General features: G+C 39.8%; 2 protein-coding genes and 1 non-coding gene across 4 annotated transcripts; all 3 read left to right on the top strand.

Moving 5' to 3' along the window:
• Window positions 1-52,183: 52,183 nt before the first annotated feature.
• Window positions 52,184-105,318, top strand: LOC119533942 (zinc finger protein 398). The gene is made up of 6 exons (XM_037835905.1): window positions 52,184-52,525; window positions 56,097-56,492; window positions 70,022-70,148; window positions 70,618-70,731; window positions 97,843-97,956; window positions 99,290-105,318. Exons 1-6 carry the CDS (start codon window positions 52,502-52,504, stop codon window positions 100,441-100,443), a joined length of 1,929 nt encoding a protein of 642 aa, XP_037691833.1. The 5' UTR covers window positions 52,184-52,501; the 3' UTR covers window positions 100,444-105,318.
• A 5,344-nt stretch (window positions 105,319-110,662) lies between these two features.
• Window positions 110,663-137,569, top strand: LOC119533941 (zinc finger protein 282). Of its 2 annotated transcripts, XM_037835903.1 has the most exons (8): window positions 110,663-110,932; window positions 113,677-114,096; window positions 128,460-128,586; window positions 129,150-129,269; window positions 131,732-131,851; window positions 133,025-133,138; window positions 134,231-134,344; window positions 136,749-137,569. In XM_037835903.1, the coding sequence occupies exons 1-8, from the start codon at window positions 110,768-110,770 to the stop codon at window positions 137,525-137,527; spliced, it is 1,959 nt and encodes a 652-aa protein (XP_037691831.1). In that variant the 5' UTR covers window positions 110,663-110,767; the 3' UTR covers window positions 137,528-137,569. The 2 variants fall into 2 exon arrangements, with proteins under 2 accessions (XP_037691831.1, XP_037691830.1); XM_037835902.1 differs by lacking the exon at window positions 113,677-114,096 and having other exon boundaries at window positions 110,667-110,932.
• Window positions 119,165-119,271, top strand: LOC119535580. Its single transcript, XR_005217210.1, has one exon. It is a non-coding gene; the product is annotated as a U6 spliceosomal RNA (small nuclear RNA).
• Window positions 137,570-140,587: the final 3,018 nt, after the last annotated feature.

The raw sequence follows: 140,587 nt of genomic DNA, 5'->3' as shown, positions 1-140,587 counted from the left end.
ATGTGTCTTGTGACTATGACGACAACGTTTACCATTGTCGTAAACCTAGATTGTTCCTTCTGATATGCAACAGGATGTAAACATAGGTATCTGGTGGGCTCTCCCAAGCCTGAGGACATTTAGCATATACTCCCTGATCTTCTGAAATAAATAACTGGAGCAAAGGTGCATTATTGTCCACTTAGCACGAGATGCAGTGGGGCCCCTGCTCCCTTAATTCTTAACTTTGTGTCTGTGTCTCATTCCTGCGCCGCCCTGTCAGCAATAAGTGGCACCCAATGTGGGGCTCGAAGAACCTGACCTGGTTCCTGACGGGAGAATCGCTTGAACGACTGAGGTACAGCGGCGCTGGAACTCGGGTGGAGGTAACGGTCGTCTTTTGTATGCGTTCCTTGTAGAACGACTCCGAGCATTATAAGCAGGGTAATGGGTAATGTTGAAGGACACAATAAATATGTTCCCTATATTTCCCTCTTATGGCAGCTGCTGTGGGCCAGCGGTGTCAAGGTGGGGGAGTCACAAATCTTAGAATTGCTGCAGGTTATTGAAAAATACTGCTCTTGGCTCCCTACCCTTGGATCCCTTGAATTGCATGACTGGGAGCCAGTAGGTAAGGAATTGAAACAAAAACATATGCAAGGAGTTAATTTGCCTATTACTATTTGGTCTACATGGTCTTTAATTAAGTCTGTTCTTGAGCCTTTAAAAACTGATGATGAGGAGGAGGACTATGAGTCTGATGACAATACTGATCCCAATCCTCTTTCTGATGTTGATGAGGGTAAAAAAGATCCAGTAAAATCTGAATTTTTTTATTCTTCTCAATGCCCAAAACCTCCTTCTGCACCTTGCTGGGAGGAATGGCCCCCGCCTCCTCCGCCACCTCTTCCTGCGCATAGCTGTACCCCGGTAGTTAAACCTGCCCACCTCTCTGGTGTACAGCAGGGTCTGGCAGAAGCCAGGCAGCAAGGAGATTTAGAGGCCATATGTTGTCCTGTTGCCTTCCCTGTTATGGTTTGTGAAGAAGTGCCTCCTGGCCAAGACGCTAATTATTCTGATGGAGTTTATACTTACTTCCATGAGCATGTCCCATTTGCAGTTCTTAAAGAATTGAAAAAAGCTGTACAAACTTATGGGGTTCATTCCCCTTTTTCAGTTGGCATATTACAAAGTTTAGCTGAAGGTTCTCATCTAATTCCCATAGATTGGACCATGTTAGCCTGTACAGTCCTTAACTCAGGAGAATATCTACAATTTAGGACTTGGTGGACTGAGCATGCAGAACGACAGGCTGCACATAATCGGCAACAGAAAGTAAATATAAATTTAGATCAATTACTGGGCCAAGGAGCTTATTCCACTGTTGAAAATCAGTCTGTTTATAATGATCGGGCAATTGAGCAGATTCGCCATTGTTGTTTGCAAGCTTGGAACAAAATTGAAGCTAAGGGTAAAGCTGCACAATCCTTTCAAAAGGTTTTACAAGGGCTGAAAGAATCGTATCCAGATTTCATTGCCCGGCTCCAAGAGGCAATACACTGGCAGATTACTAGCTCAGAGGCTGCTGATACTATTTTGCAGCTGTTAGCATATGAAAATGCTAATAAAGATTGTCAATGAGCCATTGCCCCATTTAAAGGTAAAGCTGATCTTACTGGCTATATTCGTTTATGCCAAGATATTGGGACTGAAGGTTATAAAGCAGAAATGATGGCTCAAGCCATGGCTAATTTGAGAGTTGGCCCTCAGTTCCCAGGAAAATGCTTTTCCTGTGGAAAAATCGGTCATACCAGAAAAGAATGCGGTTGCTTTAAAAATAAATCTCCACAAAAGCAGCCTAGTATGTGCCCAAAATGCCAAAAAGGTCCACACTGGGCTAACCAGTGCTGATCTGCTTTTCATAAGGACGGCACCTCCCTTTCGGGAAATGGCAATCGGGGCAGGCTCCCAGCCCCTCACAGAAAGGGAGCATTCCCAATCCAACATCAAAATCTGCATGCTGTCCCTCCACCAACTCCAAGCCCTCCATCTTGGAGCTTTCCCCAGCTACAGCAGGGAGCGCAGCAGTAGACCTCGCTGCCAATGCTGAGGTATGTCTTCTCCCCAATAATCCTGTTAAGGTCCCCACTGGCTATTATGGCCCCTTACCTAAAGGGATGGTGGGTCTTTTGCTTGGATGCAGTTCTCTCAATCTTAAGGGTGTTCATGTACACACTGGAGTCATTGACTCTAACTATACTGAGGAAATTCAGGTGGTCATGTCTTCTTCTATTCCATGGACTGCCCATAAAGGTGAAAGAATTGCTCTACTCTTATTATTACCTTATGTACCTGTTGGTTCCTCCTCTAAAAATTGGGAAAATGGAAGTTTCGGTAGCACAGGCAAGGCAGGAATTTTTCTCACAGAGGCTCTGCAGGAGCCGCGCCCTATGTGTACTCTTACAATTCATGGGCATAGCTTTACTGGGCTTATAGATACGGGCGCAGATGTCTCTATTATTAGTCAACAACATTGGCCCTGACATTGGCCGTTGCAAGAGGCACAAATTACTGTTGTGGGCCTATGCTCCCCTCAGGGACTTATGCAAAGTGTTCATATTTTGCCTTCCCTTGGCCCTGAGGGACAGAAGGCCACTCTACAGCCTCATGTGGCTGCTCTGCCTCTTAATCTTTGGGGCAGAGACCTACTTGAACAATGGGGTGCTACTGTACATACCCCTCCTCCTAGTGGAGTGTACAGTGTTCAAAGCCACAAAATAATGGCAAATATGGGGTATGTCCCTAGCCATGGGCTTGGCGTACATTTGCAAGGTACCCCTTCACCCATACAAGTCTCACCAAAATGTGATCAATTTGGTTTAGGATATAAACCTTTTCAGTGGCAGCCAATGTTCATTTCCCTCCCCAACCTGTCCCATCAGTATGGACTACAACAAAACCGGTATGGGTAGAGCAGTGGCCACTTCCAAAAGAAAAATTAGAGGCTTTACATGAATTGGTTCAAGAATAATTGTCCTTGCAGCATATTGAAGAGTCTTTTAGTCCTTGGAATTCTCCTGTGTTCCCAATAAAGAAAAAAATCAGGAAAATGGAGAATGTTAAGTGACCTAAGAGGTGTTAATGCTGTCACTCAGCCCATGGGACCTTTACAACCTGGGATCCCCAATCCTAGCATGATTCCTGAAAACTGGGGTTTAGTGGTCATCGATATTAAAGACTGTTTCCTTTTCATCCCTTTAGCTGATCAAGATAAGGAAAAATTTGCTTTTACTATTTTGTCCCTTAACAATAAAACCCCTTCTAAACGATATCAGTGGAAGCTTTTACCACAAGGTATGCTAAATAGTCCTACAATATGTCAATATTATGTTGACCTTGACTTACAGCCTATTTAAATTTTTCTAAAGCTTATATAATCCATTATATGGATGATATTTTGTGCTCTGCACCTCAGGAAACTGAAGTAGAAGCTTTGTTCTATGCTGTTTAAAAAGCTTTACAGGATGTAAGATTGCATATTGCTACTGACAAAGTGCAATGCACTTTGCCTGTGCAGTATTTGGGTTCTAGTATCAATAGACTTACAATTCAACCCCAAAAAGTACAACTCCACAGAGATGCTGTTACCACCTTAAATGATTTACAAAAACTACTAGGGGATATTAATTGGCTTCACCCCAAACTAGGTATAGCTAACTATGAGCTCTCCAACCTATTTTCTCTCCTTTGTGGGGATTCTAAATTAAACAGCCCTAAATCTTTAACTTCAGCTGCAGAGAATGAATTACAATTAGTGGAAGCTAAAGTTCAACAAGCTCAAATATCCCGTGTTGATCCTACACAACCTTTATCTCTACTTATCTTTTCCACTCCCAAATCCCCCACAGGCTTGCTTTTGCAAAATGATAAGCTTGTAGAATGGATCTTCTTGCCCTATTCTTCTGTAAAATCCATTTCCCCTTATCTAGATCTCTTAGCTACTTTAGTTGCTCAAGCCAGAAAAAAGGCAAAACAACTCAGTGGTTTTGACCTTCATTTAATTGTACTCCCTGTAACTGCTAAAAGAACTCTCATTTATTTTGCAACATCTAGCTTGGCAAATTGCTCAAGCTGACTGTGTTGGCCAGCTGGATAATCATTATCCAAAAAATGATCTTTTCCAGTTCACAATGGATGCTGCCTAAGTATACTTCTTGTGAGCCTTTAATCAATGCTCCCATTGTTTTTACTGATGGGTCATCTAAAGGTCGAGCTGCCTATACTGGCCCTAAGTCCAAAGTTTTAGATCTTCCTCATTTCTCTGCCCAGCAAGCTGAACTGGCTGCTGTAATAGCTGTCTTAACAGATTTTCCTGAGGCTGTTAATATTTTATCTGATTCTGCCTATGTTGGTCATGTAGCTAGTAAAATTGAAACAGCATCCATTAAGCAACAGTTGCCTCCTTGTTTATTTAACCTTTTTCTTGAGCTATAATCAGCTATTCGTGCTCGTGTATCTCCTTTTTATATTACCCATATTCATTCCCATACCAACCTCCCAGGCCTTTTAGCAGCTGGCAATGCTGCTGCGGATAAATTATTACTGCCTGTCATTTCAGAAGCTTCTCATTTTCACTCGCTTACTCATCTTAATGTGCAAGGACTCATGGCTCGATTTTCCCTTACTAGAACACAAGCTAAAGATATTGTTTCTTCTTGTCCTAATTGTCAACTCCTTACTGCTCCACCTTTGCAGGACCCTGGTGTTAACCATCGTGGTCTAGCCCCCAATGATTTATGGCAAATGGATGTTACTTGTATCCCTTCCTTTGGCCTCTTAGCCACTGTTCATGTCTTCTGAAAAGAGAACACTGAAACATTATTTCCATAAATCACCTCCTATATGGCGGAAGGACATGCTAACTAATGAATGGACAATGGGTACTTTATTAACATGGGGAAGAGGTTATGCTTGTGTTTCCCCAGGTGACGGACGATCACCACTTTGGATACCAGCCTGACGACTGAAGCCGTACCATGAACACAGCAAAGAAAAAATTCCTGTGGGACGTCAAGCCACCAGTGATGTAGTTCCAGGGTCTGACGCTGAAGATGACAGTGATCAGGCCAACACCCTGAACTAGGGAAGCCCGACATCCAACTTGGGGTCAGATAAAAAAGCTGTGTCAGGATGAAGAAAAACAAGTCCAGCAAGCCATGCTGCCAGTAACAGGTCCTAACCTGACTGCAGCAATGTTGGCTCTTATCACTGTTGCTGTGAGCATGTCTCCAGCATGTGCTCATTCAGGAAATTACACTTATTGGGCTTACTCTCTATGCTCAGGCTAAATATCCTATTATTTGGCACAGTGTTGGTTAGTCTCCACCTAGACCTACTTTAAATCATTCTTATGTTCAAGATACACTTTGGAGGCTTCCTATTAGTTTACATAATATTTATTTCACAAAAATAGTTACTTTTGGAATATAAGCCTGTGTCAGAGACCCCTATGTGTTCTGGGTAGGAAACTTAACTATTAACACTACTACCAAAGAAATTACTTGTCCAGCCAACTGGACTTTCTCATTATATACTTGTTTAAATAACACCATAAATTCTAGCAACATCACTGTTGTAGTTCTTAGATGACAAAAGGGTCTATGGCTCCCTGTTTCACAGCATAAACCTTGGGAGTCATCACCTGATATGCGTATGTTACTACAAATTTTAGAAAAGGTATATAAAAGAACAAAAAGATTTCTTGAATTATTAATAGCTTTTATTATAGGTATAATAGCCATTGCTAAAACTGCTGCTGTTGCAGGAACAGCCTTACATCAATCTATTCAGATCACCAAATTTGTCCAAAAATGGCACAAGAATGCAAGCAAGGCTTGAGATGAGTAATTACAAATTGACAAGGAAGCTAATGCTCACCTTGTAGAACTGAAAAATGCTGTTCTCCTTCTAGGAGAAGAAGTTGAGAATCTATGGTATCAATTTAAGTTAAAATGTAACTAGAATATGTCCATGTTTTGTGCGACCCCTCGTGAATATAATCACACACTTTTTAATTGGAGTAAAGTTAAAAAACATTTACTTGGACACTATAATAATCTTACATTGGATATTCTAAAACTGCAGGTTCTCTTACTAAAACTGAAACTATGCAAGGCATTGCTAAAGGCCTTGAATGATTGAATCCCCTTATATGGGTTATCTTAATAATTTTGCTTTCTCTTTGTTTAGTCCTCAGATGCACGAGAAAAACTCTCTCAGACCTAAAGCAGAAAGAAGCTGCTTGGTCCATCCTGTCTGCATTGAAGAAAGAAAAAGGGGGACATGTGGGAAACCGAGTCTTCCATGTTGCCTGAGGCATATCTAGGGTGGTGGCTTAGAACGCTAAGCTGCAGGCCTGCGTGGAACACCATGCAGGCATGCCCTGCAAAGATATGTGTCTTGTGACTATGATGACAACGTTTACCATTGTCCTAAACCTAGATTGTTCCTTCTGATATGCAACAGGATGTAAACATAGGTATCTGGTGGGCTCTGCCAAGCCTGAGGACATTTAGCATATACTCCCTGATCTTCTGAAATAAACAACTGGAGCAAAGGTGCATTATTGTCCACTTAGCATGAGATGCAGTGGGCCCCCTGCTCCCTTAATTCTTAACTTTGTGTCTGTGTCTCATTCCTGCACTGCCCTGTCAGCAACAAGTGATAACTTTCCAATTATGGTTTAACAAGTAGTTGTAGAGTAATTCTAAAATATGGTATGGATTACAGTTCCACAATTTCAGTTATTTCCTTCTACCTGTTGTAATACACTAGACTAAAAAAAATTATCTATATAATGATTCAGTAGTCATAATCCCTTGTTAAATCCTATTTTGTCTGTTTCTACTTCTCCCTCTGATTTGATCATTGTCTCAATCTTCAGGTGTATCTAGGCAATGACCACTCTAAATTGTTCATATTGAAACAGGGTGTCATCATTATGAGAAGGAGGATGCATGTGGTTGATGTTCTTGAAGAGGCTGTTGCCTCTGGATTTGGGGACTTATCTAGCATAGCAACAGTCTGGAGGTTTTCAGTTTTTGAAAAATAAACTTAGTGATTGAAACTTTTATAGTCTCAGATAGAGGCCTGGATATTCTTTAGGATTTTCAGGAATACTGTTGGTTTAGGCTTAGCATACTGTGGTAATTTGTATGATTTTGTTAATGTGTCTTTGGATTTGATTTGCAAGCATTTTGTTGAGAATTTTTGCATCTATATTCATGAGAGAGATTGGCCTGTAGTTTTTCTTTTCTTGTAGCATCTTTACCTAATTTTGGTATTAGAGTGATGTTAGCTTCATAAAACGAGTTAGGTAGTGTTCTTTTCTTCAATTTTTTGAAAGAGTTTCCTGAGAATTTCATCAAACATGTTCATCAAAGTTGCTAGTTCACTGCCTGAGGAATTTATCAAACATCTTCATTGGAGTTGCCAGATTGCTGCCTGCCCTATGGAATTTGGACTCATGCATACCCACAGTTGTGTGAGACACTTTTATAAATCTTATATTTATAGATATCTCTCATTGATTCTTTTTCCCTAGAGAACCCTAACTAAACAGTTGTTCTCTCATTTTCATTCATCTCTAGATATTTAGCAATTTCTCTTGCTATTTCTTCTTTAACCCACTGATTGTTTAGGAGTGTGTTGTTTAACCTCCAGATATTTGTGAATGTTCTAAATCTCTGATGGTTATTGACTTCTACTTGTATTCCATTGTGATCAGAGAATGTGCTTTGAATAATTTCAATCTTTTTAAATTTATTGAGCTTGTTTTGTGGCCCAGCATATGATCCGTTCTGGAGAAAGTTCTGTGGGCACTAGAGAAGAATGTGTATCCTGGTGATTTGGGAAGTAATGCTTTATATATGTCTGTTAAATCAAAATCATTTATCACAGTGTTTAGTTTTTCAATTTCCTTATTGTTCCTCTGTCTGCTTGATCTATCTATGAGAGAGAGTGATGTGTCAAGTCTCCCACAATTATTGTGGAAACATCTATTGCTTTCTTCAGTTTTCTCAATGTCTGTCTCATGTACTTTGGGGCACCTTGATTGGGTGTACAAACATTTATGATTGTTATTTCTTCTTGTTGGATTGTCCCTTATATTAGTATATAGTGTCCTTCTTTGTCTCTTATGACATCCTTGCATTTAAAGTCTATTTTATCTGAGATTAATATTGCTACACCTGCTTTCTTTTGGCTGTAGCTTCCATGGAACATTTTTTACATCCTTTCACTTTCAATTTCTTGTGTAACTGGGTCTAAGATGAGTTTCTTTTAAGAAACATATTGATGGTTCATATTTTTTAGTCCATTCTGCCAATGTATATCTTTTAATTTGGGAAAATTTAATCCATTCACATTCAATGTTATTGCTGTGAAGGCATTTCTTGAATCAGCCATCATATCCTTTGGTTTTTATTTGTCAGATATGTTTTTTCCCATCTCTCTCTTTATTTCCTTTAACATATCCTTACTAAAACTCTTTAGTTCTGTGCCCTTCTCCATACCTCTCTCTCCTTTCTTTTTTTCTCAGCTCTTAGGGCTCCCTTTACTATTTCTTGTAGGGTAGATCATTAGCAAATTTTCTCAGCATTTGTTTGTCTGTGAAGATTTTAAGCTCTCCCTCAAATTTGAAGGAGAGCTTTGCTGGGTAAAGAATTCTTGGTTGGCAATTTTTCTCTTTCAGAGTTTTAAATATGTCATACCACTGCCTTCTGACCTCCATGGTGGCTGCTGAGTAGTCACTACTTAGTCTTATGCTGTTTCCTCTTTATGTGGTGAATTGCTTCTCTCTTGCTCCTTTCAGAACTTGCTCCTTCTCTTCAGCATTTGGCAATCTGTTCAGAATATGCCTCAGAGGGGGTTTAATTGGATTTATTCTATTTGGAGTTCATTGGGCATCTATGAGTTGCATATTTATGTCATTTAGAAGGGTTAGGAAGTTCTCTCCAACAATGTCTTTGAATACTCTTCCTAGTCTTTTACCTTTCTCTTCCCCTTCTGGAACACCAATGATTCTTATATTTGTGTGCTTCATCTTGTCCATCATATCCCTGAGATCCATTCCAAATTTTTCAGATTTTTTTTCACCATTCATTCTTTTGTGCTTTCACTTTCCAACCTAGACTCTTCCAGTTTGCTTATTCTTTCCTTGGCTTCCTCTAATCTAGTATTATGTGTATCAAGACTCTTTTTAAATTTGATCAACAGTTTCTTTTATTTCCATATGATCCTCTATTTTTTTTATTTGCTCTTGCAAAATTCTTCTTTATGCTCTTCTAGGGACTTCTTGATGTCCTTTATATCCTGAGCCATGGTATTGGTGTTTGTGGTTACTTCTTTGATTAATTTCTCCAAGTTCTGTATCTCCTCTGATTTTTTAATTTGGACATTTGGGTTATCCATATCTTCTGGTTTCTTCATATGCTTTATAATTTTCTATTGTTTTTGGCCTCTTGGCATTTGCTTATCTTGATAGAGTTCTTTTAGGCTATGCAGGCTTATTTAAATAGTTATCTATAATTTGACAGAGCTACAGCTTAATGCAGTGCACTTTCCCTGACCTACCAGCAGATGGCGCTCCTGAGCCACTTCTTATCCTTAATCCAGTTTCCCCAAACTTCATTTATACAGCGAGTGGGGGTCCAAATCATGTGGATGTCCAATCAGTGCACCAATTTTCCATATGCAATGGGGACTGCCAGCCCTGTTGTTGGGGGTTGTGCCCTGTGCAGTTTGGCAGGGAAGAGAGCTTTAAGACCAAGTACTCCCAGCCATTCCCAGGGTTGCAGGTGTGATACCCTGGGGCTGCAGAAGTTGTCCAACCCTTCAGCTCAGACTCCTCTCAGTCTCTCTCTCTCTCTCTTTGCTGTGGACCCACAAGTCCCTGGGCTTGGTGTAGGGCTCCTGTCACTTCCATGCAGCTCCCCTGCCTCTCAGCTGTGTACCCTGTGGACTTCTGTGGAGGAGGAGTTGTGCTGTCACAAGCCAGCCAAATCCCAAGTTCCCTTGAGGAGGCTCTTGGCCACAGCGCTGTGAAGGGGTAGCTCCCAGCCCACTTCAAAGATGGTTGCATGGGGGATGGAAAATAACCCACCTCTGCAATCGTACACTTGCTGTAGCAGTTTGTGCCGACTCAGGGACCTTCAGCTGTGGGTGTGCAAAGGGCTATCATTCATGCCAGTTACTGAGGTGGGTGCCTGGGGCCTGGAAGGCACTCCCCGCTGTGATTGTCCACAGCTTCCTCTGCCATCTCCCTGGCTGCTCCCCAGATCCCACTCTGACCCACCTCCAAACACAGCATGAGTCTAGCAGCTTTTTCCCAGCTGCTCTCTGGATCAAAGACTTACATGATTCTGAATGCAGGCTCTTGGCTTCTCCAATTACTCAATCACTACAGATATATAAGTCTCTGCCCCACCGGAAAGAAGAAATAGATAAATAGGATCTCCTCAAACTTAAATACTTCTGTACATCAAAAGAATTCTCAGAAAAGTAAAAAGGCAGCCTATACAATGGGAGACAATATTAGGAAACCACATACCAGATAAGGGTTTAATATCCTGAATATATAAAGGGATCCTACAACTAAACATCAGAAAGACAAACAACCCAATTTAAAACCGGGCAAAAGACATGAACAGACTTTTCTGAAGAGGAAATACAAATGGCTCAAAAACAAATAAAAAAAAAAATGCTCACCTTCCCTGGCTATTGGGAAATGCAAATCAAAACCACAATGAGAGATCATCTCACACCTACCAGAATGGTCATTACTCAAAAAACAGAAAATTATAAGTGCTGGAGAGGATGTGGAAAAAGACACACTTTTTCACTGTTGGTGGGAATGTAAATTGGTGCAGCCATTCTGGAAGGCAGTGTGGCAGTTCCTCAGGAAGCTAAGTATAGATTTTCCACATGATCCAGCAATTTCATTACTAGGTATATACCCAGAGGAACTGAAAGTTAAGACGTGAATGGACATCTGTAAACCGATGTTTATAGTGACATTATTTATGATTGCCAAGAGACGGAAACAGCTGAAATGTCCATCAACAGACAACTGGGTAAAAAACTGTGGTATATACACATGATGGAATATTACAGAGCTGTAAGACAGAAAAAGGTCATGGAATATATAATAACATTGATGAACCCTGAGGATGTTATGTTGATCGAAGTGAGCCAGAAACAAAAGGACAAATAATTTATGGTCTCACGAATATGAACTAACATTAATAAGCAAACTTTGAGAGTTAAAAACTGAGAACACAGGTTATCAGGAGATACAAAGAGGTAGAGATTGGGCATTTGATGCTGAAGGAGTATAGAATGTTCAACAGGATTGATAAGTATAGATCCAGAAATAGCATAATACTGTGTGATGATAGCACAATATTGTAAGTACATTGAACAAAGATATCTGTGAGTAAAGCTGAAAGAGGAAGGCTAGGGGCATATATGAAACCAGAGGTAAAGATAGATGATAAAGACTGGGACTGTATAACTTAGCAAAACCTAGAGTGGTCAATGATTGTGACTAAGTGTACAAATATAAAAATGTTTTTACATATGGGAGAACAAATGAATGTCAACCATGCAAAGTGTTGAAAAAGGGATGGTATTGGGGAAAAAATATAATCAAAGCAAACTGGAGTCTAAGATCAACAGTTACATTGTAATATGCTTCCATTATATGTAACAAAGGCAATGTGCCAAAGATAAATGTGTATGAAAGGGGGATATAAGGGAGGGATAAGGGATTCTTGGTAGTGGTGTTGTTGTCTGACCTTACTATTACATTGTATTATATGATATTTTATTATTCTTTTCATTATCTTTTTTATTATTCTTTAAAAAGTTTTTGTAGTAATGAATATGTTCAGGTGCTGATTATGGTGATAAATGCACAACTATATGATGACACCATGAACAATTAATTGTACACTGCTGATGACTGTATGGTGTGTTGGTTTCGATGTATTATGTCCCCCAAAATGCCATTATTTTTGATGAAGTCTTGTATGGTTGTATGGGCAGGAAACAAATTGGTGTTGATTGGGTTGGAGACTTTAGATTGGATGTTTCTATGGAGATGTGATCACTCAACTGTGGGCAAGATCCTTCATTGGATAATTTCCATGGAGGTGTGGCCCTGCCCATTCAGCATGGGCCTTGAGTAGTTTACTGGAGCACTATATAAGCTCAGATGGAAGGAGTGAGCTTGCTACAGCCAAGAGGGATGCTTTGAAGAATGCACAGGAGCTGAGAGAGGAGCTGCAGTTTACAGAGATATTTTGGAGATGGCCTTTGAAAGCAGACTTTTGCTCCAGAGGAGCTAAGAGAGGACAAATGCCCCAAGAGCACCTGAGAGTGACATTTTGGAGCGAAGCTGAAATGTAGAGAGGAACGTCCTGGGAGGAAGCCACTTTGAAGCCAGAACGTGGAGCAGACGCATGCCTTCCCAGCTAACAGAGGTTTTCTGGATGCCATTGGCCATCCTCCAGTGAAGGTACCTGATTTTTGATGTACTACCTTGGACACTTTATGGCCTTAAGACTGTAACTGTGTAACCAAATAAACCCCCTTTTATAAAAGCCAATCCATCTCTGGTGTTTTGCATTCCAACAGCCTTAGCAAACCAGAACAGATTTTGGTACCAGAGAAGTGGGATGCTGGTGCTGCTGAGTTTGCAAATACCAAACATGTTGGAACAGCTTTTTAAATGGATAAAGAAGGGGAAGGTTCTGGAAGAATTGTGAGGAGCTTAACAGCAAAGGCCTAGTCTGCTTTGAAGAGACTGTTTGTGGAAATATGGACTCTAAAGATACTTTTGATGAGCCTTGAGAAGAAATGATGACTGTGTTGTTGCGAACTGGAAGAAAGGTGATCCTTGTTTTAAAGTGGCAGAGAATTTGGCAAAATTGAGTCCTGGTGTCATCTGGAAGGAAGAATTTGAGAGCAACAGTCTGGGATACTTGGTTGATGAGATTTCAAAACTAAAAGTTGTGGATATAGCATGGCTTCTCCTTGCAGCTTATAGCAAAATGTGAGTGAAGAGAGAGAAACTTAGAACTGAACCCTTGGATTCAAAGAAAGCAGAAACTGATGGTTTGGAAAATTCTGGGCTTCCACAGGGTGTAACACCAGAAGCTACAGCCCAACATGAGGATGTAACCAAACATGGAACCTGACTGTGATTTCATTACAAGCCAGGATTGGAGATGGAGTTATCCAGAAAGGATTTGTGGAAAGTCCTATTGTCTGATGGGTTTAATCCCTGTGTGCTTCATGTGAAGCCAACAGAATTTTTGTGAGATCTTTACAGATGGAGCCGCTGCCAGTCTGGACTGGAGGAGACAGACAAGGAACAAATTGAAGGAAAAATTTCTTCAAAGACAGAGCCATGGTGGTTGAGGTCTGGAGTCAACAGGTCTCGGGCTGGGAGAGTGGAGTGGCCCACATGCATGGAAAAGGTGAGTTTGCCCTGGAGGTCAAGGGTTGGCTTTCTGTCTCAATGTTCAGGAAAAGTTCTGCCACCCCAGGCCCCAAAGAGGGTGGAGCACATTCCCAGAGGACTGGGGAGAGCCTGGCCACCACCCCACTCTTCTGTAGGGATTGAGTATATGCCCCAGAGATGGAAGAGAATCTGGGTGCTGCCCCAATGATTGGGGAGGGTAGGGCCAAGAAGGTGGTCTCCCCAATGTGTGGATGTGTTGGAGCACTCACCCCAGCATTTGGAGAGAAAAGGGCTGCCACATAGGCCCTTGGAAAGTGTGTGAAAGCCACTTTCTCAAGCCTCAAAGGTACAACATCATTCTGTTAATGACTCTCAGACTTTGAAATCTAATAGAGTTTGTCCTGTGGGTTTTAGGAACTGTTTTGGTCCTGTGGACCCTGTTTTCCTTTCAGTTTCTCCTTAAGGCAATAGGAATGTTTACCCTATGACTGTCCCTCCTTTTTACATTGGAAGTGCATAACTTGTTCTAATTTTCACAGGTCCACAGCTAGAAGGGCATTATGCCTTAAGGCAAACCATGACTGTAACTGATTTAATGGGAGTACTTAACTGTTGTTACTGAAATGATTTAAGTTTTTGGGATATTGTGGTGGGATGAATGTATTTTGTATATGGAAAGATCCTGTCATTTTGGGGCCCAGGGGGTGGAATGTGCTGGTTTGGATGTATTATGTCCCCCAAAATGCCATTATCTTTGATGATGTCTTGTATGGTTGTATGGGCAGGAAACATACTGGTGTTGATTGGGTTGGAGACTTTTGATTGGATGTTTCTGTGGAGACGTGATCACTCAACTGTGGGCGAGATCCTTCATTGGATAATTTCCATAGAGGTGTGGCCCCGCCCACTCAGCATGGGCCTTGAGTAGTTTACTGGAGCACTATATACGCTCAGACAGAAGGAGTGAGCTTGCTACAGCCAAGAGGGACGCTTTGAAGAATGCACAGGAGCTGAGAGAGGAGCTGCAGTTTACAGAGATATTTTGGAGATGGCCTTTGAAAGCAGACTTTTGCTCTAGAGAAGCTAAGAGAGGACAAATTCCCCAAGAGCAACTGAGAGTGACATTTTGGAGAGAAGCTGAAATGTAGAGAGGAACGTTCTTGGAGGAAGCCATTTGGAAGCCAGAACTTGGAGCAGATGCATGCCTTCCCAGCTGTGCCAGTTTGAATGTATTGTGTCCCCCAAACGCCATTATCTTTGATGTAGTCTTGTGGGGCAGACATTTTGGTGCTGATTAGATTTGCTTGGAATGAGCCCCACCCAGCTGTGGGTGATGACTCTGATGAGATATTCCCATGGAGGCATGGCCCCACCCATTCAGGGTGGGCCTTGATCAGTGGAGCCATATAAATGAGTTGACTAAAGAGAAGGAACTCAGTGCAGCTGTGAGTGACATTTTGAAGAGGAGCAAGCTTGCTAGAGAGGAACGTCCTGGGAGAAAGCCATTTTGAAACCAGAACTTTGGAGCAGATGCCAGCCACGTGCCTTCCCAGCTAACAGAGGTTTTCCGGACACCATTGGCCATCCTCCAGTGAGGGTACCTGATTACTGATGTGTTACCTTGGACACTTTATGGCCTTAAGACTGGAACTGTGTAGCCAAATAAACCCCTTTTTATAAAAGCTAATCCATCTCTGGTGTTTTGCATTCTGCAGCATTAGCAAACTAGAACACCAGCTAACAGAGGTTTTCTGGACGCCATTGGCCATCCTCCAATGAAGGTACCTGATTGTTGATGTATTACCTTGGACACTTTATGGCCTTAAGACTGTAACTGTGTAACCAAATAACTCCCCTTTAATAAAAGCCAATCCACTTCTGGTGTTTTGCATTCCAGCAGCATTATCAAACTGGAACATATGGTACGTGACTATATCTCTATAAAATTGTGGGAAAAAAAATAAATAGTAATAACACTGCTAGAGAAAACATGGAGAGAGGGATGTAACTGTTTACTGTTGGTAGGGAGGTAGAATGATGTAGCCTATCTGGAGGACAATGTGGTGGTTCCAGAAGAAGTTAAGTATGTGGGTTCCATAAGATCTTGAAACCTCATTATGTGGTATATACTTGGAAGATCTGAGAGCAGGGACATGAATGGACATTTGCACACTGTTGTTTATGGAGGCAGTTTTCATGATTTGTGATGGGTGGAGGATGTCTAAGGGTACATTGTCTGATGAACAGAATGGTGAACTGTGGTGTATGCATATGATGGAATATTGAGCACCTGGGAGAAGGACTGAAGCTGTGAGACACCTAATGAGGTGAATGGATCCTGTAGACAGCATTTTGAAACAAAAAGACAAGCATTATAATGCCTCACCAATATGGGCTAACTTCAATATGTAAACTCTGAGAATTGAATCTTAAAGCACAGCTTATCAGGGGAATGCTTATCATAATGGTCACTTGATTGTAAATTCTTACAGCAGTCACATCTATTCCTGAATTATAATAGCTATCTCCAAATGCTGATCCCTTTGTTTATAACCTGGTCGGTCTCTGAAACTTTGGATATCTGTTTGACAGCTGAAACTCAGAGCTAGAGCTCAGCAGATACGAATGTCAGTATGTGCACATACAGCAACTGTTTAAAATGCTGAAAAAGAACCCAGACTTCAGTTAGAGATATGAATGAAGCAGATCTTGTTAGGACTAAGGCAAATCAGGCAAAGGGTAAAGGATGATGCTGACTGTGTTTTAAAACTTCAACTTCTGGATGAGACCAAGGGAAGAGATGGTTAGTTGGTGCAGGATATATATCTTCTACATCACACACTAAATAATTTAACTTGTATGGTCAGTTTATTCAAACACCATAATTATATGGAACTTTGAATAGGAAGTGAGATCTCATAGGTTTGTACAGTTTAGTGTGAAATAGCAATACATCCTAAGGTAACTTAGATGGAGAATAAAAACATATATGCAGAGACCCCTTGAGGAGCTGGGGGAAAATGTAGAAATGTGGAAGTCCCCACCTGGGTTATTACTGATACTCACAAACATTGAGGAATAACAATTTAGTAACACGACAACTCAATCTTGGAGCTTGCCCTTCTGAAGCTTGTTACTGCAAAGGAGAGGCTAAGCCTACTTATAATTGTGCCTAAGGGTCTCCCCCAGGGTTCATTCAACATAGGAACTTTGTTGATGGCAATAGCTTTTTCAGAATTTGTTTTTAAACTAAGATTCTATGAGATTACTACACCCCCCCCAAATCTGATAGCTGCTGCATTGATAAATATGGCTAATAAATGTGGCTAACATTTTCCAAGTCATAGATATCAATATCTTAAAGGGCACTAGAATACAACTGCTGTGACCAAAACTAGCATTATTGGTTCTGCAGGTGGTGACATCCCTCATGTGTCTGATCCTGAACTGTGCCCAGCTTGCTCATGCCTCAATAATTCAAAGTGACCTGGGTACTGATGTACTGTGATGACCAGCCTGGCTGACTCAGAATGCTGCCTAACTCATTGCTACTTATGTTACTCACTGATATATGAATTCCTGTCAGAATCCTTATGGAGTCCTAAAGCTCATTCTCTCCTGCCCATAATTTCTACATACATGACTCAAAACACTAAAATTCTCCATCAAAATAATATTTCTTTTTCACTGTTTCCAACTAGCCAGAAAGAAATTCAGGAAACAAGACTAGGAAAATTAAGTGATTCATGACCCTAACTCCATCTTACTCACCAGAAGATGGTAATTCTCCATTATTCTTCAAGTGCAAATGCTCCTCAGCATCAGGGCTAATTGGCATTCTTGATATCTCTGAGTGTCTTTGATCTCTAATTAACAGCATTACCCCTTATTCCATATAGGTGATCAAATCTGGCTTGGATAAAATACAGCCTGCAAAGACTGTCCACATAGGATCAGTTTTGGTTTTACCAAGTACTGCTCTGGAAATCATTCTTATAGTTGCCTTTAACTTCTGGAGACATGAAATGAAACTTGGGTCAAAAACAGAAGCCCTTGAAACTACATATAGGGTAATAAAATGCAGCCAAACCAAGACTTAAACGTTCTCTGCAATATTTCACAAAATGAGAAGATCCCAGTCTTTAAGGATAATGAGGATTTTAAAAAGGCTGACAAATTCAGGCAGAAAGTATTCCAAAGTGATCACTATGAAAATAATGTGAGTGGAACAGAAAGGGAGGAAGCAAAATCACAGGGGGTTAAGGAAGAAACCTGGATCACTAATCATTTCTTCTGATTAGATTCCTCTCCTCCAAGGAAACTTCGGAGGTGCCAAAATTCTTGATCAAAGTAACGAAGGAACCAGGAGGTAAATGAGAGCAATGTTTAAGAGGTAGAGAGGAATATAGTCAGTGGCATAAGTTTAAAAGGAAGGTGGGTTTTTGTAAATCAGTGGAGTCATTTTAGAAGATGCATCAGGAAGCTTCTTCCGCTCTTACACATTAGTGTTGTTAACTTTGGCTCAACCCTTGGATAACTGTTTCCAAAGGGAACTGTGCACCACCAGCATTAGCACCACCTAGAGTGCTTATTTAAAATGTAGATTCCTGGGTCTTTTTTCTGGAACTGCTAAAGCATAAGCTCTGGGACTGGATTATGGATGTTCTGTAAAGAAAATAATTTTCCAATAATAACATTTAGTTTTTAATATTTGGGAAAATCAGAGTGAATTTTCCAAGCCCAAGGGCTTCTGATTTTGATAGCTGAAAACTTGACACTGGATCAGTACTTGGCTCTTCTCTCTCTCTGGCCCTACATTCTCTTCCACATACCAAGGTACTCTGCTCTCCTTCAGAGCTAGAGTTTCTCAGAGTCACTATATTCATGTTTACACCAGACCTTCATTCCAAGCAAGCTTCTGTCTGTACTGTACCATTGAAATGGCTTATAAAGGGCACCAAAGACTTCCAAGTTGCCAAATTAAACTATCACTTCTCTGATCTGATATGATTTTTTCCTCTCCATAATTATTATTCTAGTTTGCTAATGCTGCCAGAATGCAAAACACCAGAAATGGATTGGCTTTTATAAAAGGTTTATTTGGTTACATAGTTACAGTCTCAAGGCCATAAATGTCCAAGGTAACACATCAGCAATTGGGTACCTTCACTGGAGGATGGCCAATGGCGTCCAAAAAACCTCTGTTAGCTCGGAAGGCACATGGCTGGCATCTGCTCCAAAGTTCTGGTTTCAAAATGGCTTTCTCCCAGGATGTTCCTCTCTAGGCTGCAGTTCCTCAAAAATGTCACTCAGTTGCTCTTGGGGTATTTGTCCTCTCTTAGCTTCTCCAGAGCAAGAGTCTGCTTTCAACAGCCATCTTCAAACTGTCTCTCATCTGCAGCTACTCTCTCAGCTTCTGTTCATTCTTCAAAGTGTCCCTCTTGGCTGTAGTTCCTCTTCAAAATGTCACTCTCAGATGCACTGAGTTCCTTCTGTTTGTCAGCTCATTATATGGCTCCAGTGATTTAATTTAGACCCACCGTGAATGGGTGGGGTAACACCTCCATGGAAATTATCCAATCAGAGTCATCACAGTTGGGTGGGGCACATCCCCATGGAAACACTTAAGGATTCCAATCTAATCTGCACTAATGTCTGTCCCCACAAGATTGCATCAAAGAACATGGCTTTTTCTGGGGGACAGAATATATACAAACCGGTTACAGTTATCAATATAGTTGAACACCCCATCCTTCTTGAACACTTTGCTTTCTTGATTTCTTTCACAGTACATTCACTTTCCCTACTGTTCATTCTACCTCAGTCTCCTTACACTGGGCTCTAAAGGTTGGGATGTCCTGATACTCTATCCTAGGGTCTTTTCTGTATATATTCTCCCTAGGTGCTCTCAATTGCCCTTGTAAGAAAAGGGTTAAGTTTAGCTTTCACATAAGGGTGACATGGAATAGGGGAAACAGAAACTAAACACAACTAGCACAAACTGACTCTGTGATTAGAAGGAAAAAGGGGGCCTCTGACATAAGCCTAGAGTTAATGCCAGCTCCTTATCTGGGTAAAAACAAGTGACAACCAAGGTCACTGAAATGTGAAGGAATATGAGATGTAATCAGAGGTGGGTTAGTCAACTCTGTCAGACAAATTGTAACCTTTGAAGTACCCAGCCAATGGGGAAACAGGGGAGGGACCTGTGTGTTAGGCTTAGGAAATAAATTGTGTTGCTTCCTTTGTTTGGGGTGCCAAGCATTCCATTTTCTTTTGGTCATGCATCCACTCTTGCAAAAACAAAAATAATTTCTTTCTCCTCCACAATCAGGTGAGCCTTTGTTTCTTCCAGGTACAACTCTGTTTCTAACAACCCTTGGTTTAAAAATACCATTTGTATGATTATGACTCCCAGATCTATAAATCTATCCCTGATCTTCACTTGTAATTCCCAATTATCTATTTTATATTTCCATATAAATGTATAATAGACCTCTCAAACTTAATCTGGCCTAAACCTTCTCTGTTCCCAAGCATTCCTCATGTCAGTAAATAACAAAGCCACTCATCATTAAGTAGTTCAAGTCAGAAATCTAGCACTTCTACTTTCACCCTTGTACTCCACATCCAATCCATTGGAAAACTCTGGGAATTTGCCTCCAAAACATATCTGGAAACCACCAACTTCCACCTTCTTTACTACCAACAGGCAGTTCACCAGCACTGCCTATGCTCTTGACTGGTCTCTCTCCTTTCATTGTTGTGCACCTGAATGCTTTCTCCACATAGCAAGGGAAGTAATCATTTTTAAAAAATGTATCTGGGAGAACCTAAGATGGCAGCTAGGGGAGACAGGGTGAAGAAACACCTCTGTGAAAAATACTAGATAAAAGCCAGAAAGTGACCCAGAACACCAGTTCCAGCAATACACCAGCTGGACAAGTTCTGCTAAAGCCACAGGGACCATGAACTTGGTGAAACTGGGAGTCTGTGTTCTGAAATGAGTCAGTAAGCTGTTGAATATCCAGCAGCCATGCTGCACTGTTGGGAAAACCAAGGGTTGGCATTTGGAGGCAAACTAGTTCTTTTTAAAAAGAAAACCAAAACTGGCTGCAGATATGGCAGTGAGAACCGCAGAGTGAAGCGCAGCAGGAATGGGCTATGAGAATGCCTCAATATCTGGTGTGGAAGATAGACATTCATGCACCTGCTGCTAATTGTCTGAGAGCAAGGCAGGCAGAGGTTAGCCAAAAGGGGGAAAAAACCACGCCCCCTTGCAGCCATCTTCCCGGCGGGCTGGGAACGCTCCTGCCCAGTGTCGGGGCCACAGCCCAGAGCCGCGCCAAGAAACTCGGTGTGACAAGGGGTGTTTCCAGTGGCATGTGCACATGTGTCAGGTGTGGACAATAGCCTTTGCACACTCACAGCTAATTGTCCTGGAGCTGGAAGGCAGAGCTGTGCAAAAAGGGGAAATTAACACATCCCATACAGCCATCCTTACAGCAGGCTGGGAACACACCTACAAGGCCTGGTAGCCCAGATCTTCCCTTGAGGGATGGTGCACACTAGTAATGTAGCACAACCTTCCCTCAGCAGAGGCCCCACAGCTTGGAAAAGGGACCCACTTGGAAATCCCAGGGACCATACACCAATACCAAAGACTTGTGGGTCAGCGGCAGAGATAATCTGGTGGTGAGACTGAAATGAAGGTTTCAGACTCTTGCAACAGCCTTAAATCTCCAGGAACACCTGGGAGGTTTGATTATTAAAGCTGCCCTCCCTCCCTAACCACACATTGCCCCACATTCAGGGAGGACAGCACCAACAACATACCCAAACTTGTTGCACCAATTGGACCCCACAAGAATCAGACCCCCCACAACCCACAAAGACAAAGTTGGGGAGAACTGACTTGAGGGGAATAGGTGACTCGCGGACACCATCTGCTGGTTAGTCAGAGAAAGTGTATGCCACCAAGCTGTAGATCTGACAAATTAGAGATTCATCCTTGAGTAATCCTACATATTTTAAAAGAACCCTGTCAAGTAAAGCAAATGCCAAGAGGGCCAAAAACAACAGAAAATTTTAAAGCATATGATAAAACCAGATGATATGGCTAACCCAAACCCAAACACCCAAATCAAAAGATCAGAGGAGACACAGTACTTGGAGAAAGTAATCAAAGAATTAAAGACAAACAACAAGAGCATGGCACAGGATATAAAGGACATGAAGAAGACCGCAGAACAGCATAAAGAAGAAATTGCAAGAGTAAATAAAAAATAGATAATCTGATGGAAATGAAAGAAACTGTTGACCAAATTAGAAAGATTCTGGACACTCCTAATACAAGACTAGTGGAAGCTGAAAAACAAATCAGCAACCTTGAGGACCACAGCATGGAAAATGAAAGAACAAAAGAAAGAATGGGGAAAAAAGTCAAAAAAATAAAAATGGACCTCAGGGATATGATAGATAAAAGAAAACATCTAAATATAAGACTTATTGGTGTCCCAGAAGGGGAAGAGAAGGGTAAAGGTCTAGAAAGTGTATTCAAAGTAATTGTTGGGGAAAAATTCCCAAACCTTCTACACAAGCTAAATACACAAAGCATCAATGCCCAGTGAACTCCAAATAGAATAAATCCAAATAAACCCACTCCAAGACATATTCTGATCAGAATGTCAAATACTGAAGAGAAGGAGCAAGTTCTGAAAGCAGCAAGAGAAAAACAATTCACCATATACAAAGGAAACAGCATAAGACTAAGTAGTAACTACTCAGCGGCCACCATGGAGGTGAGAAGGCAGTGGTATGACATATTTAAAATACTGAGAGAGAAAAATTTCCAACCAAGAATACTTTATCCAGCAAAATCCTCCTTCAAATTTGAGGGAGAGCTTAAATTTTCACAGACAAACAAATGCTGAGAGATTTTGCTAATAAACGACGTGCCCTACTTGAGATACTAAAGGGAGCCTTACTGACAGAGAAACAAAGAGAGGAGAGAGAGATATGGAGAAAGGTTCAGTTCTAAAGAGATTCAATATTGGTTCATTAAAGGACATTAAGAGAGAGAGGGAAAAAATAGATCTGACAAACATAAACCAAAGGATACTATGGCTGATTCAAGAAATGCCTTCACAGTAATAACATTGAATGTAAATGGATTAAACTCCCCAATTAAAAGATATAGATAGGCAGAATGGATCAAAAAATATGAACCATCAGTATGTTGCATACAAGAGACTCATCTTAGACACAGGGACACAAAGTAACTGAAAGTGAAAGGATGGAAAAAATATTTCATGCAAGCTACAGCCAAAAGAAAGCAGGTATAGCAATATTAATTTCAGATAAAATAGACTTTAAATGCAAGGATTTTAGGAGAGACAAAGAAGGCCACTACATACTAATAAAAGGGACAATTCAACAAGAAGAAATAACAATCATAAATGTTTATGCACCCAATCATGGTGCCACAAAATACATGAGACAAGCACTGGCAAAACTAAAGGATGCAATGGATGTTTCCACAATAATTGTGGGAGACTTCAACACATCGCTCTCTCCCATAGATAGATCAACCAGACAGAAGACCAATAAGGAAACTGAAAACCTAAACAATCTGATAAATGAATTTGATTTAACAGACATATATAGAACATCACATCCCAAATCACCAGGATACACATTCTCTAGTGATCGCAGAACTTTCTCCAGAATAGACCATATGCTGGGACATAAAACAAGCCTCAATAAATTTAAAAAAATTGAAATTATTCAAAGCACATTCTCTGACCACAATGGAATACAATTAGAAGTCAATAACCATCAGAGACTTAAAAAATTCACAAACACCAGGATGTTAAACAACACATTCCTAAAATAAATGGTTTATAATGTAGAATGTAGGGAAACTAGCGATAGAGAGCAATTAATGAAGGGGGAATGATAACCCAATAAGAACAGATAAGCTATTGTAGGTAAATTTAACATTCTGGGAATTGCCAGGAATGATTATGGTTTGTTAATTTCTGATGCATATGGTAGGAACAAGTTCACAGAAATGTTACTATATTAGGTTATTTTCTTGGGGTAAAGTAGGAACATGTTGGAAGTAAAGTAGTTATTTCAGGCTAGGTGTCTTTTTCTTACTCCCTCGTTATGGTTTGTTTGAAATGTTTTTTTATTGTATATCTTAAAAAAATTTTTTGATATAGTTAATTTTAAAAAAGAGTTAATTAAGAGTTAATGGCAATCAATGCAATATATGATACTGGAGTGGATCTAAGAATGGGGGAGGAAAGCTCAAAGGGGGCATAAGGGAAAATTGGAATATAGAATTTAAGCTTTATATCTATATTAAATTTCTTGAATTAACTGCAGTTAAATTAATGACCTAAGTTAACATCCTTGTTCATAGGAAATGTACATGGAAATATTATGAGTTCAAGGAGTATGATAAATGCAACCTGCTCTCAAATGTTCAGAAGATGATAAATGGGTAGATAGATAATTGATAGAAAGCTAATATATATAGTTGAAAGAAAGAGGTGGGGAGGGAGAGAGAGAGGAAGGAAGGAAGGAAGGAAGGAAGGAAGGAAGGAAGAGAGGGAGGGAGGGAGGGAGGGAGGAAGGAAGGAAGGAAGGAAAGAAAGAAAGGTACTGCAAAGGTAGTAAAATGTAAAATTGGTAGATACAGATGTCTGGGGGTGGGGGGTGTTGGAGTTCTCTGTATGGGGTTTGTATTGTATTTGAAATTGTCCTACATGCTTGAAATTATTTCAAAATAAAAATTTAAAAAAATGTATCATATTACTGCTTTGTTTACATCCCTTCATCATTTTAGAATAAAATCCAACTCCTAACCTTGGCATGATTTGGCATCACTTCCTGATTTGGCATCTCTTACCACTCTGTCCTCTTCTCCAACCGCTTTCCCTCTTGTTTTCTACACATGTGTTACAATAGTCTCCTTGTGGGTCCTGCAACATACTGAGCTCATTTATTCATACTTTGTGCCTTGGTACTAGTTTTCCCTCATATTAGAATTCTCTTCCCCCTGATTTCACATAGCTGATTCCTTCTTGTCATTTATATATAATATGGAATAAGTTATAAAGCACAAAATAGAAGAGTGAATCCTTTAGGCTATACCTAAAGATCACCTACAGCATTTATAACAGAGGAAATGTTTTTAAAGATACAAAAATGAGATAGAGGAAGTTAGATAAGTATTACATCTCACTTCCTTTCCCTATTTATTTCTATCCAGGCAATCTTTCTTCCCTCTTGTATCCAAACAATGCACCTCCCTTGTCTCCTCACTTTTTTGCAAATTTAATAACTATGGTCCTTTCATGAGAACCATAGTTCTTATGAGGCTGGCAAATTCATCTTATTCAGTCAACAGAAGCAGATGCTAAACTATTTGCTAAAGAAATAAAAGCACACTTTTTAAAAAGAGAGAATATTAGACGTCTGTGTAATTCTAAGGGAAGTTTATTAGTATTACAGTGTTTCAGTTTGCTAAAGTTGACAAAGCTCAATATACCAGAAATGGATTGGCTTTTATAATGGGGGTTTATTAGTTCACAAATTTACAGTTCTAAGGCCACACAAATATCCCAATTATAGCATTCACAGGATGATAACTTCTCTGAAGAAAGGCCAATGGCATCTGGGGTTCCTCTTTCACCTGGGAAGGCACAAGGCTGTTGTCTGCTGCTCCTTTCCTGGGTTTAGCTTCTGGTTTCCATCGCTTCTCCAAAATGTCTCTGGACTTCTGTTGCAAGCTTCTCTTGGCTCTGTTTCTCCTGGGGTATTCTGTCTGAGCATCTCTGACTCCCTCTCCAAAATATCTCTGGCCTTTTTATCCTCTCATAGAGGATTCCGGCAAGGAGATCAAGACCACCTTGAATGGACAGGGTCACATCTTCATGGGAACAACCTAATCAAAAGTCCCACCCACAGTAGGTCTGCCCCCCACAAAGCTGGATCACAAAGAACATAGGCTTTCTAGGATACATAACAGATCCAAACCAGCACCAGGGTTCTCCAGAAAGTGATTCCTTAGATGCACATCTTTTTTTTTTTTTGTATGTCGTGTAACTTTTGGCTCTCTTTTTTTTAATCTTCATTTTATTGAGATATATTCACATACCACGTAGTCATACAAAACAATCTACATTCAATGTTCACAGTACCATTATCATAGTGTACATTCATCACCTAAATCAATCCCTGACACCTTCATTAGCACACACACAAAAAATACAAGAATAATAATAAAATGAAAAAGAACAATTAAAGTAAAAAGAACACTGGGTGACCTTTGTCTGTTTGTTTGTTTCCTTCCCCTATTTTTCTACTCATCATCCATAAACTATGACAAAGTGGAGTGTGGTCCTTATGGGCTTCCCAATCCCATTGTCACTCCCTCATAAGCTACATTTTATTACAATTGTCTTCGAGATCATGGGTTCTGGGTTGTAGTTTGATAGTTTCAGGTATCCACCACCAGCTACCCCAATTCTTTAGAACCTAAAAAGGGCTGTCTAAATTGTATGTAAGAGTGCCCACCAGAGTGACCTCTCAGCTCCTTTTGGAATCTCTCTGCCACTGAAGCTTATTTCATTTCCTTTCACATCCCCCTTTTGGTCAAGATGATCTCCATCCCACGATGCCAGGTCTACATTCCTCCCCAGGAGTCATATTCCACGTTGCCAGGGAGATTCACTCCCCTGGGTGTCTGATCCCACGTAGGGGGGAGGGCAGTGATTTCACCTTTCAAGTTGGCTTAGCTAGAGAGAGAGGGCCACCCTTAGATGCACATCTTACCCAGGGTATAAAGGGTCTTATAATTGGCCATCATTACTTGCTTATATGTGTCCTTCTGCCATTTCTCCAGGATCACCCACTCCTGCCCCCCAAAATATAAGGCCACATCCCATATAATGTCATGGGTACCTGAAATCACAACCAGTATATACATACAATTTCAATCCAAGGCTGTTTGTTTTTTCAATACCTTTTATAAGAGACTGGAAAAAAAAACACATTAAAATTCTGGATGACATCATGAACAGTATATTATAAGAGTCACAAATGTCTAATGGAGCCAAGTGAAGTAAATGAATGAATTGCAGACTTTGAGCATATGTGGAAGCTTTTGCTTAGCAACAACCAATTACTGCCATGCAGAAATATTGGCCCAGTGCTGCTGAATGTGTCAATTAAAAAATGATTTTGAAATAATTATCAATACCAGGAAGTCACAATGATAGTACAGAGCAGCTCTGTGTACCCTTCACTGAATTTCCCTCAAATGTCACATCTTACATTATTACAGTAAAATGTTAAAATCAGGACATTGACATTGGTACAATGTGTGTATGGTACTGTTATTTCATCACATGTGTTGATTCATGTAACCAATATCCCAATCAAGATACAGAACTAGTCACCACCACAAAGATCTCCTTTGTGCTTTCCCTTTATAGGCATTTCCACTAATCTATTATCCATCTCTATACTTTTGTCATGCCATGAATGTTATATAAACTATCATATTGTATGTGATCTTTTGAAATTGGATTTTTTTCACTCAACAGAATGCCTTTGGGATCCACCTAAGTTATGTGTATCAGTGCTTCATTCCATGTTATTGCTGAGTAGTATTTCATGGTATGGACGTACCACAGTTTGAGTAATGATTCACCTAATGAGGGACAGTTGGGTTTTTTCCAGTTTGGGGCTATTAAAAATAAAGCTGCAGATCCACATGGTGATGTAAACAGCTACCTAAAACTTCTCTCCAGAGATTCAACCCCCCCCCCCCCAAAAAAAAAGGACAATTCTGAATTGTTTGAAACTCTGGAAAAGGATACAGACTGGAGAAATACCCTGAAAATGCCTAATTGAAGAAAGAGAAGAAATACCAGGTAGGACTCTTCCATCCTAACCAGCCAGTCCTCTCCCCTTCCTCTCACTCAGTCTAAGTGTGGGAAAGGCACTGAATCAGCCAATGGAACCCCTTCCAGCATGGAAACAGACTATAAAATCTCTCACAGCAGTGAGACTTACCCCCACCATTTGAAGATCCAGGGGACACGAGAGGACATTTCAAGGCCCAGATAAGTGAGGGACAATGAGACTGAGAAAACATGGACAGAGACTGTTTCCAGCCCTGGGTCTGAAAGCCATTCTCCCCACCCTTGAGGGGAAGAGCTGCCAGCAGCCGTTCCCTTGTCTTGAAGACAGCTGGAGTACTGGGTCAGCTGAGGGAGTACTTTGCCACAGGTGGAACTCCACATCGAGTCAGATATTGCTCAGGGCATAGGGATCCTGCAGGTTCAGCTCTCCTGTGTAGACACAGCCTGTGCTCGCAGGCAGGCAGCTTCTGAGGATGATTAAGTTACTGAACGGCACCAACTGCTGGACACTCAAGAAGGTGCAAGGGAATTAAAACACTTTTAAAAAGATGCTCCAGACCCTTTCTTAGGATCACAAGAGCTGGTCTACATGCCCTGTACAGAAACCCATCCCTGTTTCGGCTAAGAAATACAGAAGACCCAACTGTTAAAGCAGGGCTCTAAAACAAACCCAGGTCTTGCTAGCCAGTGGAAAACAGAGCACCGTTGTAAGCCATCAGATTTGTATTGTCACACAGAGTGAACTTGCTGTGTTGCCTCATGCCTACCTCCCATCCCTGTGGCAGGCCACAGTAAGTACCTGATTTGGGGGGGCAAGACTAGGGGCCAGAACCAATATGACAACTGGCCCTGGGAGAGAAACAAAGAAAAGATAGACATCAAAGACAACTAGCAAGAAAGCCTTGGGGAAAAGAGAAAAAGAACCTCTAGAATAAACAAATAAAAAAATCAGATGCCTAGACAGCAAAAAATCATGAGCCATACCAGGAAGCACAAAGATATGTCCCAGTCAAAGGAACAAACCAACACCTCAACTGAGATTCAGGAGTTTAAACAACTAATTAAAGATGATCAAACAAATCTTCTAAATCAAATCAATGAGTTGACAGAAAATGTGACAAAAGAGGTGAAGAATAAAAAGAAGACACTGGGTGACCACAACGAAGAACTCATAAGCTTGAAAAAACAATGGCACAGAAAGCTAGGCATAGACTTGCCATATGACCCAGCTATTCCATTACTAGGTATACAGGCTAACAGAAGATAGATAGAGGATAGAGATCAGGCATTTGATGCTGAAGGACTACAGAATGTTCAGCAGGATTGATTGTATAGATCCAGAATAGATAGCATAATACTGTGTGATGGTAGCACAATATTGTAACCACACTGAACAAAGATGTCTGCGAGTAAAGCTGAAAGAGGTTGGCTAAGGGCATTAATGACACTTGAGGTAAAGACAGAAGATAAAGACTGGGACTGTTTAACTTAGCAGAAACTGGAGTGGTCAGTAATTGTGACTAAATCTACAAATATAAAACTGTTCTTGCATGTGGGAGAACAAATGAATGTCAACCATACAGAGTGTTGGAAAGGGGATGGTATTGGGGAAAAATATAATCAAAGCAAACTGGAGTCAATGGTTAACAGTAACACTGTAACATGCTTCCATTAAATGTAACAAAGGCAACATGCCAAAGCTAAATGTGTATAAGAAGGGGATATAAGGGAGGGATATGGGATTCTTGTTAGTGATGTTGTCTGACCCTACTATTACACTGTATTGTATCATATTTTATTTTCTTTTTATTATCTTTTTATTATTCATTAAAAAAACTTTTTCCTGTAATAATCAATATGTTCAAGTGCTGACTGTGGTGACAAATGCACAACTTATGATGATACCATGAAGAACTGATGGTACACTGTGGATAATTATATAGTTTATGAATATAGCTCTATAAAATTGTATGGAAAAATGTAAACATGGATGAAAGTGCTGGAGAAAACAAGGAGAGAAGAATGTATGTATTTACTGTCAGTTAGGAGGTAGAATGGTATAGTCTTTCTGAAGGACAGTGGGGTGGTTCCCCATGAAGCTAAGTATGTAGGTGCCATAAGGTTCTGCAGCCTCATTAGGGGGCATTTACTTGGAGGATCTGAGAGCAGGGACATGAATGGACATTTGCACACTGGCATTTATGGAGAGAGTGTGCATGATTTGTGATGGGTGGAGGTGGCCTAAGAGTACATCGACTGAGAAACAGAATGGTGAACTATTGCGTGCTTACAATGGAATATTGAGCAACTGTAAGGAGTGAAGCTGTGAGACATGCAACAAGGTGAATGGAACCTGTAGACAGTATTTTGAGTGAACTCCACCAGAAACAAAGGCAAACAATATAATGCCTCACTAATATGGACTAACTACAATGTGTAAACTCAGACTTGAAACTTAGAGCACAGCTTATCAAGGGAATGCTTATTGTAATGCTTCCTAGATTGTAAGATCTTATAGCAGTCACATATATTCCTGAATTGTAATGGCTATCTCCAGATTCTGAGATGCTGATCCTTGTGTATAACCTGATCAATCCCTGGAACTTTGGGTATCTGTGTGACACCTGAAACTCAGAGCTAGAACTTGGCAGATATGAATGTCAGTATTAGAATGTATAGCAACTGCTAAAAAAGATGAAAAAGAGTCCAGACTCCAACTAGAGATATGAATGAAGCAGATGTGGTTAGGACTAGGGCAAAACAGGCCAAAGGGTAAAGGACAATATTGACTGCATTTTAAAACCCCAAATTCCATGTGAGACCAAGGGAAGAGAACATTAGTTGGTGCAAGTGCTGTATTTCCTGAACAATTTAACTCATAAAGTTTGTTCAAATATCATAATTACATGGAACTTTTAATACTAAGTGAGACCTGGTAGGTTTGCATAGGTTAGTGTGAAATAGTGACACATCCCAAAGTAATTTGGGCAGAGAATAAAAATATATATGCAGGGCCTCCCTGAGGAGCTGGGGAAAAATGCAGAGGTGTTGGGCTTCCTCACCTAGATTGCTGTTGATGTTCTCACAAACATTGAGGACTGACGGTTTGATGTACTGAGCCCTCTATCATGAGACTTGCACTTATGAAGCTCATAACTGCAAAGGAGAGGCTAAACCTGCTTGTAATTGTGCCTAAGACTCTCCCCTTGAGTACCTCTTTGTTGCTCAGATGTAGACTTCTCTCTCTAGCTAAGCCAACTTGGCAGATGAACTCACTACCCTCCCTTCTACATGGGATCTGACTCCTAGGGGTGTAAATCTCCCTGGCAACATGGGATATGACTCCCGGGGATGAATCTGGACCCAACACCATGGGATTGAGAACATCTTCTTGATCAAAAGGGGGATGCAAAATGATATGAAATAAAGTTTCAGTGGCTGAGAGATTCCAAATGGAGTTGAGAGGTCACTCTGGTGGGTATTCTTATGCAGTATATAGAAAACTCTTTTTAGGTTTCAGTGCAGTGAAATAGCTAGAAATAAATACCTGATACTATCAAACTACAACCCTGTAGCCTTGACTCTTGAAGACAATTGTATAGTAATGCAGCTTACAAGGGGTGACAGTGTGATTGTGAAAGCCTTGAGGATCACAGTCCAATTATCTAGTGTAAGGATGAATGGGTAGAAAAATGGGGACAAAAAACTAAATGAAAAATAGGGTGGGGGGATGATTTGGGTATTCTTTTTTACTCTTATTTTTTATTCTTATTTTTACTTTTTTTCTGGTACAAGGAATATGTTCAAAAAATATATTGGGGTGATGAATGCACAACTATATGATGGTACTGTGAACAACGGATTGTACACTTTGGATGATTGTATTGTATGTGAATATATCTCAATAAAATTGAATTTTAAAAAAGCCACAAAAAAAAACACACCCCACTAATGGCACAACTTATGGGAATGAAAGTCACAACAGAAGAGATGAAAAAACACAATGGAGACATACAACAGCAGACTTGGAGAGGCAGAAGAAATGATCAGTGAACTAGCGGACAGGACAATTGAAATCCCACACACAAAAGAACAGATGGGGAAAAAATGGAAAAATATGAGCAGAGTCTCAGGGAGCTGAATGACAACATGAAGTGCATGAATATACATTCTATACATGTCCCAGAGGGAGAAAAGAAGGAGAGACAGGCAGAAAGAATACTAGAGGAAATAATCAATGAAAATTTCCCAACTCTTATGAAAGACATAAAATTATAGGTCCAAGAAGCACAGTGTACTCCAAATGGAATTGGTCCAAATAGACCTACTCCAAGATATTTAATAATCAGATTATCAAATGTCAAAGACAAAGAGAGAATTCTGCAAGCAGCAAGAAAAAAGCAATCCATCACTTACAATTAAAGCTCAATAAGACTAAGTGCAGATCTCTTAGCAGAAACCATGGAGGCAAGAAGGTAGTGGTATGAGATATTCAAGATGCTGAAAGAGAAAGAATCCTATACATGGAAAAACTGTCCTTCAAAATGAGGGAGAGATGCTGAGAGAGTTCGTGAACAGGAGATCTCCTCTACAAAAATACTAAAGGGAATGCTATAGACATATAGGAAAAGATAGGAGAGAGAGGTTTGGAGAAGAGTGTAGAAATGAAGATATCAAGAGATAGAAAGAGGGTAGAGATTGGGCATTTGAAGTTGAAGGAGTATAGAATGTTCAAATGGACAAATGAGTAGAAAAATGGGGACAAAAAGTAAATGAATAATAGAGGGGAGGAAGTGATGAGATGTTTTGGGTGTTCTTTTTTACTTTTATTTTTATGCCTATTTTTATTTTTTAGAGTAATAAAAATGTTCAAAATAGATTGTGGTGATTAATGCACAACTATATGATGATACTGTGAACAACTGTTGTACACTTTGGATGATTGTATGGTATGTGACTATATTTCAATAAAATTGCATTAAAAATAATAAAGCTGCTATGAACAATCACAGAGAGGTTTTTGAGTGTATACACATTTTCATTTTTCTGGGATAAATGCCCAGGAGTACAACTGCTGGGTCGTACAGTAAGCATATGTTTAATTTTTTAATAAATGCCAAACTATTTTCCAGGAGTGGCTGATACATTTTCTAGTTTCCCCAGTCTTGTACCAGCAAAGTATAAGAAATTCAGTTTCTCCACATCTTCTCCAGCATTTGTAACTGTAACTATTTTTTATTTCAACTGTTTAATAGGTAAATAGTGATATCTCATTGTGCTTTGAATTTGCAGATCACTAATGGATAGTGATGCTGAATATCCTTTTGTTTGCTTATTTTTTATCTGCATATTGTCTTTGATGAAATGTCTCTTCATATCTTTTGTCTATATACTAATTTGTTTGTCTTTTACTGTTTTGTGAGAGCTCTAGATAGAAGTCCTTTGTCAGATATTTGTTTACAAATATTTTCTCCCAGCTTGTCTTTTTCGTCCTCTTAACAGGGTATTTTCACAGAGCAAAAGATTTAAATTTATATGAAGTCTAATTTATCAATTTCTTTTCTTTAATGAACTGTGTCTTTGGTAGCTTGTTGAAGAACTTGATTTTCTCATGTATTATCTTCTAAAACTTTTATAGCTTTATGTTTTATCTTTGACTGTGTCAATGTTTAAAAAGCTGGAAATGTCCATTTTTTTATGTGAACTCTCCTGACTTTTACATTCACAATTTATAACAACAAGGAGTGGTCCAAATAAAATGTCTGCCAGCCATGATTGGCTCAGGGGCCTTTTATCTACCACCTAAGGTATGGACTGATAAACAAAGTCAGCTCTGCCTGGAAGTAGCAAGGACAGATCTACTATAGCGTTTAACTGCTTGAATTCATTTTTATTCCTTTCAGATTCTTTCTAAAACAATGTTAGCCTACTAAAAAAGTCTCTGAACATCTTGCAAGATTGCTAGGGCTCTTCTCAAGTGTATGAAAAAGAAATGATAACTAATACTACAAAGTAAATTCTCCCTCTAAGGGAATTTAGGAGGCCTGACAAACAAGTTCAAACATTTTATATAGTGAGATTTTCAAAGAAATTCCCCTATCATTTTCTTGCTCCTTATCCATAAATTTTCTCCCTACAAAAGACTCACTTGTGAGGATACTTACAATTAGCACTGAACTGCCTGAGAGAAAATGAAAATCAAGCAGAAAATGGTGATTTCTCCTTGCCCATCCCAAGTAATGCCATATCCAAGAAGTTGTCATCATTCAATTGTTTTCTCAGTAATCCAACTTATAGTCAATGAAAAACTACCAGGAACTGCCAACTATCACAGAACAGAGGTCTATTCCAGGAAATTCCCAACAATTTATAGAACAACAACAGCAAAACTTGAAGAAATATGATCAGATTTGTATGTTGGGAGAGAGACGTGGGACACAGAAGTGAAGAAGAAGAAAATGCAAAGAGGCAGCATTACTTTAAGATTATTAGATATGACATTTTGGTGGGGGCACCAGGAAAACTTGTACATTTAAGCAGGTTATGCTTAGTTGACTGTAATAGGGTTTCTTGAATTAAGCCTCAGTATGTGACATGTGCCTTTCAAACTCTAAAACCAGTATTCAAATTTTCCATTAAAATACTAAAGTATTTACAGTAAATTTGATTGAGGATAATGACTCAGACTGGTTTGAAATTTTCTGTCCTTTCCTAGAGGGAGCAGTATCCCATTTGGTTACACCCCACCTCCACCCCTGAAGGTCTGACCGTCCAAAACTAGTCTACTGTCTGGTGTCGCTAGCACAAATAGAATGTAGAATGAAACCAAGTTTTCAAAGGGAGATGAATGGGATTCTTTCATAGGGGCTCAGGAGATACGTGTGCAAGTGGTTGGGACAAGTGGGCAAAAGGATTTCCAAGGAATTCAGGGGGTTTTTTGAAGAATTGATTTTGAGCATGTGCAGTCTTTGGTTATGCTAGAATATGCTTCTACATACATTGCACGTTCAGAAAAAAACATCTAAATCCTGGCCAGAGGCGGAGGATTTACTATTATAATGAGCAAAGGTAAAATAGGATCAGGGTTAGGGGGCTTAGTGTGCATTCTCCGGGAAGGGGATTTTCGGGGCTGCGTTAAGGCAAGAACCTGAGGTTAGCATTGAAATGGGTTCTTGCTTTTTCATTGGCTGGGGACTCTGTGGTTCACCGCAGGGAGAGGGGGCAGTGACTGCAGGAGCTGGAGTTTTTAACAGCTTAGCTTCTTTGCAGGTGGTGGCAGTTATATTTTTCTGAAAATAAGCATAACTCAAGTCAAGATAGAATGGAAGATTTTATGAGCAACCTTCTGGGTCAGACTTCATCCTGCTGACAGTTTCTCTCATTTCCAGTCTTCCTTCCCCTAAATTCTTCTCATTTGCTTATAAAGATGTGTTTTCTGGGGTTATATTCAGCAACAGAGCTTAGAAGAGCCAAAACCGCTATACCTTGAGCCCAAAATAAACAATGATGTTCAGAAAGCCTAGATACTGAAGTTGGAAACAGCGGCTGACCAGGCCGAGGCACTTCTCTCCACCCGGCTCCTTTCTCCCAAATGCCAACAACTTGACCGCCAAAACTGTGCCTTCTCCAGCGTAGCTCGGAGCTCAGTCAAAGGGCTATGGACCCGGGCTGCCACCGCTTCACTCTCTGGACAAGAACCACACGCCAGACAGCGACAGGGACCAGCATCAGTTCGGGGGCCCAGATCTTCCACCCTTACCGGAGCCAGATTGGTCCCGCCCGGCCTGGGACAAGAGAGGCCGACCGCCCCAGCCCGGCTCTCAGGAACCTTCCCCGCCGCGCGCCGCTTCCAGCTCCGCCCGAGATTTCAGACCGAGCCCCCGCCGCTGGAGAGCGGCGGCCCGTTAGCGCTCACAGCGCCTCCTCCCGGAAGGAGGAGCAAGAGCAGTCGGAGGCGTCAAACCACTTAGCAGGAGTAGTCTCTCTCAGCCCTCAACGAAGGGTCCTTTTGAGTCGACTCTCAGGCTTCAGCCAACTCTTTATCTGGGACAGAAAGCTGGACTCTCTTGGGATCTCCAGGAGACTTCAGGACGGGCAGACCCAGGGCAAGACCAGCTTTTCCCAAATCTGGCCTCCTAAGCAAAGAAAGGTGAGAGGTAGGGAGAGGGCGACAGAAAGAGATGAGGGCAGAGAAAGACAGAGGGAGACACAGAGAAAGAGAGACAAGGAGAGAACAGACACAGAGTCAAACTGAAAGAAGGCGGAAAAGGGACAGAAAGAAAAAAGACAGAGACTGAGAGAGATGTGGAGAGAGGGAGCATCTTAGTTTGTTTTCTCCCAAAAGCAGACCCTGAGTTAAAGATTTGATTGAGGGGGTTCATTTGTGAGGTGATGTCAGGAATCAAGTGAGGAAGTTGGGAAATGAAACTGGTATGGGAGGTAAGACAATAAAGGGGGCACAGATTACCCACTGTGATCAGTTGGGATTCAAGCCTGCTGCACACTCTGTGAGAAAGTGTAGAACACACGTCAGAATTATCCCTCCTACCAAAGGGTGAGGAGACTGGAGTATTTATCCACCTTGTGTATCCCTCATTTGTTGAGGGCATTTCTATTCTATTCTGCACTCAGGCCAAGCTCCTTCCCCAGGCCAGAGGACTACGGTTGACCAACAGCCTCTACTAGGGAGAGAGAGAGAGAAAAAGATGGAGAAAAAGACAGAAAGGAAAATGAAAACATGAAATGAGAAAAACAGAAACCACTAAAAATATAGAAATGGAGGGAGGGAGTTGGAGAGAGAAAGAAAGAGGTTGACAAAGAGAGAGACAGACAGAAAAAGACATAGAGAAACTGAGAGAATGGGAGGGGAGGAATCATGTGGCAAGAGGTCTCAGAAAATCAATCTCAAATTCTATCCTAATATTTTATCCAAGTGTCAGGCCAAAATAAACACAAAGGAAAGGTATGTGGCTTGGGGAAGAATATATATAAGGGAAATGGAATATCTGTGTGTGTATCTGTGAGTACTATGGACTAGTGACATGTATACACATTTCATTTAAAACATTTGTTTTTTAAATTATCATACATAAAATTGACTTTATTCTTTCAGTGTAAAGTTCTGTGAATTTTAACACATGTATAGATACTTGTAAACACCACCATAATCAAGATACAGAAAAGTTCCATCACCCTCAAAGCTCCCTAGATCTATCCTTTCATAGTCACTCCCTCTCTATACCCATAATCCCTTGCAAGGACTGCTCTGCTATCATTACAGTCTTCTCTTTTGAGAAAGTCATATAAATGGAATCATATATTTTCTAAATTTCTTGATTGGCTTCTCAAAAATGTAATGCTTTAAAAATGTATCCACATTGTTGTGTGTAACAAATAGTAGTTTGTTTAATTGCTGAGTAGTATTCCATAGTGTGGATATTCTGAAGTTTATTTATCCATTTACCTGTTGAAGGCTATTTTGGATGTTTCCCAATTCTAGCAGTTATGAATACAGCTACCATAAACATTCAAGTACAGGTTTTTGTGTGAACATACATTTTCATTTCTCTGGGAAGATACCTAAAACTGAGACTGCTGGGTCATATGGTAAATGAGTATTTAATTTTACAAAAACTGGCAAACCATTTTCCAGAGTGGCTGTACCATTATGCATTCCCTCCAGCAATGTATGGGCGTTCCAGTTGCTCCTCATCCTTACCAGAAGTTGGTATTGTTTATTATTTTTTTATTTTACACATTCCAGTTGGTCAGTGTTGGTATCTCAATGTAGTTTTAATTTGCATTTCTCTAATGGCTAGTGATGTTGCACACCTTTTTATGCCCCTAGTTTCTATCACTTGATGAAGCGTTTGTTCTTATCTTTTGCATTTTTGCATATTTTAATTGGGTTGTTTATTTTTTTATTGTTGAGTATTGAGAGTTCTTAGTATGTTCGGGATGCAAGTCCTTTATCAGGTATATGGTTTACAAATATTTCCTCTGGGTCTGTAGCTTGTTTTTTCATTCTCTTAATAGTGTCTTTTACAGATAAAAAGGTTTAATTTTGATGAAGTCTGGTTTATAAATCTTTTCTTTTGTAGATGTGCTTTTATTGTCATGTCTAAGCATTCTTTTCCGAAACCCTGGTCATGAAGATTTGTCTTCTGCTTTCTGCTGGAAGGTTTACAGTTTTGTGCTACACATTTATACCTGGGGTCTATTTTGAGTTACTCTGCATAAAATTCATGTGGTTTAGGTTGATGTCCATTATTATAATTTTTTTACATATGGATGTCCAATTGTTGAAACACCACTTGTTGAAAGACTATCCTTTCTCTATTTAATTGTTCCTGCACCTTTGTTTAAAAAAAATGGTCTATCAACACACAAAAATCAGTGGTGTTTCTATACACTACTAATAAATAATCCAAAGAGGAAATCAAGGAAAAGAATCCCATTTACATAGCAACTAAAAGAATCAAATATCTAGGAATAAATTTAACCAAGAATGTATGAAAAACTACAAAACTTTGCTGAAAGAAAATTAATAGGCCTAAATAAATGGAAGGACATTCCATGTTCATAGATTGGAAGACTAAATATTGTTAAGATGTCAATTCTACCCAAAGTGATATACAGATTCAACACAATTCCAGTTAAAATTCCAACAGTCTTCTTTGCAGAAATGAAAAAGCTGATCATCAGATTCATATGGAAGGGTAATCAGCCCCAAATAGCCAAAACTAACTTGAAAAAGAAGAACAAAGTTGGAGGACTTATTCTTCCTGATTTTAAAACTTATTACAAAGCTACAACAATAAAATCATTGTAGTTAGGGCACAAGGACAGACATACAGACCAATGGAATAAAATTGAGAGTTCATAAACAAACACTCACACCTTCAACTACCTGATCTTTAACGAGGGTGCCAAGTCCACTCAGTGGGGGAAGAATAGTCTCTTCAATGAATGGTGTTGAGAGAATTGGTTAGCCATATGCAAAAAAATGAAAGTGGACTCCTACCTCTCACTATATATAAAAATTAACTCAAAATATATAAAAGATCTAAATAAAAGAACTAAGACTATAAAATTCCTGGAAGAAAACATAGGGAAACATTCAGGACCTTGTGTTGTTAGGCAGTGGTTTTGTCGACTGTATACCAAAAGCATAAGCAACAAACTAAAAAAATAAATAATGGGACAATTAAAATTTGAAACTTTTGTACATGAAAGGACTTTATTGAGTAAATAAAAAGGCAACCTACAGAATGGGATAAAATATTTGGAAAACATATATCTGATAAGGGCTTAGTATCTAGAATATATAAAGAACACGTATAACTCAACAACAAAAAGACAAACAATCCAATTATTAAGTGGGGAAAAGACTTGAATAGACATTTCTCCAAAGAAGATATACAAATTGTCAATAAATACATGAGAAGATGCTCAGCATAATTAGCTATAAGGGAAATGAAAATCAAGACCACAATGAGATACCATTTCACACCCATTAGGAAGTCCACTATTTAAAAAAAATAGAAAATAGCAAGTGTTGGAGAGGGTGTGGAGAAGTATGAACATTCATTCTTTGTTGGTGGAAATTTAAAATTGTATAGCCACTGTGGAGAACAGTTTGGCAATTCTTGAGAAAGTCAAGTATAGAATTACCATATGACCCAGCAATCCCATTTCTAATATATACCCAAAAGAGTTGAAAGTGGGGATTCAAACAGATTTTTTCACACTGATGTTCATAGTGACATTATACACAATTACCAAACAATGGAAGCAACTCAAGAATCCATCAGCTGATGAACGGGTAAACAAAATGTGGTATATACATGCAACAGAATATTATTTGGCTGTAAAAAGGATTGAAGTTCTGATGCTTGCTACAATATGGATGAACCTTGAAGATATCATTTTGAGAGAAATAAGCCAGACACAAAAGGACAAAAATCATATGATCTCACTCATGTGAAATAATCAGAACAAACAAATTCATAGCATCAAAAACTAGAATACAACCAGGGGTTGGGGATGGGGTAGAGAATAGGGAGTTAAACCTAACTGGTACAGAATCTGTGGGAATGATGGAAAAAGTTTTGGTAATGGATGATGAGGGTGGTAGCACAACATTGTGAATATAATTAACACCACTGAATTACGGTTTCTGGTGGTTTGAAGCTGTATGTACCCCAGAAAAAATGTTCTTAAATGTAATCCATTCCTTTGGGTGTGAATCCATTATAAGTAGAACAGTTTGATGAGACTACTTCAGTTAAGGTGTGACCCACCCCGATCAAGATGGGCCTTAATCCTATTACTGGGGTCCTTTATAACAGAATGAAATTCAAACACACAAAAAGAAAGCCACAGGAAGCAAGAAGCTGAAGTGGAACCCATAAGAGAAGGAAGAGTCCAGAACATTCCTCCATGTGTCTTGCCGTCTGACAGAGAAACCAAAGATCACCATCAACCAGACCCAGAGCACCGCAGTCTTTAGGAAGAAAGCATTACTTTGATGATTCCTTGATCTGGACATTTTTCCTGGCCTTAAAACTGTGAGTGAATAAATTCCCATTGTTTAAGACAAACCATCTCATGGTATTTGCTTGAGCAGCCTAGGAAACTAAAGCGTGATTATTATTAAATTTTAATAAAAATTAAAACACTCACACAAATGAACAGAGCCTCAGTGGCCTGTGGTATAACATGAAGCACTTTAACGTATGTGTAACTGAAGTCCCAAAAGGGAGGCAGGGACAGAAAATATATTGAAGAATCAATGTCCACAATTTTCCCCAATTTGATGAACGCTATAAACCCACAGATCTAGGAAACTCAGCAAATTCCAAGCAAATAAATATGAAGAAAAACCATACCAAGAAACATAATAATGAAATTTCCAAAAACCAGTGACAACATGAAAATATTGAAAGCAGCCAGAGGGACAGAAATAAGAATAAGAGCAGGCTTCTCATCAGAAACTATTCAAGACAGAAAACAATGGAGTGATATTTTTAAAGTACAGAAAGGGGGGAAAAAAAACCTGTCAACCTAGAATTCAATACCCAACAAAGATATTGTTTTTAAAAAAGACAAAATTAAGACTTTTTCCCTGTAAAGCAAAGCTGAGAGAATTAATTTCCATCAAATCTGTACTACAATAAATTTTAAAGGACTTCAGGCAAGGGGAAAATAATGTCAGATGAAAATTTAGATCTACACAAAAGAATTCATAGGACTAGATATGGTAAATAGATAAATAAACAGAAAATATATTTAACTCATGTTTAATATCTTCAAAAGATAACTGAAATTTAGAGCAAAAATAATAACTATGTATTATGGGCTTTATAGCATAAGTAGAAGTAAAGTGAATGACAAAAATAGCACAAAGGACAAGAGTGGAAAGTGAAAGTATACTCATGCAGGATTCTCACACTATACATGAAGTGATATAATATTATCTGAAGGTAGGTGTCATAAATTAAAAGTGTATGTGGTAAACCCACTAAAAATAAAACTAAGAGTTATAGCTAATGTAGTGGGTGAATAATGCCCACCCCCTCCCAAATTTATTTCCACACGAAACCTCAGAATGTGGTCTTCTTTGGAAATAGGGTCTTTGCAGATTTAATTGGCTAAGGATCTCAACATGAAATCATCCCAGATTTAGTGTGGGCCCTAAATCCAATGACTGCTGTCCACATGAGAAAGGATAGGCAGACTTGGACATACACAGCGAGATAGGGAAGAAGGTTATGTGAAAATAGAGGCAGAGATTGGAGTTATAAAATCACAAGCTAAGGAACACCTGAAGCTACCTAAAGTTGGAAGAGGCAAGGAAGGAGTCTCCCCTTGAGCCTTGTAATAGTTAACTTGGCTGGGTTATGATGTCCAGTTGTTTGGTCAAGCAAGCACTGGCCTGATTGTTATTGTGATGGTATTTTGTAGATGGATTTGCACCTATAATCAGTTGATTGCATCTATAATCAACAAACGGATATTGCCCTCAGCAATGTGAGGAGTCTGCTCATCCAATCAGATGGAGGTCTTAAAAGTCAGTACTGATGATTTCAGAAATCAGAAAGAAGAATTTCTGCCTCAAATTCAGTCAGCCAGCTTCCCCAGGGGAATACCTGGACTGGCTAGACTTTACAATCACTTTCAATAGAGAGTCCAGCTTGCGACCTCCCCTAGGATTTCAGACTTGCTAGCCCCCATAGTTACGTGAGCTAATTCCTCATAATAAATGATTATTTATTATTATATATATATACATATACATATATAACCTTTCCACTCTGTTTCTCTGGAGAACCCTGACTAATTCAGCCCTTCAGAGGGAGCAGAGCCATACTGACACCTTAATTTCAGACTTCTAGCCTCCAGAACTGTGAGAGAATAAATTAATGTTTTAAGTTTGTGGTAATTTGTTACGGAATCCCTAGGAAATTAATACAGATAATAAGCCAAAAGTGAAGATGAAATGAATTCATAAAAATACTTAAGGCAAAACCAAGCAGAAAAGAGGAAACAAAGAACAGATGGAACAAATAGAAAACACAAAATGTGGTAGATTTCATTTTAACCAGACTGATAATGTGGTCTAAATACCCATTTAAAAGACAAAGCTTGTCAGATTGGATAAAGAAAAGAAAGAAAAGGAAAGAGAAGAGAAGAGAAAAGAAAAGAAAAGAAATGTGTTGCAGCCCATGAAGGCCATGCCAGTCCAGAGGCCAAAGAAGACAACGAACATTTTCTGATACATGAACTTTTATTCAGGGCTTACTTATAGGGTGAGAAGTTGTAGAGAGATCATGACAGCTCTCTCAGGCTGGGCAGGTATTGCAGTCACAGGGAAGTTGACCATGCAATGCAAAGAGGACAGCAAGCCATTTATAAGGGTTTAAGACAAAGGCATTCCTAAGGGTGGTGGGAGCATAGATGCAGGAACAGGTCACTCTGATCTGAGGAAGGACTAGAATAACACTTGAACAATTACATTTTGCTCTTTTTGTGAGACTAAGAGCCTCTCACCTCCTGCCTGCTTCCCATAAAGTTACATTTTAAGGTCAATTTACCCTTTTTCTCTTTACTGGCTTACAAAGACAATAGGTTAAACATTAGCTGCCTAGGTCATGTAGACTGCTGTGCACCAAGATCTGCAGGCCTGTTTTGCTTAGGCCATGGGCTGCCACAATAGGTTATAGTTATATGCAGTCTACAAGAACATTACACTAAAAATACAAACTTGGCAGGTAAAAAGATGCAAAAAGTAAGTCTGGCTGGTTATATAAATATAAGAAACAGTAGATTTCAAAGTAAGGACCACTACCAGGGATAAAGATGGATGTTTCACAAAGATAAAAGAGCCAATTCATCAAGAGGATGTGTCAATCCTCAATATGTATGCCTCTAATAATATCATTTCAAAATATAAAGAAAAACTGATAGAATTGAAAGGAAAAATAGACAAACCCACAACTATAGTTAGATGTTTTAGCACTTCTCCCTCAGTAATAGATTGAACAAGGAGTCAGAAAGTAATTTGCTGGCAATGTAAATTATTACAAAAATTTGGAGGGCAATCACAGTATTAAAAATGTAAATGTTCTTACCCTTTGAGTCATCAAATTCACTTGTGTTCTAGAGAAACAGCGTGTGCCAGACAAGTGTACAAAGATAGTTTAAGCATTTTTTATGAGTGAAAAATTGGTAACAATCTAACTATTCACCAGTAAAGAAATAATTATACAAATAATATATCCATTTTATGGAATATTTTTTTCAGGTGTTAAAAGAATGATATGGAGCTAATGAATTAAAATGGAATGATCGCCATTGTTATTTGGAAAAAAAAACATATCTCAGAACTAGATAGATAAATTGGTGGGTAGTCAGATAAATAGAATGATCTCATTTATGTAAAAATAAAATTTCATGTGAATGAATTTATAAGGCCTGAGAATATAAACAGTTGCCTATGGAGAGAGAATGGAAGTGGATTGGGGGAAATGAATTGGGACTTTGAGTTTGTACTCTCCGTGTTTCTCCATTGCTTGAATTTTTAAACCACAAACACTTATTCTCCCAAAAAAGGATCATATTTTCCCAAAAAAAGATCTCTTATAATGATGTCCTCCTAGGCTATTTGCCATACAAATATCCTTGAAAAGATAGTTTGGGATAAAAGCTGTCACAAGATGTGGAGAAACACCATGGAAATTTTCCCAACAAAAATTCACATAAACCATAAAATATAAAGGGGAATATCCACTTTATGTGGTTGATGTGAGGGTTTAATTAGATGATTGTGTAAAGTGCCCAAGAAGTAGTAATCACTAGCTAAACGTTTGTTTCCTTACCGTGTTTACTAATTGCTGGTTTTAATTTTTTCAAACCTCATTTGTCAAGTTTCTGAGAAGTCATTTAGCTTACTCACCTCTCTAATCTTCTCCCACATTTGTGATGTACTCCCCACATGACGACATTTTAAGATCCAGCAGTACTGCACTACTTGCAGCATTCTGTGCTAATGCGCACTTCTGGCTTTGCATTGCTGCTCATTCTGCTTTTCTATCTCTCATTTCCAGGACACCTGATAAGTTCTATTTTTCCTTCAGACTCAGCTAAAATGTTACCTTCTCCTGGAAACCTTATTGACACCCCCAGGACAAAGTAAAATTTTCTTTCCTATATACTACTTACTACTGCTTTTCATTTCTTGTTTATATCACATAATTACACATTATGCATTGAGTTGAAGTTACTTATTTTCTTTTCCCTCCACCCCTACTCCACTTTCCACCTCGAAGAATGGAATTATGCCTTACTCTACTCTTTATCCCCAGTACAATATCTGGCACATGGTAGGCATTCATAAATGATTCTCACCCCAAAAAGAAATGTCATAATGTCAGTGATGGTTGATGACTTCCCAAAGCAAAAAGTTGCTCACCAGTTTACACTTGGCAGTAAAAGGAGAATTTTGTACATTTTTGAATGTTTTGAATTGCAATATCTCCTCAGTGAAAAAGTCTTCAGCCATCTCTGATCTGCAGACTCTTTCTCTTTATTTTATTTGGCTAATTTCGTATTAAAGTGTGGTTTAAAGACCACAAAGGAGATAGTATAGCATAGTAGAGCTTGGACTGTGAAGTCAAAGAAACTTACTTTTAAGTCCCAACTTGTTCACCTCTTATTTAAACTTTGAAATTATTTAACCTTTTAAAGCATATTATCTTCGTTACAGAATAGTTGAGAAGATTAGATAATATAATACATGTAAAGTACAGAGTACAGTCTCTGACATTTGGTAAACATTTAATAAATGTCAGTAGTTTTTGCTATTAGCATATCATAGAATGGAAAAAGGACTTAATTTTTTTACAGGACTAGAAGAAAACATGTAAGAAGTTTTTATGGTCTTGGGGTAAGGAGGCAAAAAACAAAAATTGGAAGCCATAAAGGGAAACATTGAGAGATCTGATTATATTAAAATAAACTTTGGAACATTGAAAGACATGGTTAAAAAATGAAAGTTAGAGCTACATATTGCTGGTGGGAGTATAAATTGGCATAACCTTTCTGAATAGTAATCTGGCTATATGCTTCAAGAGCCTAAATAAATCCCCCTTGCCCAGTAATCTCCCATTCCCAGCAACTGATTCTAAGGAAACAATCTTATTTCCCTATTCTATGGAAACCATAAAATAAATATTTATGGACAAATAGACTCATCTTAAGGTTTTTAGTGGTGAAAAACTTATAAATAAATGTATAAATAAACTGTATAAATAAATTACAAAACACTCATATAATAAAATAATATACAGAAATATGTTTTAGAAGAATAGTTGATGCTCTGGAAGGTGTTCGAATATATTAAGTAATAAAGGCAGATTTTGAAAGAGTATTTATGATTACAAGTATGCTAAAAAAACCACAAATATACATAGAAAAATAAGCCTCGTAGGACAGATACCATTCCAGTTTGCTAATGCTGCCATTATGCAAAATACCAGAAATGGATTGGCTTTTATAAATGGGATTTATTAGGTTACAATTTACAATTCGGTGGCCATAAAAGTGTCCACCCTAAGGCATCAACAAGAGGATGCCTTCACTGAAGAAAGGCCTATGGCATCTGGAACACCTCTGTTAGCTGGGAAGGCACGTGGCTGGCATCTGCTGATCCTTTGCTCCTGGGTTGCATTTCAAAATGACTTTCTCTGGGTTTGTCTCTTAGCGTCTTCAGTTCCTATGCAGCTAAGCATCTGGGGGTCCTCTCTTAGCTTGTCTCTCAGCTCCTGTGCATTCTTGCTTGTTCTCTCAGGGTGTTCTCTCTAAGCATCTGGGGGTGCTGTCTTAGCTTCTCCAGGGCAAACTCTGGGCTAGCATCTCCGAATATCTCCAAGCATCTCCAAGCGTCAGCACGTGTTGGCTCTTAGGTCTCTTAAATAGTCCAGTGAACTAATCAAGCCCCACCCTGAATGGGCTGGGTCCACACCTCCACAGAAATAATTTAATCAGAGTTTTCACCCACAGTTAAGTGAGTCACATCTCCATGGAAACACTTAATCAAAAGTTCACACCCTAATCAAGACTAATAAGTCTGGCCCCACAAGATTGCATTAAAGAACATGGCTTTTCTGAGGGACATAATATATCCAAACTGGCACAGATACCAAAATGCTAAAAGTGGTTATCTCTGAAAAGGATGATAATTGGTGACTTTGTCTTCTTTATACATCTCTGTATATTTTAAATATTCTGCAAAGCACAAGAAAATAATAACAAATGTGAATGGAGAAAGGCAAAAATAAAAAGTAATTGTGCTAATCTCAGAATTTTGATAGCCATTGGTAATAAAATTAAAAAATAATTTCAACCTTTATAAATTACATAAATATGAAAATATTTAAATCATTGTTAAATGGCATCCATAATTTCATTTAGCCTAAATGGATAAGAATCACTTGGAAATTTTCATTTATAATCACAGTGTTCAGACCACTGTCACAATTGCTACATCTTTCACATACACCTAGATGAGGACTACATTGATATTTGGCTTTGAGCTCAGAGTTTGACTAAACCTGCTGTTCAGCTTTGGCTTAGGCCTTGGTCATTGCAAGGCTGAATAGTTGAATGTTCACTCAGCATTATTTCTGGCATTCTCAGACCTGTTCATGAGTAATGATAGTGTGTGTTTTAGTCTACTAGGCTGCCCAAAATGTAATATACCAGAAATGGGCTGGCTTGTAACAATGGGGATTTATTAGCTTACAAGCTTACGGTTCTGAGGCTGTAAAAATGTCCAAATCAAGGCATCATCATGTGATGCTTTTCCCCCAAGACCAGCTGCCAGTGCTTCTGGATTCCTCTGCCACATGGCCAGGCAAAAGACTGCCTCAATTGGTTTCTCCCTTCTCTTCCAGGTTTTGTTGTTTTCAGCTTTTGGTTTCCTGGGCTTTCTTTCTGTGTCTTTCTCTCCATATTTATCCTGTAAATAAGAGGATTAAGATCCACCCTGGACATACCCCAAATGGATAACCTAATCAAAAATTCCCACCTACAATAGGTTCACACCCACAGGAATGGATTACTTCTAAAAACATAATCTTCTGGGATCAGTAAAGCCTCCAAACCATCCCAATGTGATTGTGTGGGTTACCATTATATCACATCAGTGCCACAATCTTCAGATAAACATGGAATGTCATTCATGTTCATTGTTAATTTCTGAATATACCCTTTTACATTCAGGTAGTCTAAATTCTAGATGAAACTTGAGTACAAAGTCTGATGATGTGTTTTATATGTTGAAATTCTAATACTCAGTTGAAGTATATATGAATGTATTTCTAATATTGCAAAGACAAATGCTAAAATAATTGATTTTGTGTAAAAAAATTATAAACTTTAAATAAATACATTGACAGTTAATAGGCATATTACAAGAGAGTTTGTTAGCCAGATAATTTTAGAAAGAACATTATATTTTTTGAGATATACAAAAATATAAATATCACTGGACAAAATAATAAAGATTTATATAATAATTCTAATTATTGTAGAATTATTTGGTATGATTGCATTCATAACACCAAACAAAATAATCTTTGGAAACTAACATTTAATTATTTAATTCACTTTAATCCAGGAATCTTAAAAGAAAAAAAAAAAAGCTCTGATTATAATTCTTCACATATTAGAAGGATAAATTAAAAGCAGAATGTCAACTTTACTACCTCGAAATTTCACAAGGAGGGAAAAAAATTCACGTACAACACACATATATGATAAATCATCTTTGATTTAGAAATGACTGAAAATACAGAGGATGGGAGGATCTAAGATGGTGGCATAGAGAGGAGTGGAAGCTAGTTAGTCCCCCTGGAACATCTAATAAACAAGCAGGAACAACTAGTAAATAATCCAGAATAACTGTGAGGGGACAAACATGACTGTCCACTCATCATACACCAACCTGAATTGGGAGGAATGCCCAAGATCACAGTATAAAATCTGTAAGTAAAAACTGCGGATCCAAGCCGGGAACCCCCTCCCCCCACAGCCCAAGTTTCAAAGCCTTGTAGTGCTAGAGAGCAGCTCTCTCCCAGCAAGCGAATATACCTCAGCTGAGCTCCAACTGGGGTTTTAATTAACAAACATGGACTGCTCACTATGAGCTATGAATCCCCAACAAGCAGACAGAGGCTTTGGGTGACGACTGACCTTGGAGAGCATGAGGGTGGCTGCAGATTGAAGGTGGCTTTCTGTCCCTGTTTTGGCTCAGTGGAGAAAGCCTCCGCCATTTTCAGTTCCCAGTGCTCTGACCCAGACAAGGGTGGAGATTGCACAGGCAGAGTCTATTCAAATGCCAACGAACTCTCCCTAGGGGGGTTAACTTCCCTAAGAGGAAAGGGGTGGGGCCCAGCTCTACTACCTGCCTTCCATTCAGAACCAGACCCCAGAGCCGGGGGGAAAACAGTGACAGGCCACACCTCCTTGCACCAGTCTGGAGCTACAGGTCAACAGGCACCACCTGCTGGGCAGAAAAGCACAGTGACCTGAAGCATCACAGGGTGTACCAATTTTCTAAGACACACCCTCAGGGAAACCGGATACTGAATATTTCTTCCTTCTGGGACCTGAGCCCATTCTGGTCTGGGAAAACCTGATTGGGGTAACCAAGGAAACCAGATGCCTAGACAACAGAAAACAAAACGAAAAGCAAGAATGTACCTGTCATTGGTGTCCCAGAGGAGGAAGAGAAGGGAAAAGGGGCAGAAGCAATAATAGAGGAAATAATCAATGAAAATTTCCCGTCTCTTATGAAAGACATAAAATTATGGATCCAAGAAGCACAGCGTACCCCAAACAGAATAAATTTGAATAGGCCTATGCCAAGACACTTAATAATCAGATTATCAAATGTAAACATAAATGTAACAGTAATGTAGGTACACTGAACAAAAGTATCTATAAACATGGTTGAATGAAGAAGGCTGGGACAAAGTGGGGCACCAGAAGCAAAGAGGAAAGATAAGGCTGGGACTGTATAACTCAGTGAAACCTAGGGTGCTAAACAATTGTAATAAAAGGTATAAATATGTTTTTACATGAGGTAGAACAAATGAATTTCAACATTGCAAGGTGTTAAAAAGAGGGTGGGATTGGGGGGAAAATACAATCAATGCAAACTAGAGACTATAATTTACAGAAACATTGTATTATGCTTCCTTTAATATAACAAAGGCAATATACCAAAGCTAAATGCATATGGAGGTGTGGGGAATAGGGGAAGAGTATGGGACTCCTGGCATTGGTGATGTTGTCTGACTCTTTATTCTACTTTACGTTAATGCTATCTTTCCTTTTGTTGCTTTTTAGCTGTCAAGTTTTGTTTTTTGTTTTGTTTATTTGTTTGGTTGGTTTTCTTCTCTCTCTTTCCCTTTTCTTTTTCTTTTGTCTCTCTGCCTTCTTTGACTCTTCCTCCTTTGTGGAAGAAATGGAGATGTCCTTATATAGTGGCAATGGTGCTGAATACACCATTTATGAATACATAAATATGTGACTATACAGTGAAACGACTGTTTACTTAGGATGGAATGTATGGTGTGTGAACAAAACCATCTTAAAAGAAATGGGTTGACGAAGAAACCTTAAGGGCACTGTATTGAGTGAAATAAGACAGACACATAAAGGCAGATATTGCAGGGTCTCACTGACATGAACTAATTATAATATGTAAACTCATAGACATGAAATATAAGTTACCAGGATATAGAATGAGGCTAAAGAATGGGGAGTGAACTTAAATGTTCACTAGGGTGAACTTAAATGTTAGGCAATGGACAGGGGTGATGGTAACATGTTGTGAGAATAACTAACAGTGCTGAAAGGCGTGTGAAGGTGGTGGAAAGGATAAGCTCAGAGTCACATATGTCACCAGAAGGAAAGCTGGAGGTTAAAAGATGGGAATGTATAAAACAGTGAATCTTGTGGTGGACAATGTCTGTGATTATCTATACAAATATTAAAAATCTCTCTCATGAATTAGAATAAATTTATGACACTATAACTAGAAGTTAATAATAGAGAGGCATATAGGAAAAAATACATACCTATTGCAAACTATATACTACAGGTAGTAGTATTTTAACATTTTTTTCATCAACAGTAACAAATGCACTATACCAAAACTATGAATCAATAATGGAGGGGGGTGTGTTTAGGGGTATGGGAAGATTTGAGTTTCCTTTTCTTGTCTTTATTTCTTTTCTGGAGTAATGAAAATGTTCTAAAAATTGAAAAAAAATTAATTGTATTGATGGATGCACAGCTATATGATGGTACCATGGGCAATTGATGTACACTTTGGATCTTTGGTTAGTTGTATGGTATGTGAACAATCTCAATAAAAAATATATATATATAGGATGAAGAAAAGGAAAAATTTTAGAAACAAATGAAGTACTCAAAACACACACATATATAAGTATATATATATAGAATAAAAAATATACATATAGGATGAAGAAAAGGAAAAAGTTTAGAAACAAATGAGGTACTCAAAACACATTTTATTCTCTCTGAACAATGGACTATACCAGTATGCTTTAATAAAACAATTCCTGATTGTTTGGGATCTGTGAAGGCTAATATTTTTAAAGCTTGTTAAATAATTGGTTTAGACTGATAACCATTTCTAACAGTTAAAGAGAAAGGATTTTTGATACTCACTCGTATTAAATGTAAATATTATTTCTTTTAGAAAATCTTCCTAAACATTTTCCTGATTTATATTCTGCTATGCAAAAAAGCTAATCAAATTATTAAATATGTCACCATAATATCTGGTATATCAAACATTTGGACATGAAGAATCAATCTTAATTTTTTAAGTTTGAAAACATGGAGGATTAATCAATTCAACTGGTCTTCTCCTTTCCTTATATGATGAGAGCTTTCTAGGTCTAACATAGTGAATCTGATTTTGAGAAATAATTATGCAATGGGTAATCAGTAAAGAGAAATTTATGAAATTGCCATTGACGGTGGAACAAATTTGGTGAAGGCTATGAGCCCAAGTGTACTACAGGTTGTTCACAACCTTCAGTTCTACATTCGGAAAATGATTTTAGCTTACATTTGACCAAAATGTATATTCAGGCCTACCTCAAATTAATAGCCCATATATAGACAAAGTCTAAATATAACAGTATGCTCAAGAGCTCGTGCCTGAACACATTATTTCTTGTTTTTAGATAATCTATTTTCGGTAGCTCTTATATTTTTGTTACTTATAGATACTTTCATTGTCATAGGCATTGCCTTGATTCATTTGTTGAAATATTGGTTTGGGAGAACTTCGATTCATATTCAGCATGTCTGCAATGAGGATTTTGCAGGAAAATCAGGGTTATGTGGTTGTCCTACTACAACATACACACTCTTTACCTGACACACACACCCTCCATAGGGTTTCTTTGTCCTTGCCTCTCCATTAGCACAAACTCAACAAACCGTAACCTCAGGCTTTATCTTTGCCTGACTCCAAGAATTCCAGTCCTCAGAGAGCCAATAATCTGAGATGTAAGGAAGACTGTAGAATCGTTCTGGTCCTAACACTGGGACACTTGGAATGTGAACCATATGACGATGGCAGCCACATTTATAATTCCTGCAAATGATAAACGAATTCTTCATTACATATTTGTGCCTCTTGGTCACTCATTCTAACCCACAGATTCACTTTGGCTCTAGTTTTCCATCCGATTCTCCCATCCCACTCTCCAGCTAAGCGCATTTCCAACTTTCTAAATTTGGCTGCCCTCTGGGTACACGGATTTATTTCCCTTTGGTAAATGTCTGATTATGGGGCCTCTGCGAAGAAAACAACTTCTCAGAATAACCCCTAGTTCGCTGTTGGGGCCTATATTACAATCCGTTGAACACTCTCAAAGATATGTAAGAAAACAGAAAAAAACACTTCAGTTCAACAAAACCACACACAAAAACAGAAGCCAACAATACCGGAAGGGGCGCATGCTACCCTAGGCAGTCCTTGGGGCCGAGGGCGCACGTCGGGAGCGTGCTGGGAGCGCGGGGACGCGCGGCGCTCCGGGGCCAGCAGGGGGCGCGCTGGCAGCAGTTTGCAGTGCGACGCTAGCCTGAGGCGCGTCTAGGCAGGAGCCGTTCCCAGGGTGCACTCGGTGCCCACAAAGCGACAGCTGAGTGGCCGCTGCGGGCCGAGTGCGGCTGAGCCTGCTTCGCGACCTGAGCTCCAGCTGGGTCGGCCGCTGACCCAGCCCAGAGCCTCTGCCGCTCCGGAACGCAGCCGGACACGTCCCTGCCCGCCCAGACTGTCCGGTGCAGACCCGGGTCCGACAGTCCCACGCCAGAGCGAGCAGCGGGGAAGGAAGGGCCGGAGCCCGCAGCACCGCCTTCGGAGAGGACCGGGGGGCCGACCCTGCGTGTGGCCGCGCGCGACGGCGGAGACTCCCCGAGGTCCAGGGCGGAACAGCGCAGGGCCATGGCCGAGGCGGCTTCGGCTCCGGTAAGGGCGGCCCGCGCGCGGAGTGCTGTGAGCCGGGGAGGTCTCGATGTCTACGGCTGTGCGACTCAAACCTTGGAGAGAAGGAGGGCGGGAAGCTGGAGGCCCTGTCAGGGGCGCGATGGCTTCCCGGGAAACCGGGGTGGCAACCCGAGCGGCCGAGAACAGGCGCCTTCTCTCAGATGTTAGACCAGCCAGTGGAGGGAATCTCGGCGCTACCATTTCGCCTGTCGCACACGGTTTTTGTAGTTGCAGCTGGCCCGGGGGAGGGGCCTGAGTGATTGGGTGTGAAACCCTCCCCCATCAGGGATAGCAGCTAAAATTGAGCGCTGCTGAAAAGAGAATTTACCCTTTGGCCCTCACCCTGCAACCCCCGATCTTCCAATTATGAAGTCCAGGGATTACTTGATTTGGAGGTTTTAAGCGGAGAGATTCTTTTACACTATTCGAAGAGTGCCTTGGCCTGTCATAAATGGGGAAGTGTTGTTTGTTTTGTTTTCTAATCACTCAGCCATTCCCACTGCTCTGGAAGCTGCCTCAGAAAATCATTGTCACTACCTGAGCCTTACACAGTCCATACGTGTGGTGGTAACAGTAAAATTTGTGTTGAAGCATCTCCTCCCACCAGACTTCCTGCGGACAGGTGTCCCTCGTGCCTCCTACGTAATATACACAGGAGGCCCTCCATAAATATTTGCTGAATGAATGACTGGCACAGGCTCTAAAGATGGAATTAGCCTTATCTGTGTATTTATTCATTCAGTGAATGTTTACTGAAGGCCTACAGTGTGTGCCAAGCCGACTACCAGTTGCTACACAAGAACCATTTAGAATAAGAAAGGAATAGTCAAGTAACATACGGACTGAAAAGTATTCATTGGATTTGCCAACTGGGAAGCTTTTGGTCACCTCGAGGAGATCCATTTTAGTAGATCAGGAGCCAGACTGGTTCATTGGGCAGTGACTGGAAAGTGAGAAAAGGAAGAAATTTGACTCTGAGGGGGTAGGGATGGGGGCACAGTAGCAATGGGTGGGGAAGTAGAGCAGAGGGGAAAGCCATGTGTACTACTAGAACTATTTTTCACTTTTCCAATCTTTTTTTTTTTTTTTAAGATGGCAAAGATGATCATGTGTCTACACTAGCACTATCCATTAGTGCTACATGGGAGCCACATGTATAACTTTAAATTTTCTGGTAGCCATATTTAGAGTTAGAAGAAAAGATGAGTTGTAATGATATGCTTTATTTAACCCAATATATTCAAAATATTTCAATGTGTAATCAATATTTAAAAATTACTAATGAGATATTTTACATTTTTTTCCATACTAAGTCTTCAAAATCTCGTATCTATTTTATACTCACAGCACATTTCAACGTAACTAGCCACATTTCAAGTGCTCAGCAGCCACATATCGCTAGTGGCTACCATATTGGAATATCTATTTTATGGAGAAGAATCAGAAGAGTTTGAAACATTGAAGATAAAAAAAAGAAAGGAACAATGTTCCTATAAACTTTTTTCCCCTGAGAAGGAAAGAAGGAAGTATGGATAAAGTTACTGATAAATTTGAAGTGGGAAGGGGTGTGAAAGGAAAAGAAGAGAAAGTTGAGACTCTGATTTTATCGTGGAGGCCAGATAATTTCCTGAGAGTGAGTGGGCTTCTTGGAGTGGATAGGGCCTTACTACTCAAAGTGTGCACCCTGAATCAGCAACATCAGCATCACCTGGAAGCTTGTTAAAAATGCAGAATCTCAATTTTCCTCCCAGCCCTACTGAATCAAAATCTGCATTTCAATGAGAGATGAGCTTGAGAAGCATTGTACTAAAAGTTTAAGGAAAGTGCTGAGGGTTTGTAATAGCCACTTTATGGAATGGGATAAGAAGCATAGAGGGCATCAGGCAATATTGATGTCCCCACTGTGAGTAGAGATCATTTTTGTGTGTTGATGCTAGTTTACACAGTGATGTGATTTCTTTTAATAGGGCTCACCAGCCTGCTTACAGAAAGAGAATGAGAACATTTGGACTGTTTGAAAGTTGGAGGTTAGCTGAGCAGAAAGATAATGGAGTGAAGGGGTTGAAGGTGGCTGAAATGATCATCCAGGGAAGAAAGCAGAGCCAGGAACAGGCTGATAAACCAGGAAAAAATGGAATGGTTAAGGAACTGGAGCAATTAAAGGGATTGCAGACCAGATTAAATGAGAATAAGGGAGTGGGTGAGCCGGAAAGATGGGAAGTTGTGGTCAGGGAATGCTTTATCAAGTTCATAGAGTTAGAAGGCTTCGTAGAGGTCATTCTAGTTCAACCTATTTGTTGTAGGACTTTCTTCCTCTTATACCACTCCTTAAGTATCATCAGTAATGGAGCAGCCTGTATTTTCTTCGAAAAATCTAGTTTAAAAATTATGGGCCAAGTTTCAGTGGCTGAGAGATTTCAAATGGAGTCAAGAGGTCACTCTGGTGGACATTCTTAAGTGCTATGTAGATAACACCTCTTAGGTTTTAATGTATTGGAATAGCTAGAAGTAAATACCTGAAACTATCAAACTCCAGCCCAGTAGTCTGGATTCCTGAAGACCACTGTATAACAATGTAGATTACAAGAGGTGACAGTGTGATTGTGAAAACCAGGTGGCTCACACTCCCTTTATCTAGTGTATGGATGGATAGTAGAAAAATAGGGACAAAAACTAAATGAAAAATAAGGTGGGATGGAGGGGATGATTTGGATGTTCTTTTTTGCTTTTATTTTTTATTCTTATTCTGATTCTTTCTGATGTGGGGAAGGTGTTCAAGGGTAGATTGGGGTGATGAATGCGTAACTATGTGATGGTGCAGTGAACAGTTGATTTTGCACCGTGGATGACTGTCTGGTATATGAATATATTTCAATAAAACTGAATTTAATTAACAAAAAAAATTATAGGCCAAAATTTGTCTGTCTGAAAATTCCATATTTTGGTTAGTTCTTCCCTCTGGAGTAATACAGTATGATATTAAATAAGTCTGTTCTACCTTCTGCTTTATAACCCTCAAATATTTGAGAACACTTGTGTTTCCCCCAGACTCAACAGTCTCAAGTTTATTAAGATAATAATAATAATTTGTAATGACTATTACAAATTGTGGTTTGTAACCAGGATGGTAGAAAGGGCCAAAACATCAGTATATAAGGGATTTATCAGAGGGCACTAACTGAGCTCAGTGAAACCTGAAATGGATCTCTGCAGCTGTAGGCCTTTTCCAGAGTAGAAGATGCAGCAGCAACCTGAGCCTCTGGATGACTGGCTCCAGGGTCTTATATCCTAGGGAATATACCAGGATCATTCTTAAGGATCCAATTTCACACATTCACTATCTTACCTAATTGATCTCTGAATCACCAAAGCAATTCCCTTGGCTTTTTGATGCCAGTGAACTTTAGAAAGATGAGTCTTAAGCCAGGCTGTAGTAAAACTATATTTAGATTAATCTGGTCTGGACAGTTAAGCAACCCTTAACTGATTTTAGTTTGGAATTAGGGTTCCTTCTAACATTCAATGTCTTGTCCCATCTCTTCACTACATGCAGACTTCTGAATGGGACTCCGAGTGCCTTACTTCCCAGCAGCCCCTTCCTCTTCCCACACCTCCAGCAGCAAATGAGGCACATCTGCAAACAGCAGCCATCTCCTTATGGACAGTGGTGGCAGCTGTGCAGGCCATAGAAAGAAAGGTGGAGGTCCACAGCCGGCGACTCCTACACCTAGAAGGGCGGACAGGGACAGCAGAGAAGAAGTTAGCCAGCTGTGAAAAGTCAGTGGCTGAGCTTGGGAACCAGCTGGATGGCAAGTGGGCCATGCTGGGGACTCTGCTGCAGGAGTATGGGCTGCTGCAGAGGCGACTGGAGAACTTGGAGAATCTGCTGAGAAATAGGAACTTCTGGATACTCCGGCTCCCCCCAGGTATTAAAGGAGATATCCCAAAGGTAATATCTTCACTTCTGGTTGTAAAATGGTACTGTTAGATCTTAGACAAGTAGTAAAGGGTATTATGAATCAATTACTTAGATATTTTTATTTTCTTTAAAATGTCTTAAACTGTCTTAGGCCAAGGGAACCATGAAGTTTACCTATTTGGGAAGTATTCTGTGTTCAATTTAGTGTCCATTTGAAATATACCTTTCATATTGGAAAACTCTTTCCAGTCCAAAGTTGGTCACCTGGCAGATGGCTTTTTCTCTTTTGCTTTATCCTACACATTACCTCTGTATCACTTGTTTTTTCATTAACCTGTCTGCTTAAATTGTGGTGTAGAAACTTAAGTTAAATATTATTTAAATCAATCAGTTTTAATTTGTTGGAAATTCTGGTAGAAAAATTAGAGGGAGGACAAGATAAAGAATGTAGAGTGAAATAGTTAATATAAAGGTTTTGGATTGTCTCTGGGTCTAATGTTGATATAGATCCTGTTCTTTAGCATCTTTTGCAGAAGAGTGCCGCAGTGCTGGGGCCCAGCCCTTTTGGAGGGAATAGCTCATAATACAAAAGGAAATAAACATTACTTTTAAGTTATGGCAAACAACCTTGAGGCAGCTAGTTTCCAAGCATGCCGTTTTTTACTTACTCATTCATTGAACAAATATTTCTTGAACACTTATTATTTGCATGGTCTACATCCTGAGAACACTGAGTGAACATTTTGCATAAGCTTCCCTACTTTCCTGGAATATACATTTTGGTGGGAAAAGAAGCACAATACAAACAAGCAAGAAAGTAAATACATATAAGTGCTTCAATAAAAATAAAATGAAGTACTATTTGGGGATCTCTTTTAGATTGGATGTCAGTGATAGTCTTATAAAGAAGCTAATATTTTAAGCTGAGACTGAATGATGAGAAGGACCCAACCATGAGAAGATCCAAGGAAGAGCTTTCTGGGCAGAAAAAAAAAGCTAGTACAAAGTCTCTAACACACAAACAAACTTGGAACACTGAGGGAGAGGCAAAAGGCCATTTTGTTGGTAAACAGTGGATGGCTAGAGCGATGATTGGAGAAATGGATAGGGGACCAGATTAGTTAGGGCAGTGTTTTTCAGCCTTGGACTGTAAATGACTGTTATGTACAAGGCACCTGAAGGGGTTTTAAAATCTTCATGGGCATCATACCTATGGATTTGACTTAACAGATTCAGGATGGGGCCTAAGCATTAATATATATATATTTTTTTAATTTTTATTGAGATTGTTCAGATACCATACAATTATCCAAAGATCCAAAGTGTACAATCACTTGCCCCTGGGTACCCTCATACAGCTGTGCATCCATCACTCTTAATTTTTATTCAATTTTTAGAAACTTGTCATTACTCCAGACAAGAAATAAAGTGAAAGACGAAAAAAGAAAAAAAGAAAAGGAAACTCTAATCCTCCCCTATCCCTAACCAACCCCCCTCAATTGTTGACTCCTAGTATTGATATAGTACATTTGTTACTGTTTATGAAAAAATGTTGAAATACTACTAACTGTAGTATATAGTTTGTAATAGGTATATAGTTCTTCGCTATATGCCCCTCTATTATTAACTTCTAATTGTATTGTCATACATTTGTTCTGGTTCATGCAAGCGATTTCTAGTATTTGTACAGTTGATCATGGACATTGCCCACCATAGCATTCAGTTTCATACATTCCCATCTTTTGACCTCCAACTTTCCTTCTGGTAACATATATGACTCTGAGCTTCCCCTTTCCACCTCATTCACACACCATTCGGCACTGTTAGTTATTCTCGCATCTTGCTACCAACACCCCTGTTCATTTCCAAACATTTAAGTTCATCCTAGTTGAACATTCTGCTCATACTAAGCAACCACTCCCCATTCTTGAACCTCATCCTATATCTTGGTACCTTATATTTCATGTCTGTGAGTTTACATATTATAATTAATTCCTATCAGTGGGACCCTGCCATAATTGTCCTTATGTGTCTGGCTTATTTCACTCAGTATATTGCCCTCGAGGTTTTGTCATCAACCCATTTTTTTTTTTTAATGTGGTTTTGTTCACTCACCATACATTCCATCCCAAGTAAATAATCGATGGTTCTCTGCATGGTCATACATTTATGTGTTCACCACCTTCACCACTATCTATATAAGGGCATCTACATTTCTTCCACAAGGCAGGAGGGAGAGTCAAAGAAGGTAGAGAGGCAAAAGAAAGAGGAAAAAAAAATGATAGCTAGGAAGCAGCAAAAGGAAAAATACCCTTAAATCAAAGTAGAATAAAGAATTAGACAATACCACCAATGTCAAGTGTCTAACATGCCTCCCCTATCCCCCCCTGTTATCTGCATTCACCTTGGTGTATCACCTTTGTTACATTAAAGGAAGCATGATACAATGATTCTATTAGTTACAGTCTCTAGTTTATGCTGATTGCATCCCTCCCCCAATGCCTCCCCATTTTTAACACCTTGCAAGGTTGACATTTGCTTGTTCTCCCTCGTAAAACAACATATTTGTACATTTTATCACAATTGTTGAATACTCTAGATTTCACCAAGTTACACAGTCCCAGTCTTTATCTTTCCTCCTTTCTTGTGGTGTCTCACATGCTCCCCACCTTCCTCTCTCATCCATATTCATAGTTATCTTTGTTCAGTGTACTTACATTGTTGTGCTACCATCTCCCAAAATGGTATTCCAAACCACGCACTCCTGTCTTCTATCACCCTGTAGTGCTCCCTTTAGTATTTCCTGTAGGGCAGGTGTCTTGTTCACAAAGTCTCTCATTGTCTGTTTGTCAGAAAATATTTTGAGCTCTCCCTCATATTTGAAGGACAGCTTTGCTGGATATAGGATTCTTGGTTGGAGGTTTTTCTCTTTCAGTATCTTAAATATATCACACCACTTCCTTCTTGCCTCCATGGTTTCTGCTGAGAGATCCGCACATAGTCTTATGAAGCTTCCTTTGTATGTAATGGATTGCTTTTCTCTTGCTGCTTTCAGGATTCTCTCTTTGTCTTTGACATTTGATAATCTGATTATTAAGTGTCTTGGCGTAGGCCTATTCATATCTCTTCTGTTTGGAGTATGCTGCACTTCTTGGATCTGTAATTTTATGTGTTTCATAAGAGATGGGAAATTTTCATTAATTATTTCCTCTAGTATTGCTTCTGCCCCCTTTCCCTTCTCTTCTCCTGGGACACCAATGATACGTACATTACTGTACTTTGTTTCATCCTTGAGTTCCCGGAGATGTTGCTCATATTTTTTCATTCTTTTCTCCATCTGCTCCTTTGCGTGTATGCTTTCAGGTGTTTTGTTCTCCAGTTCCTGAGTGTTTTCTTCTGCCTCTTGAGATCTGCTGTTGTATGTTTCCATTGTGTCTTTCATCTCTTGTGTTGTGCCTTTCATTTCCGTAGATTCTACTAGTTGTTTTTTTGAACTTTTGATTTCTGCCATATATATGCCCAGTGTTTCCTTTACAGACTCTATCTCTTTTGCAATATCTTCTCTAAACTTTTTGATTTGATTTAGCATTAGTTTAAATTCCTGTATCTCAGTTGAAGTGTACGTTTGTTCCTTTGACTGGGCCATAACTTTGTTTTTCTTAGTGTAGGTTGTAATTTTCTGTTGTCTAGGCATGGTTTCCTTGGTTATCCAAATCAGGTTTTCCCAGACCAGAACAGGCTCAGGTCCCAGAGGGAAGAAATATTCAGTATCTGGTTTCCCTGAGGGTATGTCTTAGAAAATTGCTCCACCCTTTGATGCCTGGGGTCACTGTGCTTTTCTGCCCAGCAGGTAACGCCTTTTAGTCTATAATTCTTGACTGGTGTGAGGAGGTATGGCCCTGTTCCCCCAGGCTCTGGGGTCTGGTTTTGAATGGAAAGGGCCCCACCCCTTTCCTCCTAGAGAAGACAGACCCCTCAGGTGGAGGTCATTAGCATTTCAATGGTCTTGCTCTCTGCTTATGCTGTCTCCACCCTTCCCCAAGTCACAGCCCTGGAAACTGAATATGACTGGGGCTTTCTCCACTGAGCCAAAAAAGAAACAGATAGTCTCCTTCAGACCGAGTCCAAGGCAACCCTCTGGCTCTCCAAGGTCAGTTGTCACCCAAAGCCTCTGTCTGTTTTTTGGGGCTGCGTACCTGCAGTGAGCAGTTCACACTCGCTACTTAAAACCCCAGTTGGAGCTCAGCTGAGCTATATTCACTTGCTGGGAGAGAGCTTCTCTCTGGCACCACGAGGCTTTGCAGCTCGGGCTATGGGAGAGGAGGTATCACGACTTGGTTCCGCAGGTTTTACTTACAGATTTTATGCTGTGTTCTCGGGCATTCCTCCCAATTCAGGTTGGTGTATGATGAGTGGATGGTCTCGTTTGTCCCCCCGCAGTTATTCTGGATTATTTACTAGTTGTTTCTGGTTTTTTGTAGTTGTTCCAGGGGGACTACTTAGCTTCCATTCCTCTCTGTGCTGCCATCTTGCCCCGCCTCGGCCATGTTCTTTTAATCCCTAAGCATTAATATTTTAAAGTTCCATAGATGATTCTAATATGTGACTAGGGTTGCAAGCCACTGACATAAGCATTTAAGACCAAGGTAAGGGGGGTGAATTTTATTCTAAGTGTAATGGGAAGAAATTAGAGGACTTTAAGCACAGGAATCATATCTGGTTTATATTTTAAAAGAATCACTTTAGCTCCTTCGTGGAGAATAGATCGTGGGGGCAAAAACAGAAGCAGGGAGAAAATAAGACAGCTGTAATAGTTACGGGAATGCAAGTGTCTTGGATGAGTGTAGCAGTAGAGGAGTTGGAGAGAAGTGGACAGATTTAGGATGTTTTGAAGGTAGAATAGATGATAGGACTCATTGATGGAAATTAGGGAATGAGGAATTAAGGACAATAATTATAAATTCACTGTGTGGTAATGTACTTAGAACGTACTATTCTAAGTGCTTATTTTAAAGCATATAGTTCTCACAAGAACCCTAATTTGCCCAAGATCATATATAGTTAATAAATATAAATAACAAAGTTTTATTTCAACCCCAGTTGGCTCTAGAGCATATTCTCTTAACCACTTTAGGTTTACTGACTCTTGGGCTTTTGGTTTGAGGAACTAGATGGATGGTGTTGGCATTTACTGAAATAAGGAAGACCTTGGATAAGAATGGCCTTGGGAGTGGGAAGGAATTAGGAGTTCTTCTTTGGTAGTGTTAGGTTTGAGATGCCTATGATACATTCAAGAGAGATGTTAAGTGGACTCTGGAGCTCAAGGGAGAGAGAAATATTTGGGAGTTTTTGACGTATGGATGGTATTGTAAGTCATGAGACTGGGAAGTGATTACTTTGGGAGAGAAAGTGGATAAGCAAGAGAAAGAGTCTCAGGACCAAGTTCCAGGGGTAGCAGGAGTCAACAAAGGAGACTGAGAAGTGGCTAGTGAGGTAGAAAAATAAAATAGGGAAAGTATTGGTGTTACAGGGATAAGGAGAAAAAAGCATTTCAAGGACAGAGTTGTCACTTAGGTTGAATGTTACTGAGAGGCCTAGAAAAATGAGGATAGTTAATATGCTTTGGCAACTGTGCTGGTTTGGATCTGTTATGTACACCAGAAAAACCTATGTTCTTTTAATCCAACCTTGTGTGGGCAGACTTAATGAGGGTGGGACCTTTTGATTAGGTTGTTTCCATGGAGATGTGACCCCACCTATTCAGGGTAGGTCTTAATCCCCTTGCTGGAATCCTCTGAGAGGATAAAAAGCAGAGACATTTTGAAGAAAGTAGAAAGATGCTTAGAAAGAAAACACCCTGGGAGAAGCAAGAAGGACCCACAAAAGAAGCTAAGACAGAAGCCCAGAGACATTTTAGAGAAAGCCATGGAAATCAGAAGCTAAACCCAGGAGAGGACCAGCAGACTCCGGCCATGTACCTTTTCATGTGACAGAGGAACCCCAGATGTCATTGGCCTTTCCTCAGAGAAGGTATCTACCTCTTGATGCCTTAACTGGGACATTTTCATGGCCTTAGAACTGTAAATTGGTGAACTAATAAACCCCCATTGTAAAAGCCAATCCATTTCTGGTATATTGCATTCTGGCAGCTTTAGCAAACTGAAACAGCAACAAAATAGTCCCTGGTTGCCTTGACAAGAGTTGTTTCTGTGGAATGGTGGGAATAGAAGACTGAATGGAATGGATTGAAGAGTAAATGGGAGGAGAGAAAATGGAGAGAATTACAATTAAACAACTCTTTCAAGTTTTGCTGTGAAGAAGAGCAGAGAATGAGACGGTAACTGGGAGGGATTTTAGAGGCAGACTGATCGAGAACCTTGCCTACAATGTGTTTTATTTGTGAATCTGGGACCCCCTCCAGAAGTTCTTTCAGATAATTTAAACTTAATGTTTGCTAAGAGTAGTAGAAAAGAGTAAGTTAGAGTTACTTATTATCTTTCCTAGGTAAGTGCAAAACTTATCCATCTTCAACTCCTAAATAAAATATGAAATAATATGTGATCCCTCTTAAAGATTTCTTCATGAAATTAAAATGTATTTAATTCTAGTCAAAATATATTGAGGACTTAGTAGATTGAAATATAAGAAATAAACTTTTGCGTCTTTGCTTTGTTGGAAAAGTCCTTATTCTGCCCTTACTTTTGAATGCCAAGTTCCAAGTTCAGAATCAATTTCCCTCAGAATTTTAAAGGCATTGGCCTTTTGTCTCCTAAAATCGAATGCCATTGATGAGAAATTTAATGCCAAATTGATTCTCATTTGCTTGATTTTAAATCTATTTTTTTCTCCCTGAAAGCTTTTATTATCCTGTATTTATACTTGTTTTTCTAAAATTTATTAAGGATGTGTCTAGGTATAGGTCCTTTTAAATTTGTGTTGAGTACTTGGTGTGACCTTTCAAACTGGAGTCTTTTCAGGTCTGGGAAATTTTTTTCTATAATTCTATTTTTATAGTATTTCACCCCCTCTTCCCCATTAATTTTCAAGATCTTATTTTCTGCTCCATTTTTTAAAGCAAACTGATTTTTTTTTTAATGAATGCAGTGTCTATTTGAATCTCTCTGAGAATACGTACTAGAAGTTTGTTTGATTTTTAGTTTATTCTATCACCTGAATTGTTTTTCTCCTCTAAGACCATTTGTAGTGTTTATTCATCTTGATGCTGTTAGGTTTTTTTTTGTTTTTTTGAAGTTATTTGCCTTTATTTTATTATTTTTTATTAGAAAAGCTGTAGGTTTGCAGAAAAATCATGCATAAAATACAGAATTTCCATATACTTTGTGTTGTTAGTGTTCTTCAAATGTTTGTTCATATTCATGAGTTGATTAATAGATTAAATTTAGGAAGCTGGCACATTTTCTCTGTCACCACGTAGGTCTGTTTAGCCAATAAAACTTCCCTTTGTAGGAGAGAGCTCTCTCCATAGGTACCCTATATAGGTGGGCTTAACTGTCAGGTGCCCTGGCAAGGAGCAAATAGGCAGTGCAGGAACCACCCAGAGTCTAGAGGAGTAAGATGGTATTCTAAGTTATCAGTACCCATACTAGGATTCCATGCTGTCTCTAGTTAGGCCATTAAATTTCTTTAAGACAAGGTCTCTAGTTTCAGCTTTGGGGAAAATGGCTGCTGCTACTTAGCTCTCCTGGGGCTGAATGTGGATGGTAAGGTAGGCGATCCCCCTATTCTGAAGATGGGCCTTCAAACCTCGGTTTGAAGTAACTACTTTTTACTCCTTCTTATAAATTACTCATCTTTACATTCTGCTCAGCACCTAACGCCAGGCTGAGCTTAAGTATAGATTCTCAATGAAGAATCTATTTTTATCTAATCTTGTTACACAAAAAATTCATGATAGGTTGCAATAAAAATACATATGGTAAAGTAATGACAAAATGGAAATAAAGGTTCAAGATGGACTTTCGGTTCAAGATTGTGAAGTACATGTTTACTTCCCTCCTCTCTCAGAATTCAGTTGAAATGGCAATATGTGACATCAGGCGGGATCATATCCATAACAGTACTAAGAATAAGGAGAGGCATCAGTAGACCAGAGTGTTTGATGTTTGTTTGTTTGTTTGTTTGTTTTTTGGACTGGAGTTTTTGATGAGTTTTTCATTGAGTGACAGGATGGGAGTGTGCTGAGGTCTAAAATTGAGTAGCGAAGCTGCATCTGAGTAGCACAGGAAAGGGCTGCAGTTGAAGAATCCAGAGAAATCCTAAGCTCAGAGATGGCAGATACCTTGAGTAGGAATAAATTTATAATTCTTGTCCACAAAGAACAGAAAATTTAGTTGGGGAGAAAAGGCTGACACAAATGAAGCAATTTGAGAGAAAAAAATAAATTGCTTAATGGTAATGCTAAAGGATATGTTATGTTTATTAAGATTAATATAAGACGTATAAAATACCAGTAAATTTTGATCTTGTAATATATAAGTTAATATCCAAAGCAAACCATGCAAAGACTGGAAAATGGATTGGAGAGGAAGAAAATGTTAGTATTTATTCAACTCTGTTCAAGCTGGTCTTTTCTTTTCTTTTTCTTCCCAGAATAAACTTTCCCTACAGTAGACAGCAATTTATCTGGCATCCACAGGAGAGTACAGCTATTGCTAAGAAGAGCCAGCTCCCCAACTCTGATTTTGTAAACATCAAATAACCTTTTACACCATAACTTTGTTTCCTAAGCAGTCCATTCTGAATGTCAGGCCAGGTGTAACTCTAATATAAACTAAAAATACTTTCATCCTTAATTATTAATCTTTCTGTTGTAAGTTTGCTTGTTTTGTTTTGTTTTTGTTTTTGTTTTTATCAGATCTCCAGAGCCTGAAAACCTCTAGGTGAACTGACAAAACTGGATGTCTAAAGTGAAGGCCCAGACATTGGAATAATAGGGGTGATTCCATCAAAGTGTGGGTCACTAAGAAACACCAGTCGTCCGCCTCTGCTGCAGAAAATAGGATTGTTAGAGGTAGAGAGCCACCAGAATAACACCTACGATCACTCAGAGTGGGGTCAAAATATTCAAATGCTTTTGTCCACTACCACAATGTTCTTAGCCAAGAGATAGGGGCAGCTCAGAGAAAAAATTTGTGTAGCCCAACCCCCACCTCACTCTATGGTCCAGGGAAGCAATTTAGATTAGGTATTGGACCCACATAGAATATGATGACTTTAGGAGGGGGAGTATTAATAGAGGGAGACCAGAATTATAACCAAGTCTCCCTTCTTCCATGAAGCCTTCCCTATTTCAGACAGCACTGAACTCTCTATTGTATGAATACCCGTAGTACTTGTTCATTCAGTAAACATTTGGTTACCACCTATATGTAAAGCACTGTGCTCAGTGTTGGGCAGGCTAGATATGATTAAGACATGGTCCCTGGCTTCAAAAAAAGCATCACATCCTATTGACTCTACCTTGCAGAGCTTGTCCATATCTCTTATCCTCCTCCCTTTGCAGCTGTACCCAATCAAATCCTCATTGACTCTTGCTTGCTCTCACTCAAAAACCTTCCAGTACCCTTCTTTCCCCCAGTTATATAACGCTTGCGAAATTAATATTCTCAAAGTACAGCTAGAATCAGGTTACCTTTTTGCTCAGAAGTCTTCCATTACCAACAAAATAAAATCCAAACTCCTTAGCATGACCCCGTCCTAACTTTCCAACCTTATCTCCCACGACTACCCTTTTCATACCCCACCCTCCAGCCAGATTGAATTGCTTTTGCCCTGTCCATGCCCCATAATTTCTCCTATTTTGGTCTCATTGCCTCCATTTAGAATGTCCTTCTTACTCTTAAAGTCCGGTTCAAAAGTCACCTCTCATAAAGCCTTCCCCAATGTTCCACATTTCAAAATTATTGTTCTCTGAATTTTTACAGCTCTTTAGCCTTACTTACCTTAGACATATAATTTTCTACTGTGTGTTAGATACCCTTAACAGCCTGTAAACTTAAGATCTATCTGATTTATCCTTGAATCCTTCTGTAGAACTTTGCACATGGTAGGTACTCAAATATTTTTTCTGTCACAACTGTTCTTAAAGTATGATCCACAAATTTGAAGGAGAAAATTATTTTCATAATAATATCAAGACATTATTGCATTTTTATGTGACATTTGCACTGGTGGTATAAGGCAATGGTGGGTAAAACTGCCTGCACTTATAACAAATCAAGGCAGTGGTAATAAATTTACTAATAATCCTTATGTTCTTCACCACTATATACTCACAGTGAAAGAAAAAAAAAACCAGTTTCACTTAAGAATACCCTTGAAAAGCAGTAAATTTACTGATTTAATTATATCTCAACCTTTAAGTAACTATCCTTTAAATATTTAATGTGATGACATGGGAAATATACATAATGCACTTCTGCTGCATACTGATGTATGATGGTTGTCTTGAAGACTAGTTGTTGGACAAGTGTTAAAATTGTGAGCTGAACTGATTTTTTTCAAGGAATAGCATATTTACTTTAAAAAATAACTGACAAACTTTGGTTATTTGGGCTTGGGTGTTTGGCGTACATTTTCTTGAAAATAGGCAAAGTTGATTCAAGGAAAACAACTGACAGTATTTATTGTCAGTGTCAATATTCAAGTTTTCAAAGGAAAATTAGAATTTTGGAAAACTTGAATCTGCCACCATGAGCTTGACAGCTTCTCAAAACTTTCCCAGGTCTTTTCTAATGAGATTGGTAGTGATATTTATGATTATGATTTTTTTTATGTTGAAATATGTAAACATTCAGTGAACCAATGCAGATTGTTACAAAATCATACATGGATAAAAGATCCATTAAAAGTGCAAAGTAGACTTGTAAATTAAATTTTAAGGTAAGAAAATACTAAAAGTTCATTGATATTATTTTAGATTCTAATTTGCAACAGAAATTTAAAATTCCCTAGAGGGGTTCAACAGCAGATTGGAGCTGGCAGAAGAATCAGTGAACTTGAAGATAAGACAGTTGAAATCATCCAGTGTGAGGATCAGAAATAAGAAAATTGAAGAAAAGTGAGCAGAACTTGAGTAACCTGTGAGATGACCATCAAGCGTACCAATATATGCATTGTGGGAGTCTCAGAAGAAGAAAGAAAGGGGCAGAGAGGATAGTCAAAGAAATAAGGGCAGAAAACTTCCCAAAGTTAACCAAAGATCTGAATATATACATCCAAGATGCTCAACAAATTCCAAACAGGATAAACCCAAATGGACCCACACTGCACCATGTTATAATCAAACAGTCAAATGTCAAAGACAATAGGAGAGTTCTGAAAGCCACAAGAGAGTAATAATATGTCACATACAAGGGAACCTCAATAAGATTAAGTGCAAATTTCTCATGAGAAACCATGGAGACAAGAAGGCAGTGGGAAGTCATATTTAAAGTGCTGAAAGCAAAAAATGGCCTATCAAGAAGTCTATATCTGGAAAAACTATCTTTCAAAAAGAGAGAGAAATTAAGACATTCTCAGATAAACAAAAGCTGCAGGAGTTTGTCATTACTAGACCAGCCCTATAGGAAATACTCTACAGACTGAATGGAAAGGACACTACACAATAGATTGAAGTCTTGAGAAGAAATAAAGATCTCTGGTAAGGGTAATGACATGGGTAAATATAAATGCCAGTACTATTGTATTTTTGATATGCAACTCCACTTTTTACTCCTTATAGTATCTAAATGGCAAATGCATAAAATATAATGATAATGATATGGTTTTGAACTCATATGTATAGATAATTTGTGACAGGAACTACATAAAAATGGGAGGATGGAAGTGTATAAAACATAGTCCTTGTATACTATTTAAGTTAAGTTGGTATCAAAGCAAACAAGATTGTTAAAGATTTAAGATATTAAATTTAAGCTCCATGATAACCACAAAGAAAATATCTGAGAATATGCAAACTCATAGAGACAGAGATTAGTGTACAGGTTGCGAGAGGCAGGGAGAATGGGAAGTTAATGCATGATGGGTATAGGATTTCTGTCTGGGGAGATGGGAAGATTTTGGTAGTGGAGGGTTGGTGAGGGTACTGCAACACAGTAAAGGTGATTAATCCCACTGAATTCTATGTATGCTTGGGAGTGGTTGAGATGTGAAAGTTTATGTTTTATATATATTCCCACAATTTAAAAAAAAGCAACTAAAGAAACAATGACAGTTGAATGTAATAACCATTCTCCTGGATGCAATCAAATAAGGGATGAGAAAAGGCTCAAAAGGACATTATTGGAACATATGAAAAAAATGAAATATAGATTGTAAGCTTTATGTCAGTGTTAAATTTCTTCAACTTGGAAATGGCCCTTAAGGTTGTTATATAAGTGAATATCCTTGTTCTTAGGAAATAAATATACATGACAGTATTAAATATTCAAGGAGCATGATGTGTGCAACCTACACTCAAGTGTTCAGAAAATGGATTGATTGGTATGTAAATGGATGAATGAATGGATAAAATGATGAGGCAAATGTGACAAAATATTACATTTGGTGGATCTGGACATCTGGAGGTGTGGTTGGAGTTCTCTATATGGGATTTTTATTATTTTTGTAATTGTCATGTAAGTTTGAAAGCATTTCAAAATAAAAATGTTAAAAAAAAAACAAAAACCCTATAGAAAGCTGTCTTGTGGGAGAAGGAAGAGCCAACCATCATGATGGTGAACAGCTAAATACCTGAATGAGGAAAGCAGAACTTAGGTGATATTACCCATACCAGACACCTTCCTTTTCCCCAGACAAACTCTTGTATTTCTTTACAAGAACCTTCTAGTTTTTGCCTAGAGATAAGTGCCTAGCTTTAGACCAATGTCTTCTGGGAGGTAGGGGAAATTCTGTTCTGTCTAGAAACGTTCAGTTGGTCCCAGGCCATTGCCTTCGTGAAACCTTGACTCCAACTAGCCAGAATTCATGATTGTCTTCTGAATATACTCTGCAATTTTCCTTGTTTAAATGCTTTTCCCGTTCTCATTAGGCCTGTTTACAACCTACCTGTCCTTTAGGACTACCCGAAGTCCCATCTCTTCTAGAATCATCCCAGTCCCATTATAGCTCTAATTTCCAAATTTCCTGTTCATGTCATTAATTTGGCCTACATTAGGGCAGAATCCATATTTTATAATCTTGATGCTTAGAGCAAATCTTGTACTAGGTGGATATTCAGCATATGTTATAATTAAATATATTTATAATATATTTGTTATATATATTATATATAATATATTTGCATTTGTACCTAACTCTTTATGAATGATCATTTACAAATAATGTCCTCCATCCTCCAAAAACTCTTAGCCCTAAGAATTTTCACTTTTCTCCTGAGCATGTTGTGAACTCCTGGAGATTGGATCTGTGTCTAAGTTTTTCCTATATCTCCTTAGTTCCTCCCATAGTTCTTTGTAATTGTTAGCCACTTAGTAAAGATTTGTTGAATGATTGAATTGCAGGGGGAGGGACTAACCCCAGTGTGATTGTAATTTCAGGTGCCTGTGACATTTGATGATGTCTCCATCTACTTTTCCACTCCAGAGTGGGAAAAATTAGAAGAATGGCAAAAAGAACTTTACAAGAATATCATGAAGGGCAACTATGAGTCTCTTGTCTCCATGGGTAAGGCTGAGTTGGCACCTTTTGAATGAGGTAATGGTAGCTCAAAGAGGACTCAGGACAGTCCCTTTACTTCCAGTATCATCATTCTCACTCTCTATCCTTACCTTGATGCAGAATGAAGTTCAGAATTGTGCCAGCAGTAGTGGTTTCCATGGGTATCTTTCACTTTGAAAGGAGCTTGATTTCACTCCTTTTGGGGCATGCTATCACTCTTACTCACTGAAAGTAACAGATGGGCATCAAGAAGGTAGCACATGTACCTTTCCCACAAATCTCTTACCTGCTTTCCAGAACAGATATCATCTGTAGTTGGAAGTAGATGGATGGGAAGAAATGATATGGAGTCTAAAAGAAAATCCCTGGGATTGAGGACCTTGCCAAAGCCTTCTACTCAGCCTTGATGGTGATTAGTTGTCATCCCTATTAATCTTTTCTTTGTCATACGCTCTCCCCCTTTTTCCTCTCCTAGATTATGCCATGAATCAACCTGATGTCTTATCTCAGATTCAACCAGAAGGAGGACATAATACAGAGGACCAGGCAGGGCCAGAGGAAAGTGAGATTCCCACAGACCCCAGTGAAGGTAAGTGGGAAAAGAGATTATCCTCTTCTAGACTCCCTTTCCTGATTAGAGAGGGTGGCTCAGAACTAAGTAAATAGGGCATAGGGCCTTCTAAAGTCTGTCAGTGTTAAAACAACTAGACTTTGAATCATCAAGGATTTAAATAGGAGAGGAAATTTAGAGGTCACCTTTGTCCAATCCTTCACACATTTAAGGGTTATTAATTGTGTTTCATGACAGAAGTACTAAGACCTATATTCAGTAAATTAAACACACCCTTAGATGAAAAAGGAAGCAGTTATGCTCATCTGCAGTGAAGTGGCTAGAGGGAATGAATACACTGTTGTTCAGAAATCCTGAAGGGACCTCAAAGATGGACTTAGCCAGTGCATTCTGAGGACATCAACTGGCAAAGTGGATTTTGCAGTCTCGGTAGCCAGCTGTCATTAATCTTCCCTAACTTTTTTTGATTGGCAGCTATTTGATATTGTGTGGGAAGGGCTGCTGACCAAAATCCAGTTGTATTGTTTCTCTCTAGTCAGAACTTTGCTGTCAGAAAATTGTAATACTTTTTTTCTCTTTTCTGGGTAGAAAGCATATAGAAAGTTTATCCTCTACACATGTCTATTAGATGGACTCCTCTTGCAATCCACCCTCTGTCCCACACATTATTATTTTTTTCTAAAATTTTATTATGAAAAATTTCAATCAAAAAAGTTTTAAATAGTTTTACAGTGAACACCTATATATCCACTACCTGGATTCTCCTGTCAACATTTTACTATACTTGATTATCACACAGATAGCAATCTCTGCATCTCTCTATCCATCCGTCCATCTATCTATCAATCCATCCTATTTTCATTTATTTAAAAATGAATGCAGATATCCATATATTTCCCCCTAAATACTTTACCATGACTATCATTAACCTAGAGTTCAATATTTATTGTTTTATTATTTTGACGTAAAATTTACATACATTGAAATGCCAGATCTTAAGTATACATTCTGTGAGTTTTGAGCAATGCTTACTCCTGCTATAAATTATATTATTTTTAAAACTGTGGGTGATTGTATTTAGGCATGTAACAGGTTGAATTTGATTAATCTCGATATCATGAATGTAAGTAATGAATCTGAAATAGTATCACAAATAAAGATGGGTGACATGATTACAGAAAGATGTTATTGGAAATATCTCCTTAATCTACATTATTAATTATCTGATACAGCCCTCAGTGAGTATGTGAGTATACCATTTTATTTTGGGGGATGGGTAGAAAAGATAAAGTAATTTGATTTTGTAACGATGTATGAGATGACTGCCATCTTGTCAATTTATTTTCACCTTTTTTTTCTTTTTAAAGAAGTTGTAGGTTTACAGATAAATCATGCAGAAAATATAGAGTCCCCTTATCCCTCCCTCACATTCAGTTATACTTACTATTAACTCTGCATTAGTGTGGTACCATTGTTATCATTGATAAAAGATTATTATAATTGTACTATTAACTATAGTCCATAATTTACATTAGAGTTCGCTGTTTGTGCTGTACAATCCTATGGGTTTTTTTGGTGTGTTTTTTTTTTACACTAGTAACAAATGTACAACCTAAACTATCCCCTTTTAATCACATTCAGCTATATAATTCAGTAGTATTAATTACATTCAAAATGTAGTGCTACCATCACCTTCATCCATTGCCAAAACTTTCTATCATCCCAAACAGAAATTCTATACCAATTAAGCATTAACTCCCTGTTGTAGTTTCCTTGTTGCTAAAGCAAATACAATGCAATGGTTTGACTTAAGCAATGGGAATTTATAGGCTCTCAATTTTGAGGCTAGAAGTTCAAACCAAAGCTTCATTAAGGCAATGCTTTCTTCCTGAAGACTGGTGTTCTGGGGCTGGCTACCAGGAATCCTTGGTCCTGGGTTCCTCTGTCACACAGCAATACACATATCAGCCTCTCCTGGTCTCTCCCTCCTCTTCCAGGTTCCATTGAATTTCAGCTTCAGCTGCTCCCTTTGTGGTTTTTTGCTTTCTCTGTGACCTTCTCTATATGGCCTTTGGGAAAAGGATTAAGACCCATCCTTGGCCACACCTTATCTGAAGTAATTTGTCAAAAGGTCCTATTTACAAGGGTTTATGTCCAAGGAATGGATTGAGTTTAAGAACATATTTTTATGGGGTACATCGCTCCAAACCACCACGCTCACCTTTGCCTAATGCTCTCTCCCCCAAACCCTGAAACCCTGTATTCTAGTTTATGACTCTATGAATTTGCTTATTCTAATCATTTCATGTCACTGAGGTCATTCAATATTTGTCTTTTTGTGTCTGGCTTATTTCACTCAATATGATGTCTTCATGGTTCATCCATGTTGTTGCATGTATCAAAACTTCATCCCTTTTTACAGCTGAATGATATTCCATTGCATGTATATACCACAATTTGTTTATCTGTTCTTCTGTTGATGGACACTTGGGTTGCTTCCATCATATGGCAATTGTGAGTAATGTCACTGTGAACAACAATGTACAAATATCTGTTTAAGTCCCTACTTTGGATTCTTTTGAGTATATACCTGGAAGTGGGATTGCCCGATTGTGTGGTAATTCTATACTTAACTTTCTGAGGAACTGCCAAACTGTCTTCCGCAATGGCTGTACAATTTTGCATTCTCATTAACACTAAATAAGTATTCCTATTTCTTCACACCCTCTCCAGCACTTATTTTGCATTGTTTTAATAGTAGCCATTCTAGTGGGTGTGAATTAGTATCTCATTGTGGTTTTGGTTTGCATTTCCCTAATGGCCATTTGTATATTGTTGGAGAAATGTCAATTAAAGTCTTTTGCCTATTTTATAATTGGATTGTTTGTCTTTCTGTTGTTGACTTGTAGGATTTATCCCAGATATTAAATCCTTTTCAGATATTTAGTTTCTAAATATTTGCTTCTATTCTGTGGGTTGTCTTACTACTTGCATGATGAAGTCCTTTCAAGTTTTTTATTTTGATGATGTCCCCTTTATCTTTTTCTTTTGTTTCTTGTGCTTTTGGTGCAAAGTCTTAAGAAACCATGTCTAATACAAGGTCTTAAAGATGCTACCCTATGTTTTCTTTTAAGAATGTTATAGTTTTTGGTTCTTATATTTAGGTCTTTGATCCATTTTGAGTTAATTTTTGTATATTGTGTGAGATGGTGGTCCACCATCATTCTTTTGCATTTGAATATCAGGTTTTCCCAGCACTATTTGTTGAAGAGACTATTCTTTCCCCATTGAATGGACTTGGCACACTTGTCAAAAACCATTGGCCAAAGATATGAGGGTTTATTTCTGAAGTCTTATTTTGATTCCATTGATCTGTATGTCTATCCTTGTGCCAGTACCATGCTGTTTTAATTATGGTAGCTTTGTAATAAGTTTTAAAATCAGGAAGTGTGAGTTATCCAACGCATTTTTTTTTCTCTTCCCTTCCTTATAGATTTCTCTTCCTTATAGATTTGATGATTGTCTTTTCCATTTCTGCACAGAAGGCTGTTAGAATTTTGATTGGGATTGCCTTGAATCTGTAAATCTCTTTGGATAAAATTGACATCGCAGCAATAATTTAGTCTTCTAGTCCATGAACCAGATTGTCCTTCTATTTATTAAGGTCTTTGATTTCTTTTAGCAATGTTTTGTAGGTTTCCACTTTAAATGTATAAGTCCTTTACATCCTTGGTTCGATTTATTCCTAGATATTAGATTCTTTTAGTAGCTACTGTAAATTGAATTTTTTTCTTGATTTTCTCTACAGATTATTCATTACTAGTATATAGAAGTACTACTGATTTTTGCCTGTTGATCTTGTACCCCACCTGTATTAGTTGGGGTTCTCTAGGGAACCAACAGGAGATAGCTGTAAATATGAGATTTTATAAAAGTATCTCATGGACATTTGTGGGGATTCACGAGTCCACATTCTGTAGGGCAAGACTGCAAGCTGGCAACTCCGATGAAGGTTTTCAATGAATTCTCCGGGAGAGGCTGGCTGGCTGAAGTAGAGATGAAAATTCTTTCTTCTGACTGCTGAAGTCATTGGATTAAACATCTCTCATTGTGGAAGACACTCCCCTTAGTTGACTGTAGATGAAATCAGTCATAGATGCAATCAACTTACTGATTATTTAAGTCCAGGAAATGGCCTTCCAGTAGTTAGGCCAGTGCTTGCTTGACCAGACAACTGGGCACCATTACCTGGCCAAGTTGACACATGAGCCTAATCATCACACCACCACTTTCCTAAATTTGTTTATTGGCTCTAATAGTTTTTTTGTGGATGTTTCAGGATTTTCTGTGTAGGAGCATGTTGTCTGCAAATAGGGAGACTTTTACATCTTCCTTTACAATTTGGATGCCTTTTGTTTTTTTTTTCCTTACCTAATAACTCGGGCTAGAACTTTCAGTACAGTCTTGAATAACTGTGGTAACAGTGGGCATCCTTGTCTTGTTCCTGATCTTACGGGGAAAGCTTTCAGTGTTTCACCATTGAGTATGATGTTAGCTGTGGGTTTTTCATATGTGACCTTTATCATGTTGAGGAAGTTTCCTTCTGTTCCTAGATTTCTAAGTGTTTTTTTATCAAGAAGGGGTGCTGAATTTTGTCAAATGACTTTTCTACATCGAGAGATCATGTGGGTTTTTTTTTCCTTCACTGTGTTAATGTGGTGTATTACATTAATTGATTTTCTTGTGTTGAACCACTCTTGCATAACTGGGATAAATCCCAGTTGATCATGATGTATAAATATTTGAATGTGCTGTTGACTTCAGTTTGCTAGTATTTTGTTGAGGATTTTTGCATCTATATTCATAAGGGATATTGGCTGGTAATTTTGTTTTCTTGTGTTATCTTTATCTGGTTTTCATTTTAGGATAATATTAGCCTCATAGAATGACCTAGGGAGTGTTCCCTCCTCTTCAGTTTTGTGGAAGAATTTGAACAGGATTGGTGTTAATTCTTGTTACGTTTGGCAGAATTCACCAGTGATGCCATCTGGTCCTGGGCTTTTCTTTGTTGGGAGATTCTGAGGATCAATTCAATCTCTTTATTTAAATAGTTTTTGTTCAGTTGAGATTTTCTAGTTCTTCTTGAGTCGGTTTAGGTAGTTTATGTGTTTCTTGGAATTTGTTCATTTCTTCTAGTTTATCTAATTTATTGGCTTATAGTTGTTCATAGTATCCTCTTATACTCATTTTTATTTCTCTGGGGTCAGGTAGTAATTGTTCCCTCTTTTATATCTGATTTTGGTTATTCCATGCTTATTTTACTTTGCCAGTGTAGCTAAACATTTGTCAATTTTATTGATATTTTCAGAGTCAACTTTTGGTTTCACTGATTCTCTGAATTGTTTTTTTTTTTTTTTTTTTAATTCCCTATTTCATTTATCTCCACTCGAATGTTTATTATTTCCTCCCTTATGCTCACTTTGAGTTTAGTTTGTGCTTCTTTTCCTAGACCTTCCAATTATGATATTGGGTCTTTGGTTTGAGATTTCTTCTTTTTTAATGTAAGCATTTAGAGTTATAAGTTTCCCTCTCAGCATCTTTGCTACTTCCATAAATATTGTTGTGTTTTTTTTTTTCCATTTGCCTCAAGATATTTCCTAACTTCCCTTGTGATTTCTTCTTTTACCCATTGGTCATTTAAGATTGTGTCAATTTCCACATGTTTGTGAGTTTTCCATTTCTCTCTGTTACTTATTTCTAGCTTAAATCCATTGTAGTCAGAGATCATACATTGTATGATTTCAACACTTTTTTAATTTATTGAGACTTGGTTATCCTGGAGAATGATCCATGTACACTCAAGCAGCATGTGTATTCCACTACTGTTGTGTGATGTGTTCTATGTGTGTCTGTTAGATCTATGGTATCATTAAAGTCTCCTAGTTCCTTATTTATCTTATGTCTAGATATTCTATCCATTATTGAAAGTGGCACTTTATATCTCCTACTATTAATGTGGAACTGTCTGTTTCTCCATTCAAATCTGTCAATATTTACGTTCTGCTATTAAGTGTATATATAATATAATATGATTACCTTTATTAGAGGTCTGTATTTCATTATGCCACTTTGACCCACTGTCTACTGTCCTTTCCTTTCAGTCTGAAGAGCTCCCTTTAGCATTGTTTGTAGGATAGCTCTAGTGGTGACAAACTCCCTCAACTTTTGTTTATCTGGGAATGTCTTAATTTTCTCCTAATTTTTGAAAGACAATCTTTTTAGATATAAAATTATTGGTTGGCAATGTTTTCATTCAGCACTTTAAATATTTCACTCCACTGCCTTCTTGCCTCCATAGTTTCTGTTAAGAAATCAGCATTTTATCGTATTTGGAGTCCCTTGTACATAATAGGTTGCTTTTCACTTGCAACTTTCAGAACTCTCTCCTCACCCGTGGCATTTGAAATTTTGCTTGCTATGTGTATGGGTGTGGTTCTTTTTGAGTTTATTCTTTTCGAGTCTGTTCTTTCTGGAGTTTGTTGGACTTCTTGAATGTGCATATTCATCCCTTTCAATAAATTTGGGGAGTTTTTGTGATTATTTCTTTGAATATTCCTTCTGCCCCTTTCTCTCTTTTTTTCTGGGACTCCCATAATGCATATATTGGTACACTTGATGTTGTCCTACAAGTCTCTTAGCCTCTGCTTGCTTTTTAAAATACTCTTTCTTTCTATTCCTCAGCCTGAATTACTTCAGTTGTCTTATCTTCAAGTTCCCTTAAGCATCTTATGCTGCCATCTTGGTTGACTTTTACCTTGGGTTTTTTTTTTTTTTTTAATGCAATTTTATTCAGATATAGTCACATACCATACACTCATACAAAGTTTACAAACAGTTGTTCACAGTATCATCATATAGTTGTCATCTTCAAGAATCAAGGATACTGGGTGGCAATTCAATAGTTTCAGATATTTCCTTCTAGCTATTTTAATAAACTAAAAATTAAAAAGGGATTTCTATATAATGCATAAGAATAACCTTCGTAATGACCTCTACTCCATTTGAGATCTCTCAGCAACTGAAACTTTATATTGTTTAATTTCTCTTCCCACTTTTGGTCAAGAAGGCTTTCTTAATTCCACGAGGCCAGGTCCAGGCTCATCCCTGGGATTCATGTGCCACCTTGCCAGGCTGATTTATACCCCTGGAAGTCATGTCCCATGTAGAGGGGAGAGCAGTGAGTTTACCTGCCATGTGGACTTACAGAGAGACAGGCCGTCTAACCAACAAAAGAAGTTCTCTGGGACTGACACTTAGGCACAATTATAAATAGGCTTAGCCTCTCCTTTGCAGTAATAAACTTTGTAAGTGCAAGCCCCAAGATAGAGGATTTGGCCTACTACAATGGTAGTCCCCAGTGTTTGCAAAAGTATCAGAAATTTCCCAGGTGGGTAAGTTTAATGTTTCCACATTTTTCCTCTAGCCCTCAAGGGGGCTTTGCAAATACTTTTTATTCTCTGCCCAAATTACTCTGGGATGTGTCAGGGTTTCACACTAACCTGTACAAACCAACCACATCTTACGCCCATTCAAGGTTCCATGTAATTATGGTATTTGGACAAACTGACCATTCAAATTATTTTCTGTGCTACAGAAAATATAGATTTTGCACCAAATAAACATCTCTTCCTTTAGTCTCACAACTGAGGTTTTAAAACACAGTCAATATCATCCTGTTCCCTTTAGTCTGGTTTACCTTAGTTCTAATCAAGTCCATTTTGTTCATATCTCTAATTAAAGTCTGATCTCTTTTTCAGCTTCTTTGATATTTGCTGTATGGGGTAATACTGACATTCATAGCTGCTGAACTCTGGCTCTGAGACTCAAGTGTCACACAGACACCCAAAGTTCCAGGGACCAACCAGGTTATACACAAACAGCTCAGCATCTCAGAATTTAGAAATAACTGTTACAACTCATTAATAGATATGACTGCTGTAAGAACTTAAAATCTAGGAACCTTTAGCATAAGCCTTTCCCTGATAATGCTCTCAGATTCAATTCTCAGTGTTTGCACATTATAGTTGGTCCATATTAGTAAGGCATTATAATGTTTGTCTTTTTGATTCTGGCTTATTTCACTCCACATACTGTCCTCAAAGTTCATTCACCTAGTTGCTTACCTCACAAGTTCATTTCTTCTTGCCACCACTCAGTATTCCATTGTATATATACACCACAGTTCACTATTCCATTTATCAGTCGATGTACCGTTAGGCCACCTCCATCCGTTGCGAATCGTGAATATGGCTGCCATAAACACTAGTGTGCAATGTCTATTCATGTCCCTGCTCTCAATCCTTCCAAGTATATACCCAATAATGGGTTGCAGGACCATGTGGCAACTCCATGGTAAGCTTCCTGTGGAATCACCACACTGCCCTTCAGTTGGGCTGCGCTATTCTAGTTCCTTATCAACAGGCAATAGTACATCCCTCGCTCCACATTTTCTCCTGACTTGTATCCCTCTGTTTATTTTTTAAACTGTTTTAGTCACACACCACACAATCTACCCTAAGTAAACAATCAATGATTCCCAGTATAATCACATAATTATTCATTCATCACCACGATCTATATGAGGACATTTCCGTTTCTTCCCCAAAGAAAGAGGAAAAGGAGGAAAAAAATGAAGAATAAATATATGAAACATAGAAGAAAAATAAAAATAAAATACAATGAAAAGTTCAGACAGCAACACACCACTAAGAATCCCCTGTCACTCCCTTATATCCCGCTCTTATAGACATTGAACTTTGGTATATTGCCTTTGTTACAATTAATGGAAGCATCTTACAATGTTACTATTAACCTATAGGCTCTAGTTTCCATTGATTGTATTTTCTCCCCTGAACCATCCAGTTTTCAACAACTTGCAATGTTGACGTTCATTTATTCTCCCTCATTTAAAAACATTCTTATATTTGTACATTTAATCACCATCATGGACCACTTTAGGTTTTACTAAGTTATACAATCCCAGTCTTTATCTTTTATCTTTCCTTGTGGTGTCATACATGCCTTTTGCCTCTCTCTTTCAACCGAACTCACACTCATCTTTGTTCAGAGTACTTAAAATATTGTGTTACCATCTCACACTATTATGCTCTCCATTCCATTTCTGGTCTATGCAGTCTATCCTGTTGAACCTTCTGTACTCCTTCAGCATCAAATGCCCAATCACTAACCTCTTTTTATCTCCTGATAACCTGTATTCTCAACTCTCAAATTGCACTCATCAATGTTAGTCCATATTAGTGAGATCATAGAGTGTATGTCCTTTTGTTTCTAGCTGATTTCACTCAACATAATTTCTTCTGTCTACCGTTTTGTCTTTTGGATTTTATATGTCATATCTTGTTTTATTTTTATTTTTCTTCCTCTCTCTCTTTCTACCTTTACCGATAACCTTCAATTTTGCACTCTTCTCTAAACCTTTCTCTCCTGTCTTTTCCTCTCTGCCTTTAGTGCTCCCTTAATATTTTTTGTAGAGCAGGTATCTTGTTCACAAATTCTCTTAGTGTCTGATTGTCTGAAAATGTTTAAACTCCCTCTAACTTTTTTTTCTTTTATTTCTTTTTTTTACTTAGTGTGGTTTGTTTTTTTTAAAATTGAGATTGTTCACATACCATACAATTATCCAAAGATCCAAAGTGTACAATCAGTTGCCCATGGTACCATCATACAGCTGTGTATCCATCACCACAATTTTTTTTGAATTTTTAGAACATTTTCATTACTTCAGAAAAGAAATAAAGACAAAAAAAAGGAAACTCAAATCCTCCCATACCCCTAACCATCCCCCCTCCATTATTGACTCATAGTTTTGGTATAGTACATTTGTTACTGTTGATGAAATAATGTTAAAATACTACTAAGTGTATTATATAGTTTGCAATAGGTTTATTTTTTCCCTATATGCCCCTCTATTACTAACTTCTAGATATGGTGTCATGTATTTGTTATAGTTCATGAAAGAGATTTCTAATATTTGTACAGTTAATCACAGACATTGCCCACCACAGGATTCACTGTTTTATACATTCCCATCTTTTAAACTACATCTTTTCTTCTGGTGACATATGTGTCTCTGAGCTTCCCGTTTCCACCACATTCACACACCATTCAGCACTGTTAGTTATTCTTGCAATGTGCTGCTGTCCACCTCTGTCCATTTCCAAACACTTAAGTTCAACCTAGTTGAACATTCTACTCATAATAAACAACCTCTCCCCATTCTTTAGCCTCATTCTGTATCCTGGTAACTTACATTTCATGTCTGTGAGTTTACATGTTATAATTAGTTCATAGTGAGACCCTGCAATATTTGTCTTTATGTGTCTGACTTACTTCACTCAGTATAGTGCCTTCAAGGTTTCTTCATCAACCTATGTTTTTTTAAGACGGTTTTGTTCACACACCACACATTCCATCCTAAGTAAACAATTGATGGTTCCCTGTATAGTCATATATTTATGTATTCACCACCATCACCACTATCTAGATAAGGACATCTCCATTTCTTCCACAAAGAAGGAGGAAGAATCAAAGAAGGTAGAGAGACAAAAGAAAAAGAAAAAAAAAAAGAAAAAAATGGAAAAAAAACAAACATGACAGCTTAGAAGCAACAAAAGGAAAGATAGTGTTAAACAAAAATGGAATAAAGAGTCAGACAATATCACCAGTGCCAAGAGTCCCTTACCCCTCCCTTATGTCCCCCTCTTATATGCATTTAGCTTTGGTATATTGCCTTTGTTACATTAAAGGAAGCATAATACAATGTTTCTGTTAACTGTAGTCTCTAGTTTGCATTGATTGTATTTTTCCCCCAATACCACCCTATTTTTAACACCTTGCAAGGTTGATATTCATTTGTTCTCCCTCTTGTGAAAACATGGTTGTACATTTTATCACAATTATTGAGCACTCTAGGTTTCACTGAGTTATACAGTCTCAGTCTTTATTTTTCCTCTTTCCTTCTCGTGTCCCACATACTTCTAACCTTCTTCTTTCAACCATACTCACAGTCATCTTTGTTCAGTGTACTTACATTGCTGTGCTACCATCACCCAAAACTGTGTTCCAACTTCTCACTCCTGTCTTTTCCTGTCTGTCTATAGTGCTCCCTTTAGTGTTTCCTGTAGAGCAGGTATGTTGTTCACAAACTCTGTCATTGTCTGTTTGTCAGGGAGTATTTTAAACTCTCCCTCATATTTGAAGTGCAGTTTTGCCAGATACAGGATTCTTGGTTGATGGTTTTTCTCTTTCAGTATCTTAAATATATCACCCCACTTCCTTCTTGCCTCCATGGTTTCTACTGAGAAATCCGCACATAGTCTTATCAAGCTTCCTTTGAATGTGATGTATCGCTTTTCTCTTGCTGCTTTAGGATTCTCTCTGTCTTTGATGTTTGATAATCTGATTATTAAGTATCTTGGCGTAGGCCTATTCAGATCTGTTCTGTTTGGGGTATGCTGCACTTCTTGGATCTGTAATTTTATGTCTTTCATAAGAGATGGGAAATTTTCACCAATTGTTTCCTCCATTATTCCTTCTGCCCCCTTTCCCTTCTCTTTTCCTTCTGGGACACCCATGACATGTAAATTCATGTGCTTCATGTTGTAATTCAGCTCCCTGAGACCCTGCCCATATTTTCCATTCTTTTCCCCTATCTGTTCTTTGGTGTGTAGGATTTCAGCTGCCCTGTGCTGTAGTTCATTTATCCTTTCTTCTGCCTCTTTAAATCTGCTGTTGTATGTCTCCATTGTGTTTTTCATCTCTTGTATTGTGCCTTTCATTCCCATGAGTTCTGACAATTATTTTTCAAACTTTTGAGTTCTTCCTTATGTTTGTCCAATGTCTTCTTTATATCCTTCATCTCTTTTGCCATATCTTCCCTCAACTTGTTGATTTGATTTTTAAATTGATTTAGCATTTTGTTTGAAGATCTTTAATTAGTTCTTTCAACTCCTATATCTCATTGGAAGTACAATCAAAGTTTGGAAGTATAATTAAAGTTTCTTCTTTTAATTGAGCCATATCTTCATTTTTCCTAATGTGAATGGTAATTTTTTGTTGTCTAGGCATCTGGTTTCCTTGATTACTGCAATCAGATTTTCCCAGACGAGATGGGCTGGGTATCAGGAGAAGGCTGTATTCAGTATCAGGTTTCCCTGAGGGCGAGACCCAGCAGATTGTCAGACTTTCTTGTGAGGCCTCTAAACGCTGTGCTTTTCCTATCCTGCCCAGCAGGTGGCACTTGTCACCCCTCAGCTTCCCACCAGGGTAAAGAGGTATGGTACATTTTTCAGTGGACCCTGTCTTAGCCAGGGACTGAGGGTGTCAGAAGTCAAGCTTAAACTGTTTCTATCCACCCCTCCCCGCCCCAAGGCCCTGGGGTCTGAGTTCTCTGAGGGAGGGCAGCCACTTGAGCTGGGGCCTGTCGTCCCCCCCTCCCCATTTTCTTAGGGAAGATAAGCCCTTAGGGGATTGTCTCCTACACTTGAGTTTTTCCTTTGACTCTCTGACTATCTTAACTCCACCTTTGCCTGGGCCAGTGCTGTCAACTGAAAATGCCTGAGGCTTTCTCTGATGAGCTACTTAGAATGAGAGAAAAAAAAAAGGAAAAAAGAAGTCCTCTTTTCAGAGCCAGTCCCCAGCCTTCCAGTTCACCAGGCAAGAACCAGAATTGGTACCAGTTCTGTGTTCCCCCTTTCTTGGGACACAGCCCTTTTCCACTATTCTAAGCTCAGTGAACTCCAAAAGCCTCTGTTTTTATTTATTTATGTATTTTTTTTCCTGTCAGCTCTGCCTCTTCTCTGCTAGGGGAACTCTCCAGGTTCCTTTCCTGCTTGTTCCGGGTTTATCTGTGTTCATAGCATGTACTCACTAGTCCAGATTTGTTAATTAAAACCGCAGTTGGAGCTTGGTTGAGCTACGTTCCCTTGCTTCTGTCAGGGACTGCTTCTTTTTCCCACAGTCATGTTTTCCAACTCAGCCTGCCATGTCGATAGGGGAGGGGCACCAGCTCTACAGTTCGGGGATCTTTACTTACAGTTCTATGCTGCGATCTCAGCTGTTCCATCAATTCCAGACTTGTGTATGATGTCTGTTCAGCCACAGATGTTACCCCATCAGTCGTTCCAGAGTTTTTTATAGTTATTCCTGGCTATTAATTAGTTCCTCTAGGGGACTAACTAAATTCCACACCTCCCTATGCTGCCATCTTGCACCACCCTCCTCTTTACCTTAGTTTTTAAAACTCCATTTCTAGGTAGTCACTTCATATATTTTAATACATATTCACTTGAAATTAACAAGCAATGTAAGCATTGTATTTATTTAACACTCTGATTTTATTCTTATTGTTTTAGTTTGCATTGATGATTATCAACTTAGACATTTACTGAAACTTGAGTTTAGGATTGATGTGACTTGGGCCAATCAATATGCAACATTCAAAAAAATAAACTCACATGGGTGTATTCCTTAGAAACCCTTACAATTTTTCCCCTTTGGATATAATTATATATTCATGACTTTTTGTAAATTCAGATATTTTCTTTTGGTTGCTCAAATTGTTAACTTTACAAATGAGAGGCCTCTTAAGCTGGTTCTTGTATCCTTCCAGTATTGCCTCAGTAATTTTGAAAGAACCCTTGTTTTCTGACAAAAATATGTTACAAGTTGTGTTGGGGGTCTCCATAACCATCCCTAGGTTGTTAAGTCTCTAAAACACATAGAATTCAGCATCTTATTGTACTCACAGCTAAGATTTATTACAGTGAAAGGATACAAAGAAATATCAGCAAGGGTAAAATGCACATTGGGCAAAGTCTGAAGGAAACCAGGTGCAAGCTTCCAGGAGTCTCCTGCCAGTGGCGTTGCCTAAGATGTACTTAATGCCTTCAGCAATGAGTTTGGCAGTACTTGCAAAGTGTTGTCTACCAGAGAAATTCATTACAGAACCAGTGCCCAAGGTTTTTTTGGGGGGGTTGGTCACATAGGCACTCTCTGTCTAGTGCATCCCCAAATTCCAGACTACCAGAGGAAAGTGTGTTTAGCATCAGCCACATTGTTTGAACAAACTGTTTCTGCACAATGAGGTACTCCTTATCATTTAAGGAAAGTTTTATATTAGTTTAGGGAACTGCTTACCAGCCAAAGGGCAGCCTTGCAAGCAGGCCTTTCTAAATAAAGATAAGCAGTCTCAGGCCTGCTATGTTAATTCTATTTTGCACACAAGTCTATTTTGAATTTTCCTTCTTCTACCACATTAAAAGAGCCTTGATTCTTTCAAGTGGAGATAGTGTTAGACCAATATGTGGTCATTTGATTGTTCTATATGAGTACTAGATGGGTGATACTAATGCTAGTATCTTTACTAGCTTTAGTGACAGAATAGAAAAACATCTTTTAGATTAATCTTCATTTAATTCTAACCTTTTAAATCGTTTATTCATTTTGTTATAAAAATTTTTGATTTTTTTTCTTTTTGAGCAAGTAGCTTCTCACTTCTCTAACATCATCTTTAAAATAATCAATTTTAATATATCATTTGTTGTTAGATCAAACCAAGCATTTATATCAAAATATTGATGTACTTTTAGAAACCTTAATTTTCTAAAATACATTTTAGTTTTATCCATATTTTTTATAAAATAAAACCCATAATCAGTTACTGTATTATTATATTCCATTTTAGAGTTTTAGGAAGAAGTACTGCGCTTTATAATTAAACAAAAATATGTAGATAGAATACACATGGGAATAATAATGGCTCTATGTGGCACCTCCTCCCCTTTTTACATCCAAATATCTTGGAATTAATTTTGCAGTATATGAATTCAGATGATCCTCCATCAGAATCTGGTGAAAGGAAAGAGAAATCATATCTGCCCAGGTACTACAGTCATCAGTACCTGGTATCATAGATAAAAATCTCATACAATTATTAGAGAATACCAGTGAATGAGAGAATGCAGAAAAATGTAAGCTTTTGAGATTTTCTGAAATTTCCTTTAACTCTATTACTAGGGCCAAACTGGGGCAGCCAAGAGTGTGAGTTGAGAGGATGGGAAGGGGCATTATTTTGTCCAAGTGGTTTTATTATTGAACTCCAATTTTCTAGAGTTCTTTGGAGAAAAACTACCCAAGAAGTTCAGGTGGAATAATTAAACTTATAGTCCTGGGAAGATTCTTTGATCATCTTTGTTCCAGGTATATTGTCATTATTTGATGTTTATATCTGTTCACTGTAGTCCAGCAAAGTCATCTTATAAAATCAATGATTAAGGCACATCTTAATTTATGATAGGACTTTAATTTAATTGCTTCAAGACTTTTAGTTTAACCAAGGATCATCTGAAAATGCTAAAACTTACAGGTTTTAACTTATTATATACACACTTAACACTTTCTACCTAGCTATGTTACACTCCCACACCTGTTTTACAAAATTTCCAAAAAAAGTTTTTATATTTTTACCAATGGTAGTTTCATGTCTCAAATATTTTTTATTGTCTCTTAAGTCATATCTCAACACTAGTTTTAACTTAATTTGTTTATATTATCCTTACACAAATCCCAGAACATCAAGTTTCTGGCTCCTTTTCTGAAAGCATAGGTCCTTATCTGTTTAAAACACACACACACACACACACACACATAAACAAACACATAATCGGATTTATTTATACTTAAAATAAATAATATTTAACCAGTATAACCATTCAAATATTTTATTTTCTTGTAATCAGTCTTCCTATTTTTAACCACCTATCGAACCTAAAACCTCAGTATTTATCCAGTTCCTTTCACCTGATCAGTATTCAATTTGTCTCTATTCTCTGGCTTTCTCCAAAGACTGCTGCTCGCATGAACCAATGATTTCACTTTCATTTTGTGTTTCTTTAAGTATCCACTGTTGTAATTACTCAGGACTGTGAGGAATATCCTTTGAGTGCCATCGTGCTGAACTGGCCAGCAATTGGCGTAATTTGTCACCAAGCAGGTGTTTGTATCAGGGCATTCTGGTGTTCAGGTCCTCCTGTACATTTATTTCACTTCTAAAATGTCTTCATTTTATGGTCTTCCACCAAATTTTGATAGAGACTACAGAGTTACAAATTACATTCTATGACAGTAGTCCTCAGAATCAATTCTTTAATTAAATAAATATTATTTAGTTGTACTTATCTAACCAGAGGGTCTTTTAACATCATCATTCAAAAGGAACGGTTCCTTCCTCATCCCAAGTTCAATGAAAACACACTTGCCAGTGAGGGCCCTAATGACAACAGCTGCTTAAATTTCTAGAGAAATGGCATATATATATATATATATATATATATACACATACATATATATATTTATGTATGTATACACACACACACACACACATTTACTGAATTATTCTACATGTCCAGTATTGGGTATTGGGAGTCCACAGACAAATGAGGAAGTCATAATAAATAAGGTTCAAGAGAGTAATACATACACAACTCACTCAATACTATGCAATAACTTCTATTCCAGGAGTGATGACACAGTAGACACAGTGGAGAGTGGAGTGGTAGTGTCTAACTCTCTCTGAGGGGTAGAAGGAAGGCTTCACAGTGGAGATACCATCTTACAAAAGGGAAGAATTATTTTTCAAGAGGAAGAATGGGGCATGGGGTGGGCAGCCAGGAACTGGATGAGTGTAGCTGTGTATGTATAAAAGATCGAGTTTACCTTGAAAGTCTGAAATGAGGTAAAGTTAAGTTTAAAATCAAGTTATGAAGTAGTGTGCATTTTCTCTGTTGTAGCCAATTACAAGTCTCTGTGAGTGGATCTGTGATTCGGAGCTCATTTGATGCCACTGTAGACAAGGATGACACTGGCTTGAAAGCCAGTGAGTGAGGCTGTGGCAATTATTTAGAGGAGAGACAATAAGGACTAGAAAGAGGACTATGGGGTCAGGGAGGAAAGAACTAATATAAGAGATATTTTTCCCCATAGCTTTTTATAGTTCACTTCTCTCTAATGTTGTAGCAGAAGACCCAAAAGAATCCTAATACCCATCAATAAGGGACTGTTGGATAAACAATGTTTATCAATGTAGTGCAACTATAAGAAGTAATCTCTATATACTGCTATAAAGAGATTTCCAGAATATGTTGTTAAGTTAAAAAACCAAGGTACAGAACAACTTTATATAGTGTGCTATTTTATCTTAAAGAGGGAAAATATGAAGATTTATACATATTTGCCTAAATTTTTACAAAGCAACAATGAGAGATTAAAACAAAAACCAATAGAGATGGCTACCTATACAGGGGGAGAAGGAATGTTGACAGAAGCTAAGACATCTCTGACTGTCCTTATTCTATGGAGTTGATTTTGGAACTTGAAATGTATTATTTAAAAACAAAATTAAATTTTAAAAAATCAAACATTAAAACAGCTAAATCTAATGGTATCAAGTTAGTGACATACATAGGTTTATTTCAAGTGACTTTAAAACATAATATTTTAACTTTATATCCCTAAAGGAGATATATCCTAAAGATTAAAAGAACCAAAAAGAAATCTTAAATTGAGTTCATATTAATAGTAGTAATAATATTGGTGTTATTTTGAAATGTATATTTAAATAAAGCAAAGATTAGGTTAATGTCATTAGGAACTAAGATTTGCAGATTAAGAGAAAAGAGATACAAGTATAAAATTAAAGAATTTAATTGAACTCCTGTAATCTTAAATATAAATCAGAAGTATTAATAATAAACTTTTCTAAGAAGTATGCATTTTATACCTTTGTCCACTGAAAAGACCTAGATACAATGATAACCTATTAGTAATTAGCAGCCTTATCATCCAGATTGTGCTCTCTAAATCAATTTCTTGAAGACATCATTGATTATGTGCCTGGGGCAGGAAATGTACAAGATGAGCCTGGGATAGTCTGTCTTACCAGAAATGAAGGAAATAGGATGTCTGAGTTGTATGAAAGGACATAGGAGTCTATCTGAAGGGGCTCCTACTGGTCATGGAAAGGACAGTTTGAGGATCAAAAGGAATGATGACTGCAATGGAGTGAAACTCGTCAAATACATAATATTCTATGGGTTCATTATGATAAACAACAAAAATAGTCAAAATACTTTAATCACATTTGGAGGTTTCTAGAGCACCAACTCATTCAGAAAGTTGATAGAGACAACCAAGCCTTGAAGAAGTCTCACTTTTGATGAGTAAAAAGTTCATCATGTGACTGGCTGTTAAAAGATCCTCTTCTGCAATACAGAAACGCAGTGAAACCAAAAGTTGGTTCTTTGAAAAGATCAATATGATTGACAAACCTTTAGCTATACTGACAAAGAAAAAAGGAAGACACAAATAACTAAAGTCAGAAATGAAAATAGGGACATTACTACTGACCTCATGGAAATATAAAGGATTTTAAGAGCATACTATGAATAAGTGTATGCCAACAAATTAGTTAATCTAGATGAAATCAACAGAATCCTAGAAACACACAAGTTACCTAAACTGACTCAAGAAGAAATAGAAAATCTCAACAGACCAGTAAAAAGTAAGGAGATTATAATTAAACATCTCCCCCACCCCCCACCCCCCCCAAAAAAAAGAGTCCAGGACCAGATGGTTTCACTGGTGAATTCTGCCAAACATTCCAAGAAGAATTATCACCAATCATGTTCAAACTCTTCCAAAATATTGAAGAGAAGGCAGTTCTTCCTAACTCTTTCTATAAGCCAACATGCTAACATCATACTCCATGGTGAAAGACTGAAAGTTTTCTCCCTTGTCAGGAACAAGGCACAGATGCCTGCTTTCACCATTATTCAACATTTTTACTGGAAGTTCTAGCCAGAGCAATTAAACTAACTAATTAACTAACTTAATAAATAAATAAATCACCATTATTCAACATTATACTGGAAGTTCTAGCCAGAGCAATTAAACTAACTAACTAACTAAATAAATAACCATTATTCAACATTGTACTGGAAGTTCTAGCCAGAGCAATTAAAACAAACAAACAAACAAACAAATGGCATCCAAATTGGAAAGGAAGAAGTAAAAATATCTTTATTTGCAAATTATATGATCCTATATCTAGAAAACCCCAAGAATCTACAGATAGTTACTGGAGTTACACAAACTCAGCGTGGTTGTGGAGTACAAAAATCAACACACAAAAATCAGTTGTTTTTCTATATGCTAGCAGTGATCACCCAAAAATTAAATCAAGAAAACAATTCAGTTCACAGTAGCATCCAGAAGAATAGAATATCTAGGAATAAATATATCCAAGGTTGTGAAAGACTTGAATACTGAAAACTACAAAACATTGCTGAAAGAAATTAAAGACCTAAAGTTTGGAAAGACATCCTGCATTCATGGATTAGAGGACTTAATAATGTTAAGATGTCAATACTACCCAAAGGGTTTCAATGCAATCCCTATCAAAATTCCAACAGTTTGTTTTGCAGAAATGAAAAAGCTAATCCCCAAATTCATATGGAAATTGCAGGTGACCCAAATAGCCAAAAACATCTTGAAAGAAGTTGGAGAACACATTTCTGATTTTAAAACATAACTACAAAGCTACAGTAATCAAAACAGTGTAGTAGAGGCATGAGGATAGAAGTATAGACTGACAGAATAAAATTGAGAGTCCAGAAATAAACCCATACTTCTCTGGCTAATTGATATTTGACAAGGGTACCAAGTCCACTAAACAGGGAAAAAGTAGTCTCTTCAGCAAATGGTGTTGAGACAACTAGATATTCACATGCAAAAGAATGAAATTGGACCTTACACCATATACAAAAATCAACTCAAAGTGGATCAGTGACCTAAACGAGAGAGGTAAAACCGTAAAATTCTTAGAAGAAAACACAGGGGAAAATCTTCATGACTTGTATTTGACAATAGATTCTTAGATTTGACACCAAAAGCATGAGCAACAAAAGAAAAGATAAATTGGGTTTCATTACAATTAAAATCTTCTGTTTATCAAAAGACATTGTCAAGAAAGAGAAAGGATAACCCAGAGAATGGGAGAAAATATTTGGAAACCATTTATCTCATAAAGGTTTAATATCTAGAATATGTAAGAACTCTTACAACTCAACAACAAAAAGACAACCCAATTAATAAATGGGCAAAAGACTTGACTAGACATTTCTCCAAAGAAGATAAACACATGAAGAGACTCAACATCATTAGTCATTAGGAAAATGCAAATCAGAATCATGAGATACCCCTTAAAAGCCAGATGGCTATTATGTGGAGAAATTGGAACACTTGTGCATTGCTGGTGGAAATGTAAAATGGTGCAGCTGCTGTAGAAAACAGTTTGATGTTTCCTCAAAAAAGTCAAACATAGAATTACCATATGAACTAACAACTCCACTTGTTCTGGTTTGCTAATGCTGCCAGGATGCAAAATACCAGAAATGGATTGGCTTTTATAAAAGGGGGTTTATTTCATTTCACGGTTACAGTCTTAAAGCCATAAAGTGTCCAAGGTAAGGCTTCAACAATCGGGTACCTTCACTGGAGGATGGCCAATGGCATCCAGAAAACCTCTGTTAGCTGGGAAGGCACATGGCTGGCATCTGCTCTGGAGTTCTTGTTTCAAAATGGCTTTTTCCCAGGATGATCCTCTCTAGGCTGCAGCAGCGTCTGGGCCTGTGTGGCTCTTTTTAGAGTTCTCCAGTGATCCAATAATGATCCACGCTGAATGGGTGGAGCCACACCTCCATGGAAACGTTCAATCAAAAGGTCACACCCTAATCCAAGGTGTCACTCACAGTTGGGTGGGTCACATCTCCATGGAAACACTCAAAGGATTCCAATCTAATCAACGCTAATATGTCTGCCTCCACAAGACTGCATCAAAGAATATGGCCTTTTCTGGGGGACATAATATATACAAACTAGCACACCACTCCTAAATATATACCCCCAAAAATTGCAAACAGGGATTCAAATAGATACTTGTGTACCAGTGTTCATAGCAGCGTAGTTTGCCATAGCCAAGAGGTGGAAGGTACCCAAATATTCATCAAGAGATGTGAATGGATAAACAAAATGTGGTATATACATACAGGGGAATATTCAGCCATGAAAAGGAATGAAGTTCTGAAATAACTCAGACACAAAAGGACAAATATTGTATGATTCTGTTTATATGAAATATCTAGAAGAAGCAAATTCATGGAGACAGAAAGTAGATTACAGGTTTTCAGGGGTTGACTGGGGATCTGACGGGGGTATGAGGATTTATTGTCTGTTAGGTTCTGAGTTTTTGGTTTGGGTAATGGAAAAGTTTTGGTAATGGGTGGTGTTGATGGTAGTACAACACTGTAAAAGTAATTAATGCCACTGAATTGTACCCTCAAATATGGTTAAAATAGCAAAGTTTCTGAGATACATATTGTTATAACCACAAAATATATTTTTAAAATTCTCTTCCTTGTACCCAGGTTCTCCCCTCCTGCCTTTTTCTGTGTGTGTGTAAATGTGTGTGTGTAAAATCTGGGGTAAAAATAAGACAAAGATGGGCTATGTTTAAATACACTTCAGCCTCAGCTGTAGTTCAGAGTAGTAAGTTGGAAAGACAACCTCCTACATGTACTAAAATCTGTTTTCCCAGGCTCTAAACCTAACTTGACAGTTTTGGGGGCCTTTGTTTTATCCAACCTCTTAATTCTGCTTTGAGCACACTTTTAGATTTCAGTGGTCTCTGATTGATTTAAAAGTCATTGGGCAAAACAGCAAGTTCTGTTCATTTGTTAGGAATAAAACCACAATCTGCCTACAAGTCCTTTTTGAGAAATAACTGAGCTTGAAATAGAGAGCTTGAATTTATTTACTCTCTGGACCCTGTTAGCTTGCCAGCTTGTCCTTTTCGGCCAAAAAAGGCCTTTGAAACCTAGGTTGGAATAGCAAGCACAATTTCTATACTGATCAAATGAGGCAAGTTATGTGCAAAACCTTTGAAGGCTATGCTTTATTCTTTCAAGATGAATCCCCAAGACTTGATGGAGTTGCAAATATTATTTCCAAACTCCCAGGATGCAGGAAACAGTGACTAATCCTTAGAGTCCAGAATTGGGAATCAGCAAAGAATGTTTCTGGGGCATCAGAATCAGTGTCTCAACTGACCTAGCTTCTTCTTCTTTTTTTTTTTTTTTAATTAAATTCAGTTTTATTGAAATACATTCACATACCATACAGACATCCATGGTGTACAATCAACTGTTCACAGTACCATCATATAGTCATGCACTCATCACCCCAATCTATTTTTGAATATTTTCCTTACATCAGAAAGAATCAGAATAAGAATAAAAAATAAAAGTAAAAAAGAACACCCAAATCATCCCCCCCATCCCACCCTATTTTTCGTCCAGTTTTTGTCCCCATTTTTCTACTCATCCATCCATACACTAGATAAAGGGAGTGCGATCCACAAGGTTTTCATAATCACACTGTCACCCCTTGTAAGCTACATTGTTATACAATTGTCTTCAAGAGTCCAGAGTACTGGGTTGGAGTTTGATAGTTTCAAGTATTTCCTTCTAGCTATTACAATACATTAAAACCTAAGAGGTGGGGAAGATCTAAGATGGTGGCATAGAGAGGAGTGGAAGCTAGTTAATCCCCCTGGAACAACTAATAAACAACCAGGAACAGCTAGTAAATAATCTGGAATAACTGCAGGGGGACAAACTTGACCATCCACTCATCATATACCAACTTGAATTGGGAGGAATGCCTGAGATCACAGCATAAAATCTGTAAGTAAAAACTGCGGATTCAAGCCGGGAGCTCCTCCCCCCACAGCCCGACCTGCAATACCTCATGGTGCTAGAGAGAAGCTCTCTCCCAGCAACGAATATAGCTCAACTGAGCTCCAACTGGGATTTTAATTAACAAGCGTGGACTGCTCGCTATGAGCTATGAATCCCCAACAAACAGACAGAGGCTTTGGGTGATGACTAACCTTCGAGAGCCAGAGGGTGGCCGTGGACTGGCCCTGAAGGGGGCTTTCTGTCCCTGTTTCAGCTCAGTGGAAAAAGCCTCAGCCATTTTCAGTTCCCAGTGCTCTGAACCAGACAAGGGTGGAGATAGCACAGGCAGTCTATTCAAATACTAATGACCTCTCTCCCTAGAGGGGTTGTCTTCCCTAACAGGAAAGGGGTGGGGCCCAGCTCTACTACCCACCTTCCATTCAGAACCAGACCAAAGATCCTGGGGGAAAACAGCCACGGGCCAACCTCCTTACACCAGTCTGGAGTACAGGCTGACAGGCACCACCTGCTGAGCAGAAAAGCACAGTGACCTGAAGCATCACAGGGTGTACCAGTTTTCTAAGACACACCCTCAGGGAAACCGGATACTGAGTATTTCTTCCTTCTGGGACCTGAGCCCATTCTGGTCTGAGAAAACCTGATTGGGGTAACCAAGGAAACCATGCCTAGACAACAGAAAAATACAACCTTCACTAAGAAAAATGAAGTTATGGCCCAGTCAAAGGAACAAACTTACACTTCAACTGAGATATAGGAATTGAAACAACTAATACTAAGTCAATTCAAAAAGTTTAGGGAAGATATGGCAAAAGAGATGAACCATATGATGAAAACACTGGGCATACATAAGGTAGAAATTGAAAGTTGGAGAAACCAACCGGCAGAATCTATGGAAATGACAGCCACAACACAAGAGATGAAAGACACAATGGAAACATACAACAGCAGTTCTCAAGAGGCAGAAGAAAACACTCAGGAACTGGAAAACAAGGCACCTGAAAGCCTACACACAAAAGAACAGATAGAGAAAAGAATGGAAAAATACAAGCAATGTTTCTGGGAACTTAAGGACAAAAGAAAGAGCAAGAATGTACATGTCATTGGTGTCCCAGAAGGAGAAGAGAAGGGAAAAGGGGCAGAAGCGATAACAGAGTAAAAAATCAATGAAAATTTCCCATGTCTTACGAAAGATGTAAAATTATGGATCAAGTGCAGCAAACCACAAACAGAATAGATCTGAATAGGCCTACACGAAGACACTTAATCAGATTATCAAATGTCAGAGATAAAGAGAGAATCCTGAAAGCAGCAAGAGAAAAGCAATCCATCACATACAAAGGAAGCTTGATAAGACTATGTGCAGATTTCTCAGTAGGAACCATGGAGGCAAGAAGGAAGTGTTGTGGTATATTTAAGATACTGAAAGAGAAAAATCACCAGCCAAGAATCCTATATCCAGCAAAACTATCCTTCAAATATGAGGGAGAGCTTAAAATATTCTCTGACACAGACAATGACATAGTTTGTGAACAAGATACATGCTCTACAGGAAACACTAAAGGAAGCACTGCAGACAGAAAAGAAAAGACAGGAGTGAGAGGTTTGGAACACAGTTTTGGGAGATAGTAGCACAGCAGTGTAAGTATACTGAACAAAGATGACTGTGAGTATGGTTGAAAGAGGAAAGTTGGGACCATGTGAGACACCAGAACAAAAGACAAAGGATAAATACTGGGACTGTGTAACTCAGGGAAACCTAGGGTGCTAAATGATTGTACTAAAAGGTACAAATATGTTTTTACATGAGGTAGAATAGATGAATATCAACATTGCAAGGTGTTAAAAATAGGGTGGGATTGGGGGGAAATAAAATCAATGAAAACTAGAGACTATAGTTTATGGAAACGTATTATGCTCTCTTTAATATAAGAAAGGCAATATACCAAAACCTAAATGCATATGGGGGGGGGGCAGAATAGGGGAAGGTATGGGACTCCTGGCATTGGTGATGTTGTCTGACTCTTTATTCTACTTTAGGTTAATGCTGTCTTTCCTTTTGTTGCTTTCTAGCTGTGAAGTTTTGTGTTTTTTTGTTTTCGTTTCTCTCTCTCTCTCTCTCTCTCTCTCTCTCTCTCTCTCTCTCTTTCTCTTTTCTTTTTCTTTTGTCTGTCTGCCTTCTTTGAATGTTCCTCCTTTGTGGAAGAAATGGAGATGTCCTTATATAGATAGTGGCGATGGTGCTGAGTACATAAATACATGACTATACAGGGAACCATCTATTGTTTACTTCGGACGGAATGCATGGTGTCTGAACAAAACTATCTTGAAAGAAATGGGTTGATGAAGAAACCTTGATGGCACTATATTGAGTGAAATAAGACAGACACATAAAGGCAAATATTGCAGTCTCACTGATACAAACTAATTATAATATGTAAACTCATAGCTGTGAAATATAAGTTACCAGGATATAGAATGAGGCTAAAGAATGGGGAGTGGTTGCTTATTATGAGTTTTTAAGTTCAACTAGGGTGAGCTTAAACATTTGGAAATGGACAGGGGTGATGGTAACATGTTGTGAGAATAACTAATAGTGCTGAATGGTGTGTGAATGTGGTGGAAAGGGGAAGCTCAGAGTCATGTAGGTCACCAGAAGGAAAGTTGGAAGTTAAAAGATGGGAATGTATAAAACAGTGAATCCTGTGATGTACAATGTTTGTGATTGACTATACAAATATTAGAAAGCTCTTTCATGAACTAGACAAATTTATGACACTATAACTAGAAATTAATAATAGAGAGGCATATAGGAAAAAATATATACCTATTGCAAACTATATATACAGTTAGTAGTATTTTAACATTCCTTCATCAACAGTAACAAATGCACTATACCAAACTATGAATCAGTAATGGAGGGGGGTGTGTTAGGAGTATGGGAGGATTTGAGTTTCCTTTTCTTGTCTTTATTTCTTTTCTGGAGTAATGAAAATGTTCTAAAAATTGAAAAAAAAATTGTGTTGATTGATGCACAGCTGTATGATGGTACTGTGGGCAATTGATTGTATACTTTGGATCTTTGGATAGTTGTATGGTATGTGAACAATCACAATTAAAAAAATATATATATATATATATATATATGTGTGTGTATATATATATTAAAAAACCTAAGAGGTGTTATCTATATAGTGTATAAGAATGTCCACCAGGGTGACCTCTCTACTCCATTTGAAATCTGTCAGCCACTGAAACTTTATTTCGTTTCATTTCGCAACCCCCTTTTGGTCAAGAAGATATTCTTAATCCCATGATGTGAGGTCCAGATTCATCCCCGGGAGTCATATCCTGCGTTGGCCAGGGAGTTTTACACCCCTGAGAGTCAGGTTCCACGTAGGGAGGAGGGCAGTGAGTTCACGTGCCAAGGTGACTTAGAGAGGGGGGGTGGGGCACATCTGAGCAGCAAAGAGGTACTCAGGGGGAGACTCTTAGGCAAAATTATATGCACTGACCTGGCTTTTTAATTCTGGAAATGTATTTGTTTTTTAATTAACTTTTAAAAGTACTTTTTTGATCAACCTTGTTTCTCTTCTTTTTTTTTCTGGGGTATTTTAAAGCAAATCTTTGACATCAAGGTATTTTACCATTTAATATCAATGGCTCCTCTACTTAAATGGGGAAAATATTCCTTGCTTTATTATTTCATAAAAGTATTATAAGAGAAAAAAGGTGAAAAAGAGCTATTATAATGCAAGGTACCATTGATTCCATGTTATAACAGGGTGCCATCTCCAAAATAAAGATTGTGAATTTGTTTTAAAATGGTCTCGTTGAAAATAGAGAATCAAGCTGATTATGTCATGCAAAAATATATCAATTTGGTTTCATTTTGAACTGGTTCCCTAGAGTTTGTATGCATTTTTTAAAAGGCTGGTTCATTTTTGTTGTTGTACTTAAGATAGAACTAAATACTTGATGAATAAAATGTTAAAAGTTGTATCTGGGTATCTGGGTGGGGGGTATGTTGCAGTTTTTTGTACGAGTTTTATGTTATTTTTGCAATTGTCCAGTAAGTATGAAATTATTTCAAAATAAAAAGTTTTTAAAAAAGAAAACATGAAAATATAAAACAAAAAATACACATTTGAGTAAAACAGTGTTCAGCAAACTAACATGATTAATTTTACTTTCTGATTCAAGTCCCTGAAGGCCATTCTCTTCTTTTTCCCATAAATAGAACCTGGTATTTCAACCTCGGACATTTTGTCCTGGATTAAACAAGAGGAGGAGCCTCAGACTGGGGTCCCACAGGAGTCCAAGGAGAGTGACATATACAAAAGTACCTATGCTGGTGAGTAATACATTGAAGCAGTTTTCATACTCAGATCCTGTTCATGCCGGTACTGACTGAAGAAACAGCAGATAAAATGGGGTTGTGGAGGCAAGGAAGTGGGAGAAGAATGGAGGAGGAGGGAGGCAGACTCAGAATTAATAAGTTAGAAATGAAATTTTAAAATGCTGCTAATATAAATTGTAAGCAAGAAAACACACTCTTAAGTGGAAAAACAATATAGAATTGTCAAGAGGAAGAAAAATAAATGCATACAGATGGACCAAAAGTATTAGAATGGGGAAGGATAGAAGAACATTTGAAAATCAAATAGAAAGGAGAGAACAAAAGGTTGGGAGAGGGCAATGGAGACAGAAATATCATTGGTAAGGAGCAAATGGGAATGTTAACTAAGAGCCCTCCCTCAGTAAAAGAAAAAACAATGATGGGAGAAGAAACAGAAATATCTTCCTCCAAAGAGATTTAGCACCGTCTCTACCTATAGTCTGTATTTGTATGTGAATTATAAAAGGCAGAATCTCAAGGTCAGAAGGAACCCAATAGTTTATGCAACATGTTTTTAATATTTCTTATGCTCTTTGTTCTTTTATACTCTGAGAAGTGCAAATGAAAAATAAAGAGTTTCTGTTATTCAGGAAACTTACAGGGGAACATTTAACAATAGGGGGCATACCTATTGTTAGTGCCAGAATTTGTGGGATGGATGATTTATATAAAAGAAATGAGAAGTTTGGAGAAGATATATCAGTTTTAATTTAGGAATTTAGAGAAGGCCTGTAGAAGCATGTGAAGCCAGGGTCAGACCTTAGGAAATTGATACAATATGGCTGTATATAATTTGGGAAAGGGAGGAGACAAATGCATTCCACCAAAAGGAAGATAAAATGAGCAAAGGTGCAGAATTACACAAAATGTGTACTTTATTTTCAGGGAAAATAAAGAGACAGCTGACTATAGCAAAGGATTTATCTGGTAGAATTGAGAGGAATGAAAGTCGGTAAATACACGACTTTAGCCTTTATCACAATAGAAAACAAAGAATCTTTCAAAGGTCTCAAGCAAAAATGAAATCTATTGAAAGTAATGTTGGAAAATTGATACCTAAGATTTTCCTATTCCAAACAGGGAACATCTAAGAGGGACAATATTGAATTGTCTGATGATCTGTCGCAGGGAATATAAATGCCTTGATTCTTAATCTCAGCCCTCCGCTAAGTTTATTTTCTGAGCCACTTAAGAGCACAGAGCAATCTTGTAGAGCTGAGCAGGGATACATGAGAGTTGCTGGTGAGATAGTAGCTTACAGATATAACTCTTAAGTTCTTTCTTTCAGATGAAGAGCTTGTGGTTAAAGCTGAAGGCCTTGCTAGGGCCTCATTGTGCCCTGAGATTCCAGTCACCTTCTCTTCCCCACCAGCAGCAGCAAAGGATACTTTTTCAGATGTGGCTTTCAAAAGACAGCAGTCTGCATCCGTGACACCTTTTGGACGTCCAGCGACTGACCTGGCTGAAGCCTCTGAGGGAACAGTGACTTTTACTCAATTGAGTAGTTACCCTCTTCCACCTCCAGCTAGAGAGCAGGTATTCTCATGCCACCACTGTGGCAAGAGTTTCAACCAAGACATGTTGCTAACTCATGAATGTAGCCACACTGGTGAGCACCCCTTATCCTGTGTCCAGTGCCCTAAGCACTTTCCTGAGCAGGCTGAGCTTAGCAGTAACTCCCAGGAACATGCCAATGAGACACCCCCCACCTGCCCACACTGTGCCAGGACTTTTACTCACCCATCAAGACTCACCTACCACCTTCGGGTCCATAATAGTACTGAGCGCCCTTTCCCCTGTCCTGATTGTCCTAAGCGCTTTGCTGACCAGGCCCGCCTCACTAGCCACCGACGAGCTCATGCAAGTGAGAGACCCTTCCGCTGTACCCAATGTGGCAGGAGCTTCAGTCTGAAAATCAGCCTCCTACTCCATCAACGGGGTCATGCGCAGGAGCGGCCTTTCTCCTGCCCTCAGTGTGGCATTGACTTCAATGGTCACTCGGCTCTGATTCGCCACCAGATGATTCACACAGGTGAGCGTCCTTACCCATGCACTGACTGCAGTAAGAGCTTTATGCGCAAGGAGCACCTACTGAACCACCGGCGGTTGCACACAGGAGAGCGGCCCTTCAGCTGTGCTCACTGTGGCAAGAGTTTCATCCGGAAGCACCATCTCATGAAACACCAGCGTATCCACACAGGCGAGCGGCCCTACCCCTGTTCCTACTGTGGCAGAAGCTTTCGCTACAAACAGACACTCAAGGACCACCTGCGGTCGGGCCACAGTGGAGGCTGTGGGGATGATAGAAACCCATCCGGACAGCCACCTGACCCACCAGGTCCCCTCTTAACTGGGCTTGAAACCTCTGGCCTAGGAGTAAACACTGAAGGCCTGGAGGCCAACCAGTGGTATGGAGAAGGGAGTGGAGGGGCAGTTTTGTAAAACTTGTCATTTTGTGGTTATCCATGCTTGCAAAAGGACAAAAAATCCAAGAGAAAGCCCATGAGTCCCTCTACTTCTCACAATAATTATTATCTGGCATGTTAATGAATTTGGGGTCCTACACACTTGACTAGGCACATGCTGGAGTTTGAAACTTCACAACATTACAAAAATACCACATTGTGAAGCTCAGAAAGACTTGGAAAGGAACCCAGCATCTCTGTCTTTCCAAAGGTATTACATAAGCAGAAGTTACAAGAATGTTACAACAAGGTTGAAAAGCAAGATTTAGCCACTGGTAATCTATTATAGGATAATAGCTTGATAATCATATGTGACTCTAGGTAGAGGCTGGTGCACAGGAAGAGCCTCCAAAGCTTGAAGCCCATTGTAAGGCATGAGAATGTTTAAAGCCTTTCATTAATTCCTTGATAGATTATGGTGATTATTTAAGAAAGTGCTGTTAAGCCATTGTTTATATTATTCCATAATTGTCTCTTGATATCAGTGAGATCTGTTCACAAACTTACATAGCTGCCTTTCTATGTAATGTGATAGTTCAAGACTGCCTTCCTATGCTTACTAGATTAATTCCTGTAATACATTTTGTTTAATATTGGGTGAAGAAGAAATCTGACTTTAAAAGCTTCTTAAGGAAAACAGCTCTTAACTTTTACTGGCTTGAATTGAAGCATTCAGGCTTTTCTGGGCATTTAAACCTCTGGAAACATTTGCCAGTGTCCTAGGATCACTGTTTAAGTCGCAGCTTTAAAAGAGATCCCACAGAAATTTCTGGCACATCAGTGACAGAACTCCTAAAATTTGTGTCTGAACCATTTCTTGGAGTCCTTTACATCAAATTATTTGTTACCTTTTTCAAGCCAATAAGCTGGCTTTTCCATTCCTGATGTCTGATATTCTAGACAGTCATCAGCAGAAAAGATCACAGAACTTCCTAGAAACATTATGGAGTTTCAGAAAGCACCAGTGGACTTTCGTCTTTCATTTCCTAAGTAGTGAGATAATAGTGTTGTAATAGAACTCTCTTGAGCCATCAAGGAGTTTGTATGTTCACCCCATCTGACTCTACCCCATCAGCAATGGACAGATTGAGGAATTTCCTTAGATAACTGAGAGCTAAGACTCAGCCAAAGACAAGGACAGCCTGTTCCTGCTTGTTTTGCTTTTAGGGACTTGGGCTACCATGTGTTCTTTTGTCAGGGTCATTCAATCACTTGGGAGCATCTGAGTTTGATCCTACACCTAAGTGGCTTTGTGACTGGCTATAAGTCCCTTTGCATTTACAGATCTCAAATTTTCATCTGCAGAATGAGGCCTTTGGAAGGAAAAAGATGCGCCTCTAGAAAAATTTTTTTAAAAATTAAACTTGTGATAGATTCCTTCTCCTGTCAAAATCCTGTCTATATCTCTGGCTTCTTTCCAGGTAAAGCCAAATTAGTCAGCTGAATCAAAGCAGAGAAATTCTTGCTGAAACTTGACTGAAATCAATTTGATTTATTGTTTTACTCTTACTTGGAGCCTGAGGTAGAAGACAGGAAGAGAAGGAAGAAGCAATAAATATTGGGCAAAAAAGCTGTTTATTCCTGAGCTCTCATCTACCCTGAATTTTCCTAAGATGCCTGGAACAAGGTCTGCAAGTATTTTGGCAAGACACTTTCTTTATGAAATAATAAGAGAGGGGTCCATTTTTTCCCTTTTTATCTCACCCAACCTTCACCCCGTCAAGCGATGCATAGCCACACTAGGAAAAAGGGTTACCCTAGCTAGCTTTGCTCCTGTGAAGGCTCTGTCCGAACATGCTGCTCTTCAGGATAATCACATTTCTAAAACATTTGCTACATGCCCTTCACAATACCAGGAACCATGGGAGATGTAAGAAATGTGTGGGACCTAGTGTGCTGTCATAAGTTAGAGTCTGAAAGCGATGAAAAGACCAAAGGGTAAAGAACAAAGCAAGACAGAAGATGGGCAGAACCCTGGCATATTAGGATTAAGACTTTCTAGCCAGAATCAACCCTTACTGTGGAAAAACTCAGAGGTTCTGGGAATCTCAAAGCCATGATTCTGGCTTCATTGGTGACTCACCAGGAACTTCAGTATGAGAATCAGCTCTGTTTTGTACCTTGATTTCCCTCATGAAAAGGGTGAAGAATGAAGGTACTATCTTTAGAGCAGGAGCTCCCTTTTCTGAATGGATTCAAGCATTTGCCACGGTATGCTAGGTTTCATGTTGGAGTAGATAACATCTAAAATTTCTTTTTACTCAGTGATTTACTGAGCACACAGCTTACCAAAGACAGAGACCTGTAGATAAAAATGCTGCAGATTGATCCCACAGCCCCTTCTGGAAGGAACTGTAGCCAACAGTGACCCAAACTTTGGCAGAGAGTGAACACAGTGTAAATACCCAGCCATTTTAAGCAAGAGCCAGAAGCTGAATGAAAGGGAATGTGCAGGCCATCCCAGAAAGATAGAAATAGGTATTACATAATCTTCAGCCCTGGTATAAACTAGGGAATTCAACTGTTATACATTCTCTTCTCCTTTCCCTCCATCAGTCCCCCACTAGATAGAACTCCAGGCCAGCTGTAAAGAGTTGACTTAAGATTCAAAGTTGTATAATAAATGGATCCATGGGGAGGATAAGCTAAACTTTCACAGAATGGGTCCATTGTGGGCTTCTGATAAGGTGTGTATTTAATTGTGGAGTTGAAGAAGTATCTGATGTTTGGCTGAGGTTTGGTTGCCATTACCAGACAAGATAGGACATAGGAAAACCCAGAAATGTGCTTTTCATCGGTCTGCCCTCTGAGCTAAGGAGTCTGTACTGTCGTAGACACCATCTCCTTGACCTTTTTCAAATGTTGGAATCGTCAGTGGATCCAGGTGTTGAACATAACCTGATGCACTCTTTGCTTACTAGGTTTTTCACCATTAGAGATGAACCTCTAGTTCAACCACAGATCTGAAAGTAAATGGAAGTTGATTGCTTGATTAGAAAGTAAAAGATGACTCCAGTCCTTTTTTGCTGGCTTGATACTGGAGACACATTAGTCAGGCTCTAGCTGTGTTCAACATAGCTTCCCTCATTAACAATAAAGTCTGCCAAGTTCTTACTGGGGACTCTGTTGGGCTTCTCTTCAGAGCATTTTCAAGAGATGTGGGTGTCCATGCCTATCTACCAGGGCCAGACTCACTTACTGGCAAATAACAAATATTCACTGTCTGTCTGCAAAAGCCTTATTGTTAAAAAGGACCTGAGCTCCTTTATCTGTTCATCCCAAATGGGATAGAGATCCCAAATACTTCATCCATCCTCAGTTTCCTCTTGAGAAGGGGCAGTGCCCTCCCCCATATCTTAGCATATTAGACAACAAAATCATCCTCAGTATCTGCCCGAGGACTCCTGAGTAGCAATGAGTAAAAGCAAATATTTGAAAAAAGAGATTCTTATGGAAGAGAACCTCTGATATCATCATATTTATGTTTTTTATGTGTACTTGATAGATACCTGTGACTGTATTTTGTTCACTACAGTTCTTTATCTTTAGCAAAGGCAGCAGTCACCACTTCTTTTAGGATTTGTACACAGAGGCCATTCTTTGTATTGGAAACTGTCAGGCTCTTACAAACAAAGATACTCAAATTAGGTCACCTTGGAGAGTGGGGGGTGGGGGTGAGTGAGTGCACAAGGTCTTAATGTAAGATACATGTGGGTGAGTACAGTTTAATGGTTAAGAGCATGAACTCTCGGGTTGGGCCTGGATTCTAATCCTGGGTTTATCATAAGTAACATAACTGATACATTTAACCATCTTGCACCTTAGTTTCCGTATCTGTAAAATAGGGATTATAATACCTATGTCTCAGAGGTGTTAGAGTTTAGGAGGAAACCTATATAAAGTGCTTAGCACAAAGCCCAACACACAGAAGGTGCTCAGTATTACAGCTATCAAGAAAGATTTTACGGGACCAAGCAGAGAGTAAAGCTGGATTGATTCTGAAGTGGAAAGTGTCAAGAACTGAGGCTACAGAAGTGGCTGGTCTCTCTGTCTCTTGTTGAGCACATGATCACTTGATGTCTCAGCTTTTTGCCTTCTGATTTCTTTTGCTTCCATTTAGCTTATTTTTTTACTATATCTTTTCTGTACCTCACAGCTTCTGTAAGTACCTATGTGCCATGACAGTGTGTAGCTCTCATTCTCTTGTTTTTCTTAGTTCAAGTTCTAATGTAGGAAATCTGGCCCAGCTCTTCTTTCAATACCAGGGCCCAGAAGTTTCCAGCCAACCCTTGGATTGGTTGCCCTTGGGTTACATGTTCATTCTAGTTTAGTCAGCTGTAGTGGGGAAGGCAAGTCACATGGCTACTGCACCAGGATCTGTGGGCTTGCTAGATTCATTTGGGAATGGGCAGATGGTGGCACAGTATAGCATTTCTAGAGCTACCAGGAAAGGAGAGAATATCTTTTAACCTTTATCAGGTTTCCTTAAAAGGCTTCTACTTCATATTCTCTATCATACACCAGAACCTACTGTCCCTTGCACACAGGACCTAGAAAGTGCTGTTAAGTATCTTGTAAAGGAGTAATTTGTCAATTTCTAGGGTGTCATTCCTCCCTTTCTAGCCCTGCTCCAGTTTCTTTTTAAATGAGTAGCTCTGGCCATAGTCATACACACAGAGAGAATAATTGTATGTCAATTTGGTCAATTAACTAGCCTCTTAAAAACAAAAAATTATAATACCAGCTATCCACCAAAGAAGACAGCCCAATCAGAGAAGCCTCAAAAGCAGTGTGCTGCAATGCTCTCAAAGACTGCCAGGTTATATTTCAAATAAAATCTTTGATAAAACCTCATTGGGTTATGTGGTTCTGTTTGTTTATTAGCAAAGCCAGTGTTCACTACAAAATCTTGAAACAAGTCAAAATCAAGCTACCCAGAAACAGAGTCATGTCTTGTTTTTTATCCCTCATGGTGCTACATGCTGTTAGGCACATGGATGCTCAGTGAGTAACTGTATAGTGGAAACTTTTGAAGATCTCATTTTCCTATTCCTAATGTGGAAATTTAACAAAATGGTAATATAAGGTCCCTTCCAACTCTATAGGATTTAATATTTTACTTTCCAGGTCCTGTTTTCCTTGTCTGGTTCTACCCTATTGAGTGATTGCTCCAACACAGCAGAATAAATACTTCTGAGAGGTATGAATTATTTGAGAATAAAAAGTTACATTCTAACCATGTTGTAATTGTTCCAAAGCCACACAAACTGACAAAGTTGTAGCAAAAGTATAAAATTTTATTTTAAATATGTACACAGTATGCATTTGATTCATTTTTTTTAAAAAAAGCATAAGAAAATGAAAACACACCAAAATAACAATGACTGTGCTAGGATGGTGGATTAATTCAGTGATTGTATTTCCCTATAAATTTTGTGTCATTCAATAACATTCCTTAAAAGGTAAGTTTAATGCTTTTATAAGAATAAGGATTATTGTAATGAAAAAGGTCCTGGAATAGAATTTGGGAGGCCAGCGTTCTAATCTTGCTTTCAGTTTTCTCATCTGTAGTGTGAAGATAATACTGGCTTTATCTAATTTACATAGGTGGTGTGAGGATTGAATGAAGAAAGATATTCAAAGTACTCTGAAACCTATTGTAGACATTAGAAGAAAGTACTTGTTGGCCAGTTGTACAATTCCCTGGATTTTTTTGGTGCTGATCGTCATTCAAACTGGACATTAGTCATTTCTTCACTTCCACTTTGTCCGTACTGGACAAAGAGTGCAGTTAGGGGACCAGTGGCAGAAGCAGAATTATGTTGTAGGCAGAGGCTGAAAACAAAGTTGAATGCAGAAAATGTCAGTTGGCCTATATAATGTGTTAACTTCTACCAGCAACTTATGTAAGATAACAAATTTTATGTATATGGAGAATTAACAGGGTCAGAAAGGCGAACATACTACTGGAGAGGTTGGGTTAAACAAGCAGAATTTAAAATTAAGGAGGTACATAAGGCTACGTATATCAAGTCAGTTCTCTGCCTTGAGTCACTATTTTTTTTTAAATTTTATTAAAAAAAATCTATAGAGTCAAGTCCATGAATAAACAGCAGGATAAAAACAATGAACAAGAATATTAAGTCAATCATACATTTATGTCATTAGCTGAGAAGTAATAATTTAGGATTTTTGTGAGTTGATGGGGCTGAGACAGGATATGAGGAATAACAAATTTGTTCTCAGAGACTTGGCTGAATATTAGAATGACCTCGGGAGCTTAAAAAATATATATCCATGCCAGGGCCCACCCTGGCATGATTTAATTGGTCTGGGATAGGACCTGTATTTTTTAAAAAAACTCCTCTCAAATGGTTCTAATATGTCTGCAAGGTTTACAAGAGCATAGAAACAGAAAGGGAATTATTGGACTGGGAATGGCCATTTAGCCGGCTGTACTGGAGCAGGAAGCTGTGGATTGGAGATTAATAAAGGGTCTTTGAGTTCACATTCGGAAATAATAATTTGATTCTAAAGGCAGGACCCAGAAGGAAGTAAGGCTATGGGAATCATCAAAAAAAGTTCTGACTTATCTCAGTAGTTAAGTTAGGGGCTCTAGAGGCAATGAGAGAAGCAGGATTCACTTCAGTTGTGCCCAGGGCAGGTTGACTCCAGAAACTTGGTATGTAAAACATTGGCAGGATACTGGATGAGAATGGTACCCAGTGTCTATGCTGTAGACCTTCCTAACCTCCATAAAAGCAGAGTTTGGAAAAACCAGTGTTATTCTGCATGATCACTAGTCTTGATTTTGAATGAATTTTGACCATTTTTAGTAATCCAATTCACACTTAGAGTTGAAGGTTTGCCCATTCAGAAGATTCATGAGAAAATACTGCAATTGTTACCAACATAAAATGGGTCTTCTGCATAAAGGGTTTCTAAGCTCCAGGTTTCTGTTGTGTTAGAACTGCTGAGTATAGTGTGCTCACTTAGTCACTAAGCAATTACCTATTTATTGGAAAACTGAGGAAAGATAAAATAGAGTCATTAAAAACTGAAAAGAAGTCAATGAACTTCATTCCTCTACAGTGTCAAAATTTGTAAAGAAGGTGATGAAATGCCTAGTAAAAGTAGGCTGAGACTAAACTTGAAAGGGAGAAAAATAGTATTTTCCCCAAATTTTATATAGGTATAAAACAAATTTTCAGAAGTTAGTGAGGAGGGAGATAGAGGAGTGTGTGAGTGTGTTTGGGTATTTAAGTTGGAATTAAAATGTTGGCAAAAGATGGGTCTGAAAGAGGCAGGGATGTTGAAAATCATCCTAATCAACTAATAAATTGCCCTTAAAACTTTGTAATACAAAATATCTGCCCATGACCCCTGCATTGATATTTTCTTCTAAGTAGCTTCGGGACGTGACCACTTTGCCCACATCATCCCATCCTCCCCTCCATAAGGCCCTGCTCTCTGACTTTTAGTCATACTAGAATGTCAATGACATTGTAACCCAACAAGTTACCCTTCCTTGGAGGTTGGCATTATAACTAGGGACAGCATCCTAAAGTTAACGTAAGAGGTTATAACCATGGACATGCCAGGGAGTGGGAAAAGCTTGAGGGCCTGAGGCTGCCTTCTCTTTTCTTAATCATATCCTCAATAACACTGGTTATCCTTAAGCCTGCTTGTTACATTAGGCATGAGGAGACACCAAGGTATCGGTGCAAATCTGGTACCCTCTTCACTTGGCTAAGAGTAAATCGAGAGGTTTTCTTCCCCCAAATAAAGCTTGTTGTAATTATTGAATGGATGTAGAGTACAGAGAGCAGCAGAAATTCTTCGGAAATGATAGATACATAAATGTTCTGGCATTTATTAATCCCATCCTCCTTTGGCTTCTGCATCCTTTAGTTGAGCATTTATCACTTCAGATACCCCAGGGCAATAGCTATAGAATTTCTAGGTAAGGAGATGTAAAGCAGTCAATTCCCACCCATTCCTACCTGAGAGATTGAGGAGTCAGTCCTATGTCCTTCCCTTATGAGAAATGTTTATTAACAATGATAGATACTTGACATTTATAATTCACTTTATCCAGTTATTCATTCTGCTCCTGAATGAATTAGGTAACTGCTTCATAGTTACCCAATGATTCATAGAAACAAATTGAATGACTGGACCCTTCTCCCAGTACAGGATGTCTCCCACCTAGTATAATCTCTCAGCCCCATCAGCCCACTTGTCACTGCAGTGAGTTCCTATAATGGGGTCCATGGCCTGTGCTGCTCCCTCCTCATGCCCTTCTTGTTTTCCTTCTGGGAAGTGCCCCCTAATTGCCCCATTCACTACCCTTGTATCCACTATTGGATTCTGTGGCCTGTGGTTGCTAGGCTTGGTGGTTAGAAGATAATGCTAGTACAATGAAGCCCATACATTTAAATTCTGTTTGAACTAAATAGTTTTGCTCATATGTCACAACAATGAACTGAAACTCTGGCCCTGGGCAGCCACTCTTTGGCCATAAGGGTAAAAGTGTGAAAGGCTGTGTGAAAATCCATCCTCTGTAAGGGATAAGCATGAACTGGATATACTATGGTGATTTCTTATTGTGCAAAAAGGGAAGTAGTTGTAACCACTTAAATACTGCTTTATATTGAAAAGACAGCTTAACTGCTTAGGACTAACCTAGACCTCATTTCTCATGGTGGATGATCAATAGGTCAAAATGTGTGCTCTGAAATGTGCCTTACTTGGGGAGATGAATTTGTCTAGCACTTCTTGGACTCTACTTGCCTGGTTCCCTAATAATAGAGGATGTGATATTTACAATCAGTCTGCACCCTGCAGCCAGGAAACAGGGTAAGAAATTGCTGACTTCTGGGAGCATAACCTTTACTAGCCTGTAAGCTCCTTGAGGATAGTATTAAGTCGATGAGATACTCATTTCTGTACCCTGGAAGTATGCCTAACAGAGGAAAGTACTTGATTAATTATCCTTCTGAATATGGTGCTCTAATCACATATGTCTCACTTGGGCCAATGGTATTCTTTATTTTACTAAGATGATGTCCTTTTTTTTTTCTTAGTGCAATGGAGAAAAGGGTACTACTGTGGGTGCAGCTCTGAAGCAGGTCTGCCTGGATATAGGGTGATAAGCTTGGAGATCACTGTCATAACAAAATAGGGTCTGGTCCTTTAGGGAAACAAAGTACACATTGTTTTGAGGGTAATCAAAAGTATCTTTTGGCAATAACTCTCTTTGCCGAGTGCCTACTATGTGTTAAGCACTGATCTCATCTCATTTAATCTTTACAATTTACAATTTCTTCCTTTATACATGAGGAGACTGAGTGAGGCTCAGAGAAGTTAAATGAATTGTTCCAAGTCACAGCTAGTTGGCAGTGAATTTGAACCTGGAATTTAAACCCAGGTGTATCCAACTGCAAACCCACCTTCTGCCTTAACAAGGCACATAGTAGTGCTCAGTAAATATTTGTGGAATGAATAAATAACGAATTTCCCTTGCCCCTAATCTTTTCCATCAGCCTACCCTGACCTCTCCCTGGTTTTGCTTTGTTTTGTTGGTTTGTTTGTTTTGCCTTGGCTTGAAGTTTCAAAGGCACACTGTTGACCTATATTTAAGTTTTTGAAGAGGCCACTGTTAAAATGCAGTGCACCTTATTTCAGAGGAAGTTTGGCCCTCTGACACATTAGCACAGATTACTTTTCTACCATCCAGCCCAATGCAGAAGCCCTGGGATTTGGTCTATTATATTTGGGTTGGAAAGAGAAAGAGAGGTGAGGTCAAGTCTACCAACAGTAAGGGAAGAGGAAAGACCAGAAAAAAGTTCCTGAAGACACCTGGGAAATTTTCAAAAGGGGCAGGCACCATTTTCCTCTGGGATGCTCAATACGTTCGCAGAATTAACAGAAACCAAGTCCACCGACCAGATCATTGCATTGTTTGGGACCCTAGGGCAGGCCATCCATGATTGAGGGGCTTTGACAAGCATACACACCTAGGGCCCCTGCCCTCTGGGCCAAGCCTCCCCGTCTCCGCTTTGCCAGGGACTGTGGCCCCCAAGCTCCGAAGTCTGCCGGGCGGGTTCCCGCAGGCGGGCGGGAGCTCGGAGGCCATTGGCTGGCGCGCTGGCTGCGGAGGGGCGGGGGAGCGCTGCCGAAGGGGACTGTTTGCTCCTACGGGCTGTAGATGGAGCTGTCCGGCCCCAGCGAGGGGGAAGGCGCCTGGAAAACGTTCTTCTTCTCTCTGGCCGGCCCAAGAGGGGAACAGCACTCCCAGGATGCAGTTTGTGTCAACACGGCCGCAGCCTCAGCAGCTGGGCATCCAGAGCCTGGGGCTGGACAGCGGGAGCTGGAGCTGGGCCCAGGCTCTGCCCCCGGAGGAGGTCTGTCACCAGGAGCCGGCGCTGCGCGGGGAAATGGCCGAGGGAATGCCTCCCATGCAGGTGGGTGCAGCCCCCGCCTCCACCGCTATGGCTGCGGACGCCTCCGCCAGTGGGGGCGGGGCGGGCCCGGGCCCGGGAAGTTGCTCGCGGTCGGACCCCGCCGGGCCGGCTGGGTGTTCGGAAGCGGCTGGGCCGCCGGCGCGGGACGGGCGCCATGCAGCACTTGGCACTCCCGCGAGCGCGCCGGCCATCAGCGCGCTGGAAGGGACCGTGGAAAGCCTCGCCCAGCTCCCTCGTCGTATAGACGTGGAAACGGAGGCCCGAGATGGGACGGGGCAGCTACCCCAGCTGGCGGGGTGAGGCTGAGGCGGAGAGGGCCCTGAAGCAGATTCCTGCTTCCCGGCTGGCTCTTGCGGCCCGGCCTGGGGTCCGGCTCCCCAGCCCGTCTTCGGCGCCGCCGCCTTCGCCCGGAGCCCGGGACTGGGCGCACCCGGGAGGCCGCGCCGGCGTCTGTTGCTCTCGGCGGGCCGCCTCCTGGGAGAAGCAGCACTTCCCCGAGGCCAGAGGGCGGCCCGGGCGTGAGGAGACCCAGCGGGGAGGCAGGGGAGATGGCCACGGGGGCATTCCTGGGATCTGACAGAGCCGTGACCCAGTGCGTTGGGCCAGCGGGAAAGATTTGTTGGCTTACACCCCGGCCTGGAATCTGTGTGTGTGCATCAATGTTTAAATTTTAAACAGTTTGACGAAAATATTTTTTAAGTGTTTTACTGACTTTAACAAAATATAATGAGCAATTCCGTTTTCCTTTGCACTGGGGTGCCATTTAGGAAAGGGGCAATTGAGAGGTGACTGCATTCAGATCAGTGTTGGGCAAACTTGGCTGGACGTTAAAATCACCTGAGCATCTTTTAAGAATCCTGACACACAAGCCTCATCCCAAACCAATTAAATCAGAAGCTGGGGAGGGAGGTAGACTCAACACGTGTATTTCTACTCCCTAAGTGATTTGAGTGTGCAAATTTGAGAACTGGGTTCTAAATCTCAGTGTGCAGACAAGTTTGAGAACCAGGTTGTAAACTTCTTCCAATGTACTACTGCTGACTGCCTTTTATAATTTTATCTGTGTTTGTTTTCTCTTGTTAGTATTTGGTCAGGCACCAAAAAAGATCTACATTCACCCAGCCTTTTGATCTGCTATTTTAAATCTGCTTGAGGCTTTGTAAACAAATTTTTAAAGAACTGTGTATGATAAGAGGAGGCAGGTTGGGAGAGGTGGCCTGAAGAGCTTTCCTAAGAGGAATGTATCTGAGCTGACCTTTTTATATGGACTGGTACTCTTTAGAGGCCTGTCTGCTGATTTCCTGTTTTCAGCTGTATTCTGACAAGTTAGACTGGGAGTTAGTTGCTATTGTGTTTGATCATTTTTCAGCTTTAGTTGCCAAATCTGTGAAAATTAAATGGGGGGCCATGACATTCTAGACTTCCACTGTCAACCCCTGATCCTGTTCTGTGGGCTGGGCCTGAGTGAAGGCTGAAGGAGCCCAAAGGATGGCTTTGATGGAAATATCACCACCGCTTAGCAAGGACTGGGATTTCCAGGGCCCTGTCTCCTTTCTCCCACATCAAAGAATGATTCTCAGGAAGCTAGTGGGGTGTTCCTATGTGGCAGTCACAGCCACTCTAGGGAATGTGGTTGATATGCTCATCACTGGCCCTGAGCAGGGGAGGAGGACCCCAGATGACCTCAAAGCAGCAGTTCTCCTGTTTTCCCAATCTGAGGGCCTCTTCGACTGTTAGCAGAGGTTAGAAAATGGCACCTTCTCCTGTCTCACTGTGGAAAGGAGAGCCAATTTTTTAACCAGTGCTGTCATCTTGTAGGCCCCAAGTGAACTGCTAACCACCCCCAGCTCATCCCTCTTGGCCATAATGGTTCAACTTCCAACCAACACCCACAGGCCTCACCTTCCAGGGTAAGGACCTGCTCTGGAAGATAAGGGGGGAGGCTCCAGACCATGGGACCCCCGCTTCCCCAGGAAACAGGGTGGCAGCAATTCCAGCTTGGGGGCCTTGGGGCCTGGGAGCAAGGACTGCACCTTTCTCCTCCCTAGTGAGGGACATTTTTTGGTAAACCTCTTTTTACTTTGGAGGAATCAGAAAAGCTGCTCATCTGTTCTTCAGTTTGAGCTCTGATCTTCTCCCCCTGCCATGGCCCTGACAGGAATGGTGGCAGCAGCACTTACCTGAAATGTGTTTTTATGTTACCTGCAGCACTGGCAGTAAATTGAGGCACTGCGTAAGAAACAGCCACTTCTCTGTGCCTCAGTTTCATTATCTTGAAAGCAGAGAAGAGCATTCTCACCCTAACCTGCTTATAGATTGCTAGGAAGATTAGAGCATGATAATGTGCATGAAAATTCTTTCTTCAAAAACAGACACACACACACACACACACACACCACTAGGAAGGAATAGAGTTTGTTATTAAGTTTAGCCCTTGAAGAGAACTGCTATTCTAGTCAAAGAAAATAGTATATGACATTTTAGGTTGGGATCCACAGCCTTGACTTGCCAAGGGTCAACGTGGGTAAAGTAGTGACTAGGCTGATCCCCGCAGGCAGGAAATGGGAAGGTGGTTAGTTGGGTGGGTGGCTGCTCTGGCTATTGCTGGGGGTCCTAAAAGGGCCATAGCCTGAGGATGGGGGCTTGGCAGAAGAATGCAAATTGATGGCATTTGATCCTCTGTTCTCTGGCCACCTTTCCACCTCTTACATGGTCTCACCCTGGGCTTCTCCGTCTGCACGCAGGCTCAGGAATGGGACATGGACACCCGGCGACCAATGCCTTTTCAGTTCCCACCCTTCCCTGATAGGGCACCTGTCTTCCCTGACCGCATGATGCGTGAGCCCCAGCTGCCCACGGCAGAGATCTCACTCTGGACAGTGGTGGCCGCCATTCAGGCCGTGGAGAGGAAGGTGGATGCCCAGGCCAGCCAGCTGCTGAACCTGGAGGGGCGGACGGGGACAGCTGAGAAGAAGCTGGCCGACTGCGAGAAGACAGCCGTGGAGTTTGGGAACCACATGGAGAGCAAGTGGGCCGTGCTGGGGACCCTGCTGCAGGAGTACGGGCTGCTGCAGAGACGGCTGGAGAACATGGAGAACCTCCTGAGAAACAGGAACTTCTGGGTCCTGCGGCTGCCTCCAGGCAACAAGGGAGAGGTCCCAAAGGTATGTGCAGCCCAAGGGGCAGGGATGGAGGTGAGAACCAGCATAGGTGACCAGAGTCCTTGATTTCATTTAGTCAGACCTCTCGCTCTCTGTTCTCTAATTTCAGTGACCTCTTAAAGCCCATCTCCTCTTAAATAACCTAGTCTCGAGTGTTGTACATCAGTGAGGCTGACCTCCACCCATTCCCCACAGGGTCTGCATATTGGTGTCTTTGACCCTTTGCTCTCATTATTCCCTGACCCTCCCTGACAGTCTGAAAAATTCCTACTGCTCTTTACTGCCTTTTGTTCTCACTTGATGCTTATAAATGACCATATGTGACTAGTAATCTTTGTATCTGTATGTCTGAATGTGGCTGGAGAAAGACCTAAAAGCATATTAACTGGAATCACTTTCAAGACATAATCACCAGCCTCAAGTGGGTCCTTCTCGCAGTTCTGAATTCATACTTCTTCCACTCACTTTCCCATTCTCCTGGATAATTTCACATTTTTCCTTCTCACCTCACTCTCCATTGATGATATTGCTTTCTATTTCACTGAGAAAATGAAGTCACTCAAAAGAGACGTCCAGGTGCCACCACCACATTTACCCATCTACCTGTGTCTGTGCCCATAGGCTCCCTTCTGCTGTTGCTGGGGACTCATTGTCTCCTCTTCCTGTCTGAGACTAGCCACTTGCACACCAGATCCCCTTTCTCCTCTACATCGTAAACTCTTCCGTCTCTATTGAATCGTCCCATCGTATGTAAACATTCTTTGCTACTGCCCATCTCCAATAAAAAACGCTCCTTGACCCAGTGGCTTCCTCTAGTCATTGCCTCATTTTTCTTCTGGTTATGGCAAAATGCCTCAGAAGAGTTGTCTGTACTTGCTGTCTCCAATTCTTTCTCCCCCATTTTCTCCCCCTTTCTCCTCTTTTTATTGTAGATAATGTAAACATAAACAAAAGTAGGTAGAATAGTATAATAAAACCCCATATACCCCATATTCAGCTTCAACAATTGGCCAATCTTGTTTCATCTAAATCCCTATTCACTTCTCCCTCCCATCTTATTTTGAAGCAAATCCCAGGTATCATTCATTTAATTTGTAAATATTTCAATAAGTGGCTCTAAAAGTCAGTACTCATTAAAAATTAAAAAAAAGCCAAAATATTATTACTACCACCACTACCACCACCACTACCACCACCACCACAACAAAAAGCCTCAATATACTCAAATATCCAGTCAGTGTTCAAATTTCTAATTGTTTAAAAAATGTTATAATTGTTTTCATTTTTTTTAAAATTTTGCTCAGGATTTAAATAAGGTCCATTGTGATTGATATGTCGCAAGTCTTTTTTAATCCATAGGCTCTTCTTACATCTCTTTTACCTTTCCTTGCAATTTATCTGTGGAAGAAACTGGATCATTTGTCCTGTCAAGTTTCTTTCTCACTGTCTGGATTCTGCTGATTGCATCTCCTGTGGTGTCATTTAACATGTTTCTCTCTTCTCAGTATTCCAGTAAGTTGGTAGTTGGATCATTCTCTCTGGAACCCACTCTGATCAGCCTTTGTCTCCCACACCTCCATCCTCTCTGCTCTTCCCACAGCTCCAAGGACGTCTGTGGTGTTGAAGCCAGTGGTTGGTCCCAGTCTTCACCCTCCTTAACTCAGCAGCAGCATTTCACGGAGGTCATCACTCTCTCCTTGAAATACCCTTTTCACATGACTTCTAGGACACCTCTCTTGATTCTTCTACCTAACTGGCTGTTCCTTTTGTCTTTGCTAGTTTCACCTTCTTTGCCTGACTTCTGTAGTGTTTGGCATGGTCTAGGGCTCAGTCTTTGTCTTTTGCTCTTTATCTGTATTCACTCTCTTCGTAATTTCATCCAGTCTTATGGTTTAAACACAGTTTGTATGCTGTCATCTCCCAGATGTGTTCTTTTCCTCCCACTTACTTTCTTTGTATCTTGTCCAGACTTCCTTTTTGAAGGCCAGATTTGTACTCCTACCTGTTAATTCAGCATCTCCATTTGGATGTCAGTAAATATCTGACGTAACGTGAACTCCTGTTCTTCTGCCTGAAACTTGTTCTTCCCAAAGTCTTCCCATCTCCCCTGACGGCAACTCCATCCTTTCAGTTGCTCAGCCAAAAGTCTTGGAGTAATGCTTGACTCCTGTCATTCTTACACCCTACTTCCAATACATTAGCCAGTTTGGTTTCAGTTTTCTTCAAAATATATCCATTATCTGACCACTCTTCACCACCTTCACCACTTTCACTATCATCTGGGCCAAGTCACCTTCATCTCTTATCTGATTATTGCTGTAGCCTCCTGACTGATTTCCTTGTCTCCATCCTTGCCCCATGTACAATTTTTTCTCAACAGAGCAGCTTGAGTGATCCTTTAAAAATATACATCAGTCATATTAAACCTCTGCTTAAAACTCCCAAATGGCTTCCCATCTTATTCAGAAAAAAAGCCAAAGTTTTTTCAATGACCTGTGCTCCTTCCTGCACCTTTCCAACCTCATCTCTGCTATGTTCCCTTACCCACTCCTTTCCAGCACACTGGCCCCCTTGCTGTTTTGCCAACATAGCATACATGTTTTACCCTTGATGTCTGCATCACTCCCTCCTTCCCTCTCTTCCATCAGGTCAGTTATCACTTTATCACTATGCCCTTCTGTGGTCACCTTATATAAAATAACCAAGTTCACCCCTACCCCTCCAGCATACTCCTTTCCCTGAACCTGTTCTAGTTTTCTCCGAAGTACCTGTGCCATCTGACATCTTGAATAGTTACTTCTTTTTTTGTGCCCTTGGTTGGTTTTCCCCAACAAGAATGTAAATCCTGCATGGTTTATTGCTATATCCCCAGGGCCTAGAACAGTACCTGGCTGATGGTTGTTATTCAAAAAGTGTTTATTGAATGACTCTCTCCAGCCGGAGCATTAACACGTCAGTGTAAGAAACTAGGTCTTATATGTCTTTCTTTGCTGAGGTAGTCAACCCAATTACTTTGCCAGAGGAGTTGTTTGACATTTATTGATTGAGGCATCACAGAATTGAGTTTTAATAGTGGTTTTGGTTCCTCCATAAAACATTCCTTGGCCATTGCAGCCCAGAGACTTGTTTTCAATGTGATTTTGCATATTTTGCTTGTTCAGTGTTATCAGCATTTAACACCCTATCCTTTTCTCTTGTCTGTACTACTGTTTTAATTTGGTGCTGCATCCTTACTTGTGTCATGTGCATTGAATTAAGTGATAGGAGTGCTGAGTTGACATGTGCTGTCAAAAAGTGATGGAATGGTCATGGGGTGCAGAATCAGAGGGCTTGGGTTTGAATCTTGGCTTTGCCACATACTAGTTTTCTTGTCGTTGGACAAAGATGTTTTTTGTTGTCTTTGAGCCTCTTCAGTTCCTCTTTTGAAAGAAGTTGTTCTAGTTTGCTTATGCTGCTGGAATGCAAAACACCAGAAATGGATTGGCTTTTATAAAAGGGGGTTTATTTGGTTATACATTTACAGTCTTAAGGCCGTGAAGTGTCCAAGGTAATGCATCGACAGTCGGGTACCTTCACTGGAGGATGGCCAGTGGCGTCCGGAAAACCTCTGTTTAGCTGGGAAGGCATGTGGCTAGTGTCTGCTCTGGAGTTCTGGTTTCAAAATGACTTTCTCCAAGGATGTTCCTCTCTAGGCTGCTGTTCCTCAAAAATATCACTCTTAGTTGCTCTTGGGGCATTTATCCTCTGTTAGCTTCTCCGGAGCAAAAGTCTGCTTTCAAAGGCTGTCTCCAAAATGTCTCTGTAAGCTGCAGCATCTCTCTCAGCTCCTCTGCTTTCTTCAAAGTGTCACTCTTGGCTGTAGCAAGCTTGCTCCCTCTGTCTGAGCTTATATAGTGCTCCAGTAAACTAATCAAGGCCCATGCTGAATGGGCGTGGCCACGCCTCCATGGAAATGATCTCATCAGAGTTATCACCTACAGTTGGGTGGGTCACTCTTCATGGAAACACTCAAAGGATTCCAATCTTTTCAGCTTGAAAACGTCTGCCCCACAAAATTGCATCAAAGATAATGGCATTTTGGGGGACATAATACATCCAAACTAGCACAGAAGTGAAGTACAAATAAACAAATAATTAGGTAAATTTTCAGCTGGTCCCCCTGAGTTTCAGTGTTCTCATTTGTCAGATGGAGGGTTGTTAATAATGCTTACTTCATGGAGTTATGAGGATTGATTTATGTTTATGGGAAAACAGCATGGAAATCTTTGTATTACTTATTGCTGTGTAACAAATTACCCCCAAACTTAGCAGCCTAAAATGATGAATATTAATCATCTTGTAGGTTCTATGGGTCAGCAATTTGGGAGCAGCTAAGCTGGCTCTCAGACTCTTTCATGACATTACAGTCAAGCTATTGGCTGGGGCTGCAGTCACTTGAGAGCACGATTGGGTTTGGAGTATCCACTTCCAAGATGGCTCCCTCGCTTGGCTATTGGCAAGAACCCTCGGTTCCTCACCACATGGACCTCTTCATAGGGCTGCTTGAGTGTCCTCAGGACATGTCAGTTGGCTTCCCCCCAGAGTAAGTGATCCCAGAGAGAGACCAAGACAAAAGCTCTCATATCTTATATGATGTAGTCTTGGAAGTTGTATACTGTCACTTCTGCTTTATTTATTTGTTAGAAGCAAGTCACTAAATTCTCCTACCCACACTCAAGAGGAGAGATTGAGACTCCACCTTTTGAATGGACTGTCAAAGAATTTGTAAACATATTTTAAAACCACCATAACCATGACACAACATATTGTTAATCAGTGCTGGCTATAGTTATAATTCATCAAGTATTCTTGGGAGGGCTAATGCATTCTCTTAAGCTCTCAGATTCAGGAAAGGATATTATCCCTCAGATCCTTTGTGCCTCTTGGATTCTATTGTATCTATTTGTTATATCGTTCATAGTTCATAGATAGTCTTTTCTATCTAGGCTATAGGCTATCTGCAACCTGGGACTATGTGCTGAATCCCAGCACAGTGCTGGGTATGTAGTAAGTCTCAAAAAGTCCTTGGTGAGTGTTCACTTCAGCAGCACGTATGCTAAAATTGGAACACTGCAGGGAAGATTAGCATGGCTTCTGTGCAAGGATGACATGCAAATTCATGTTGTGTTCCATATTTTTTTTTGCTCTCTAACTACTTCTTAAATTGCACTTGGAAAGTTATCACTTCTGTGTCTATGCATTATATTCCACAATAAAAAATATGATTAAAAAAAGTACTTGGTGAAATTTTAGAATGTGAGGTCTATTTCCATCTGCAAGAATATGATTCCAGAGTTTTGGTCCTCCATATGAAATGGTGAAGGGAGAGAGAGGAGTTGGTATGTTGGAAAAGATAATGAATTAGGTTTTGGCTATATTTAGTTTAAGAAACTAAAGAGATGATTAAATGGAGCTACTTGGAAGGCTGTTGAAAATGTGAACTTTGTGAAAAGAGCAAGGAAAATTGAAGGATGTCATCTGCAAAGAGATAACAGCAAAAGTTGTGAAAAGAATGAAATTGCCAGGAGAAAAGATATGAACCAGTGAAGGGTAAGGAAGAACCTTGGGTCCTGGTGTGGGAAGAAGCAGCAGTAAAGGAGACATGGGCCAAGAGGACAGGAGGCAGCATAGTTATGGATACTGAGCAGGAGAAAATTCTAGGACAGGGGCTTGCAGTCCCTAGTGCCAAATATTTCAAAGAGATCAGAAAGGGTGACCTTTATTCAAGGGTATGACTTCAGCATGAGGATGATGCATAAACATCTTTTAAGGGGTTAAAGTGTACGTGGATTTTAGAGAAGAAAAAAAATATGTCTCTCAGAATGTTTCAAGAGAATGAAAAAAGGGAGAGGATGGTAATTTGAAGTAGCAGAGTTAAATGAAGGTATTTCCTTAGGTTGGGATGACCCTGGAAGGAAGGAACCAGTGGAGAGGGGAAAACTGAAGATGTAAAAGAGAAAAGATTACTTAGATTAAAGAGGTGGAGAATAAATGAAGGGTATGTATGGAGGAGTTTGGTCTTGGCAAGGAAGAGAGGGGCAAGGAAGGGAACTTGTTAGCATCTACCTGAGTTCAAAAATAGTGGGAAAGTGGGTGAAAGTGAGTTGAGAATTTGGGAGAGTGAAAAAGTTTGAAACAGGTTGTGGGAAGATAGAGTAAGAAGCTCCAGGAATCAGTTCCTCCACCAGAATAACTATTCAACAGGAAGGAACTGTCAGAAGCAACTATTGCAAAACTTTGGAGTCCAGCAGAACACCATAAAGCATCCAGGGAAGAGCAGGAGGGAGGCGCTGGTAAATTATAGGAAATATCAGTAAATTGCTCTCCAACCTGTAGTTACTGCCATCCCCCCCACTCTCATGGCAGGCAGCAGTGTGGTGTAGCTTGCTGGTGCCAGAGAAGGACATAAAAATTCCCCAGGATTTGGGGGGGGATGTGTGAGGGTCATGGACCGAGGGCTAACTTTTTTTGATCAGCTGTGTTGGATCAGTGGGGGACCTGGTTCTAAGGATGACCATCATTCCAACACATCCTGGACAAAGGTGGCAGAGAAGACTTAAAGACAGTATGCTTCCTCAGAGCTGTGGAGGACAGTTGAAGGGCTGCATTTGCTGAGTAAGGGCCGAGTCGAGGACACACAGCTTTGGGGAGCCCTTTCTGGCCTCTCCTTCACTGCCCCACCCCACCCCCAAGACAGTTTGGAGCTGGCTGTGCTCCCTTTGTGGGTCCTAAAACTCCTCTGTGGCATGCCCTGCCCTCTCCTGAATTTGCCCTCCAGGAACAAGCAGCTTGAGACAGTAAAGAAGTATAAGAAACAATTGAGGCGGATAGCTTCCCTGCTTTAAGTCCTGCAGTGGAAGACCCAGGGGAGTGAGAACATTTGTTTCCTGGGAATTAGAGGGGCATTCAAACTCCTGTAAATGGGAATTCCTAAGGCCACTAGCAAACACAAGCCCAGGCAAGACACAGGCCCAAAATAGACAGGGAGGAGCCTATACTTTGCATTTGCCTTGGCGGACCTTCCTGATAGGAGGGCTGACTGATGGAGAGCACCAGCCAAAGCAAAGCTAATTCGAAAGATGGTGACAGGTGTTTTGGGCTTAGATTTCCTTGGTTTTGTTAAAGTTAAGAAAATCTCTGTCATATCCCCAGTTGGTTACAAACTCAAGAAACACACATCTCGGGGAATAAATCCGAGACTTAATGTTTTAAATATTAAAATGTGCAGTGTGTAACAAAAGATTACTAGGCAAACAAAGAAACAGAAAATGATGGCATATCCAAAGGAAGATGATAAAAATCCAGAAAAAATCAATAAAGAATACGGGAGTGTGGACATACCGGCCAAAGATTTAAAAAAAAAATCTTCAGTATGCTCAAGGAGATGAAGGAAAGTAGAGAAAGAACTAAAGGATATCAGGAAAACAGCCAAATATGCTCATGGAGATGAAGAAAACTACAGAAAAAGAATGAAAAGATATCAGGAAAACAATGAAAGAACAATAAGAGAATCTCAATAAAGAGATAGGTATTTTTAAAAAGAACCAAACAGAACTATTGGAGTTGAAGGCTGCAATAACTGAAATGAAAAATTCCTAGGAGGATTTCAATAGCAGATTGGAGTTGACAGAAGAAAGAATCAGTGAACTCAAATATAAGACAATTGAAATAAGTCAGGTTGAGGAGCAAAAAAGCAAAAAGAAATATAAGGAACATTAATATCCTAAGAGACCTCTGGGATACTGTCAAATGTACCACTATATGCATACAAGAGTCCTAGTAGGAGAAGAAAGAGAGAAAGGGACAGAAGGACTATTCAAAGAAATAATGACAGAACACTTCCCAAACTTAGCAAAAAAAAAAATGTGAATATGCAATCCAAGGAGCCTAGAGAACACCAAACACAAACTTGAAGAAAAATATGCCCTTTCACATGCTGATCAAACTGTCAAATGCAAAGGACAAGGAGCAAATTCTGAAAAGAGAAAAGCAACGTGTTATGGACAAGGGAGACCCAATTATATCAAGTGCCTATTCCTCATCAGAAACCATGGAGGCAAGAAGGTAGTGGGTTGAAATACTTAAAATGCTGAAAGAAAATAGTTGCCAACCAAAAAATTTATATCCAACAAGACTTTCAAAAATGTGGGAGAGATTAAGACTTTCCCAGATAAACAAAAGCCAAAGGAGTTCATCACCACTAGACATGCCCTATAAGCAATGCTAAAGGGAGTTCTTCAGACTGAAAGGAGAGGACACTAGACACTGGTTCAAAGTGGCATAAGGAAATAAAGACCTCCTAAAGGTCACCATATAGGTAATTATAAATGCCAGTCCTATTGTATTATGTTGTTTGGTATGTAACTCCACTTCTTCCTACAGGTGCCAAAATGCAAATGCCTAAAAAGTAATGATAAATCTATGGTTTTGAACATACAATGTACAAAGATATAATATGTAACAAGTTATAAAAAAGGGGAAAGGAAAGGTATAGGAATAGTGTATGTGAATGCTATTGAAATCAAATTGGTCTTGTATCAAATATGATTATTAAATATTTAGGATGTTCAACTTTAACCCCATGGTAAAAACTACATGAAAAATGTATCCAGATAGAAATGAGAAGGCACTCAATGTGGTGCAATACAAAAAAGTAAACATGAAAGTAGGCATTAAAGGAAGGATGGAGAGACAAAACAGATACAAGATTTACAAGGATTAAATAGCAAAATGGCAGAAGAAAGTCCTGTGTTATCAGTAGTGACTTTAAATGTAAATGGATTAAACTTTCCCATCAAAAGACAGAGATTACGAGAATGGGTAAAAAAGCATGACCCTACTATATACTGTTCAAAAGAGACACCATAAATTCAGAGACATGAGTAGGTTGAAAGTGAAATGATGGAAAAAGTATGCCATGGAAGTAGCATGATAATATCAGATAACATAGACTGTGAGTCAAAAACTGTTACAAGGGACAAAGAAGGTAAGCGTATAGTGATGAAGGGATTAATTCAACAAGAACACATAATAATTATAAAAACATATGCATGCCACAAGCAGAGCCCCCAAATATCAGAAGCAAATACTGACAGATTTGAAGGGAAAAAAAGATGGTTCTACATTAATAGTAGGAGATTTTAATACATCACTTTCAATAATGGATTGAAAATCTAGACAGAAGCTTAATGAGGAAATATCCAACAGATCTGTATAGAACACTGCACGCAAAGAAAACAGAATACACATTCTTCTCGAGTGCACATGAATCATTCTCCAGGATAGATATATTTTAGGTCACAAAACAAGTCACAATAAATTTTAAAATATTGAAGTCATGCAGTGTATCTTCTACAACCATAATACAATGGAGATAGAAATCAATCCCAGGAGAAATGGAAGATTCACAAATATGTGGAAATTAAACAACCAGCTGGTTAAAGAGGAAATCACAAGGGAAATTAGGAAATCTTTTGAAGCAAGTGAAAATGAAAATACAACATATCAAAACTTTTGGGATGCAGCAAAAGCAGTGCTGAGAGGGAAATTTATAGCTCTACATGCTTATGTTAAAAAAAAAGATATTTCAAATCAGAGACGTAATCTCAAAATTGGAAGTACTAGAAAAAGAAGAGCAAACTAAACCCAAAGTGAGCAGAGGGAAGGAAATAACAAGATTAAAGTGGAGATAAATGAAATAAAAAACAAAAGCAATAGAATCAACAAAACCTAAAGTTGGTTCTTTGAAAAGATCAATAAAATTGACAATCCTTTAGCTAGACTGACAGAAAAAAAAAAAGAGGATACAAAATAACTAAAATCAGAAATGAAAAGGGGGGGCATAGTTACTGACCCCATTGAAATAAAAAGGACTATAAAAGAATACTTAATGACTGTACACCAACAAATTAAATAACCTAGGTGAAATGGAAAAATTCCTAGAAAACACATACTCCCTACACTGACTCAAGAAGAAATAGAAGATCTCAACAAACTAATAACTAGCAAATGAATCAGTAATCATAAACCTTGCCAAAAAGGCCAGGATCAGATTGCTTCACGGGGGAATTTTACCAAACATTCCAAGAAGTTAACACCTTCCTGCTCAAGCCCTTCCCACAAATTGAAGAGAAGGGAACATTCCCTAATTCTTTCTGAGGCCAATATCATCCTCATACCAAGGCTAAAGATACCTCAAGAAAAGCAAATTAGACCAATATCTCTTATGAACATAGATGAAAAATCCTCAACAAAATTCGGGAAACCAAATCCAATAGCATATTGGATTTATATACCATGATCAAGTGGGATTTATCCCAGGTATATAAGAAAATCAATTTATTTAATCCACCACATTAACAGAATGAAGGGGGTGGGGTGGGGGGTATGATAATCTCAGTTGCTGCAGAAAAGGTATTTGACAAAATCCAGTATCTGTTATTGATAAAAACACTCAGAAAACTAGGAATAGAAGGAAACTTCCTCAAAATGATAAAGATCATATATGGAGCAACCCACAGCTAACATCATACATGGTGGTGATGATAAAGATCCCTCTAATATCAGTAACAAGGTAAGTCACCACTGTTACTCAACATTGTACTGGAAATTCTTGCCAGAGCAATTAGGCAAAATAATAATAATAATGATAAAAAGGCATTCAAAGGAAGTAACACTTTCCCTCTTTGCAGATGACATGATCCTATATACAGGAAATCCTGAAAAATTCTACAACAAAACTCCTAGAGCTAATAAATTCGGCAACATGGTGGAGTAGAAGCTCAAAACCCAGAATCAGTAGTGTTTCTATTCACTAGTAATGAGCAGTCAGAAGAAATCAAGGGGAAAAAATCCATTTACAATAGCAACTGTCTAGGAATAAATATAAATAAGGATATAATGGACTTATGCAGAAAACTAGAAAACTGGTAAAAGAAGTCAAAGAAAACCTGAATAAATGCAAGGAATTTCCATGTTCATTCATTGAAAGGCTAAATATTGTTAAGATGCCAGTTCTATCTACAGCAATTTGCAGATTCAATGCAATCCCAGTCAAAATTCCAACAGCCTTTGCAGAAATGGAAAAGCCAATCATCAAACTTATATGGAAGGGTAAGGGGCCCCGAATAGACAAAGCCATCTTGAAAAAGAAGAACAAGGGCTCACAACTTCTTAAACTTATTACAAAGCCACAGTAAGCAAAATAGCATGGTACTGGCACAAGGACAGACATATAGACCAATGGAATCAAACTGACAGTTCAGAAATTAATCTTCACATTTATGGCCAACAGATTTTTGACAAGGGGGCAAGGACCACTCAACTGGGAAAGAATAGTCTCTTCAACAAATAGTCTGGGAAAACTGTATCTCCATTTGCAAAAGAATAAAGGTGGGCCACAACTCACTCAAATATAAAAATTAACTCAAAATGGATCAAAGGCCTAAATATAAGGGCCAGAACTATCAAACTCCTAGAAGAAAATACAGGGAAATGTCTTCAGGACCATGCATTAGTCAGTGGTTTCTTAAACTTCACACCCAAAGCACAAGCAACAAAAGAAAAAATTCATAACTGGGACCTCAAAATAAAAAAACTTTTGTGCTTCATAGGATTCTATCATGAAAGTAAAGCAACAACCTACACAATAGGAGAAAATATTTGGAAACCACATTTCCAATAAGGGTTTAATATCCAGAATATATAAAGAAATTGTTCAAGTAAACAACCCAGTCAAAAAAATGGGCAAAGGACTTGAATAGACGTTTCTCTAAAGATGACATGCAAATGACCAATAAGCACATGGAAAGATGCTCCACATCATGAACCATCAGGGAAATGCAAACCAATTCCACAGTGAGATACCATTTCATACCCACTAGAATGGCTACTATTAAAAAAACAACACAGAAAATTACAAGTATTGGAGAGGATGTGGAGAAATAGAAACCCTCATTCATTGCTGGTGGGAATGTAAAATGGTGCAGCAACTATGGAAACAGTTTGATGGCTCCTCAGAAAAATAAGTGTAGAATTACCATAACCCAGCAATCCCATTTCTAGGTATATACCCCAAATAATTGAAAGCAGGAACTCAAACATATTTGTACATTGATGTTCATAGTGACATTGTTCACAGTTGCCAAAAGATGGAAGCAAAGTGTCCATCAGCTGATGACTGGATAAATAAAATGTGGTATATACATACAATAAAATATTATTTAGCCCTAAAAAGGTGTGAAGTTCTGATACATGTGACAACATTGATGAACCTTGAAGACATCATGTTGAGTGAAATAATCCCAAAACAAAAGGACAAATATTGTATGATGTCACTGATAGAAAATTATTAGGATAAACAAACTCATCGAGTCAGAATCTAGAATATTGGTTACCACAGGGTGTGTTGGAATACAGGATAGGAAGTGAAGGCTCAAAATGTACAGTTTCTATTTGGGATGGTGGAAACGTTTTGGTAATGGATAGTGGTGATGGTAGCACAATATTGTGAACATAATTAACTGCACTGAATTACATATTTGAATGCAGTTAAAAGGGGAAATTTTAGGTTGTATGTATGTTACTGGAATAAAAACTTTTTAAAAAAATCCATGGAACTGCACAATACAAAGAATGAACTCTAAGTTAAACTGTGGACTACAGTTAATAGTACAATTATAAAAATTGTACTATAAAAAATTACAGCTGATGAAAATGTAACAAGCACACCACACCGTTGCATGGTGTTAATAATAGGGTGGTATATGGTATGTGTTTTTATACATATATATGTTTTATGGTATATATTTTAAACATATATACAGTATATGTTTTTCCATGATTTTTCTGTAAATCCACTTCTCTATTAAAAAAAAATAATAATTAAAAATAAAAAAAGTTTGAAACAGACATCCCAGGGAACACAGCGAGGTGTCAAGAAGAGATCAATGAAAGGCTTCCTAAGCAGCCATGAGATAAGTGGCATGAATTTAATGGTGGATGTTGATTGCAGAATTTTGTGAATTTTATCTAACAACGGAATTAAAACGAAAAAAGTGGTTTGTGGCAATTTTCCCAGGTTGGTGATTTGCCCTGGATTATAGTGGAAGGTCCAGGGAGTTACAAGTTCTAGTTCTGATTGTAAAGATGGGAGATGAGGCATCAGTGGATATGGTCAGGGCCACCAACTGCATACAGTTGTGCACATTGTGCCTGCACAGGGCGCCCTTAGGGCTGGGTGCCCTTGGTACTAGAGCTGACACTGATTTGTGTAAAAGCACTGCCCACTCACCAAACTGGGCATGGGGTGTGGGGCTGTGTCTGCCCTCAGTGGTGTCTCTAATTCACACCGTATACACTAGCTTTCGTCCTCTAGAGGCAGACAAGAAAACCAACAACTAGGATTAGAGGGTGGGAGAGACTTGAGAGGTTGGATTTCAAAGTGAGAATGAAAAGCTGGTTCAGTAGGGATGTGTAAGTGGTAGGAGGTAAAGATGTGATCAGAGAAAGGAAGTTCAGTTATTAAAGTCATGGAAGTGAAACCATTTAATGGTTATGTCAAAGGTGAGGCCATACCAGTATATGGCTGAAATGAGTCTAGATGAGGATCCTTGTGAAACTGAAATAATAGCTTTATATATATAACAGATGAGAATATCTTGAATAACAAGTAACTGACATTAGACAATTACTCAGGCTACAGTGGAACTTCCTAGTGTTGGCAACCCAACTTATTCATCAAATATTTATTGATTCTATACTATGAGCTTCTAGGTGGTTGGGGTACGGTGGTAAACAAAACGACTTTTTTAGAACATGGCTTTCGATTTTATGTGTTTTTGTGAAGGAAAAAAAAAATAACTGTACACACTGAACACAGAGGTGACCTGACCTGAAATACAGGTTTTTTAACGGGTTTTACTGTACTTGGCTGACTACTACCTGCTCTGAGAACCTACCACACTTCTTGTTACTCTGAAAGCCAAAAGCAGCACACTGACTACAGCCTTACCTTCAGATACCTAGTCTACCTAAAAGTGAAATAACAAAGCAAGTCAGGATATGATTAAATGCCAAAAGCAAAACAAAACAAAAACCCCAGCATTGATTCATAATTGTTATTGGAATCTCCAGAATAAGAATAGAGTGCACTGACTTCATTGAAACTGGACTCACCTGGGCTGGAGTTTGGAGAATGAGGAGTAGGGAGCAATGGAAAGTAAAGGCTCTGATGGTGGAATGTGTCTTGGGGCCCTCAAAATAAAGGGGGAGGTGATGGAGAGAAGCCAGCCAGGAGGTGCTAGAATAAAATACTCTTGCTGCCCCAGGTGCCGGTGACTTTTGTTGACATTGCTGTTTACTTCTCTGAGGATGAGTGGAAGAACTTGGATGAATGGCAGAAGGATCTTTACAACAACCTTGTTAAGGAGAACTACAAAACCCTGATGTCCCTGGGTAAGGACACCTTGTCTCTTCTTTAGTGAGCAGTTTCTGAAGAGGGCTGTGAAATGCTTATTAACCCTTGTTAATACTACGTGGGCAAGTAGTTTCGTGTTCACATCTAATGGGAATTCACGAAACTGATTATAGTGTAAGATACAACTGTTTATAATAGGATAAAAATTAAAATTCCAGTGTCAGGGCATACCACCATAAAATTCAACACTACACTGCTGCTGTTTGGAGTACAGCAAGATATCATCATTTTAACTCTAACCCCTTGCTACATCCCAATAACCTTGGATATGCCAAAATTGGCCTCATGTTGGCTTTCAGAGACAAGCTATTTCTGCACTAGAAATTAAGGAATCAATATTGACTTGTTTTCAAGTTCCTCATAAAAGATCTCGTGTCCCCTCTGGATGATAGCAATTTACCTTACATAATTGCTACCATCCAGAGGGGACACTCAGGTGGGGATGAAAAGTTGGGGTAGAGTAGGTCTCTGCATTTTCCCTTGATCTGGAATCATTGATAAACTTCACTCAGCACCTCCTTCCCTTCCAACTCATTTCCAGATGCGAAGGATGCAGCACCCAAGCCAGATGCTCCATCCCAGGTTGAGCCAAGGGAAGAGCCTTGTGTGTGGGAGCATCGTAATCCAGAAGAGAGAGAAATCCCAGTGGATCCAGACACAGGTGATGATGGCTGAAAATAGCCCTACCTGCAAGGAAGGGCAGAAGAGGAAAAGCCCAGCTATTCCTGCACACTCTGCCTGCTGGGAGTTACTACTGCATGTGTTCAAGAGAGAGCATCTATTGGGGGGCCAGTTCTGCTGTAGTTGAAATTTGGTGGTCACTTAGAGGAAGAGTTTCAGGGCCTGAGATCCCACTGTCGGTGTTTATCTTTTGGGATAAAGCATTGAGCTCTGGAATCACAGGTAAGTTGAGAAAAGAAGGCCTTAGGCTTGTGTTACCTCACAGGCCTGGATGGGGACCTACAGTGAGAGGCCCTAGATTTGGGAGCAGCTGATGAACCCCAAGCCAGCAGACTCTGGAAGTTTGACAGAGGGGTAACAGTTGGGTGGTTTTGCCTTGCACCATTGTTTATTGCTTGGTTGTAATCTAGAGTGCTATCATCTCATTCTTGTACAGACACACACACATCACACTCAGAATCATCCTTTAAGTCCTCTGTCTCACTCATGAAGGAATCTTAAGTCCGGAAGAAATCCAGTTCTCTGAGAACATTACCCTCGGCCAGCTTTCCCTGGGGCGGAAGTCCCAGCTCTATGCTAGAGGTCTTTCAGCTTCTCTGGGCCTCACGTCTCCTGAGCCATGTTGAACTTGGTGGAATCTGGTGTATTCTTTGCCTTGTTGTATGAACTTTAATCTGCCTTTGCCCTCTGTCTTCCAACTTTTTAAGTGGGGAGCAGATTTACTCATATTTCTTTTTAGAAGGTAGTTCTAAAAGTAACACTTTTCCCTTCCTTCCCAGCCTTTTCTTTTTATTGAGGTATAATTCACATACCATAAAATTCACCCTTTTAAAGTGTACAGTTCAGTGGCCTACAAAGTTGTGCAGCCATCACCACTATCTAATTTCAGAATATTTTCATCACCCCAAAAAGAAACCTTGTACCCATTAGCAGCGCTCCCTGTCCAACCCTCCCCCACTCCCTGGCAACCACCAATCTCTGTCTCCGTGGATTTAACTATTCTGGACATTTCATATAAATGGCTCCTTCTCAGTCTTAAGCACTGCAAATGTTTGTATTCAGCAGCTATGATAACATTACTGTATTAGTCAGGGTTCTCCAGAGAAACAGAACTGACAGGAGATATATGTAGGTAGATATATATAGATATATATGTAGGTAGATATATATAGATATATATATATTTTTACATATTTTTGAGATTTATTATAGAAGTTGGCTCATGTGACCCTGGGGATTGGCAAGTCCACATTCCACAGGGCAGACTACAGGTTGGAAACTCCAATGAAGTTTTTGGTGAATTCCCCAGGTGAACTGGCTGGCTGAAATTGAGATAGAAATTCTTCTTTCTGACTGCTAAAACCATCAGTTCTCCCTCTAAGGCTTTCAACTGATTGTATGAGACTTCTCTCATTGCTGAAGGCAGTCTCCTTTGCTGATGGTAGATGTAATCAGTCATAGATGTACGCAACTGACTGATGATTTAAATCTATGAAATACCCTCTTGGTAACAATCAGACCAGTCCTTTTTTTGACCAAACAACTGGATACTATACCCTAGTCAAGTGGACACATGAACTTAACCATCAGAAGTACTTCATATTATGTGATAGTTTTTGTTACATTTAAAGCACTGTAACCTCAACAATTTCACTGAGTTATACCATCACTCTATTCTTGTTAGAATGGGGATCACTTTACACATTTTATAGATGAAATTGGGAGACCACTATCCAAAGAGTTTAAATGACTTGTCCACTGAGTTGTTAGCAGAGTTGAAAATTGGAAGCCTTCCAGTTCCTCATCTAGAAAAGAGGTACCTGGTACCTGAGCTTTCTCCTGTCAGGGGCTAGGATATTGCACCATGGGACAGCATAAAAAGAAAAAGGCCTGCTTGTCATGTTTTGGGGCTCTGTGTAGAAGATATGTCATTGCTGTGCATTATCCATCCAAGAATAGGACTTGGTTGTATCTCTTTTCCCAGTGTACCTTCTTATTACACACACACACACACACACACACACACACACACACACATGTTTGTGTGTCTTTCTGTCCAGAGTATGGCCAACTCTTTCTGACTAGAGTGCAGAACAAGGTCAACTGACTCCTACACAGAGATCAAACTTATGACCTAATCCTAATTAGCACCCAGCCAGTTACACAGCATAGGATTATTTCCAGAACTGTCTCTCTGTCCTTATCACCCTTTATATTGATGCTTGACCTATCCCTTTATTTTAGACATTGATAGCTTCTCTTTGCCCAGGACCTTCTGCTCTTTGGGTTCCCCCACAGCTGCCAACAGAAACCCGAGACTTCTGTACTCTTCCCTGGCAAGTGCTGCCAGCCATGCTCATTGTTCAGCTCCTGACCCCAAGAGGGTCCTGGTGACAGTCACTCAGAAAAATGGCAACAAATGATGTGATTCTCTGTCCCCAGGAGCAGAGCCCCTGATGCCTGCACAGGATACATCCTCTCAGGTTAAGCAAGAGGAAGCACTGTGTGTCCAGGGTCAGCGGGGCCTGGAGGAAAGAGAAATCCCCACGGAATCGATTACCGGTGAGTGAGCCAAATAGTTGCCCAAACCAGAGAGGGGAAAGGAAAAGTTCAGTATGGTTTGTAGGCCACTAGAGCTGTCTGTCTTGTGGATGGGGCAGAGGGCTTTGCTAGAAGAAGGGCTGTAGATCCAGGACTGGGCTGTGAGACAGGATTTCTCCATGGGACACACACATGGCACGCAGCATTGGGAATTTGTTAACACATCACAGCATAGCTTGTTCTGTTTCTTCACTTCTTCATAATATCAATTGATCAGATTTCAACTATTCTTCTCTTCTCTTAAGAAAAAAAAAAAGATGGCAGGACTACTAAGTGTAAGGCACTTTACTAGGCACCATGGGTGGGGGAATATATAGGTGACCTGTTCTTGACATGGAAGAGCTGTCATGCATTTGAACAAGTATTTATGGCATGCCGCCTTTGTGCCAGGCCTTTGTGCCACATGGCAGCAGCTGTGTGGTATAGTCTGTGTATTTCCTCTTAGATGATATTCCAGCTGCACTCTGGTTCTGCATGAACTCTCCTAGAGCGGCTATGTTAACATACTGTCATTCTTTACTTATCTAAAGGTTAGAGCTCTGAAAATCTTGTTCCCTGCTTAGTCAAAGTGATGATGGCCTCTGAGTGGAGGAAAGCCCATTCACTTTTCATCAGGCCATGTTCCCTGAAAGCATCACAGTGGTACTATACAGTATAGCTATCCTCTGAGAGCTGAGAAGTCAATAAAGGGCTAATTAGGTTTAATAGATTCCACAGAAGAAAGAAAATGTAAGGTACATCTTAGAAAAATCCTGTTAAAATGATTAAGATAAAAGCCTTCCTGGAAAATCCCCTCATGAGGAGTACCTCTTTTCTGTAGTGATGCCAGAGAAATAATGGTGGTGTTCAGTGCTAGAGCGTGAATCTCATTCCATCCAAGAGGATTTAAGTTCCTGATGTACATCAAGACTCTTTCCCTTGAGGTGACTATTATGTCACTTCCTGATGGTATCATCTTATTTGCAGCACAAGAGCCAAGCTGACTTAAAGCCTTAATTAATTAGAGTAACTTAATTATGCCCGAGTTTTAAGGGAAAAAAATAATTGTGTGAAATCAGAGATTTACTCAAAACACAAACTTCCAGGTTCTTTAGCATTCTCTAATATCTTTGCTTCGCTTGTTTCCACAAATAGACTCCCCAATTTCTGCCCAGGACCTCTTGTCCCGGATTAAACAGGAAGACCATCAATGTGTATGGGATCAGCAGGATTTGGTAGAGAGAGATATCCCAACAGACCCTAATTCAGGTGAGAAAGATGCTAGAATGACTATCAAGGAAAACCAGCATCTCAGCTAATTTTTATAATTGCTGGGAAATCAGTTAGATTAAGTTGCTTTTGGTCATAGGCCAACGAAAGGCTCACAAGATAAAATAGTGTGTTCCTCAGTTTTAGTGACTTTGTACAGATTTTGGAATCTAACCATTAGTAAAATGGAGAGGATTTTTCAAAAGGAATCATTAAATTGATATCTTCTTATAACATTGTAACTGATACTGAAATTATTTTAGCACTGATTTTTGAACAATAAAAACAATACAAATAGCCTCTAAAAATTGCATATATTTCTGTGTTAGAAAGTAACTTACACTTTTTGGAATTTCTCTTGAGTCAATACTAGTTAGATGTCTCCCAAGAAACTTCTGGGAAGGGCTCAGGTATATAAGAAAGCACAAAAGAGCAATACAGAAGCTCTGCCTGCTCAGGGCTTGTGTATTGTGTGCTCATATGTATGCCAAACCAGAGAAGTCCAATTTTATCTTATTTGGTAGTTATGGCATCAATGTGTCATCCCACCCATGTCAGGAAGAAAAGGTCAGCAGTAAAACCTAGGATTCCTTACAATATGTCAACTTCATAACTTAACAGTAAAAGAAAACCAGAGCCTTCCTGATGAAGAGCTCTGTCATCATTGCATTGCAGCTCTTTAGTCACTCCTTCTGCCACTGCTGTTATTTCAGTCGTATCTAGCATTCTGTTGCCCTGCATACCATCAGAGATCAGGCTTTCCTCTTGCCTGTCATGGGCCACAGGTTCCTCCGGGGCTCAATGAATCGAGTTGGAAAACCTGAGTTCTGATCTTGGCTCTGCCACTACACAAACTTTGGGGACAAGTCTCATCCTCTCTGGGCCCCATTGAAATGTAGTGAGCAGCAATTGAGATCCCATTTATGAAGGTACTTTAGGGTAAGAAGAACAGCCAGTAAGTGAAACACAGATACCAAAAGTGCCATGAGCTCTGCCGGCCAGAACCTTTGCATGTAACTGTTTTTCACCCTTTTGATGGGATACTCAGCAGAAAGGAGCAAAATCTAAGACTGCCTTTTTCCATGAAAACAGAGTCTCTGATTTCAGCTCATGACATCTTGTCATGGATCAAGCAGGAGGAGCAGCCGTACCCATGGGGCCCACGTGACTCAGTGGAAGGAGAGCTCGGATTAGACTCTGGCACCAGTGAGTAATGCACCTACCCAGACTCCCAGATGTTTAGAACTGAACAGCTGAGACCTGGGTTAAGAGACAAGAGTCTCAACTCAGCCTACGCCCTTACTGGATAATATTCTGCCAACGGCAGCCTCTCAAAAGTCTGTATCATAGCACTATGCCCTTTGCTTCTGTTGTCGGGGGAAGGGAAGGAGAGTGGGGCAGGAGAAAGTTGAACCAGTGGTTCCCACTGGAAGGCTGGCTTGTAGGCCTGGTTAACAACTTGCAGAGAGACAGGGAAGCCCTTAAATAATCTGATCAACCCTTCAGCTGCTGATTCTTATATCTGGTACCTCATGTTGGCGTTAGGAAAGGAGGCAGGAGTTGATGGGAGCAAGTGACTCACGTAACTGGAAAACACTGACCCAAATCAACCCCAGATTGACATCCCAGAATTACTGGATTAGATACTGAAGCTCAAATCTGGGGAAGGGATTTTTTTTCCCCCCAACAGTTACGGAACAAAACATCTCACCAGACTTGTGTCTCTTGTCTCTTGGGTTCTTCTTGATGCTCCACTTATTGGCCTTAAGGCATATGTTCATGGGTTATTTAACACTTAGAATTGGGCTGATATTTCTTGCTAGGCTCAGTACCATCCCCTTGCCCTCAAGATGGCTGGCTGAGTGTTTTTTGGTTGATCAGATTATTTAAGGGACAGCTAAACATGTGTTCCTTGTCCATACCCCTGACATCCTGTAAGAGCTTAATATATGTGTAAGAACTTGAGGACATGGCCTGTTTCTGCATATGAAAGGCCATTTCACCCTCAAGTAAACAGCTTACACTCTCTGTGAGACAAACTTAGTTCAGGTGTGGTGGTTAGAGGCATTGGCAAGGAATGGGAGAGGCATTCCCGTATTTAAAATAGACTTTAAAGTAGTTGTCTTTCTGACCTGTTGGTGTGGTGAGATAAGATGGGGGAAAGCCAGGGGAATGAATGACTGAGAGGAGAGAAGGAAATGACAGTAGCCGGCTCTACTTCTTTCTCCACAGGACCCAGGCTGCCATTTCTGGCTCTGGCCTTGAAGGCATAGGTACCAGTTCATCAAATACTGTGCCAAGAAATTCCACCCGAACACTTGTCCCTCAGTGCTACCTTCCATTTTTTCAAAGTCAGCCCTGGGGCATAGGCTGGGAGGAAACTTTCCCCAGGAACCTATGCAGTTGAAGAGGTGGATCTTGGAACATTCTTGTGAAGAACTTGCAAGGTTTTGCAAATTACCAAACCCGTAACTACTTTAGTTTGGATATGACAATCCATGTAACAACCTCCAGTGGTTTTATCCTTGGGAGTACAGATAAGAGGATGGGGTGTCCACAAGAAGTGAGGGAACAGACCTAAAGTTTCACCTTCCTCATAATCCTTCCATGGGCTGCCTCTAAATGGAAGAGGGGGACTCCTCCGGAGAGAGAAGAATGTGAACTGGAGGTTGTTTGGCCCAGGAGAGGTGATGGAGGGTGAAGGGAAGTCCAGAGATTGTTGAAGGAATAAAAAGACTCCTAAATATAATTGGAAAACAGTAGTTCCTTGGTCAGAAGTCTGAATTTTGAGCCTGAGATCACTGTTCTGATGTTCAGGGCTGGGATTTGCCCCACTTACCCCCAAGGCACCCTATAGACTCATCTCCTGGAGACTTTAGAGTGCAATGAAAAGGTATCACTGCAGGGGTAAGAAAAACCATGTCTTGGTCAGGCTGGCTGGCCAGCCACTTCCACAAAGGGACCCAGAGAGGCCAGCCATAGGTTGTCAGGATCCGGAGGGGGTTAGATGCCCGGGTCTCTCTGGGTGGAGACAGGACTGCAAATCTAGTGCTCATGGTCCCAGCTCTGTGCATTCCATCCCTAGGCCTGCAGGTGGCCTTTTAATATGCATAACTTCTGACAAATCCTTCCCTCCAGTTGAGATTCTCCTTAGATAAATTATCATTGTCCAATAGACTGCAATCAAGCCACTTCATTTTGGCTTTGGGCTTGGGAGCAATTCTGCCTTCCAAGGTAACTTTTGCATAGCCAGAACCTCCCTACTTCCCTATTCCTTAACCCAAAGAATTCTATAGGTGTTTCTTGTCCTTCCTGTGTGATATCTCGTTGACCTGTTTCTGGTGTGCTCCAGCAGGTGACTTTGGGCAAGTCAGAGGGCCAGGGATCCCTAGAGCCATAAGGAACGTGAGAGATCATCTTGTTCAACCCCCTCATTTTTTTAATTTTTTTTAATTTTTTTTATTTTTTAAGAAACTTGAGGCCCAGATAGCCTGTAACTCTCAAAACTCCATAGGGAAAATTGGTTAAAGATCCGGATCTCCCTCCAGGGACAATGTGGGGTCAGAGGCGAAAGCTCCATCAGCTTCTCACTTCTTGTCTCCTTCTCCAGGTGTCAGCATGTTGATGGTGAAGAACCCGCCCCAAGCCCCTCCGCAGCCGCAGCCCCAGCCCCATCAGCAGAGCCTCCCGCCACTCCCGGTGGCCGAGAATCCAGGCGGCCCCCCGAGCCGCGGGGCGGGAGGAATGCTGGAAGACAGCTTCCCCACACTCCCCGGGGAGCGGGGCGCCTGTGAGGCGCAGAACAGCGCCCCGACGGGTGGGGAGGGCGGCGGCGCGGGCGGGGGTGCGGGCGGCGGGTGCGGCAGCTGCTGCCCAGGCGGGCTCCGGCGGAGCCTCCTCTTGCACGGGGGTCGCAGCAAGCCCTACTCATGCCCGGAGTGCGGCAAGAGCTTTGGCGTGCGCAAAAGCCTCATCATCCACCACCGCAGCCACACCAAGGAACGGCCCTACGAGTGCGCCGAGTGCGAGAAGAGCTTCAACTGCCACTCGGGCCTCATCCGCCACCAGATGACGCACCGCGGGGAGCGGCCCTACAAGTGCTCCGAGTGTGAGAAGACCTACAGCCGCAAGGAGCACCTGCAGAACCACCAGCGGCTGCACACCGGCGAGCGGCCCTTCCAGTGCGCGCTCTGCGGCAAGAGCTTCATCCGCAAGCAGAACCTGCTCAAGCACCAGCGCATCCACACAGGCGAGCGGCCCTACCAGTGCGGCGAGTGCGGCAAGAGCTTCCGCTACAAGGAGTCACTCAAGGACCACCTGCGCGTGCACAGCGGCGGCCTGGGTGTTGGCGTCCCGCGGCCCCTCCAGGCACCACCGGAGCGAGACTAGGGCTGGGGGGGGTGGGGAGGAGAGAGGGGCCCGGTGACTGGAGCAGGGGGCGGGTTGGTGGGCCTAGGGGCTCCTGAGGACTGAAGACCCTGCCCCATCGTTCTTGGCGCCCTTCCCTCCCTCTACCCACCACCTACTGGGTATCGGGAACAGAAATTGCACTCCAGACGGGGTACCCCAAGGGTTGGAAAGGGGTACCCTAGACCTGTCTGGCCTGAACGGACAACCCAGATCATCTCTTAGGGTGGACCAAATGGCCCTCTGTGAGGCTTCCCCCAGGGAAGGTGCCAGAGGAAGTGGTAAAGAAGCAAAAGTCTTCGGCACTTCCTTCAGTCAATCCCTGTAAAAGGGGCCAGGAAGAGCTCACTTGGGTGTCCATTTGGCTACTGGGGTCATAGATCCTGATCAGGGGAAGCAACCAGGGATCTTGGGCACCTTCTGAGATAGAGAAAGTAAGGTCCTAGGGTTAAGGGATGCCCTGGAATAAAGAAGAAAAGTATAACGGTGAGATGAGGGATGTGCTAAGGGATAACATCTTTATGATGACAACACTGCCTTGCGTGAAAAGCGCTTTATACTTTTTTAAAAGTGTTTTCTATCCATTATCTATTTTCATCCTTAGCCTATCCCTCTGAGATAGGTGGGGGAGGATTTTCCTGACTTGGTAACTGAGGAAGTGAGACATTGAAATGGTTAACCTAAGACCACACAGGAGAGTGGCAGAGCTGGACCAGATCCCCAGGTCTCCTGACCCCCCAGTGCAGTGTCTGCCACCACACCACACTGCCCTACCTCCTCTATTTGAGAGACATCTCTGGCCTGGCTGCCTAGTCTCCTCTCCCTTTTCTTCCCCCACCCCCCCAAAAAAAAGAAGCAACAGGGGGCCAACTTGTGGGGTTATGGGGAATGGGAAACAGATTGGCTGCAAAATGCCCTGGGTTGTGCTTCAGAAAGCCTCTTTGTATGTGAGAGTTCCTGGGCAACAGCCCCTCCTTTCCCCCAGCCTGTCCTTTCCACTTCCAGTCCCTCAGTCTGGTGCAGCAGCATCTTTTCACTGCACAATAGTGACCTGGCCCTCCAGAGGCAGCTGGTGTCCTGGGTCAGACCTCATCCTGAAGATTTATTCCAGTTTCCCCAGGGCACAGAGAGGTAAGGGAGAGGCTTTTGCTGCAGAAAGCAGCCATCAAGGAAGTGAGTCTCTTTCCAGGAGAGCCAGGTAAGTGGGTGCTAGGGAGTCTGAGTGCCTCAGTCTCTCTCCTGCCCTGAGCCTCTCAATTGGTGCTATCTGTTAGTTGACCATGCACATAGACATGGACATGGACACAGACCCTAATCTGCTCCAGGCCCTGCAGGCGCTTTGGGAAGTGCCCAAAGGACTCCCTTTCAAGTTGGTGCATCTGCTCCATGGCTCCAGACACTATGTCCTGAGGGGCCACAGTCTCCATTTTTGCAACTTGCATGGCCAGGCACTGGGGTGGGGTGGCTTGCCCCAGAACCCTTGTGTCAAGAAATGACTTTTCTTGCTTCTCCCCATCAACCTCCGCTTTTCTCCCAGCCAGGGAGCACTGTGGGCAGCCAGCACTTGGCACCACCTGTGTGAGCATTCTCCTTCCACCCTTCTATCCTTGTCTGTGCTGCTCTGCTTTCCTCAGACCCCTTTTTGCCATGCAAAGGGAATTCTTGAAATTAAATAAAAAGTATCCAGATTGCAGACTGCTTGTTCACAAAGCCAGATTGTTCTCCAGCTTGGCTTCCCACAGTAAAGCCTAATGAAGTGGAATCTAGTTACCTGGGATTTGGGTGGGGGGGAAGGGGGTTCATTCTGTTTTTTGAAGGAGGCAAATCTTAAGAAAACCACTTAAGAAGATAAATTAGGCAAGTATGAGTTGAGTTTTGTTAGGGCAGAGGGGATGTACTAGCCAGTGATTTGGTTACTTTTAAAAAGCATATGTAGAAAATCAACATTTTCATAATCGAAATTGTGAAAAATGTCCAACAAATTTTATTGGCCATTGGGAGTATGAAGAAGAGAAAAATCACTGTTGAGACGTGTTTTGAAAGTTTGAGCACTTAGATTTAGTCTAATCCCTTTTTTAACCATCAGGGAACTAATTCCCAAAGAGGTTCAGTGACTGAGTTTGTAAGAGCCAATAAGTCCCTGGTTTCCTGGGTCCTTGCCTTGTGGATCCCACTGCACTGAATACCCCTCAGCTACACCATGAGGTGCCCCAACCTCTAGCACAGGCCCTAGCAGAGTCTTATATTAAGCTCTGCTACCAGAAGGATCAAAGATGCCCAAAATTCAGAATTTGACTTCTGCCAGCTCCCAAGCAATAAAGATTCTCAGCATAGACCCTGAGGTTCACTCACAGGGGTCCTGCTTTAGGGAAGGATTTTTATTTTCCTTCTGAAATGTGCCTATAAAAATAACTAATTGAAAAAGTAATGCCTGCATGTGACAAAAATTCAAATAGTAAAAGAAGACAGTGAGGAATAAAACTTTCCTACCTGACACCCTGCTGAGAAGCATCCACTGCTAACAGCTTCTTAATACACCCTTCCAGAACTACATTCAACTTTCCAGATGTGATTTGCTTCCCATCTCAGGGTATACTTTTTTCCTGGGTTTTCTGTCCCTGTCAGCCAGAAGAGTTCTAACAGGGACATGTGGATTGTAGCATTCCATTTTCTCTGCACCATCACCTGATTATCTGTTATAAGTAGGGTTCTGCAAAGGCTGCCCAGAGAGCTGGAGGAGAACCTGAAGTGGCTGCTCACCTTCGGTGGCCTTTGTTCTCATGGACTTGTCTCTTCTTTACCTTTTGCCAATTTGTTTTAACAGATAGGAAAACAGGGTATTAGGGGGGTGAGATTGAGAACTGATGGGAGACCAGACATTATTCAACATTTAATGAATATCTCCTATTACAAAACAAAGAAGTATGAGACCCCATCCTTGTCTTCTAGGAGCCTGAAAGTTAACAGGAGATACATGTGAGGACAAAACTACTACAAAGTCTATGAGTACATAAGTGTGGGGGCTTGAGAAATACACACTTG

The sequence above is a fragment of the Choloepus didactylus genome, chromosome 5 (genome assembly GCF_015220235.1).
Source record: "Choloepus didactylus isolate mChoDid1 chromosome 5, mChoDid1.pri, whole genome shotgun sequence".
Taxonomy (NCBI): domain Eukaryota; kingdom Metazoa; phylum Chordata; class Mammalia; order Pilosa; family Megalonychidae; genus Choloepus; species Choloepus didactylus.
This window is presented reverse-complemented; position numbering and strand designations above follow the sequence as displayed.

Excerpts from the sequence above, each read along its gene's own strand:
- LOC119533942 (XM_037835905.1), top strand. The coding sequence starts at position 52,502 with ATGGCCGAGGCGGCTTCGGCTCCG. Across the intron at positions 52,526-56,096 it reads CCGAGGCGGCTTCGGCTCCG|ACTTCTGAATGGGACTCCGA; the intron begins GTAAGGGCGGCC and ends CACTACATGCAG. Across the intron at positions 70,149-70,617 it reads TGAGTCTCTTGTCTCCATGG|ATTATGCCATGAATCAACCT; the intron begins GTAAGGCTGAGT and ends TTCCTCTCCTAG.
- LOC119533941 (XM_037835903.1), top strand. The coding sequence starts at position 110,768 with ATGCAGTTTGTGTCAACACGGCCGCAGCCTCAGCAGCTGGGCATCCAG. Across the intron at positions 128,587-129,149 it reads CAAAACCCTGATGTCCCTGG|ATGCGAAGGATGCAGCACCC; the intron begins GTAAGGACACCT and ends ACTCATTTCCAG. Across the intron at positions 134,345-136,748 it reads CGGATTAGACTCTGGCACCA|GTGTCAGCATGTTGATGGTG; the intron begins GTGAGTAATGCA and ends CTCCTTCTCCAG.